Raw genomic sequence first — 117,102 nt, forward strand, 5'->3', positions numbered from 1 at the left:
CCCAACACAACACATAACGATTTACAAGCAATAGACTTGTGAAGTGGGTCCAATATATCTATCCTCAACGTTCCATTCTGATACTATAAGGAGAGTTTCATGGTAGACCTAGCATTACAGATTGCTTCCATTTTGAATGCATTTAGGCATCTCTGTATCCAATCCACTTTATCCCTATAGTACCGTACTAAGAAATAGAATTAACGAACATCAACAAATGTCTTTCTTTGCCCCAAATGACTAATGCTCTTTGCGTTGTATTATGTAACACGCGTTATTACACAATTTGTTCAGTAATACTATCACAAGTAAATTTATCCACGGATCCGTCGCTTCCAGTAATAATCCCACTGTCCATTATTACCAGACTTCGAGAACATTCCCCATACCGGTAAGGAATGTGCGAACCGGTGCCCTTACGCCCACTAGCTGACTGTACGACACCCACCACATGCTAGTCTGAGGATCCTATTTTTCCGGATCTTCCAATTCAACTTCCTCATATAGCACAACTTTGCTATAACTCTCACCACATGCGTTTAGTCATTTTCATTTGAACCAGGGGTACTCAAATTTATAAATTTTATTTAATGCTCAAATTTCATTTTACTTTTAAGTTTCACACCAAATTTTAAAACCAACCAAAATTCTTGATTGTCCATTGTCCATTTGCTTGGACCAAAACTTTTTTTTTTAGCTGGCTCCACAGCAGGATGCTAATATTTTGAATTTGTCAAAACACCTGACCTTTTTTTTTTTTTTTCTTTTTCAAATGACACTTTCTAAACTTCATGCACTTTGGTCGAGCATTATTATTATTAGACCAAACTCTTAAAGCCATATTTCGGACCCACTTTTCCAAATTGAACAGTCGCTGCCCTCGGTCGTTGAGTTCTAAAGCTCTCTCCATGCCCTAAGCTACTAAGATTTAAAATTACAAAGTTTATGAGGTCAGTTTTCCTACAGAAAAGAAAACAGATCCTGCCCGGACTACGCCATTGTGACGGAGCGAAGGGCTGGGGTCACTGAAAGATACAAAACGACACGAGGGGAAGCCTAAATGACCAGATACCAAGTTTGAAGTATCACCTTAATATCAAAGAAATGGATGAGAAATCTCTACTACTGACATTACGTGTACGAGCAATTATTTGGACAGCAAAAATGAATAGAAATTAACATGCTCATTATTTATAATGTAGTCGTGATCCACCGAGCATGAATAACTAATACCAATAGGCCTGTAATCCAAGAAATTTCCTTACTTAACACTAGCTTATGATTTTTATCTTATTGAATGTAATGTTAAGCTTTCTGTTTGATTGTAAGAAAAGTGGTGTTTATTAATAAAGAAATATGACAAGAGAGACATGATTTTGTGTCTTTACATTTACCATGAGTATGAGGAGGTTCTTTTCTCAATTTCAGCATACAATTTACTACCAGAGAATATACATGTAATTTGACAAGGTTCTCTAGTTATGGAACCACTTTGATATTTCCTATCACTATTTGAAGATCATCTGAAATTAGTTACAAAGACCAGACGAAGCTGTACACATATTAAAGGGCATCCAGAAAATTCAATAGGCTTTTTATGCCTCGGCCAACGCCAAAAACCAGACATTAATAAAATCAAGGGACTTGAAAGTAACAGATCATAGACTGTAACCGTCTATGCACAAATGTCCAAACACACAATTAGGTAGCGTGTACTGTGTTGTACACCTACAGACTTTTAGGGACCATCTCAGCAATCATGCTTCTATAGCCTAGCATTACCTAGGCTAGCTTAAGCTTACATAGTCTTCGCCTTGTCTTTAATAACACCTTAATTACTGAGGTTCAGGACTAAGGAAATTCCTATCATGTATATAAAAACAATGTTAATACTCATGGGGAGCGACAACTGACAATATAGAGGGAAGGTGCGTGGGTTGACATGTCTACTCAGCTTGAGAATTTGAAGGACCTCACGCCATGTAGCGTATTCAGCCCAAAACCTTTTCCAAGTAGCGCTATAGTGTCACTTCTATGCCGACTAGCATTTCCGTGCGATAAACGCCCAAAGGTTTTTAATAAAAGAATCCTAAGAAAAGTATCACTAAACAGTTTTAACAAGGCCTAAATTAGAGATGTAATTTTGGATGTAGACATGTTCCCGACTCCACCTTTCCCCATCTGCCTGGTGCTAGCAGTCTGTTCTCGTGCGCACTCCCAATGCAATTCAGCAACGAAATTAGTAAAATAGTAAAAAGAAATCACCCTCCCTCCCGTCGGGTCTTTTGGGCCGACCCATTCGGCCACCCGAATTGATCACATACCTGCAATTATTTACTAATCCCTGAAAATCAGACCTGTACTTTTTATAAACACCAAAAAGTCCGAAAGTGAGAAACACAACTGGTCTCGATCAAGTCTTCAGGACGAGTGTCCAAATGCGTCCAGCTTGCGTCCAGTTACGTCCAGTTTTTTTTTGGACGGGCCCTGATTGGTCAGAAGTTACATGTGACCTTGACCGTGACCAATCGGGGTCAATGATATAATAATAAACCACTCCTCCCGACCTCTGATTATCCTTGCTGAATTGCATCAATAGAGGGCCTATTCTAGCTCCTCTCACTCCCAGATAGGTAAAGACACAGATTAATAAAAGATAAATAGCCACCTCGTTACAATACGATCAAAAAATGGCTGCCCGGTGAAGTAAAATGTGCATTGGAATAACACGGCGAGTTTGGATAGATGATAGGATTTCTTTTTAATAAAATGTATGTTCCCCGTTATTAAAGCTTGTACCGGGTTGAAGATTCAGATATTTGGAAAAGAATAAGTAATTGAAACAGAGAGAAAGTACTAAAATCATAGCTTTTATACTTTTTTATATATTATACTAACTAGTTCATCCACAATAGCTACGATACAGCGCTACCAGTAGGGTTCAATTGCCTATTGTGAGTGCCCCTGTGTTGTGTGCATACATGTAGTTAACAATAACTGCATGATGCTATCGTAAAAATTATCAAAATTCAGATCTAGTCTAGCCTACCTCTATCTAGACCCTCCCTCGGGTCCATGGAGAACGACTGGTAATGTAGATTACATAGCATTAAAAATCAACCCAATACACGGGTGGGGAGCGGTCACTGAAATTTAGCGTTCAATATAGGCGGTGTGATTAGTGTAGTCACTGTAGTGGCATCAATTTGTGTAGAAAGAGGAATTGGTTTTGGGCGCTGGGAATTAAGAATGGGGGGGGTGAAGGACTATGGCATATTTTGATAGGCTATTATGTTATTATGTAGGCCTATCGTTCCATTATCCAGGCCGGACAGAACCGAGACTGTGGGACAGTCTAACCTCTATCATGATCACGGTCATAAAATGTGCTTAGGCCTACTAGTCAGTCAGTGGTTCAGCCGACGTGTATAGTACCCCCGGGGGGCACTCGATGAAAGTGACGTAGGCTGTGCCCACCAGCGCAGTGGCGTAGCTGCGCAGGGGGGAAATTGCCCCCCCTGGCAATGCTCAGTGGGCCCCGCCCCATTTGGCCCCCCTAGCGCAGAGGAGTGAGAGATGGAAAAAAAGGGGAAAGAAAGAGAAAGAGAGAATCCATAGGCCAACGATATAAGGTGCGGATAGAATTTGAACAATTTTAAAATTTTGTTTAAAAAAATGGAACTACATGTATATCCCTCATGTACTGTATCTTATTTGATTTTTAAAGACTGGTTTTCAGATAACATGATTCTTTGAGTATACTCTTGTATTTTGTTTAAGTTTAAAATGTAGTAACACTTTGTTATTAATGCTGCGTATGTAATTCTTTGTGATTTTTAATGATTTTTTGTGATTCTTCTTAATTGTTCTTTTGTTTATAAAAACAAAACAAAATAAAAGCACTGGCACCGAAGTATGTGCTCAGTGAGAGAAAAAAAAAGTTGCTATCCCTTGTATTCCTTTTTTTCTTCTTTGTTTTAATTGTTGATTCTCAATGATGGTAGGCCTATAATAGGCCTATGGATGGTCATTACGTGACTATTGCCCCCCCCCCCCAATTTTACCCCAGGGCTCATCAGTTGCACAGCCCCTAAAGGGGTCATTTAGGCCTTCAAATAAGAGAAGTTCGGGTCCACTTCTTGTCGGTCCCGGGGCAGGCCCCTACCTGCACATGAAAGTGACGTACCTGTGCCCACCAGCGTACGAAACTAGGGATCTATCAGTGTATAGCCTTTTAGAAAAAAGGGGGTCATTCGGTTTTGGCAATGTCAAAAATGGGGTGATTTTGTATGGGAGGGCCCAAGATTTCACATCTTTAACAATAATCAAAAATAGCTTTTTACCCAATTTTACAGTACAAAATAGACAGTTTTGAAAAGTTTTGAATCCGTCTTAATACCCCGGCTTTGGTGACTGACTTAAAGGAGTATTTCGTGATCTTAGCATCCTCTTTTTATGACATTTTTCAGTAGATATCCACGAAAAAAGCTTATTCCCAAAATTTCAGTTGATTCCGATTTTGCGTTTGTGAGTTATGCATGATTATGTCATAAAAAGAGGATGCTAGGATCACGAAACACTCCTTTAAGACCGTTAAGACCGGTACTGTTGGTGACAAAATGTGACGGGCCCTGCATATCGGCGGACCCAGTGGTGTAGCGTGGGTCATCACGTGGGGGGGGGCACCGGGTCTGATTGGGGGCAAAACCGTTTTTCGGCAATTTTCCTATGGGATTTTTTAAAATTTCAGATCGATTGGGGGCTTTTAGCGCACGAAACATTTTGGCGACATGATATCCCTAAGTGAAGCTAAACTGGTGAAATATGGTGCAAATGTGGAATAAATGCGCAAAAAGCCCCGCAAAAAGCACGCAAAAAATGCGGGTTTTTAGGTAAATTTCGTCAGAAACAAACATAAATTCAAAGGGGGGTGTATTAGCAATTGCAATTTTGCTACCCTTTTTTCCAAGTTTTTCATGTTTTTGACACCCTAAATCGTATCGTGCCTAGGCCCCTACCCACGAAAAACTACCGTAAAATGGGGTAACTTTCGGGGCACAGAGTTTTTAAAACACTGCTTCCAAACAAAACCAATTATATTTCTAATTAACTCTTTTTTGTGACATTAGGGTTCCCTTCTACACCTTGAAGTTGAAAAAGATTTTTTAATAATTTTGTAAAGGTGCCCTAGGGGTTAAAAATAGCCTGACCAAAGTTACCCCGCCTTTGGGGCAACTTTGGTCACAGTATTGCATTCCATGAAGGAAACATTTTTAAAAAAATGATCTTCGCTGTATATGGGCAAGTTGTTGTTTTTTGTGACATTTGACCCCTTGCAAAATTAATCAAGCACATATCCTTGCTCACAAATATCGATAGGCCTATTTATTTTTTCTGAAAAACTTAATGTAAAAAAATGCTCATTTTTGGTCAAAAACCCCGCTTTTTTCGTAAATTTCAAGGAAATTGGACATGAGCGACTATTATTTCTTCCAAACATATTTCTTAACAAATTGACACCAAATATGACTAAAAACAATATTGCTGTAGGCCTACGAAAATATGACTATTTAAAAAAATATATTTGACCGACCAAAGTTACCCCGCTGACCGAAGTTACCCCATTTTACGGTACCCTTTTTACGCGTTTTTATTATCGCGGATGGTGTACAGGCCACAATGGGAGTGACCCCCGGGCTTTCCACCCCCGGGTCTGGGTCATCTCTCCCAAAAGATATTAAACTTTCGGTCCCAGTGATTGGTTGCCCGATTGGGCAACATGCAAATTAATCGCACCATGTGCACGATTCCGTGCAATTTCTTTGTTACGCTATTGGATGCACTTTTGAAAAGCCAGCGAAATTTATTGACTGTTTAATTGCTAAAAAGATTTTCTTTAAAATTATTTCATATACTACAGAACATTTAATTATTCTATGCCTCAAAAATATACTTTTGAAAATAAGTATTATGTATCTGACACAAATAAAATGTTAATTATGATTTTTAAGCAGTTTTAAGACATATGTTTTCTAAATAGGGAAGTAGTGTTTCTATAATTGAACATCGTCCTTTTCCTTGGTCAAAATGGCAGATCAGGTGCGTGTGAAATGTGGCCGGTGTTTAAAGTTCATTTATCACCACTTCCTTTCGTAATTTAACCAATATTGTATCAAATAGGTGAAATGTTAACATCCGTTTACCGAATTCATGATTTGAAAAAGTCAATTGTGATAGATACGATGAGAATTTTCAGTTTCAAAATCGATTGTATCGTGTCCATTCGCGAGCAGAATTCTGCACACATGTAACATGCATTGCATGTACTCACATGACTGACACAGTCATAGCTCAGTTGCTGTAGCCTCAGTTACTCCGTAAGGCTGTCAAATATTTATGTGTACCCCAGTGTTGTTAATTCTCAAAATGGTCTGCCAAATATTGCTTTCGCAGCTTTCCCCCGGCTGTGCCAAAAAATATTTGCTTGGCCTGAACTTGCTTGAGCTTTGCTCCCCCATTGACATTGTAGGTATCACAGGGAAACCTCAGTTAACACTAGACCGAATAATCAGTCGCAATACAACATCTGTATAGCGACTGAAGTGGTTACAATGCTAAAGTCCATGGTGGTATTTCACCGTATTTATGTCACTTTTTGTTGAACTTGTCTCACCTGCATTTATATGAACCACTCCAAATTGTTGCTTGTATATAATACGAGGTTTGGGTGTACAATCGACGCATATGATTCCTTTAAAAAACAATTTGTAGTTACATTTTCAGCGCAGTTTCTCTCGTCGCATGCTCGAGTATTTACTTTTAAACTGGCATATGAGCATGCGCGGCTAAGCTGAATTTATACTCCTATCGCCGATCAGTACTTGACCAATGAGATACGCGCTTTTTCCAATGTAACAAAAAGTGGTCTACCTCATTGGCCAAAAAAAAATCGCTATCGCTCAGCGATGTAGTATAAATTTAGTTTTAGCCTAAGTCTTCCGCCATGATTTTGAAGCTAGTAAACATAGTGGAACGAAAAGGCCATTTCTCATTATGACCGTATGTAGCAGTTGAAGACTAATGCTAAATACGGGTCGGCCATATTTATTTCCGTTGTCCATGCAAACAAGATTCGCGATGAGCAAGAAATTTCAAGGTGAGAGCGCAAGAAATTGATTTTTGTGCACATTTCAGTGCCCATCCAGAAGCTTGAAGTATTGCGCTCGAGAGATAAGTAAGTTCTCGTCACATATAGGGTATTGCAGGGAATTATACCAGATTATTTAGGGGTGAAAAATATCAAGTAAAACACATTGTGGCCGTTTGCAAGTTCAGGATGTAAATATCGTCATCCTCGCCAATACAAAACATAGCGTAATAGTACGGCACTAAGTTAACACATTTGTTAGTCAGTCAAAATGGCCTAAACCGGCAATTCAAATTTACATTGAAATTAAAAAGAAGCTTTTTAAGAAGGAAACCTTCATAAATATGTTGTCTATACTTCACTTGACCCAAATTATATGATTTTTTTTGGTGATTAGAGACTCGCACATGGAATTTCAGAGAGATTTTGATAGCAGTTCCATTAAAAAAGGTGCTATCGTCATGAGACTAAGATCTAGAAACACCCCCGTAATGCTGTTGGGGAATTTTGCTAGCAGAATCTTTTTGATGAAAGTCAATCTTTGACAAGATGTAACTTTGCTACGGAAAGTGCTATGACAAAAAGGTTTTCAGTGTTGGCTTTCTTTACTCAAGGGCTTTAATTTGATATATAAAATGATGCAGTTTGTTGGCAAATTTGAATTCACCTGGCATACCTAATGAATGTTCCAAAAAACCTTTACCCCCCCTGCCAAAAATCTTCCCCCAAGAAGTTTGAACACGTGCAAAATTTTGAGGAATTGAAAACCTATTTTTGAACGTTTTCTTACACGGGTATATAGAAACAGTGCAAGAGTGCTGAAAACATCTGTGCCAACAATCGTTACCCCACCCCACCCCACCTCTTTCGACCTGCCAAAAATCACCCCACATGATTAAACTGTAAGAATGTACTGGAAAAGACTACTTAAAATGCTTGAAGTTGATGATTAAAAATGGATGTTGATGTAAGAACAATCGTTACCCCACCCCACCCCACCTCTTTCGACCTTAGTTCGCAAGGCAAACTTAAAAAAACCGGGCAAAACAGACGTGTCATTTATCGGTATGACATTTTCGTTATTGATGCTGCCCTATTTTAAGTTTGCACAGAAGAGGCATCTCAGTTTTAGTGCGTCGATTGTCAGTAAAATGCACATATACTCACTCTAAATTGTTCATCAAACTAATCCTGCGTTCCTTATGAAAAGAACCATATGCTGCATTGTATGTACAATCACCAAAAAAGATGAAAACGCATCTAAAAAATTCGATGCGTGCAAGCTTACGGGACTAAAATCAAAGTCACAAAACAGCCTATAAACAAAGTGACGCCATCGCTTTGCCACAGAGCCAATGACGTAAGCGCTGACATGTACCACGCGTGACAGCTGATCATGTGATATTTCATATTTACGGCATTAAAAGTTGAAGTTTCATTGAAATTGTGTGCTCTGGAAACTTATTTTTTTCTGGATTCATAATGGAGTATTAATTACAATTTCAGCCATGCACGTTTAGGTAAGAAGTACAACAACCCGTGTAATTAATATTATGACAAACATGCAGATATTTAAGCTTCTGGAGCCTTGTACTGTTTATTAATTGCTCTAATTGAAATTACGTTGCACTCGCTTTCTGCATACAGATCCTCCCATACCGTACTAGCAGAGCTAAGTACGGTATGGGTTCCTCGTACTACTTTCGACCTGCCAAAAATCACCCCACATGATTAAACTGTAAGAATGTGCTGGAAAAGACTACCGGTACCATACTTAAAATGCTTGAAGTTAATGATTAAAAATGGATGTTGATGTAAGAACAATGTGATATTTTTAAAATAAACAGTTCAGTGCATATATATAGCAAAAAGTAAAACGCATGGTTCAAAAATGTATATTAAGATAGTAAATAGAGTTTCATGACCAACCTATCCAAGTAAGCCTGTCCGACACGTAAAAACAAGGTTGTTGTTTTTTTGTTGTCTAAGGGATCGTTATTATATTCAAACAAGACTGTAAATGATGGTATCTCACGATGGTCTTCTGAATTATCTTTTGATGACCAATGCCTTATTTGGCTTCACTGATACAGTCTTTGATGAAGAACTCTATTGTACATTTACCCAAGGTGCTGTGTATCCTTCGTGTAAGAGAACACCAAACATCCCAACTCTAATCCTACCAGGGGTAGCGCTAGAACCAAAAACTCTAGTGTCCGCAGGGACCCCCGAACTTGCAGAAAATTTAAAAGTAGGGGGTCCGGAGTAGAGTTTGGCGAGTCCCAAATTGCACAAATGCAGTATAAATAGTATGTCTGCAATAGCCCTAAATTGAAAAACTGGGGGTCTGCAGGGACCCCTGAACTTGCAGAAAATTTAAAAACAGGGGGTCCCAACTCTATTTTGGTGAGTCCGGGACCCCAAAAAGCAACTTAGCGCTACCCCTGAATCCTACCCTAACCCTTTATATACCCTATTTAAATCTTAACCCTAACTCTAATCCTATTAGTATTTCGTGCTCTCTTACACTAAGGATAAACCCCAAGGTGGACGCTCTAATTTGGTCCATGCTCTGCTAATACAATTTTCACAATAACAGCCAATTTACATCTTCATTCTTCAATATGATCCTATGATCCCGGCCTATGATTATTTGCAGTAAAATTAAATTCGGGAGGCAATAAAAATCAATATTTCTAACACATGCCTCAACCATAGGCACCTATTAAAAGGCACCTCCACCCCTGACTTTGCATATATACATGTACCGGTACATAAATTAGCAGCAAAATTAGACCAAAACTGAGTCTAGTTACTTTAAGTATCCCTCCTCATTCTTGAGATCTGGGGTGAAATGTCCCGAAAAATAAAAGTAACACCTCCACCTTTTCCGATACCCCAATTCATGACGCATGACCTTGATGGATGCAGTGTAGCCACTGGATCAAACGTTCATGCTCCATCAAGACTTTGAATGGTCAATTTACACATGTTCGAGTGTGACTGTGTTCAAAAACCTTCAATATGGCAGAAAACATAAAAATTTGAACCATATTCAAGTTTAAAGAAAATTGGGGGTGGATCTAAAGTACAGTAAGGCCAAGTAAAAAAAATAACATGTATATCGTCCGGACTTTTTCAAAAATCGGTGAGGGAGGTCCTTATTATTTGTTATTGTGTTATTTTTTTACCATTCATTTCTGTGTAAAATTGCAATTGCAAAGTGGAGCAAATAGGAAAAATAACAAAAATATTTGAAAATCTCCAAAAATCGGTGAGGGCGGGGACGATATACATGTTATTTTTGTTACTTGGCCTAATGAACTTATGGTACAAAATTTGGACATTTGTGTTGTGTTCAGCCTTTTAAAGTTGTGTTTTTTCAGGGGCCATTTTTTACAAAGATGTTAATTCCTGGGCTACTTAGGCTCACATGGGCTTTTTAGTGAGATATAGGACATCTTTCAGATATTTTGTGTAAGTCTATAGGCCATGCCTATTTGTTAATATTCAAACACTTGACTGTAAGTGATGGTATCTCACGATGGTCTTCTGAATTATCTTTGATGACCAATGCCTTAATTGGCTTAATAAACTGATACAGTCTTTGATAAAGAACTCAGTTGTACATTTACCCAAGGTACATGCTCAGATTTGGTCCATCATACTCTGCTCTACAGGTTTTCATTTGCATGTTATTATCTAATCAGTCACACTACGACATAAAATCTATCAACTGGTTTAAAAAGAGCCAAATCGAATGTATTGAATTAATGTTCGTTTATTTTGTGTGCATTTTGACAGAACGAGAAAGCCTACCAGAAACAGCCAACAATCTTCCAGAACAAGAAGCGACTTCTTGCTTCTGGAAAAAAGGCACAGCGCTTGGTCAGGAATGTAGGATTGGGATTCAAGACACCCAGAGAGGTAAGTGTTAATAAAATTCTGGTTTCCGCACTTTCCGGTAACCCGTATGTGTCTGTAACCTCCCCCCCCCCCCCAGCTCTGTTACAAGTGAATTTATTTTTGTCAATTTCTGCTGCTCATTGGAGACACAGCGATGCTGACTCTAAAAGATTAAATACCCGCTATAACTAGGATGAAATCCGTAGAGTGTAGTAGTAGTAATATTTAGTAACTCAACTATAACATTTGTTTGTTTTCCTCCAGGCCAAAGATGGCAACTACATTGACAAGAAGTGCCCGTTCACCGGCAATGTACACATCCGTGGTCGAATCCTGACCGGCATCGTCACAAGAATGAAGATGCAGAGGACCATCGTCATCAGGAGAGACTACCTCCATTACATCAAGAAGTACAATAGATTTGAGAAGAGACACAAGAACATGTCCGTTCATCTGTCTCCGTGTTTCAGGTAAATAATTTGTTTTGATCAAGTTGATGCAGGTTTCAAATAAATTGAGCGGGTCTTACTGTTTGTTAATTAATTAAGTCGTTAATTCGCCAGCGAAGTGATTACATAACTCCCAAGTAACTGGATCACGCACCTTTTGGAATTAGTAGTTCATGCTATAGACTTTGTGTTGCGATCATTTCGATTGTGGTGCAGAACTCAAAAGCGTGATCCAGTTGTCATAGTGATAATCGGATTACACATAATACTTTGCTGGCGAATATTCAATCAAACACTGGACTGTAAATGATGGTATCTCACGATGGTCTTCTGAATTATCTTTGATGACCAATGCCTTATTTGGCTTAACTGATACAGTCTTTGATATTAAAAGAACACAGTTTTAGATCTTTGTAGGCAATGTTCAAGCTCAGATGTAGTCGTATGTTATCAATGATCTGCTGTCATTTAATATGGGTGGTATACTATTATGTATAACTAGCAAGTTTGGTCAATTAATTTTGGTAACCAAACAATTCGTCAGTTGGCATTTACCCATATTGGCAAATTGTTATAGTTGAATAAGAAAGCTAGTGATGTGATAATAATATTATTTTAAAGTAGTATATTTCTCACTAATCTAAACCCTTTCTCCTTTGTCTTTTCTCCTATTTCACAGGGATGTGCAACTAGGCGATATTGTGACTGTAGGAGGGTGCCGACCACTCAGCAAGACAGTGAAATTCAATGTCCTCAAAGTTACCAAGGCCCCAGGATCCGAGAAGAAGCAGTTCCAGAAGTTTTAAGTTCACAAGATGACTTACGTGTAAACAAACGCTTTGAACTGAACTTTTGAAATTGCCTCTCAGTTTCTGTCAATAAAATGTAGCCGTGTAAGACTTCAAGTGATTTGTTCTGTGTTAGTTATTGGTTTGTTCCTATGCGTTTAAACACACACACACACACCCCTACTTGTAAATACCTCTAAATGAGGACCTCATTCTGCATATGATTTAATACTATCTAACTGAGGACTTGGACACCTGTTCTTAATTGACACACCGTGGACCTCAGAAACACACCAGACCACTTACTATCCAACTGTGGCCCGTCCTATACCCCTATAATAATGTGGACTGGACCCGTTTTAAATGCATTTTTATATTATTTGCGATGTTCTGGTTATATTCAGCAGACATTTCCAGGGTTGGAGGTGTGTCCTCGTTTGTGATGTGTGTATAATCCATATGTAGGTTCTCGTTTGGAGGTATTTACAAATGCACCCCACCCAACCCAACGAGCTGTATGGGGGAGGGGGGTATTATGGGTGTATGTGCAAAATGCAAATACGTACAAAGTGGCATTTTTTGGTGTAAACACTGGTATGAAACGAAATTGTAGGGGCAATTGTAAACCCTATGGGTGTTAAAACGCCATTTGCAGGAGGTGCCTCTGTGGGGTACGCCCATAAGGTCAATTTATGCCCACAATGTGGCTTTGTACGTATCTGTAGGCTACTCCCACAATGTAGCTACACACACCGTAGCTACACACACCTGTTTGTAAATACCTGCAAACGAGAACCTCATTCTGCATATGATCTAACCGAGAAGACACACACCTGATTTCAATCGACACACCTTGGACCTACCCCACCAGACAACTTCCTTATTATCGTTATTTACGATACCCTGGTTATATCCATGCAACCGAGGACGCCTACGGTTGGAGGCGTGTCTCGCTTGTGATGTGTGTATCCTTGTTTGCAGGTAATTACAAATGTACCCCCCCATAAAGGCACACACATTGGGCCAAAACCATTTAAAATCCACACTACCTCCTGTGGAAGATTTAGCCAAGTCTTCCAGAGAGGGAGTATGAGTTTTAATTAGAATAGTCATTCCATATCAACTCAACCAATTTTCAGAAAAGGTTGGCTGGTCACCCTCTCAGATTTTGTTTAAAATCACTTACCCCTATGGGCCAAATGAACACATTTCAAACGGTAGGACTCGTCTCCTTGTTGTTTCTGAGTTATGCCAACTTCCCATTGAAATACACACAACATTGTCCTTAATACCAACCTAAATTTTACCATGTGGGAAATAAGCCACCATAACCAAACTCACACATATTCAAAATACTTCTATGCTGATCCTCTGTACCAGAAATCTTAGTGGTGTTGGGCAGGGACAGGCGATTTGCTGGTTTCAGCCAAATTCTCTATTGACATGTCCTGACGAACAGACGTGACACGTCCACGAGATTTTTCCCTTCTTCTGTAACCTGAAATTTTGTTCTCAATCGCATTGGGTGCAACTCCCATACGACGAGCAATTTCTTTCACTGGTACATTTCCATCCTGCAAACCTATTGGTCGACCGTGAAGGAAATCGGGCAAACGTGGCATTTTTAAAATTACTTTTAAAATGAACTACTGGCGATGTATGGTTTATTCTCACAGCAGTACAAATCCCGCCCAACTCAGCCATTTATCATTAAAGAGAACCTGCTTTGCTTTTGAAAAAAGAAGAAAAACAAATATTAAGTTTTTTTAACAAACACATGAATATTCCTGGCCTACTGTATTGTTTGAGAGTTGACTCCTATGGACTCAGATGCAACTTTTTAACACTGTTAAAAACGGTGTCTTTTGTTTACATAAGGAACCATTGTGACCAAACGCAATGACGTGTGAAGCTATAATTTGGACCATTATGTGTAAAACAAATAAGGCTACCCATACCATTTTACACATTTGCATTTCTTCAAATATTTTTCGATTTATTTTAAAAAGTATTCAGGGGGGAACTTGCATACTTCTCCAGTTGTGGAAGACATCTAGGTATAAAAGCTATAATACAGGGGAGTATGGGTTTCAAAATGTTTAACCCTAACCAATTACATTTGAAAAACATACTCCCCCTGTGGAAGATATTTCCCAAATCTTCCACAGGAGTAGTGTGGACTTCAAGTGGAATAGCCTATTTCATTTGTTACCACCTATTCCAGAAAACTAATTTTTGGATTAAATCAATATCCCTTGTGGTCAAATGAAACCTAGCTTTTGTTAAAAAGTACTAACTGGGATTAAAAGTACTAACTGGGATTTTAAAGACATTTTAATATTTTTGCAATTTGAAGGAAAATATCCCCCAAACATGTAATTTTGCATGTTTTCTAACAATATTGTACATTGTAGTTCCAAAATTCTAAGACTTGGCACAAGTCTTAAGATTCAAACTTAGGCTTAGAGTTGGCTCCAATTTTTTTTGAAAAATGGTCATGAAAAAGATTAGAAAATATGTTTCCAAAAATTATGTGAAACTTGAAATTGGTCTTTGTACAAGTATTTCGCCTTGATTGTCACAGCATACAAAAATCGCATGTTTTTTGGTTGTTCATTTCCAAAAATTTAACTTTCATTGCCAATAGAACTAAATCAAGGATTAGGATTTAGCTGTTTCATTTGGCAAAATGGGACATTTTTCTAAAAAAAAAAAAAAATTAGTGCTGTATTTTTCTGGAATATAGACTGGGTGTCAGGTGTTAGTATGTGGGCGATTCCATGGTTATTCGCATTTCTGCATCCTGTTAATCCAAGTACTGTGTTTTTTTATAAACCCATACCAAAAAGTAATTACTCCCCATTACCAAGGGGAGAGTTACAGCTTCGACGTAGCTCCCAGTCATCTTAGGGTGCGCCATTTGATGTTGGGAGGGGGGGGAGTTTTTTAAGAAAAAAAGTGTACACTGCTCTTTTCAAAGAAGTAAATTTGACTCCGCTGTGCCAGAAGTGGGTAAGTGCATTAGCTGCCCTGTGAACATTTGGCAATTTGCACACATTATATTTTACTCATGATTCATCTGCACATGGCAGCTATTGCACTTACCCACTTCTGGCACTGAGCAGTCAAAATGAACAATGATAGAGACAACTATATTCCTTGTTAAAAAAAAGCTTTCACATAATTATTTTGTAAGGATAGATCTCAAAATTTATTGTCTTATTCTATTACCTCCACCACCCATTACTCAAAATTGCGCACTGATTTGTTGAAACGCGTCACATGAAAGACCTTAACTTACAATAAAGTGGCCAGGGCAAAGAACACATGTTCTCCTCACACAAGAGCCTACAGCAAAGCATGATAAGCACCGAAACACATTCTACACAAATCATTACGCTTGATTACGCCTACAATATTCAGTAATACTCGCTGTATGCTTTGACTACGCGTACTCGCTCCACCTTTAAGTAAACAATAATATTTGGGTAAACATGGTAATAGAATAGAAATAAAAGGTGTAGCATTATCACAGACTCTAGAAACTTCTGGGGTCTGCATGGCATTATCTTTCACATCCAAAAAATTGTCCTTGGCAGTAAACACATTTAAGTTCAAGGCCATGTGTTTTGAACTCGCCACCCGTAGTGTTACATCGCAAATATATGAATTTGTACACCAATCGAGTTTCACATTAGAATATCTCCACAATTAACAACCCTAAACTAGCAAAAGTATACATTTTTGGAAAGCTGAAGGCATAAGGAATGTAACAATACATATTTCAACTCATTATACAGGGTGACCTTGAAGTTATACAGGGTGGAATAAAAAAATTCCTGATACAAAAAGGGGTTACTTAATGCATTGCTTATTACTAACTTGCAGTAATAAACTGAAAGTAAATAACATCTATTTAGTTAGAAGATAGGGGAGCCTACAGACTTTGGAAGATAAAAAATCACAGCTGTTTGGTAATCTCGAATACAGGGTGTCCCAAAGTATGTTAGAATTTTTTACAATTCATCATATTTTGAACTGAACCATTTTACCCCTAACCCATACAGGAAAAGTAAGTCCATATTTAGATTCCTCATCAAATTTCCTATCAGAAAATGTATACTTTGACTATGATAGGATAAGTAATAAAAATTTTACAGCAACTTTTAGATTTTGAAGACATCCGCATTACTTACTACAGTGTTTGATATGAAAACGGGTGGTTTTGTACGTAAAAGTTTGAATTTTATAGACTAAATCAAACAGTAAGAGTTTAAAATGATTAAAAACAATTAGCAGAATTGTTTATCTGTAAATTAAGACCAAAACCAAGTTTATAGCCCTTGTAGCAGTGAATTTATTCAAGTTACACACGTGAAACGTCGCGTTCCCATAGAGTTTGTGTGTACCGCTTCCCCCTCCTCCGCTTCCCCCTCCTCCACCACCCTGACTGCTCGCAATTCAATCGACCACAGCTTCCGTTAGTTGAGAAGCTATATTGTTCATATTTACAGGTTATTTAGTGGTATTATTTAGCTTTTAAATGAGACCAAAACCATGACATAATCTTTTTGTTTAGCCGAGGTATGATGAATTGAACAGATCACAATTTGAAAATACGTAACACCACCACCCTTTTTGGGTGGCGAGTTCAAAACGTGTGGCCTCAAATAAGTTAAGTTTTTACAGCCTCAGACGCCTTATTTTTGTGTACAGGATAATGCATTATACCCTTGATTTCTTTTAAAAGCACAGACTTTGCTGCTCTTAGTTTGCAGACTATGTAGAACCAGAAATGCCACTTTCCCAATTTATTAGGTTTCCCAAATTTTGTATAAATTCCCTGGACCAAGAGCCAAGTCCCGGGAGCCAAGTGCTACAATTATTTCTGGTTGATTTTTAAACAAATGGGGGGGGGGGGGTCACCAAAAATATTTAAAATATTTAAATATCTAAAAGGGACCCCGGCTCCCTATGGCTTGCAATTGTCCATATTATTTCCAGAATATTTTGGCAAGTCACTGGCATCTCTGTAGAACTTAGGGTCTTTTTATCTTTTCATTTTCGGTAAGTCTGTTGTTCAGATACGAAAACGGAAGTGATTCAGTAAGTTTACTGTAATCTGACTTCATTGTTAACTTTCAAGTACCAATCAGCTTATTTTCAATAGAAGCAGATGAGTCAGATGCCTATGTCAATAAAAGCGGGAGAGACAAGACCGATGTTTTTAATGGTCTAGCGCCCTCTCGTCTTTGCATTGCTAAATTGATCTATATTAATTTAACAAAATGCATGCCAATCTGAATGATAATGTGCACTTTTTTTCTGTAAAAACGTTGAAAATAAGCCCTTCAATCACAAAAGGTCCGTTTATGAGCCTGTCGCTACCCCCATTGCACTTGTGCAAGGCCACAGTGTCGCACTTCCCTCGTATCAATATCTATCTCCCTATTTTGCTTCCTCCTGCCCCCCCCATGATCAGGCTCCCCACTCCCTCCCGGTCCCTCTCTCCTCTCGAGCTTTCTCTTTCTAGGCTTTCCGTCTCTCCCTTTCCTCTCTTTCTTCCTCACCCTCCCACTCTCACTTGTTCAGTCTCAAGTATCTCCCCCTCCCTCCCCCCCCCCTTGCGAAATTTATCAGTATGATCCATGACTAAAAATAAGCTCTGCAAAAATAAACATTTAAAATAAACCCGAGTCATGCATATAGGCCCAACCAATTATCAGATTAGCTTGCCATTGGTACGAATGAATAGAATACATTATCTTTGCTCCAATGCAATTCTTTTGTATTGCATTTCAATATAAAACATGATTACCAAATCACCACTTGTACGCCCTCATTGGGAGATATTTGACTATTTCAGACGCTGTTTCATCGCCAATAAGAAAGACTTTTGCTTATAACTTGGCAACATGGTTAGTATATATTTCAATGCAAGACAATTTTTACGAGCCACTTACGCTAGGCGTAAGTGCATATATACCAAACACAAGTCAATTGAAGCCGCATACAATTTACCGCATGAATTTAGGACCGTAAAATTTAGACTCTTCTTTTGTCTAGATTAGCACCCAACCGCACATCTCAAGGTTTTATGTAAAAAATCAATATAACTTACCAAAACGAAAACTGAAATTCACGAGCTTCAAATTTTCAGTAACTAACAAAAGGCTAGAATAAAAGATTGGTCACACCTGGGAGACTACCACTTCAGAATAACAATGACTTACAAAAACGGATACGGTTACGGAAACAGAAACTGAAAAGATAAAACGATGGTTAGTAACTACTTGTATTATTCTAGAAACTCCACATGCAACATTTTTAAAAGGTCACTTGGAAGTGCATGTTCATATGGTGAACATATAATAATGGTGAACATATGTGACACGATCTGGTCCATGGGGGCCAAAGGAGGCATTTTTGACAATTGAGTTACTGTAATTATTACATTATACATACAATAGGCTATCATTTACTGAAAACACCAAAGGTCTAGCATATTTGGTTCTAAAGTTATGAAGTTTTTTGATGTCTATTTTCTTATGTATTTCATTGTTTTTTTACTCCATATTTTTACTTTTATCTCAGTTTCAAATTTGCCGCCTTTGGCCCCCATGGACCAGATCGTGTCATAATAATATTGCACACCCAGGCATGTTTATCCAAAATCTACATGGTTTCCCACATGTTCACAGTAATAACCCAAGGTAGGAGGAAGCCAAATTTTTCAATTGCTAAAATAAAGCATCAATAGCGTCCACCTCTGTCTTTTCTTCTTTCGTCCTTTTCTCTGTCTTCATCTTTCTCATTCTTAATCCATTCCTTTACTCTGTCTCGATCTCGATATCTGTCTCTGTCCTTATCCCTGTCTCTATCTCTGTCCTTATCCCTGTCTCTATCTCTGTCCCTGTAAGTGTCTCTTTCTCTGTCCTTATCCCTGTCTCTATCTCTGTCCCTGTAAGTGTCTCTTTCTCTCTCTTTGTCTCTAGAGTCTCTCTCTCTATCCTTGTCTCTGTCCCTACTTTGGTATCTGTCTTTGTCTCTTCTTCCCTCGTCATATCTGTCTCTATGTCTGTGTCTGTCCTCGTTATCGGCGTAACCACGTACATCCCTAGGTTGATAGGAGCCTTTATGATGGAGGTTGATAGGTTTCTTGAATGGCCGATCGCGTCCACCAAAACGAAGCTGACCGGATTCCTTCTGGCCACCAAAGCCACCTCCTAATGAAGCAAAACAATTAAAACACATTAATTAGTGGATATACACCTGCAAAACTGAAATGGTAAACACTGTAAAATTACCCATCTGACTAGCTAGTTTGTCGCAATACAGCTAAGGTACATTTACGAATCACAAACAGTCAAAGTCCCCATGCTTTAATTTGTATGCTGTGAATTGTTGAATATTCATGAAGGTCGATTGTGTGTATCTAACAATCATGCTAGCATTGTGTGCCAGCCTTTACGTATACGTGAAAGACCATAAAAATATGCGGTATGTGTGTGTGACGATCGGCCCTCATAATTGGGTGTTGCTGGGACTTTGGCTGTTTGTGGTTAGTCTATCTCTTTAGGGATGAAATCAAAACTCGACCAGAGGTTCTGTCCAGTTTCCATTGTTTAGAACATTAGAAACAAGACGGTACCGGCGGTCAACCGTCAGTCCAGTTTTGATTCCATCGCTTAGTTTATGGGTCATCCCTAAAAGGCATAAAAATCTCTTTGGGGATGAAATCAAAACTTGACCATAGTTTGACCGCCGGTTCCCATTCTTTAGAACAATATAAATTGCACGGAACCGGCGGTTGAGTTTTGGTTTCATTGTTTAGTTTATGGGTACACCCCTAAAAAGCAGTATCTTGGAATATGAACACATTTTTATCTTCGATCACAAAAATGAACTCCAAATTTCAGATTTTCCCAAACTATTATTCTTAGTAAATACTAGATAACATTGTGGCTCAGTCATTACGAGGGCACGGTGGCTCAGTCGTTACGGCCTTGGACTCATAATCTGAGAGTTTGCTCGACATGCGTGGGTTCGATTCCCCGTCCCACCACCATGTTGCGCCCTTGGGCAAGGCGCTTTGCCTCGCTTGCCTCACCCCACCCAGGTGCAATGGGAAGCTGTTAGGGGTAGTCACAGTCGTTATACTGATGGACCCTGCGCCACTTGTAGGCTGCAAACGTGGTTCCGACATATTCTAATGACGGCGGAATAAATGTAAAGTGCTTAGAGGCTGTTTACGGCATAAAGCGCTATATAAATGTCTACATTTATTATTTATTTATTTATTTCATCCAAGTGAATAATGGACTGGTGTTTGAAAATTACAGGATTCCACTAAATATTCTCCAAGATCATTGATAATCAACTTTTCAAAAAACACATTCTCACAATAATAAACTTGAGTAAAGTGTCTACCAGTTTGTCATCTGATCATTTCAATTTAGAGCTAAGAGGCAGGCAACTGCTTGATCCAACCAGGTACTGAGTTCAACTCTGAGGATTCCTCTGGCTCTGTCATAATCAGGAATTTCAGTCAGAACCAAAATTTATTTCAGGTTTATTTGTTCTATTGCATTATCACAGAAGTGCACAGGGGTAACTCAAATGATGATAACAACCTGGTAGAAGAGTACAAATACAAAGATACACATGACATAAAACCAACCTAGTCTTCTCGGCACCCATCCCGGTAATGATCTTGAGAACTCCCAATCTACGAATAAGACTCTCTCATCAACGACGTCTTCGTGTGCATCTTGCCGAGCCCGAATGGCAGATTTCTCCTTCTTAAACTCAACAAACCCGTAGCACTTTGAGAAGCCAGTCACAATGTCTCTCACCACTGTTACTGTTACAATGTCTCCATACTTCTGAAATGCCTGGAAGTAAAAAAGAAACATGAAACCGTCATCAGTTTTTAGTTATCTGGTGCTACCACAGAATTAAAGAAGGAGAACCGGGACTCCCTAAACCCCGGGCTTGTACCGCCATGTACAGAGATGACGATTAAGTTCTGATTTCTCTTTCTCTAATTCTGTGGGTGCTACAAACAGAAACAACCTATACGTCCAAAGGGTCATTAGTCCGAAAAGGGTTAAAGTTAGGGTTTATGGCATTTTATATTAGGGTTAGGCTAGGAATAAAGTTAGGGCAAGTGTAGGGATTAGAGTTAGGGTTTCGGTTAGGATTCGGGCTTAGGCTAAGGTGAAGTTTAGATTTAGGGTCAGGGTTATAGGGTTAATATCCATATGACCAAGTTATTGGGTTTTCAGATTTCTTGGCGATATACATGTTTTTTTTACTTGGCCTAAATATAAGTTACCTTTAAGAGTGATCTTTCATCAGTGTCAGGATTGAGACGGCTTACAAACAATGTACAGTCAGGATCACCGTCCAGTTGAGCTTTTCTTGGCTTGTATTTGGCCTGTAAAACACCATACATTAAACATATGATCACCAGTCAGCTTTCTCAAACTTGTTAAGTTGAAAGTAATACATGCTATTACCTATTCCAACTTTTAATAGATGACACTTTGACAGCGTATTCAAACTTAGATGACACCTCTGTCACTTTCAAAGAATGATTTGATGAGATAGGTGCCCTGTTCAATTCAGAGCAAATTAAGGCTGTATGCATGCATGTTTATTTGCTGCCTTGCATGATTGTACACACACAAACCTCCTCTGATAGTGAATGGTATTTGTCCAGCGCCCGGTCCAGCATGACAGCACAAGGTGTCACCATAGCTGGAACATATAAAAAATATCTTGAAATTTTGAACTATATTTCAATGTCATATAATTATAATAGAGTAAAGTACATGTGCTTAATGTAAGTCCATCAAGGTGTTATGTGTGACACGATCTGGTCCATGGAGGCCAAAGGCTGCAAATTTAAAATTGAGATTAAGGCAAAAATATGGAGTAAACAAGCAATAAAATACATAAGAAATTAGACATCACAAACCTTCACAACTTTAGAACCAAGTACCGTATGCTATAGGTCTCCGATTTGTAATAATTATAGTAAGTTAGTAACTCAATTTTTCGAAATGTCTCCTTTGGCCTCCATGAACCAGATCATGTCACATACACGGTTTCTCTCAACCCTTTTTTGACATTTTAAACTTTAAAAAATTGCCAGCATTTCGAAAAAAGAAAGCAATGTTCTTTTAAGAACAGTTGGTTGTTCAGTTCAGTCCTAGAAAAAACATACTAAATGTACATGAACTACAATTATTGAAGATGGATACGTGAGGCACCATGGATCAGAAAGAGGGGGCAGGAGATCGCGATGGAGGTGATACATTATTACCAATACGCTTGTAAAGTGAACAGGGCACTATCTCATCTATCAAATCAGTCTTTGAAAGTGACAAGAGGTGTCATCTAAGTTTGAATACACTGTCAAAGTGACCTAATAAATCCGATTAACTACATGTACCATAGCGATAGGTGAAAACAATTTTGAATATATCGGGCTATGCTACAGACATATTGCACTCATCACCTGTGTATGTCTACAATCATAGATTGATTACAATACCGGTCTTTTCAAAGATACTTAACTTTACAGGTGCGAGTGATTAGCATGATATGGGTCAATGCAGAAGTACCGCGTGAAAGTACCAGTGCAGCGCTGTATATTCAAAAATTGTGTTCACCTATTGCTATGGTAATTAATCTGACTATTACATAACTTTGCCAACGTATTCCAACTTTCAGTAACAGCCCCAAAAAAGACTGACCCAATTTTCTTCCAGCCACGATGGCACTCAAGAATTTTGAAACCATTTCCATATTTTTCCGCCCTTTTTTCATTAATAATTCTTCTTGCCATCCCTTCTGCCCCGCCCTTTTTCTTAAATAATTCTTCTTGCAGCCTTCTTCTTCCGCCACCTTCTTTTTTTCTGCCCCTAGCTTTTACTCGGGGGTGGGGGGGGGGCTCGCACCCCCCAAGTCCCCTAAAAATATGTGCATGATAATTAGTTAAGATTAAATTGTTTTAGTTCTACCCAACTCACCAGCATTGCTCTCTGGACACCTCTATCATGTGGCCTGTCATCTGTGCCATCGATGCTACCTGAAATTAGTTGGCAATAGATTGATAGAAACACAATAATTTGTGTGGAAATGAATTGGGATATTGGGTATACTATAATTCAATTAGAAAAGATTCAGGAATTGAAAAGATGCACACAAAATACATGTATACACGTACACATACACCCCCACATACATGTACACGTACCGGGTACGGTACATTATTACATTTTGGCAGGGGTGTGCCGCTGAACTCCAAACCCTTACCATATTTAGGATTTTTTACCTAAATTTTTTTATCAAATCCGACCCATATTTCGGGATTTTTTTCTCAAATTGTGACCCATGTTTGATTTTTTAACCTAAAATCGGCCGATTTCACAGTTTTTGACCAATTTTTCTCAAATCGGGACTCATGTTTACGATTTTTCTTGCAAAAAAGTGACCCATTAGAACAAATACATGTAACTTATATGTGAGTAGCCCCGTCAGATACCAAGCAAGTAAACCAAAACACAATACAGGATTTTTAGATGTCATATTTGAATTTTACCTGCTTTCAATGGATCATACACCTTGGCAATCGCAGTCCATTCGTCACCCATGTTCTCTTCCAACCTGAAATATAGTGCATTTTGTTTAGGGGTGGTGCAATAATTATGTGTACCCCGGGTGGTGAATTATAGGGGGGCAAGATTTTTGGCAGGCCAAAAGGGGGGGCAAGCATTTTTGGCAAGTCAAAAGGGGGGTCAAGCGATTTTTGGCAGGTCGAAGGGGGCAAGCAATTTTTGGCACAGATATTTTGGGTACCATTTTATATTACGCCCTAAAAAAACGTAGGAAAACTTTAGCAACAAAAAAAAAATATGCAAAATTTCCTGCTCTCTGCTCTCGCATTATATGATAAGACAATTTAAGGTTTTAAATTCGGGTTCCCAAAATCTTGCATGTGTAAGGGGGGCAAAGATGTTTTGGCACGTCAAAAGGGGGGCAAAGGTTTTTGGCACGTCGAAAGGGGGGGCAAATATTTTTGGCACGGCCAAAGGGGGGCAAGCAATTTTGGCAAACCATTTTGAGAATTCACCACCCGGGGTACACATAATTATTGCACCACCCTTAGTGTTAAATTTATTTTACAAGTATTTAGACTCAAGGCTATTATGGCCTAACAAAAATAATGTCTTGTTTCGTGCAATACTGAAAAAACAACAACTTAGGTATGGTACCGGTACATAGGTAGGAAAAAAATTTATTTTGTGGAAAATTTTGTATCCATTCTAAAACAAACAAAACATATATACTGTAGGTCACAGAAAAATAAAAGCTGCTGTTTTTCTGGTATTAACATGTAATACAAGTATTTAGGCCCTTGAAATTCAATGCTGAGTTTATTGTCCCATTTTTTTCAGCTCATGAGGCAACTATTTCATTATTCATTATTTTCAAGGTTTCATTATATTTATTATGCTATGTGCTTTTATTCATTACATTTGGGTACCGGTATCTTCAGTCTCAATGTCACATACACACATTAATTAATAAATTATAGGGGCCTACCGTAAATCTTACTTTTTTTCAAAAATCAAGTTTTAACACAAACATAATTTGTGCAAAAATTTATGCAAATTAGCTCATTAATTATGCAAATTAGAGGGTGGCTTCACTTTATAATGCATTAGAACAAATTATAAACACTTTGACCCAAGTTTCAGGGCAAAAGTATGCAAAATAAAAGTACCCTGAACCCCGGGGGTGCCAGTTGAACCGTCAATGAAGTCATCACCGACCAAAATTTCGCGGTAAAAGGGTATCTTTTAAGCATAGGCTACGCCTCCAGCGGGACGCGAAAAGGGTCTCAATTTTGGTGTTTTCTGGAAAAAGGGTACCTTTTTACAATAGATATGTCGGCGTTTTGGGTTCATGAAAAATCAAAGTCCAGCATTTGACGTCAGCCGCTGTTTTCGTTCCTGATTGTAAACAACTTCTTACTTCCGGGTCTGTAAGTGTAATATATTAGTCTTGTGCCCGTCTTGTACCATGATTAAAACTCGGTGATGTTTGTGCATGCTGCCGAAGCGGGCTGCGTGAGAGACGGGCGAGAGACTACTTAATTTTGTACAAGGTACAGATACTGTGTAATCGGAATGGATTACGACATACGCTTGACTGCTGAACCAGATATGACAGGAACCATGCCTTTTGGAAATCGTGAAGTGACATTTGCCATCGCTGTTTGTCACCCGCGCAAAACCGAAGTTAAAAGAAGAAAAAAAGTGCTTTATATTTCAGATTTCAGAGCTTAGCGCAGATCATGGATTCGCCCGGGAGTCAGCACTGGAATCAAAGGTAAATAGCTACGCTTATTAAGAAAATGCAATCACGTTTTTCATCGCTTTTGCTGATGTTTCTTGCTTTCTACTCCGGTTTCTACTTCCGATTGTGTGCATGGGTTGTGTACCATTCAAAAACACACCAGTCCAGAGGGTGCAAAATTCGGCACACACATGACCAATTGATAAGCTTAAAGTTGGTAAGCTTCACTGCTTAGACGATGCATTTCTCACACCAACTAAGTCATGACAGGATGTACTTGTACTAATTGGATACCAATGAAATGATTGCAGCTTGTTTGTTGTGTATGACCACAATTTTGTGTTAAGGATGATATTCCAGGCTATTTCATATTATAACAGAAATTGTATGTAAAGGGATTGGAAATAAACTAGGTAAATATTGCTTTCTACCTTCGTCAGTGAAAAGGGTCATTGGGACATGTAAGGTCAGTGATATGGGTACCTTTGTTTGCACCATGGCTGTGGTCAGTGATTTGGGTATCCTTTTTCATAGCAGGTCAGTGGTAAGGGTTACCTTTCAGCCCTTGGGCATGTCAGTGTTTTGGGTGAAAAATAAAAGTGTCTGGTCAGTGATGACAACATGCAATGGTATATGAGTGGCACCCCCGGGCCCTGAACATTTAAAGGGGCATTTTGTGATCCACAGCCTCGAGTCATCCCCCCACTTTTCCCAAAAAAAGATTGAGATTTTTACACCACTGGATACCTCTGGCTACATAATGTTTATGTACCAAATATTTCTTGCAGATTAATTCGTTTAGCAAAATATATCGCTAATTTGAATTTCGTTCTGGTGCACCAGAACGAAATTACAACACATTGTCTATATAGCAGTGTAATACACACATGCACATAATCATGCATAACTCGCAAGTTACGCAAAATCGGAATCAACTGAAATTTTGGAAATAAGCTTTTTTTGTGGATATCTACTGAAAAATGTCATAAAAAGAGGATGCTACATGTAGGATCACAAAATCCTCCTTTAAATCGTGTAAAAAAACAGCATTTTGAAAAAAATATTGAGGGCGTCCTCCTCAGCAAATGTTATAGCTTTAAGGATAACTCTACTTTCAATTGAATGAACATAGTGTGACTTTTTAGCGTACACTGCGTGATGTACGCCATGCATGATGCAGCCCGTGTGTAACGCGGGAGTGAAGCCAACCATGCCAACGCACTGGTGATTGGTTTATAGTATATATCCTTGAACTTTTGAAGGTCGTGCATTTGTGTTGTATTTTGAAATATGTGATACATGTACATGATGTACGATCGCGGTTGGATCGTATACAGCTGTTGAAAGCTGTGTTTATTGTGACGCGTCAGACATCTCGTATACGAATGCTGGACGGTTCGCACCCTTTCAATTTCGGACCCGTGCACTTTCGCCCCCTTTCTATTTCGCACCCGTGCACTTTCGCCCCTTTTATACCGCTGGTATTGTGCTGCTGTTGATTGATGCACGATCGATTGCTTGAACTCCGGCGGTCGCGGCGTAGTATGTTTTATAGTGCTGGGGCCGTCGGGCATGCACAAAGTCATGATAAACCCGGGAAGGAAGGAAAGAAAGGATATTTTATAACAAAATAGAGGAACGATTTTTTTTTCTCAGTAATATGATGATAATAATAATAATATGATAATAATATTAATAATAATAATAATAACAATGTTAATAATATAAACAAAGTTTACTTAAAGGGGCACTTCGTGATCCACAGCCTCATCCCCCACTTTTCTCAAAAAAGTTGAGATTTTTATATCACTGGAAACCTCTGGCTACATAATGTTTATGTACAAAATATTTCTTGCAGATTAATTCGTTTTGCAAAGATATCGTGAAATTTGAATTTCGTTCTGGTGCACCAGAACGAAATTACAACGCATTGTCTATGGAGCAGTGTAATACACATAATCATGCATAACTCGCAAACGCAAAATCGGAATCAACTGAAATTTTGGGAATAGGCTTTTTTCGTGGATATGTACTGAAAAATGTCATAAAAAGAGGATGCTAGGATCACGAAATACTCCTTTAATAATATAATATAATGATAATAATATGATAATAATAATAAGAAGAAGAATAACAATGATATGCGGATGAATGCAGATTATTTTTATCATATTCATTTATTATAAATTTTTTGTCTCTTAGTGAAATATTGTATTAGTCTATGTACATTTTTGCATTATAATTATCTTTTAACAAACTTTTATATTTTATATTTTAATAATGTTTTAATATCCACACGGACATGTGGAAGATCAATATTGTATTGAACATGTTTTACCGTGTTAAATAAAGTTATTATTATTATTATTATTATTATTATTATTATTATTATTATTATTATTATTATTATTATTATTAGTATTATTATTATTATTATCCCCTCACTTTTCTCAAAAAATTTGAGATTTTTATACCACTGGAAACCTCTGGCTACATAATGTTTATGTCCAAAAAATAATTCTTGCAGATTTAATTGTCTAGCAAAATATCGTCAATTTGAATTACGTTCTGGTGTACCAGAACGAAATTACAACAGTGGCCTATGGAGCAGTGTAATACACATATTATAGTCATGCATAACACGCATAATGCAAAATCGGAATCAACTGAAATTTTGGGAATAAGATTTTTTCAAGCATATCTACCATGTCTACTAAAAAATGTCATAAAAGATGATACTAGGATCACGAAATACTCCTTTAAGATAGATGTCATTTATGCGTCGGACCCCTATAGCCTGATCATGCAAACGAAAAAAGAAAGAAAGGAAATAAAGAAAGAAAGGGAAAGAAAAAACGAAATCCAAAGAAATTAAGATGAACTGAACAAATCTAATTGATAGAAATAAATTGATTGTTTAAAACTGTTTATTATGTGCAGCAACGTGCAACAAAACAGGGTTCAAAAGACAAAGCAGCTTTCTTGATTAAAAAAAAAGAAAAAAAAAGGCACTATAAAAACGAAAAAAAAGGAAAAAGAAAAGAAAAATAAAGAAAGAAATTCATCTCCTTTACACGATCTTTATTATCTAAGAAATAGATGCTATATTACATTATTGACATCTTTGAGTTCAAACATCCCGCCTTAAAATTGTCGGCATATTTAGCAGATTAAGATATAAGATGTGCCGTGGTGTTAATAAAGCGTCGTCATAATGAGTCCGTGATTGACAGGCCAGTAAACAAAATGAATCATGAACACATAAATGTCAATCATTTACAATGCAGAATTGGATAGCATTTTTTCCACAAATTTGTTTATTTACTTTATGTTATTTATTAAAACCATATTTATACAGGGCTATCTTTCAGATAAATCTGCTATTACAGGGGCTCTGTGTCATAAAAACAATATACATAGGCCCTAACAATTTGTAGAATTATACATAAGCCCTATATATGTAAGAATTTTTTAAAAACATAAAAATGCATAAACATCAAAAAATCATACATCAAATATATCAAAATTCATTAAAAGTATTTACATTTCTTTGTTTTATACAATTTACGTAACACTTGTAGAAATATATATTAAATTAATTAAGAACACAGACAAAATACATCATTCATTAAAAGACATAAAAGTTAAAACATTTGGTTCATTATTTACATTTCTCATTAAAACGAACAGAAAACTTTCCTGATTAATAATATTTTACGATCGTACGTCAAGAGGCATATGGCACTTTTATGCGTGTCTGTTTACGGTACCCTACCATTGATTGGACCCACACCATACCCGGTAGCTTTCAGTAAGTCATTCATTACATAATGGGTTGAAGGAGTCACACTTTATACAATCACGCTGGCCGCTGTGGGTCTTCGAGACTTGTCAAGCAACAATCGATCCGGTACGGGGTGTGTTCTGGGACGAATATATGCGTGCTACTGCCTAGTCACCGTGAGGCTACCATTGCATTGATTGAACCCATGTCACGCCCGGCGCTTTCACGTACCAGTGGCAGCTGGCAGCTAATACTCGCGGTGAAGAAAGGTGGTGAAAGTCGGCACAGCATTATCGCAAAGCTGCTGCAGGCATTTGTTTTGCTTGTGCGCATTTGTCTTTGAGAAATTTGCTAAATATTTTTTTTCCATTAGTGTCATGTCAAAGAAGATCAATTCGCAACATAAAGATGGGATAAAATTATAAATTATAAGCCATCATATTTTTGGCCATATCAATATTAGGCCCTATAAATTTTATACTTTATAGGCCATAAATAATTGAATACTAAATTATATAGCCTATTATAAAGTACTAATAAGATAACATAATTCTAATAACAATAATATAATAATAATTAATATAATAATAATAATAATAATAATAATAATAATAATAATAATAATAATAATAATAATATAATAAAAATAATTAATAGGCTTAAAATAAAATAAAATAGAAATGAAATAAAATAAAATAGGCCTAAGTAAAACAAAATAACAAATCAAAAACATAATGAATGCCAATCTTTAGTCGAAGCACATTTAATATATGAATCGTAATAAATTAATAATATAGGCCTATTAAATTCAATCGAACCGGAGAGTCCATCAACATACTATTTGCTTTTGTACACGCTGGACCCAGTACCGGTACTGCAAACACAGACAATCAACACTCAAAAGTCAACCAATACTATACACATACAACACCCCACTGTACCGCCGGGAGTTGAAGCGATCGATTGTGCATCATCAATCAACAGCAGCACATTACCCGCGGTTTAAAAAGGGGGCGAAAGTGCACGGGTGCGAAATTGAAAGGGGCGAAAGTGCACGGGTCCGAAATTGAAAGGGTGCGAACCGTCCTGTTTCCTCGTATACAATCATCACATTGTAGTACGCGCAGAGTGCGCGTATAATCGATGGCGATGCATCATGGATAGAGTGACGTGACAGAGACTACATGAACTGAGTTTAGACTTACTTGTACAAATATTATGCTGTGCAAAGTCTATCTCATCTCATGATCTCACATATCTTTACTGGACACTGAGAGTTTGGACAATCATGACCTTGACATGCTTGATGTTTCCTTCTCACTCATGCACTGTTTTTTTTTTTTTCATCGCATGCCACATTTTCTGAGCTATTGGCAACCCGTATGCCAATTACAGGGGTAACCAACTCTGTATCAAATTTTGTATTAAATGCCTGGTCAATAGTTGTGTTTGTTTTCTTTTTCACAATTACAAACATTATTATATAACACTGTAGTTAAAACGCCGTTTAATCTCTATATAAAAATTATGTTTTAAATCATCAATAGAGCTATTTTTCTTATTAAAATATGTTCCCAAATTTGTATGAGCGTTTAACCCCCGTGCAAATTGCACCTACGGGCTGCTGATATGATACGTCATGGAAAAAAATTGAATGGGAAACGGTTGATTGTGCACATTTTGCAGTAACATTTTTACGCATAAAATCATCGAAACAGCAGCAATTTAACATAAAAGTGGTAAGTCTGGTGAATGAGGTTTTTTCTGCAAATGTCATTAGCCACCAGCCATTTGATATTGTAAATTTAATGCTTGTTTTTAGGTAAGCTTAAACATGTTAAAAAAGGCATACCCAGACTCACTTGCCAATCCTATAGACGAATCTAAATTCACGCATTCCTACACCTGACTAGCAGCCTTTAGTTGGGTAGCCGTCGGCTACAATGCACTCAAAATGTGAAATGATTCGGCCTTGGCGGAAATTTTAAAATGCATTCCATCACCCGTTTTACATCTTCCGCGAAAACACAGGTAGACAAAAGATGGTATATTCGCTGTTGAAATGACATAATAATCGGATTAACTATACGCGGTATCTATGCATTGATGTACTTGCGAACAAAAGGACTATGTAGATGCGACGGGATTACCTGCGGAATTATCTCCATATATACATTACATGTATTAGCTATTATTCTATTAACCCTCCTCGTCCTTACATCTTCTCTAGGTGTTAGGCGGCTTTTATTTGCACAATTGGACGCTCAAAACACCTGGTTGGTGCTATCGGCTACCCAAAGATGTCCGACCAAATCATGACCATGACTTCGCTACTTGGATTCGTCTATACGCCGTACCTATGTATATTAAGGACTGGCTTACGCCATTTTGGATGTCAATGGGAAATACACACTTAACGATTTGCGCCGGTTATAAACTTGAAAAAAAAAATCTTTAAAATTTCATCAATGTATATAAAAGTGGTACCAACCTTATTGACTATTGTGCTTGCTAATTTAAGACTTGGTTGAAACAAAATTAAGGATCGAATGCATTTTAGTGTCCCAAAAGGCAAAATTATCGTCAAAGTTCTGCTGAAATCGGCACCCTTGATTCGAATCGGGAAAGAAAATATCAGATCTTTGCGATCAAAAACACAAAATTACAACTTTAAACATACTAAAGCTAATACTATTGGCAAAAGACATTATTACCAAACAATATAGAATAGAAAATTTGACATCATTTTCTCAAAATATTATTGAAGAAATTTGCTCACTAGACATCGAAAAAAGTACGCAATCCAATTCCCGATCAAACGAGTGGGAAACTGAAAGTGCATAATCCCCACTAGGCATACCAGCATTCCTAGACCGAATATTCAGTCGCAATACAACATCTGTATAGCGACTGAATTAGTTACAATGCTAAAGTCCATGGTGGTATTTTACCATATTTATGTCACTTTTTGTTGAATTTGTCTCACCTGCATTTATATGAACCACTAGTGCCGTACTATTACGCTGACTTTCGTATTCGGCGAGGAGGATTTATTTCAACCTCCTGGTTTGTTTACAAACAGAGAGGTAGACAAAAACCGCTCCGCTTGTCCAAACACTCAAGTATCAGAAGGATGGTCCACAATAGCGTGATTCGCGTAACCTGAATAGGGATTAAAAAGCTGTCACGTAGAACCATGTGCTTCTATTGTCCAATTTGCCATCAAGATTTCATATGGAAACAGTTCAGACCCAGTACACGATCATGTCAGAAATTAATATTTTGTTCTGGGTCTGATTATTCGGACTAATGAACCACTCCAAATTGTTGCTTCACAATGACATGTAAATACGAGGTTTGGGTGTACAATCAACGTCAATGCATTCCTTAATTTAAAAAAAAAACAATTCGTAGTTACGTTTTCAGCGCAGTTTCTCCCGTCGCATGCTCGAGTATTTACTTTTAAACTGGCATATGGAGCATGCGCGGCTAAGCTGAATTTATACTCCATCTCTGATCAGTACTTGACCAATGAGATACGCGCTTTTTCCAACGCGACAAAAAGTGGTCTACCTCATTGGCTCAAAAAAAATCGCTATCGCTTAGCGATGTAGTATAAATTTAGTCTTAAGTCTTCCGGCCCCGATTTTGAAGCTACTAAACATAGTGGAACGAAATGGCCATTTCTCTTTCGATGACCGTGCGTAGCAGTTGAAGACTATTAATGGGATGAACACTAAATGCGGGGTCGGCCATATTTATTTCCGTTGTCCATGCAAACAAGATTCGCAATGAGCAGGAAATTTCGAAGGTGAGAGCTCAAGAAATTGTATTTTTTTTTGCACATTTCAGTGCCCATCCAGAAGCTTGAAGTATTACGCTTGAGAGATAAGTAAGTTATTATCACGTATAGGGTATTGCAGGGGATTATACAAGATTATTTAGGGGTGAAAAATATGAAGTAAAACGCATTGTGGCCGTTTGCAAGTTCAGGATGTAAATATCGTCATCCTCGCCGAATACAAAACATAGCGTAATAGTACGGCACTACAGCATTCCCAGCAACACTAGCTGTACAAGAGCAGTGCCGCCCCGCTTGCAGACAAGTGCAAGCGGCATGAAAGTATGAAACCAGCATAAGCATGATAAGGGTGATGTCATTTTCTTTGGAAGGAGGGGGTCACAAATATGTTGGTGACCGAAGACAATTTTTTTATGACCCCTCATCCCCAACTCAACACAAAAGTTGGCAACCATGAGAGTTACCAAATCTTTCAAACACCCCCTTTTGCAATGATTTTTCATCAAATTTACCCCCTTTTTCATACAAAATCAAGGACAAATTGGACCAAAAACAACCCATTTTTTGTTTGTTTTCAATGACTAGAATTTCCAACACCCATTTTAAATGACTAGTATTTCAAACACCCCTTTTTCAATGACACTAAATATTGCCAAAAAATTACTAGATTTTCTCAAGTACCCCTTTTATCCAAATTTCATGGACAGTGCAAATTAAATACCCCTATTTTGCTGATTTCACAGTCAAATCTCGCGGACAGTCCAACTTAAATACCCCTATTTTGCCAATTTCATGTCCTTGCTACTGGTAAAAAATTACCCCTTTTCCACGCTTTTTGGTAACGCTCATGGTTGCCAACTTTTGTGTTGAGTTGGGGGCGGGCTCATCGAGGCTAAATTTTTTACGACCCCCAGCCCCATCTTGGGTCAAAAATATTTGTTATGAGCGAAGAAGAAAGTGTGCAGAGTGAGTTCAAATTTTCATCGTAAGTGTAATAAAAAAATATTGGCTCCTGCGACTTCCGATAGTTTCCTGTCCCATAGAAACCAATCCCAGTAAAGAGAAATGTTTTGGCAACCCTGCCTTGATGGCCATCATTTGTATTCACCATGTCCATTAAAGTGAGAGAGAATTGAATAGATGCTTGTTTGTCACAACAGAAAATTCATGAGATGCAAATTTCTAAGTGTTAAAACACTTAGAAATTTGCATCTCATGAATGCGCTACCAATCTTTAGAAATAAGAAAACCCAGTTTTAGATGGGATGAGCTCATGTCTAAGGGCAAGTTATCATGATCGACTTGCAGTTATCCCGACTGCACTGCTGGTCATCATCAACAATGTTTGATACAAACGCTATTTGGGTTCGGCTGTTATTAATTTCGGCCGTTGAGATTTCGGGCGATTGTCCATTGAGCCATGAATCTCCTTTTTTCTCAAATTATATCGAACAGATCCCATGTCAATATTCAATAATCTTACAATTTCACGGTTAGATTTTCCTTCACTATGATGCTTCTATCATTCCCTTCTGGTGATCGGTAATTTATGGCATTTTGAGCCTGATCTGATGTTAAAACTGAACAATTTTGGAAGTTGAAATTAAACTATAGTATAATGCGCTGCTATATAGGAAATCCCTGTAGTGAGGCTGCATGATATTAACTGAATGAAGTTATCGGTTGGATCGTGGCAAATAACATAATCGCATAACAATTACTAATCCGTTGTAATCGGGGGATACCTTTATTCCTCTAGTATCACAATTCATAACCTTGATCATTTGTTATGCATCACATGTTTTTTTAAAAGAGTTCAAATACCCAGGGGGTCATCTGTTGTTATGGTGGTCATCAAGGACTGACTTCATAATTAGCTATAATTAAGCACAGCGCCGCCACTTTGCTATGGGGATTTTGTACAGGTTTTTCATGTAAACTTTCATTATTTTCCAGCAATGTTTTGATGTTGAAAAGTTGATTAAAACTGATTAAGTAAATAAATACATGTAGGTTTCAAGTTACAAATGTAGTACTATTTACTAAAAATTCAATAATTGTTACTGCGGAAAGACATTTCGTCGGGAGAGTATATATTTCTACATGTAAAATGAACTTGAAAACTGAATTTTGGATTTGCCTGACAAATTGACTGATTTTATTGATGTAAAAATTAACCCCACAAGAACTACCTGCCTATTGGTCAAAAAGAAGTTTTCATTATCAGTTGGGCCAATCCGCATCATTGTCAGAATAATTTCACCATGCAAAAAAATTGGGGTGAATTATTTGCGAAACTTCATTCTGATTGGTGATTAAAATGAAGATATCATGTTATTGACCAATCAGAGGCAATGTTAGATTGGCAGGTAGTGCTCAGGGGGTTAAATTAAGTAATGACTGGGGTTGTATTTTGCTTGATCACAGGGAGTGACTATGGCTAGTAAAGCTCTCCTTACCAAGAAGAATGTGCGGTCACCTGTCTGGAAATATTATGGATTGCAAGCTGATGAATTTGGCCTACCAGAAGACAAGGGGAAGTCAGTTTGTCGTGTGTGTTTTAGAGAAGTTGGCTGCAAAGATGGTAAGTTGGATTTGTACTTTTGCAGGTCTCCCTGAAACTTTTCCTCTTTTTAGCTGATTTCTTCTTTTATGTTCCTGAAATCTACGCATTATTTGTTATTTTCAGCCCAATTTGAACTTTTTAGCATGATTTGTGCTATTTTCCTCTTTTTTAAAGCATTTTTCTCTTTTTTCACAAATACATAGTAGTCAGTTTCAGGTCTGCTTTTGATTTAGTATATGATGCGATCAAGCAAACTCGGTCGGAACTCGGAAATATTGATTTTGAGATATAGCTAAACAAAGGAAATGTTTCCTGTTGTTTTGGAAACTGTTTAATTCCTCATATCTTTTGAACTGGTTGTTCAATTTCAATGGGGTTTTCTGCAAAATTGAGCTTTGTAAATGCTTTTTACTATCCTATAGAAACTGAAAATTTAATATTCCCGAGTTCCGACTGATTTTGCTTGATTGCATCACAATCATGTGTCTGTCAGTCATTTCTGAAAATAAATCATTGGATTTATTGTGACCCAACCTAAATTAGAGCAATGATCTTTACAGTACGTTGCCAGAGCCACAATGATCATTCTATAAACCATTCCTAAATGCTGCGGGGGTGCAATGGTGTAGCCCACACCTTTTTTGAGGGTGGGCAAAGGGGGGGGGGGGCAGGCATCTTTCAATGAAGGGAGGGCAAACTTTGATGAAAATGGTAAAAAATGGGCTAAAAAGTACAAAAAAGTCTTTAAAATCTCAGTGGCCCCAGCTATGCTACTGGGGGGGGGAGGTTGGATGTTAGTCTGAATACAACTGAGATTGGCATCGATATTTTTTACTTATTGTTTATATTGTAGGGAGTACTTCCAATATGTTCATGCATCTCAAAGCTCATCATGCTCCACTGTATGATGAGTGTGTGAAACCCATCAAGAAAGCACAGAAGCAGAGAGCCAACTCTGATGACGCGAGGTAGGTACCGTAGGTAACATCCATCACATGCAGACAGTGCTAAAACAAACATGTGAGCAAGGCAAAAGAAAGGCATGAATATTCCATATTTGGAATCAGCATGAAAAATGCGTCAAAATGAGTACAAACAAGCCAAGTAAATACTGTGGTTCTTAAGGTAGCTCTTGATATTTTGAGAAAATATCTCAAAACTTGCACTTTTTAATGTTGAAGCCTATATGGCTAGAGATAGCTGTTTTCACAGAAGAGATTATTTATTGGTGTTTTAATAGCAATTTTTTCATTGCCTTCATTGTTGCAAATAACAGAATAATCAATGAAAGCATGTTGCTAATTTGTATCATAACTAGGGAAATATCATTGCACAGCTTTCCCCAGCTTGGTTGGGGAACTGAATCCCTAATTTGATGGGAGCTTAACCCTAACCGGCCTGAGTACTACAAAATACTACAAACAACTTCCCTGCTCATGCGTACATCCCACGGGATGTGATGACGCAATCACCCTAAGTGAGAAATGGGCACGCTTTCGCTTTCGCTGGCCCGGCCAGTGTAAGACATGTGGCTAAGTGTCGGTGACCTAGTGCTTGGCATGCAAGGGGTCTCGGGTTCAAATCCCACCCAGAGCAAACAACTTCTTTGTTTGTTTTCTCTCTTTATTCCTCCCTTCTTTCCCTTCCAGTCGCCAAAAAGTCCTTCAGGCGTTAGGGTTAAGCACTGTGGCTTCAGTAAGCTGCAGCTTTGCTGGGGAAGGCTGCGCACTAGGGTGATTCACAAAAAATGAAATTGGTATTTTTCAACGGGACACCCCCTCATTTTGTTCATTTTGGTAATAAAATCATACCTGCAAAATATGAAAAAATTCAAAAAAAAGTTTAGGGGTGCTACCGGTCAATGAACTTTTGTACACAAAGTCAATGGGATTTATGAGCCATTTTCTTTACAACACAAAAAAGCCATGTTAATTTTCCCTGATTGTGCCAAAAATATTTGATCATAGTGTGAGTAATGTCCTTAAAATAAATGCTAAAGAAAATTGTAAAATGTTAACCCGCTTTCCAGAAAATTGCATTTTGTGAAAACTGTTACATTTGGGGCAAGGCAGTTGCTGGAACAGCCAAAATATTATGGTACTTGGCTAATATAAAGTTGTGTTTATGGGGCTCTAGTTCTTTTTTTTTTTTAATGTATTTATGATGTGTCAAAATGATTGAAATGTATGTAGGTTTGTAACTGTAAATTATGTTATTCAAGTGTTGAATGTGTGTAGGTTTGTAATTTTATGTAAGTGTAGTGTAATGTTTAATGTGTAATCCAGTAGTAAATGTGTCTTAGCCACTCTAGCTCTTGTCACAAGTACCTTGCACAAGGTGTAGTTTTGAACTGGCCACTATCCAATGTTGTGACCCCAATTTATATACATTTCTTTTCAACCATGGTGAATCTAATCCTTCCTGTGGTCATTCAATTCAAACAATACAAATCTTCATCAGGTATGGCCATAATGACCACCCCTGATACAGATGTATGGATTTTGATAGTTACTATTACATAAGATTTCAAAAGCTGGTATCACCATTGGGGTAAACTAATATGTGAAGAATTTTAATCTTTTTTTTTTATCAACAGTTCAGTTCAATAAGGTATAAATTTGGGGTGCCTGGTGGGATTCCGGGGGATATCCCAGGGTATTCTTTTCTTGAGCTACACTCCCTCAGTCACTTTTGAAACATTTTTTATTATTACAGTCAACTATGAACTTTAATTTGGTAAAAACCCATGTTTTCACAAAGTTAGGTATATCATTGAACATTTACTTCAGTTTTGCAAGCCTGGTAGACTTTTTAGGCCCTGAAATAAGCGCTTGAAATTTTTGACAAAAAATCCCATTGACTTTATGTACAAAGTTCATTGACCGGTAGCACCCCCTAAACTTTTTTGAATTTTTTTCATATTTTGCAGGTATAATTTTATTACCAAAATGAACAAAATGAGGGGGTGTCCCGTTGAAAAATACCAATTTCATTTTTTTTTAATCACCCTACTGCGCACTAAGGTATGGACCTAAAATAACTATCATTTTAAACTAGGTGTATGAAACTCTCATCAATTTTCAGTGCTGTAAATAAAACTTCTCACTCGTAAAATTTGTAAACTAATCACATAAAATGTATATCTTTTGATGCGTGTCATCGATATCTTTTGAAGTGGTGATGAAGAGGGTGCATCCAAAGAATCAGTAGTGGTTGTCATGAAGAAGGGAGCAAAGTCAGCAGTATGGCAGTATTTTGGCTACCGTGTCAATGAGCAGGGCAAACTACGGGACCGGGAATGGCCGACATGTGTCCTATGCAAGAGGGATATCACTGCCAGAGGAGGTATAATTGTTTAACTCTCTCCGCACGGGTGTCGACTGCAGACGACGGGTGTCAACTGCAGACAACAAGTTTCAAATAGTTTTTAAAAATTCAAAAATTTCAGAAGTGTACATTTTCATGATCATATTTAGAATTGTTGTGAAAATGTATTAAAATTAGTACAAACAAGCCTAGTATTGGTTCAGTGGTTCTTAAGATAGCTCTTGATATTTTGAGAAAATATCTCAAACTTGGGACTTTTTATGTTGAAGCCTATGGTCAGCATGCAGAGCATTAATAGGCACAGAATTCTAGCCTAATGGCAGTACCATACTAACAGCCTCAGCGATCGCATTGATCAGCTTTTGACTTCTGTAAACAACTTAATTTTGTGATTTAATTTAACATGTTTTGGGAGGACCCCAGATTCACAAATTAAGCGTTATACAATGTATTAATTCATAGTAACTGCAGAATAAGGTACAAGTGCAACATTGAGCCTTATGATTTATGATATTTTCAATATCATGTTGCAATATGTTTTAAGCTCTCAATGATGTACCTATGATGTGTAGCAATTTGTGTAAAACATGCTTTCATGTACTATAAGTATTTTCTTTGTGATAGTTTCAAAATTTACCGTTTCCGTAGGTCCGATTTTGCGTGCTCAATGCAGATGACATCTTATGTATTTGCCTCAAATTGCGATATGGAAAACATTGGTGATGCCCAGGCCTATTGCAGAAATGTCCCAACGGTGCAACTTAATGCTGCGGATCTACATTTTCACAGAACTCAGATTTTATAATCTCGCATAATGTTTTTCAAATCCTGCGCCCTTGTATTTTCCTCAGGTTCCACAGGGAATATGAGACAACATCTACGAATCCATCATCCAGCAGAATTTAACAAAGTACTGGAAGCTAAACCAGGCAAAAATAACCAGATCCAATTTAGCAAATTACCAAATATAAAGTAAGTAAAGTCTGCACAAAATGAAACTCAGGTGTTATAAACACGCTTAGCTTCAGAACTAATATCTGTTTTCTCAATATTTCAACACAAAAAGAAGGATGATTTATTTACGTGCATTTTGATACCCAATTTGTCCAATATTAATAATACAGCAGTGTTTTGAAAGAAATATACCCGAATTTAAAAGTTGCAGCTATTTGTATTGATTTGAAATAAGCGTGAAGATAATGGCGGGCTTTACGTGCTACCGTGCTGGCATAATAACCATTGATCGATGTAAACTGCAACTTTTAAATTAGGATATTTTTCTTCAAAAGCACTACTGTGTTGTTAATATTGAACAACATTTGACAAATTTGGTATCAAAATGCGCATAAATAATTCATCCTTCTTTTTATGTTGAAATATAACCATATAAACAATTATTAGTTCTGAAGCTATAAGCGTGTTTATAACAGCTGAGTTTCTTTTTTTCTGCAGACTTTAGTTTGTTTGCTCACATGTTATTTTTGTGTGTTTGGTTCGCTGCTTCCACATGTGTGTGATTGGGTAACTCATTCTTTCTTTTCAAAGACACTGAACAATGTTTGGATTCCACAACACAGGGAGGGCGGGTTAGTGTAGTGGTCTTCTCACTCGCTTCTCACCACTCTGGCCCGGGTTCAATTCCCCGCGGCACCACATGTGAGTTTGGTTGCCGATCCATGCTCGTCCTCGCAGGTTTTTCTCCGGGTGCTCCGGAGCATCTAAAATCGGACCTCTTCCCATATCCCTGTCCCGTCATATCCGGATGGCGTCCCTTAAATTTAGTAGCCTCTGAGCACTATTGGGATTAGCCTGGCTTCGGCCGAATGTTATAAATAAAAATAAATAAATGTTGACTGCTTGGACATGGAGAACAAAATGGTGAACTGCTAAGGTTAAACAAAGGTGGTAAAACACATTTTACATAAAATACAATTTATACACTGTAGCACTTGAATGCAACAGCTTGTGAACTCCAAATATTGGTAGGGTGGTAGAGTATGATGAACTCTGGTGCTGTATATTATTGTGTCATGTTATTTACATTGTTTTTAAATAATGAGCTTACTTGTATTAGCATTGTTGACTTCTTACTACCGGGTAATGTAATACACATCTCAAATCTAAAAGTTATTTATAACTACATTACTAATTACCGTACTGACGCGAGTATAGTCCCACCTTCGAGTAAAGTCCCACCCCCAAACTTTTGGAAAATTTCAGAAATTAAAAAAAAAAAAAAAAAAAAAAATTAATTTTTTTTTTATTTTTTTAAGTTATTTATTTTTTCGGTTTTGTAGTGTCCCAGGACCTAGACCTAAATGCTAGGATCATTCATGGTTGACCTATACTCGTGTCAGTACGGTAATAAACTGGACAATTCCTTTGATTGCAGACAAGATTCTGGTGACCACTATGCCTCAGAAGTTTCAAAGGGCGTCCAACCATTTCAAATATATGAAAACTTAAAGAAGGGTTCAGACAAATCTGTGGTTTGGAAGTATTTTGGGTATCCTACCAAAAACGAAGATTGTGAACTGGATGCAAACAAACCAAGCTGTCTCATATGCCAGAAACAGGTGGCAACTAAAAAAGGTTTGTCGGCTCAAGTTTTTTTTACTTTTACAAAAACCGTCTTTTTTATATCTCTTAAAAAATATATTAAGTAAAGGATTACGCATCCTGCACAAGAACCAATAAACACAACATGGGAATACAGGGTTTTAGCTAGGATAGTTTTAGTGGTGGGCGGCATTTAAAGAAAATCTTGCATATTTGGCAATTTTTTGCCAAAATGGACCAAATGCTTGACTTATCCAATAAAATAGTGCAATTTTGTTAAAATTGGAGCTGAGTGGTGGGCTCCAAAACGTGAGTGGTGGGCTCTGCCGCCCACCACCGCCCACTGTAACTACATCCCTGGGGGAATAATTGCTCGCTGCAAGAGGTCACTGAATATGTTTTATAGGAAAGTGTAAAAAGTTAATCAAACTAGACAACATATGTGACACAATCTGGCCCATGGAGGCCAAAGGAGACATTTTTGACAATTGAGGTACTATAATTATAACATTTATATACAAACATTAAGCTATTATATAATGAAAACATCAAGGGTCTAGCAAACTTGGTTCTTAACTTATGAAGTTTTTTGATGTGTATTTTATTGTTTTTTCAGCTATATTTTTGCCTTTATCTCAATTTCAAATTTGCTGCCTTTGTACTTTGTGCTTTGAGCATAAAAAAGGCGGCAAATTTGAAATTGTTGTATTTCATATTGTTATTTTATATTTCAGCATGCTTCGTTCTTTTATGAATGGACATGAGATTGTAATATTGTGATAATACCTCAAATATAAAAAAGTAAATTTACAGTGTATCGCATCACAATTTGATGACAATAATTAAAAAAATCACTCAAGGCAGCCTTTTGAGATATGACAGTGATGCAGACGACTTAATGATTATGTATGTCCATTCTTCCCTGTAGGTGATGATTCCAGTCTCGTTACCCACCTCAAGGAGAATCACATCAAAGAATTTTCAAAAGTAGTGTCCGGTGCAGAGACCAAATCCAGTAGCTCTCTGTTGATGAAGAAAAATGCCAAGTCTCCAGTTTGGATGTTCTTTGGTTTTCAACCAAATGAAGATGGACAACCCAAAGACAAGAGTTCCCCAATGTGCATTTTGTGCAAACGAACATTCTCATCAAAAGACGGTAGGTTTTATGTAGGCTTAGAGAAAAAACACAATTTTTTGACCAAAAATGCGAGATGGCAACTTCAAAATGCGAGAAAAAAGCGAGATTTATGCCCAAAAATTGGCGAAAATCAAAAAAAGGTAAAAAAATTGAGTGAGGGCAGTATATCATTGACTCCATACCCCTGAGTGATACCAAAACAAAGCATGGAAATTGCTGACCGGACTATCAAAAATACACAAATTTTGTCCTCATAAATCAGCTTAAAAGGTCAATATACTGCAAGGTTTGAGTAGTAAATAAAGAATATTACTTGTGTTGTTGCTTGAATGTGCCAGAAAATGGACCGTTTTGTACATTCAGACTGGAAAATCAGGTCAAACTTAAGCTTATCTAGTTGCAATGGTTGTCGAATTCCAACCTTTCGTCACAGAAATAGATTTTCGTGGTAGAAATGAATCTTTTAAAAGCGAGAAAAGCACTAAAAAGATTCACGGCGAGAAAAGCGAGATTACGTTTTCTCTCTAAGCCTAGTTTTATGTCATATTATTATCTATTCCAGCTCCAGTGCAGGGTTGCCAAAAGATTTCAGCCTGAATCGCGGGTCAAATAATCGAAAAGTCGCTCAATTTTTCTCTTTACCATTGGTTTCTATGGGACATGAAACTATTGGAAGTCATGGAGGCAATGTTGAAAAATCGCCCAATTTTATTCTTAACCATTGGTTTCTATGGGACAGGAAATTGTCAAAAGTCATGAAAAAAATCTTCAAAAGTCGCCTAATTGGGCTACCAAATCATGGGTTTGGCAACCCTGCTCAAGTGACACCTCATTAATTTCCCTGGACTTTTGGATGTGTTGTGATAATCTAAAAAACAATGCTATGGCTCAAAGCCCTTGGCAGTTTCAAAAAAGAATACGGAATGCAGAGGTTTTTTTAAAGATTTTTTTGTAAAGATTTTTTAAAAACTTAATTTTGAATTAAGATGTCATTTGCAAGTGTTCAACAGTACACAGCATAAATTACACAATTGAAATACAAATATCAATATTCCTAAACAATGCATACCTAAACAATGCAAGTATCAAATCAAGTAAAATTTCTTCAAAATATTTTTCGGCATTATGTGATTTTACAGTAAAAACCTAAAAAAAGGAATAAGATTTTTAAAATGAATTTGCTGTTTCAGCTGGAATGGATGCGCTAAGAAAAAGCGAACGTGCATGGCGCTTTTTTTTTAGCCTTAGCATTTTACTTTGACAAATCAATATAACAGGGCTGTAGTGCCAGTTTTGATGCCCCACCAGTGAGCATAGGTGTAATCCTACCCAGAAAAATATGCATGTGATGTCACTGGATTTGGAACAGATAATAATTACCATTATTCAACCTAATAATTAGCATCCATTGGTGATTGTTTCTACCGTATTCAACCTAATTAGTGCCCGGGCATTTAAGGGATCTGGAATGAGCGTTTCGACAGCAGTTTTTGTGGGACATGAGAGCACATCAGACCTATCTAATTGCATTCTGAATACTGAAGAATGTCTTTCTGATATCAAATAATTTTCATTTTATGAAATTCACGATATAATACAAATTTTATGACAAATTATTAAAATTTGATATTTTTCACATTTTTGATATATAACAGTCCTCGAAGTAAATTTTATAAATCTAATGATATATTCGTATTGTGTATGCAGCTAGGAGGAAAAGCCGATGATCAATTGAAAATTTTGACCTTTCATATTGAAGTTATGGATTTTTTTTCCCCAAAAGACCTTATTTTTTTGGTGTTTTAGGAAAAAAATCCATATCTTCAATACGAAAGGTCAAAATTTTCAATTGATCGTCAGCTTTTCATCCCATCTACATACACTTTAAGTAGAAATCATCAGATTTATAAAGTTTACTTCGAGTACTGTTAAATATCAAAAATATCAATTTTTAATGATTTGCCATAAAATGTGTATTACATTGCAAATTTCACAAAATCAAAATTATTTGATATCAGAAGGACATTCTTCGTAATCAGAATGCAATTCGATATGTCTGATGTGCTCTAATGTCCCACAATAAATACTGTCCAAACGTTCATACCCCTTCACTTAAGTCAGTCATTTTTGGGGCGCTCATTGAAATTATGAAATGAAAGTCAAAATTGGAAAGTTACACAAATATTAAACAGAGACACACTACGATAGGCACCGGATGCGCGAAAATTCAAGTCAAAAACGCGAAAATGCGTTTTCCACCACTTTTGTATCCATTGATGAAGTCACACGCAATTCAAGTAAATCAAGTATGCGAATTCTGCACCTATTTCACACGCTAGTCCGATGTTTTTCTCCATGAAGTTGATACATTATGTGAACAATGCAAATTTTATGTGAAAAGCTACTACTGTACTGTACAATAAACATTTTAATGCATAACTGTACTTTTTTTTTCGTCCAAATGTTGTTTTTGTCATGAACTGATTCGTATCTCGCGTGCGTTCTGTGACTTATATCCTACCCTTCTTCGCTCAATCAATTATGCATATGATTAATGACGCCACTCATACATACGATCGATGTAAAGAATTAAACTACCACACATGGTAACACGTCATGGAAAAAATCGGACATTTGCATATCACGGAAGGGCTTCCGGGGAGGATATTGTGCTGGTCTGGACTCACGTAAACAGTAAATATTGGTGAATTTACATTGAAAAGTAGTGTGTTTGGCAAAATTCTCAAAATTCACGATGGACCACCAAAATCGCGATGGACCCCCAAAATCGAAACTCCGGTGCCTACACTACGAGATGAAAAAGACAGATTCCACTCAATGACTATAATGGTACTTGTCATTGACAATGGCAAAATACACACATGGAATCTGTCAAAAATAGCCCTCATCAAAAATGTATTTTGAGGCCTGGGGAACAAGCATGTTCCTTCTAAACCCAATTAAAGTTTTAATTAAAACTCTAATTGATCTTAGAAATAGAGTGTGTATCTGAAGTACAAATCATTATAATCCTAAGCTGGAAAGTTAAAGGCCCATTCAATGATCCCAGCAAAAGTGTAAAAGAACAAAATTAAAAGTGAAGGAAAAGTAAGTCATTAAAATTTTCAATCAGTAGTTTTGAAATGAAAAATTGGGCAAGAAACAAGGAAACAGCAATATTGATAAAGCTGAAGCTCCATTCAAATACATACGTAGCTGATTCATGAAAAATCAGGGGGCTGACAGTGAAACACGGATTAGCCAAATTTGCACGCTATGGAATGCTGTACAGAAGTTGCCACGGATCACAACATTTTAAATATTCCCTGGTAAAATGTCTTATTTTGTCTTAAACATGGTTTTCGGCTTAACCACGGCTTAACCACTAGCAGGTTATGTTAGCGGATCAAGGGGCAGAATTTCGTTTTATGTTAGCGGATCAAGGGGCAGAATTTCGTTTCACAGTGCGAGAATCAATCTTGATTCATGCAGAATACATTTGCGGGAATCATTTGATTCTTGCAGATCAACTTCTGTGTAAACTATAAAAGTTTGCGAGAATCAACTCTGATTCACACAAATTTGTTTACGAGAATCCTGCGGATCTGGCTGTCAGCCACCTATGGAGAACTCCTGTGTTATGGCATAAATACTTTTTGCACTGTTTCAGGTACCACAACTTCTCTCATGGGGCATCTTAAAAGGGCTCATCCCGAAGAGTACGGCATCTGCAAGGATGTGGAACATGAGAATAAGACTCGCGATGAGTATGTTGAGATTGCTCAGCCTAGTACCAGCTATACTCCTACAAGGTAAGTTGCACTAAGTCTACTCTTAACCCCATGAGAACTACCTGCCGATTGGTCAAAAAGAAGTTTTCATTATCAATTGGACCAATCAGCAACATTGTTAGAATAATTTCACCACACAAAAAAAATTGGGGTGAATTATTTGCAAAGCTCCATTTTGATTGGTGATTAAAGTGAAGATATCATGTAATTGACCAATCAGAGGCAATGTTACATCGGCAGGTAGTGCTCAGGGGGTTAAAGGGGCATTTCATGATCCACAGCTTCATTCCCCACTTTTCTCAAAAAAGTTGAGATTTTTATACCACTGGAAACATCTGGCTACATAATGTTTATGTAAAAAATATTTCTTGCAGATTAATGTGTTTAGCAAAAATATCGTCAAATTTGAAATGTGTGCTGGTACCAGGGTTCGATTTACTTTTAAAAATTTGCATAGCAATTTTTAGTGAAAATATTATTTAGGTGATGTTCTTATAATATTAGCATATGTTTACATTGTAAATATTGCTATACAAACTGATATTTGTGTAGCAGGTTGTCCAAAATGGGGAGCATTTTACACCACAACTCAAGTTAAATCGAACCCTGGCTGGTACACCAGAACAAAATTAAAACACAGTGGCATATGTAGCAGTGTAATACACATAATTATGCATGACTCACAGATGCAAAAATCAGAATCAACTGAAATTTTGGGAATGTTTTTTGTGAATATCTGCTGGAAAATGTCATAAAAAGAGGATGCTAGGATCACGGAATACTCCTTTAAGAGGCCAAGCATTCAAAATCGTCAGTAAAGTTGGAGTAAAATTTGCTCATGATTTTTAAAATATATGTGACCATTCGCCACAAATCGTCATGTGCATCACATACTGTCATATATCTCAAAAGGCTGTACGTTACCATCAGTGGAGCTCCTGCGCACCACCACAGAACGTCTGGTAGTGGATGTTCTGCGCTTGCGGGCGTAGAGAATCTACTGTCTGAAGTTTTGCGCTCGGTAGCTGAATAAGCTTTTCTTCTCCGTAGTCCACTTGCCAATTGTCCATAATTGGCTATTACATTTAAGCTTAAAACTCTGATTCAGTTATTTGTGCACAATTGATAGATTTTCACATCTGATCTATTCAGTCACCGTACACTCTCTGTTTGTTAGCTTCCCAAGTGGACCACTGACTTTGACTTGCGGTTAACATTTTTAACACGGGACTCTATGGAGAGTTAGGCCAATTTCTGGCCTAACTAAAATTGGTCATGATGTAATGCATCTTAAATTAAATGAATCTGGCTTGTGATTGGTTGCCCAGATCTCGCTATTGTTTAAATCCTCCCGACACGTACTGGTACCATTAACTATACATGGTACACAACTATCTAGGGAATGCGGCGCTTTTGTGCTGGCGCGAAAGTTGGTGGATGAACGATGCATCTAGCGCGTATTGTACCACCATGCTTCGTCTTGTGGTTAGATTTGATTGATAAACAAGTATGATTGACAGTGTGTTTTAGAGAACGAAGTCCCGGGGTAAAGTTCTGCTTAAAAGTAAAAGTCCATAGTCGATTTTTAACTTGGATAATAAACTGGCAGATTCTAAAATTAGAATTGTTCAGTATTGAAGTGCCATTATAATTATGCCATTATGATATGTTGCACTCAATTTTGATTTTGATGTAATAAATATTGATCAATAATAATAATTTCGAGTTGAACTGAATGCGTTCATCATGATTAATAACATTTTTATTTATCAAAAATTTACTATGGCATAGTCTATGGTGCAGAGAATCCACAGTCAGAATGGGCTGGAGCGCAGTTCCTTAATACATGTAGCAATAGCTAGATTATTACTCCACTGTTGGAGTTGCTGCACCCAGGCTTGGAAAAAATGTTCTTTTCCCAGGAATGTAGACAAATTTCCCTCCATTTCTTATGTATTTCTTGATCCCAAAAAAGCCCAATTTCCCTCCAGATTACTAAATTTCCCGGAAATGAGAATCATGAATTCCCCTTTTTTTCTCAGGCCTGACTGTACAGGTCCTGGTCTTGGACCTCAAAAGTCTCTGTCTGGAACGTTTTTAAGCTTGAGGCATGAAGAAAAAAATGTGATTTTGTGTTGTTGTTCATTACTTATTTCTTACCCTAAAATTTTAATGAATGTTGAAACTTGCAATCATTCATATAGTAAATAATCGAAATATGCAGCCAACCAGTACCAGGGATGTGAGTTTTATGCTTTTGCCTGAATTCAGGCTTTTTTGTAGTGCAGATTTTATAAGCAATTTCTTTTATTTTCAGCCCTTTTGAGTGCCATCATTTTCACGCTGTTTTTCAGGCTTATTCAGGCTTTTTTTCAAAAGTGGACTTTCATCACTGCAGTGCATTAAATCCATAGGCACTACTTCCTTTCCAACAGTGTCCCTGACTGGTTAATCATATGATATAATCATCTGAGTAACCAATCAAAATAGAGCTCTCTTATCAATTTTAAATTTAATCCACTTCAGCCTTACTGACTATCCTTACCATATCTCTGATTGGTTCAATACATGATATAGCCCTCTTGATAACCAATGAAAACAGGTCTTAGATGCAGATAATATGACCAGTAACCATTAACCTTTAGGCTAGGGAGGTTCATAAAATTTTGAAGTTCAATATTTTTAGCTGAAAGTTCTTTCATTTGAAAGAGAATTAAATTATCTAAATAATAAGGGGTCAATCATGCTTATAGTGCATATACTTTTGAAGTTACAGACAAAAATAGTGTCATCAAATTGCTCAAAATTGTGTGTGTGAAATTGTGACAGCAGGCACATTGTGATGTGCCCTGAGTAATTTAATTTAATTTAATTATTTAACTTTGTTTACAAGCTGAAAGTATTTCATGAGATGGGAAACCCCTTGTATTTTGAATTCCCCAAATTATTGTAAACAAAGTCAGAGCTATGTTTGGAACTTGGAAAGCCCCAGTTCATTATTGCACCATCAAGAAAACCCCCCAGGAAGTGATGTAATGTAATGTGAATGTGTATAATTAATCTTGGGAAATCCCAAGATTGCAGCAATGTTGTGAAAATGTGATTGAAGTAATGGTTTATTAATAGATGATGGTTTTTTTGGCATGAGTACTGATATAAAAAGCTGGAGGTTTTTGTTGGGACTTTACAGAATGTCATGTGAGATTGAAAACTCCACATGTGTGTGATGGTCTTCGTGCTTCAAAAAAGAAGTACATTTAACCAGTTTATATAGCCAATAATTGAGCTAATTTTAATACAGCAACGAAGAAGACAGCGAGCACACAAAAGTGCTCTTCCTCATCAAAGGATTAAAAGTTCTTCTGTCAAATTGCTGGAGTTTGCTGAGTTTGTGAAGGCCACGCATCTGTCAAAAACAGCGGAGCTGTGTTAAAGAAACCTGTTCCCTGGAAAAGAGTGGTTGGTGAAAGAAACACCATTTTTGGAGAAAGCAGCGCAAGGAGATATATTTGTGGAGAAAGCAGCGCAAGGAGATATTGTGGAGATAGCAGCGCAAAGGAGATTGGAGGAAGCATCATCATTTTCGTATGAGGATTTTATGTGCAAGGATTTATAAATGCAAGAGTACGATGGACTTCGCTGATTTTCGCAGAACAAGTGAATAAGGATATATTACATCAGTCGTCCAGAATATTGCAAGAACTCTAGAATCACCAACAAGAAGACCGCTGGTTAAGTACCTATAGAATAAAACTGATTGTGTGATTTTATTGTAATTGTTGTTATATGTACCGAGCATACTTTGTTTTCAATTAAAGACTTAGATTATGTTAGCTTAATCAAACAGTGTATTTGTGTTGTGCATTCGTGAGTTCGGGTAAAAGGTGATTTTGGCCTTGAGTCAAGTAATGCTCGTAACAAAATTGGGGGCTCGTCCGGGATATACACTGTAAAAAGTTGACATTCATTTACTGAGTCTTAAAAGTGAAAGTACAGTATGGCAGAGTTCAAAGCTGAAGAGTTTCTTGAAACTATAGATTGGGAGAAATTTGATAAGTTGAAGAAGCCTGATTTATTAGCACTTGCCAAACATTATGACTTGAAAGTAAAGCAAACTACAAGAAGACAAATAATCAAAAATGTCTTGATTGAGGTTTTAGTTGATGAAGAGTATTTTGATGAATCCATTTTGGGCAAGAGAAAAGAGGTCGAAACTGAAATCGGTGGGGACTCTGCAGTTAAATTGAAAGAGTTGGAAATTCAATTAGAACTGAGGAAAATAGAAATGGACCAAAAAGAAAAACTGGAAATGATCAAGTTAGAGAATGAAAATAAAGAAAAACAAGAAAGGCTAGATATGGAAAAACAGAAAATGTTTATTGAAGAAAAGGAAAAGGTGGCAAAATTGGAACTTGAGAAACAGAAAATGGCAATGGAAGACAAAGCGCCATGAAAAGATGGCGTTGGAAGCACATTTGAAAGAAAAAGAAATTGAGTTTGAACAAGAGAAGTTGGCTAAGCTAGGTGACAAATACTCATCAAGTTTCTCCTCAAAGTCAAAGTCAGGGTTTGATGTTACAAAGTATGTAAAGCTTGTGCCTAAATTCAAAGAGAAAGAAGTTGACGAGTACTTTCAACATTTTGAAAAGGTAGCTACAAATTTGAAATGGCCTCCAGAGCATTGGACCCTACTGTTACAAAGTAGTTTTGTGGGAAGGCCAGGAGACTTACTCAGCTCTACCAATAGAGAAGTGTAATAATTATGAAGAAGTTAAACAGGCAGTCCTTAAGGCCTATGAATTGGTGCCTGAAGCATACAGACAAAAGTTCAGAGATTCAAGAAAGCAAGCAGATCAAACCCATGTAGAATTTGCCAGAGTGAAAGAACAAATGTTTGACAGGTGGCTTGGTTCAAAAGAAGTCAAAGATGATTTCGGCCAACTTAAGCAATTGGTTCTTATAGAAGAGTTCAAGAAATGTGTCCACGTTGACATTAAAACCCATTTGGATGAAAGCGCTAGCAAAATTAAGACGCTAAATGAGGCGGCGACAATGGCGGACGACTATGGCTTAACTCACAAATTGAATGGGAGTAGATTTGGTCATAACAGAAGTTATTCAAACAGGTTCAGCCATAATCAACCTAGAACAAATCAGGGTGGTACACAAGAAGGGAGATCTCAGTCTAATTCACAGCATAGTGCTGGTGCTAGAGGGACCCCAGGGAGTTCAGGTAACAGAGCAAAATTTGGGACTGAATTTAAAGCCAAAGTAACTTGTACTCATTGTAAGAGACCAGGGCATACGATGACCCAGTGTTATTTCTTAAAAGGCAGAAAAACAAGAACAAAAACAGCAGCAAACTGCTAGTAATACTGTAGGATGTGCAGTGTCACTTGTGTCAAAGAAACAAGTCAGTCAAATCAAGAAACAAGAATTCCCACAAAAGGGAAGTGAGACAGACAAGGTGTGTGAAGAATTTGAACCATTTGTGTTAGAGGGAGTGGTATCACTTGGTGAGAATGGTAGTCCAAAGCCCATCAAGATTGTGCGAGATACGTGTTGTGCACGGTCTATGATTCTGGAAGGAACTTTGCCCTTTAATGAGGCTAGTTCAGCAGGTAATGCTTTGATCCAGGGTATTGGGATGGAAATAATTAGTGTACCTCCACAAAATTAACTTGACATCTGACTTGGTTTCTGGTCCTGTAACCATAGGAGTTAGACATGAATTGCCAGTCAAAGGAGTGTCCATGTTGCTAGGAAATGATTTGGCAGGGGGGAAGGTTTTTCCTGACCCAATAGTCACAGATAAGCCCTGTATACAGAATGATAATAGTGAGGAAGAGGAGATATTTCCTGCATGTGCAGTGACACGGGCAATGAGTAAGAAGGCCTCATTAGAAACAATTGAGGACAACCAAATTGATGACTTAGGCTACAATTTGGAAGGCACATTTGTGTCACAGTTGAATGAGAAAGAAGATAAACTTCCTTCTCCTGGGGATAAAAATACCCCTTAAGATGACACAGCCTCTGAGCATGAACAAATTGGGGAAACCATGAAAGACCCATTAAGTCATGACAAGCTAATTCTGGAGCAACAAAATGACCCAGAACTCAAAGAAATCAATCAAAGGGCATTGACCCTAGAGGAAGCAGAACAAAATTCTGTCTGTTTTTACAAACAAGATGGAGTGCTAATGAGAAAATGGCGCCCACCTGATGTGCCTGCCGATGAAGAGTGGAAGGTAGTGCACCAAATTGTGGTACCAAAAGTCTACCACACTGAAGTTATTAACATAGCACATGATAGTCCCATGGCAGGGCATTTGGGTGTTAAGAAAACTCATGAAAGAATTCTGAGACATTTCTGGTGGCCCACTCTCAGAAAAGATGTTTCTGAATATTGCAAAACATGTCACATATGCCAAGTAGTAGGGAAGCCAAATCAGAAAATACCTCCTGCTCCATTAAAGCCAATTCCAGCCTTTGATGAACCATTTAGTAGGGTTATTATTGATTGTGTAGGCCCCCTACCAAAGACTAAGTCAGGTAATCAATACCTTCTGACAATTATGTGCGCGTCAACACGCTTTCCTGAAGCCATACCCTTGAGAAATATTAAAGCAGTGACTATAGTGAAAGCTTTAACCAAGTTCTTCACATTTGTGGGGCTCCCCAAGTCCATACAGTCAGACCAAGGATCAAACTTTACTTCTGGAGTATTTCAGCAGGTCATGTATCAATTAGGTATAGAACAGTATACCTCAAGTGCTTACCATCCAGAATCACAAGGTGCACTAGAAAGGTTCCACCAAACTTTGAAAAACATGATCAGAACATACTGTTTGGAATTTCAGAGGGACTGGGATGAGGGAGTACACTTGTTGTTGTTTGCTGCTAGGGAAGCTGTTCAGGAAACTTTAGGATTTAGTCCTTTTGAGTTAGTGTTTGGACACACAGTGCGCCGGACCCTTAAAGTTGTTGAAAGAAAAGTGGCTCAATGAGAAATCAGATATCAATTTATTGGATTATGTCTCCAATTTTAAGCATAGGCTTAACAGAGTAACTGATATCGCCAAAGAAAACTTGAAACAGGGTCAGGCCAAAATGAAACAATGGTATGATAAACATGCCAAAGAGAGAGTGTTCAAACCAGGTGACAAAGTTCTAGTACTGTTTCCAATTCCAGGACACCCATTACAAGCCAGATATCATGGCCCATGTGAAGTAGAGTCAAAAGTGGGTGAAGTAGATTATATTATCAAGACTCCTGGTAGACGCAAGAGCAGGCAGTTATGCCACATAAATATGCTCAAAGAGTATGTTGAAAGAAGTGACAGTGGCATTCCAAAACCTGTGTGTACAGTAAAACATGCTGATAATGTAGACAAACATGCCGATGTAGACAAAATTGCCAATGTAGACAAGAGTAAAGATGACAATTCTGATGTCACATTTGACCAGGATAAAGAGCTGGAGCACAAAGAGTATAATGTAAAATTGAACAATTCTGATGTGCTCACTAATTTGGACTCAAAGTTAGGTCATCTTTCTCAAGATCAACAAAGTCAAATTGCAAATTTGATTCACAAATTTGACAATATATTTCCTGATACACCAAGTAGAACAAATGCTGCATTTCATGATGTAGATGTTGGTGATACAAAACCAATCAAGCAGCATCCTTACAGAGTCAATCCATTGAAAATGGAACATCTCAAAAATGAGATCAATTATATGCTAGACAATGATATCATAGAACCAAGTAGTAGTGAGTGGAGTTCACCATGCATTCTTGTTCCCAAGCCTGATGGTTCATACCGATTAGTCGCAGACATGAGAGCTGCAAATGTACATTCAAAGACAGACTCGTACCCAATTCCAAGAATTGATGATTGCATAGACAAAATTGGGAATGCAAAATTTGTTAGCAAATTTGATCTATTGAAAGGGTACTGGCAGGTTCCACTCACAGACCGTGCCAAAGAGATTTCTGCTTTTTGTACACCATTTGGTCTTTACCAATACAAAGTTATGCCATTCGGGTTGAAAAATGCACCAGCAACCTTTCAGAGAATGGTGAACCAAATTGTGGCAGACATAGAGGGATGTGAAGCGTATGTAGATGATTTGATTGTTTACAGTCAAACTTGGGAACAACACATGGAACAACTCCATCAATTGTTTAAGAAGCTGTCTGAAGTACAATTGACAGTCAATCTGGTAAAAAGTGAGTTTTGCCATGCCACAGTCACATACTTGGGATATGTTGTAGGTCAAGGTCAGGTGAAACCTATCAAAGCCAAAGTTGAAGCAATTGAGCAATACCCCACACCTGTAAATAAGAAGGCACTCATGAGATTTCTAGGAATGGTTGGCTATTATAGAAAGTTCTGTCCAAACTTTTCAGAGATAGCAAGTCCTTTGACTGATTTGTTGAAGAAAGATGCAAAATTCATTTGGTCAGAACAGTGTGAAAATGCTTTTCACAAAGTCAAATCGATACTCATGAGTTCACCAGTACTTACTGCACCTGATTTTCAGAAGCAGTTCAAGTTGACTGTTGATGCCAGTGACATAGGCTGTGGAGGTGTTGTGATGCAAGAGGGTGAAGATCAAATAGATCACCCCATTTGTTACTTTTCAAGGAAATTCAACAAGCACCAGAGAAATTACTCCACAATTGAGAAGGAGTGTCTAGCATTGCTATTAGCATTGCTACATTTTGATGTGTATTTGGGTACCACCGTATACCCTGTGCTTGTTTTCACAGATCACAATCCCCTCACCTTCATCAACAGGATGAAGAACAAAAACCAAAGACTGGTGAGGTGGAGTTTGACCTTGCAAGAGTACAATCTGGACATCAAACATATTAAGGAAAAGACAATGTAATGGCTGATGCCCTGTCCAGAATTGCATAAAACCTGACAAACAAAAATTTCCTTTAAAAGGGAAGTTGTGTGTGACAAGTAGTCACTGTGTATGATGAGATAAATACTCAAAGTTGATAATATGTTGAAGTTGATGTAAAAGAAGAAAACATTTAAGAAAGTTTTCATTACATTCGAACTTTCTTCTTTTAAGGGGAGGTGTGATGTGCCCTGAGTAATTTAATTTAATTTAATTATTTAACTTTGTTTACAAGCTGAAAGTATTTCATGAGATGGGAAACCCCTTGTATTTTGGAATTCCCCAAATTATTGTAAACAAAGTCAGAGCTATGTTTGGAACTTGGAAAGCCCCAGTTCATTATTGCACCATCAAGAAAACCCCCCAGGAAGTGATGTAATGTAATGTGAATGTGTATAATTAATCTTGGGAAATCCCAAGATTGCAGCAATGTTGTGAAAATGTGATTGAAGTAATGGTTTATTAATAGATGATGGTTTTTTTGGCATGAGTACTGATATAAAAAGCTGGAGGTTTTTGTTGGGACTTTACAGAATGTCATGTGAGATTGAAAACTCCACATGTGTGTGATGGTCTTCGTGCTTCAAAAAAGAAGTACATTTAACCAGTTTATATAGCCAATAATTGAGCTAATTTTAATACAGCAACGAAGAAGACAGCGAGCACACAAAAGTGCTCTTCCTCATCAAAGGATTAAAAGTTCTTCTGTCAAACTGCTGGAGTTTGCTGAGTTTGTGAAGGCCACGCATCTGTCAAAAACAGCGGAGCTGTGTTAAAGAAACCTGTTCCCTGGAAAAGAGTGGTTGGTGAAAGAAACACCATTTTTGGAGAAAGCAGCGCAAGGAGATATATTTGTGGAGAAAGCAGCGCAAGGAGATATTGTGGAGATAGCAGCGCAAAGGAGATTGGAGGAAGCATCATCATTTTCGTATGAGGATTTTATGTGCAAGGATTTATAAATGCAAGAGTACGATGGACTTCGCTGATTTTCGCAGAACAAGTGAATAAGGATATATTACATCAGTCGTCCAGAATATTGCAAGAACTCTAGAATCACCAACAAGAAGACCGCTGGTTAAGTACCTATAGAATAAAACTGATTGTGTGATTTTATTGTAATTGTTGTTATATGTACCGAGCATACTTTGTTTTCAATTAAAGACTTAGATTATGTTAGCTTAATCAAACAGTGTATTTGTGTTGTGCATTCGTGTGAGTTCGGGTAAAAGGTGATTTTGGCCTTGAGTCAAGTACGCTCGTAACAACATGTACAATGCACACTACTGTATGTGACCCCAGATGACCTCCTATTCTTTACTGTAAGAAAGCTGTTTTGGATGGTCTTGATTTACACACAAATTGCCTTTGAGCTAAATCGAGTGTCGACTTGGTGGAACATGGATTGCACTATGTGATAGTTTATGAATCCAGTATTATGCCAGTACCAACATAAGTCAACATCACTTAGGTTTTAATGGTTGTCAAAATTAATTTTTAGTAATTTTTTCCATTGAGCCCCACAGTAAAGCCATTTTTGGACCGTACAGGCACATTCCACTTCCCTATGGACGAATAGCGCCACCTATAGTGTGTGATGTGAGCCTGACTATTTAGGCTAAAAAAAAAGTTATGTCTCAAAGCCCACACGCGCGTTCGTTTTTCGTAGCGCGTCCATGTCAGCTGAAACGGCAAATTCATTTTTTATTTTTTCAAACAATTTTATAGTTTTTTGCAGTAAAATCATGAAATTCTGAGACAAATTTGGAAGAAAAGTTACTTGATTCGATACTCGCATTGTTTAGGTTGATATTTGTACTTCAATTGTGTAAATCAACCACAATTTCATATGGTGTACTTTTGAAAACTCGAAAATGACATCTTAATTCATAATTTTGTTTTAAAAAAATCTATAAAAAAAAATTTAAAAAATCTTGAAAAAAATTCATTCCGCATTCGTTTTTGAAACTGCTATGGGCTTTGAGACATCACTGTAATATCTTTCAGGTACAAGGATAGACGTAAAGGAGAAGAAGTGACAGCACCATTCCTGCCTGATAAAACGAATCCCAGATCAGCGGTATGGAAGTACTTTGGGTTTAGAACAGATATCTCGGTACATGCAGCCAAGTCCATGCCAACTTGCCATCTATGTAAACAAGATATCAAAGCTTCAGGTGAGTTTGCAGCTATAGAGAGAAAGTACTTAGTATATGAAAGTATCCACAGTGTTAGCTATTAGAGAGCTTGCGATTTCCAAATGTACGTATCATACGTCCGTGCATCTATTCAATATTGCTCTCATGTGACGGGATTTTAAATAGATGCACAGGCGTATGATATGTACATTTGGAAATCAATTTTCAAAGTTTCAATTTTTTTTATTAAAAAAATTTAGACATCTGGATCTGGACATTATCCTCTGAATAAACGGTTACCTGCATCACATCAGAGTTGGTACAAACCAATGACCAAAAATTGTAAATTTTCATGACCATATTTGGAATCCGCATGAAAAATGCATTAAACTGAGTACTGGTATTTGTTCAGTGGTTCTTAAGATAGCTCTTGATATTTTGAGAAAATATCTCAAAACTTTTTAGAATTATATTGTTGAGCCTACGACCAGCACACAGAGCATTGAATAAATTTTGTTTTGTTTTTTGTGACTGCACCTAGATGAGATCTTTATTTCCATATTCTATTACCCCCATGACCCATTATTCAAAATTGCGCACTGTGATTTGTTGAAACGCGTCACACGTGAAAGACCATTAATTAGCAATAAAGTGGCCAGAGCAACAAACTTTATGTTCTTCTCGCATCACAGCGTACAACAAAGCGCGATGCAGTATGTTAGCGTTGTTACGCATTCTACGCAAAACAATACGCTTGGTTACGCGTTCTGCAATACTCGCTATCACTTACGCGTTGGCTACGCGTAGGCCCTCCACCTTGAGGTAAACAATTTGAAATATTTGTGCATAAAATGTGATATTTTCTCTTTAAATCGCACTATTTTGGGTAGTAGAATAGAAATAAAGGGTGCAGCATTATCCTTTACATGCAAATAATGTGTCCTCTGCAGTAAAAACGTTTAAATAATGGATTCGGCTGCTCCTCACCCATTTACATTTTTACTGCCTCGGACACATTATTTGGGTGTAAAGGATAATCTACCAAAAAAACGTTGACAACGTAAAGAAATCAGCAAGTTTAAAAAAACCCACCTCGGCTCACTTTTTGAAACTTGGTCCCATTTTAAACACCAACAGCAAATCAGTGTTTTTATTTTATTTCAACAGAACACAGCGTTTCCAACAAGATTACAAGCCTACGTGTTATTTGTTTAATTCAATCATTAATCATGATTATTATAAAACAAAACACAATAGGATATTGGCTTACCATGCAAGAACAAGATAATAACCTTTCAGGTCGTTCCAGAAAGATTACAAATTAATATCGCTTCTGCAGATACCTAACACTTCTGGAAATGTTTTAAATTTATATAAATATGATAAAGTTTAAATCAGTAACTTTTACAAATGGGACCAAGTTTCAAAAAGTGAGCGAGGTGGGTTTTTAAAACTTGCTGATTTCTTTACGTTGTCAACGTTTTTTGGTAGATTTCTTTTCTTTTTATGAATGTAGCCAAGCAGCACCAAGCTTGGAAAGTCATCAGGTTACGAAGTGCACCATAAAACGAAAAAAACGAAAAATGGATGTTTGAAGTTGCTATTCTTGATTCATGACAATAAATAATTAAACAAAAAAGTTTATCAGTCGTTTATTTTAAAAACTTGCTCGCCACGCTGCGTGACTGTAATGTTCAGAGGCGTACACAATGATCAATAAACATTTTAATATACTTTAATTATTCAAGGCTACGTAAATATGTAAAGAAAATGTAAATATGAACAACACACACCCAATGTTGACAATGCCAGAGAGACACACATAGAGTAAATCCGATTTAGGCCTACTTCATGTCGGAACTGGTAAATGCGCAGCGTCTAAATGCCCCAGATAATCCTGTTTTAATGTTTGTGGTTCTTTGTAGCCCTCGGGGCAATCTACTTGGCTATCCAATTTCGCGGTTTGTGGTTCTTTGTAGCCCTTGAGGCAACCTAGTTGAATATTCCTATTAAGCGGCGGTTGTCGGCGATCTTTCGTGGTTTGTGGTTTTCATCAAGCCCTGCACTCTATCGGGAGCTAATTTATAGTTTAAGCTTGTTGAATATCCATATTTCGTGGTTTGTGGTTCTTTGTAGCCCTGTGGGGCAATCTAGTTGCATATCCAAATTTCGCGGTTTGTGGCTCTTTATAGCCCTGCGGGGGCATTCTAATTGGTATCAATATTGAGCGGCAGTTGTTGTTGATCTTTCGCGGTTTGTGGTTCTTTATAATCGATAGGCCTGCGGGCAATCTAATTGGATATCCAAATTTCACGGTTTGTGGCTCTTTGTAGCCCAGCGGGGCAATATAGTTAAATTTCGTGGTTTGTGGTTTTAATTTCCCTCTATCGGGAGCTAATTTATAGTCTAAGCTTGTTGGATATCCGTATTTCGTGGTTTGTGATTCTTTATAATCGATAGGCCTGCGGGCAATTTAGTCTTTCGCGGTTTGTGGTTCTTTGTAATTTTTCGTGTTTTGTGGTTTTAATTTCCCTCATCAAGTCCTGCTCTCTATCGGGAGCTAATTTGTAGTTTAAGCTTGTTGGATATCCATATTTCGTGGTTTGTGGTTCTTTGAAGCCCTGTGGGGCAATAGTTCCATATCCAAATTTCGCGGTTTGTTGTTCTTTATAGCCCTGCGGGGCAATTTACTTGGATATCAATATTGAGCGGCAGTTGTTGGCGATCTTTTGCGGTTAGTGGTCTTAATTTGTTGGATATCCATATTTCGCGGTTTGTGGTTCTTTTTAATCAATAGGCCTGCGGGCAATCTGGTTGGATATCCATATTTAGTGGTTTGTAGTTCTTTGTAGCCCTCTGGGCAATCTAGTTGGATACCCCTATTAAGCGGCGGTTGTCGGCGATCTTTCGCGGTTTGTGATTTTAATTCCCCTTATTAAGTCCTGCCCTGTATCGGGAGCTTAATTTATAGTTTAAGCTTGTTGGATATCCATATTTCGTGGTTTGTGATTTTAATTTATAATATTTATATCAAATATAATTTCAGTCTCAGCTGTGAACAGAGCCACTGATAAATGTGTTTCAAATGACGAAGATGCCATGCCATGATATTCAGGCATGGTGATAGCATCTGGATGGTGAAAGTAGGCCCTAGGCCTAGGACTAAATGTGAATAAAAAATCAAACATGTTTGTTTGATGAAAAAAATAATAATATCACAATAGCAATGGATGTTCGAAATGGTGTTATTCTTGATTTACGACAATAAATTGATTAATAAAACATTTAAAAAAAGTGGTGGGAAGTTTCGAACTTGAGCAAAAATTCATGAATGGATTAGAAGACCATGGCCGTAACCACTTCGCCACGAGGACGTCCCGTTATTACGCTGTGTGAAAGTGGAGTATTTATTAATATGAATATGCTGTGGTCCGGAAAGAATAAAAGAATTGTGAAAAACTTGATTTTTTGGCGTTTTTGGGGTCCAGAATTTGTATGTAGGGTATCCAGGAAAATGCCTGGGTATATTTGAAAGTGAATCTGAAAAATTAGTGCGACAGTGACAGCCATGTATGGCTGTAGCAGTGACGAAAGATTGTGGATATCAGTATGATCAGCTATGATTTGCCACTAATTTTGGCTATGAAATACCGCGTGAAATAAAGCAAGGATGTTTGTTTATTATCAAACAATCGGATTGACTGTAAGATTGGTGTAACTTTTTGAAATAAAGTGTTGTTAAAATATGACACTTTGGACAGTAAATACGATTTAGCATGGTTTTAGATATATTTTGTACCCAGCGAAAAATATCATAGAACAAAAGCGTTTTGTTCCGTGTAAATATAGTCTCGCGGCGCATCTGTTTATTCTTCTTTATCAGTCATTTTTTTTAAAACTTGCTGGTCATGCTACCGCGTGACTCTAATACATTACCCTTTATTTCCATATTGTTTTGTCTAGGTGGTACAACTAACCTTTGGGCTCATCTAAAGAATGTACATGGCATAGAAATCAAGACCACCTCACTGGAATCTGCTAAGTAAGTTATTAATTGAATCGTAAACATAGTTTAAAAAGAAATCCCCAGTTAGGCGACAAAAAAAAAGAAACCCTGTTCTATGTTCGGCCGGCCCATTTTTTTTTTAATGACCCAAAAAATCACCAAAATCTGTAAATAATTTGCAATTTGAGAAAATACAAAAAAAAAAAATTGTTCCTGAAATTTCCGAAATTTGGGTCGGCATTCATTTGTACAGGAAAAATTTTGTTCCCAATTTGTTTAAAATGTGGGTCGGTCGGGCCCGTAGAACAGGGTTTTCTTTTTTCGTCGCCTTAGTGGAAAATATATTATTATATTCTTTGGTTTCTTTTTCATTCGACACTGGTGGTCATACTTTAATGGCATTTCAAGATATGCCCATTGAAGACCAAAAGGTCAGTCAGTCTGTAAGTATGCAAGTTAGTAAGAAAGATACACTTTTATAGGCTGCATTCCATTTTGCAGCAAAATTTATTAATCCACCCTCTACAGTCCAAACACAACAGCCATTTAATTCATATTATTATCATTATTTTTTAAGGCCTAAAAAGGCAGTCATCACTGATCATGATCCCAGCTTGGACATATCAACACTGCTTCAAAAACAGAATGCAAAGTCTCGTGCTTGGGAGTTTTTTGGTTTTCGACCACACCCTGAATTTACGGAGAAACCCCTTAATCCTGACATACCAACTTGTCGTCTTTGCAAGAAAGATGTTATAAGTAAAGGTAGGTATATAGAATCTGTGCTAGCAATAATTTAATGTACAATAGTTTTGTAGCATTTTTTGTAATTCAAAAATATCCCTATTTTAAAGGAATTTTATTGTTGCAAATAATGTTTTGATTTTAATTGTTCCAGCCATTTGAATAATAGAAGAAAACACATGTGTCACAATGGCCCATAAAACAGTGAATGGTAGGCCACCATGGGGATTGAGGCTTATACTTTTTAGTTCATAGTATCAACAAGTTAGACTAATAGGATGGGGGGGGGCTGTTTTTGCCAACTCGGCCAGTGCAATTTAGAATCTAAAAAGTAGGGTGGGGTGAAGACCAAAGAAATTTTTCTTGATTTTTTTGTTTCTTAATTACTAACTATTTTTAACAGAATTGCTATTGCAGTGTAACATTCCATGACCGCAGCAGCTCACATCTAACATTTCTGTAAAGCATTGTAATAATTTGCCAGTGAGCACTTGATTTTGCCGACATTTACCTTTTTGCTGCCAAATCTAGGTATTGGGGATGGCTCACACCATACCTTCAGTTACGACCCTCACTATCAAATCAAAACATCTAAGTGCTCATTTTAATGTGTTGATATAATATTAATATTAATTTTATCTGTGTAATAAATTTGGTGCTGTGAAATCTGAAACCAAACTGGCATCATACATGTATGCTGTGCCTCACAATTTATTGTGCGTTTACATTTGCTGAAGAATATTACCAACAATTTTACATGTTTTCAATGTCTATTTCATGTTATTTATCTATTTATTTTGTAGATACAACAACCAACCTTCTTTGTCATTTAGGAAGCTGCCATAAAGAAGAATTCAACAGGTTAGTCAGTCAGTCTGTAATAAGCAAGTAAGCAAGTAAGCAATCAAGCAAGCAAGTTAGTAAGAAAGATACACTTTTATAGTCTGCACTCCATACCTACCTACCTACCTACCTACCTACCTACCTACCAGACAGCATCATGTATTTCTGTACCTGCTGCCTGATGTAGGACAAACTTCCATATGGTCCAGTCTTTGGTAGCAACTTCAGCTTCTTCCACAGATACCTGGTGCCAAATCTATGTAAGTCCCTTTGTATAACACTCTTCCAAGTTGTCCTAGGGTGTCCAGGTCTTCTCTTTCCATGGATGGGATTCCAGAAGTAGAGTGGGGTGTGACTCTCATCCACTCTGAGCAGATGACCAAACCACTGTAAGCGGCACTTTCTTATGATATTAGTGAGCTTCTGTTGCTTTGCCATCATGGATCTTATGAAGTCGTTGGTAAATTGATAATGAAAACTTCTTTTTGGCCAATCCGCAGGTAGTTCTCATGGGGTTAAAAGCACCCGATCCTTTGCCAATCCTATGATTGAGCTCCTTAGCATCTGAGCCACCATCACTACAATAAGCTCCCAGATACTTAAAGTGATATAGGCCTACAACCTTAATGTTGCACTCCATATAGTGCAGCAAAATTAATTAATCAGACCAAACACAATAACCATTCAATTCATTATTATCATTTTTTTCTTCTTTGGAATACACAGAGTAAGGCCTAAGGCAGTCATCACTGATCATGATCCCAGCTTGGATATATCAACATTACTTCCCAAACAGAATGCCAAGTCCCCTGCTTGGGAGTATTTTGGTTTTCGACCACACCCTGACTTTATGGATAAAGCCCTTAATCCTGACATACCTACTTGTCGTCTGTGCAAGAAAGATGTTATAAGTAAAGGTAGGTACATGTATATAGTCACTGTGCTAGCAATAATTCAATGTACAATAGTTTTGTAGCATTTTTTTTAAATTCAAAAGTGTCCCCAATTTAAAGGAATTTAATTTTTGCAAATAACTCAGAGTTATTATTAACCCTAACACTGGACCCTGCTTTTTGGGATCGGAAGTCAAAGAAGATCCGAAAAAGTCAAGGAGAAGAAGAATTTTGACTTGGCACCCCGGATTCGAACCTTTGACCCCTCGCATGCCAAGCACACGATCACGGACCGGTAGCTACACGGGTTATTGCTGCCCGCCAGCAATTCCGTCGCATATAACACTTAGGGTGATTGCGCCATCGCAGACCCTGGGATTCATGCATGCGCAGATTTTTTCATCGTAAGATTTTGTAAGATTTTTGGATGTTAGGGTTAATGACATAAAATATTAAAATAAAGCTAGAAATTTTCACAATTTTTTAGCATGAATGGAAATACTTTGGTTTAAGGGCTCGATAGCAGTGTTTTCACATATTTTTTGTAAGACCTGAGAGCACATCGGACATACCGAATTACATTTTAAATATGCGGAATGTCCTGATATCAAATAACTTTTATTTTTTGAAATTGGCGATGTAATACACTTTTTATGGCAAATGATTAAAAATTGATATTTTTGAAATTTAGCAGTCCTCAAAGTAAATTGTATAAATCTAATGATATGTACTTAAAGTGTACATAGCTGGGATGAAAAGCCATCCAGCATAAAAAATTTGATCTTTCGTATTGAAGACAGATTATTTTCCGAAAACGCCAACAAAAAATGTAGGTCTTTTTAGAAAAAATGTATATCTTCAATATGAGAGGTCAAAATTTTCAATGGATTGTGGGGATTTTAATCCCAGCTACATACAATTTAAGTCTACATTTGCTGAAGAATAATACCAACAATTTTACATGTTTTACAATGTTTATTTCATGTTATTTATCTATTTTTTTGTAGATACAACAACCAACCTTCTTTGTCATTTAAGACGCTGCCACAGAGAGGAATTCAACAGGTTAGTCAGTCAGTCAGTCTGTAAGCAAGTAAGCAAGCAAGCAATCAAGCAAGCAAGTAGCCTGCACTCCATAACTACCTACCTACCAGACAGCATCATGTATTTCTGCACCTGCTGCCTGACGTAGGACAAAATACCATATGGCTCGGTCCTTGGTAGCAACTTCAGCTTCTTCTACAAACCACCTGGTGTCAAGTCTATCCAAGTCCCTTTGAATAACATTCTTCCAAGTTGTCCATGGGCATCCAGGTCTTCTCTTTCCGTTGGTGGGATTCAGAAGGAAAGTTTTCTTGGGATGCGACTCTCATCCATTCTGAGCAGATGACCAAACCTATGTAAACGGTGCTTGCTAATAATAGTAGTGAGCTTCTTTTGCGATGTCATGGATCATTGGTGTTGTGCTGTGTCCATTTTGATGTAGAGAATGTTCCTTTTAGCATCTCATATCAAAGGCCAAAAAAATAGATTTGTCTCATGTCTCCGCATGCATTGGATTTCTGATGGTGAAAATGCTAAAAAAAAACAAAAAAACATATGGGCCAAAACCGGTGATGTTTTAAGGGGGTAACCCCCCTGAACACCTGATTTATTGATAAAATAAAAAACTGCATACTGCATTATATTTCAAACTCCCATGGAACATGAGACAAATCTTTTTTTTTTTTTTTTTTTTTTTGCCTAATCTGGACTCGTCTGTTTCAGTGAGAGTCCAGCATTCAGAATTCTATTACCCCCACGACCCATTATTCAAAATCGCGCACTGTGATTTGTTGAAACGCGTCACGTGACAGACCATTAATTAGCGATAAAGTGTCAAGGGCAACGAACTTTATTTTCTTCTATCATCACAGCGCACAGCAGAGCGCACAGCACACCTGCTTATGTAGGGGAGAATGGAATGTCAGGGGTGTGTTATTGTATGTGCATACCTGCTTATAGGGAGAATGGAATGTTAGGTTGTGTTATTGGAATGTGCATACGCTTTGGCTACGCGTATATGCGCTCCACCTTGAGGTAAACAACTTGAAATATTTGGGCAAAAATTTGATATTTTCTCTTTAAATCACACTATTTTGTGGTAATAGAATAGAAATAAAGGGTGCAGCATTATCCTTTACATCAAATAATGTGTCCTCGGCAGTAAAAGCGTTTAAATAATGGGTTCGGCTGCGCCTCACCCATTATTTACGTTTTACTGCCTCGACACATTATTTTCGTAAAGGATCATGCATTACCCTTTATTTCTTAAGTATATAGCAGTGTAGATAGAAGACATGCATTATAGAATTTCATCTTGGTGTCTAAGTTGATATACTAGTCCTTCCACACCTTCTCAAGTTCTTTAAAAGCATCTGATGCTTTGCCAATTGTATGATTGAGCTCCTCAGCATCTGATCCATCAGCATTACAATAAGCCCCAGATCTGAAGTGATCTAAAGCTTAATGTTGCACTCCATAGTGCAGCAAAATTAACTAATCCACCCTCTACAGACCAAACACAATAGCCATTCAATTCATTATTATTATCATTATTTCAATTTGTCGTCTGCTTCACATACTGTCATATCCCAAAAGGCTGCTTTGTGTGATTTTTTTATATTTGCCATCTAATTGTGATGAGATGCTCTGTAAAATTAACTTTATATATTAATTTATTTTGATGTATTATAACAATATTACAATCATGTCCATTCATAAAAGAAAGAAGCACGCTGAAATATCAAATAACAAAATGAAATACAACAATGATAATAAAAATCACAAAAGGCAGCTTTTTGAGATACAGCAGTATGTGATGCAGACAACAAATTCATTATTATCAATATTTTTTTTAAGAATACACAGACTAAGGCCTAAGGCAGTCATCACTGATCATGATCCCAGCTTGGATATATCAACACTACTTCCCAAACAGAATGCCAAGTCCCCTGCGTGGGAGTATTTTGGTTTTCGACCGCACCCTGAATTTGAGGAGAAAGCTCTCAATCCTGACATACCAACTTGTCGTCTGTGCAAGAAAGATGTTATAAGTAAAGGTAGGTATATAGACTCTGTGCTAGCAATAATTTAATGTAGAATACTTTTGTAGCACAGGTTTTTGTAAATTTTGAAAAATTTCAAATGGGCATGTCATCAAGTTCTGAAGATGTCACACCATCAAATGTCAGTTCCATAAAGATGTGTACTAAATTCGCCTTAAGAAAACATCCATTTTTTTCTTCCCGGGAGCGACTCGGTTCTTAGCGAAAGCTATGATGGTTAAAATCAGTCCTTACCTGATTACTCTGACTAGGAAAAACAACAAGTTGACCATTATTATTTTACGACTGGCCCTCAACATCCATGATATCTGGGAATTACATACTCTCCATGTAAAATCATGCTAGAGTTTCTAGATGGAAAACAGGAGAAAAAGGCTGCTTAACATCATTAGAAATTAATACTTGGTCTTTCAGATATGTAGTACACTTGCTGGATTTAACATTACTAGCCGTGACCTATCCAAATTTGGCGAAAGTCATGATGCAAATTTCTGCTCATTTTAATGTTTAATTTATCTGTGTAATGTTCTTTTTAGTCTCCACAGCAGCCAGTTTGGTTCCGCTCCCTCCTTGGCCAGCACTTTTAGTCTTTCGCATGATGACATCCAGCACATGCTGCTCGCAGATCTGATTATTAAGCCAGGAGTTCAACCCACAGGTTCAAGTTCCCAGATGCATCGCTTCTGACCAGGTTCTCATAGACTTTGCATTGTTGCCCTCTTAGCTTATCAGAAACAGCATAAACGTGGTCATTGGCAGACTGTTTGTGTGGAGGGAGCGTAACCAAACTGGCTGTGTAGGAGACTATGTTTTTTCCCAATAATTTAAACAGTAATATTAAGGGCACTCAACCATATTTCTATTTAATGGTGTCAAATCTGAAAGCAAGTTTACATCATACATGTATGCTGTGCCTCTATTAGTAATTACAAATTATTGTGCATCTACATTTGCTGAAAAATTATACCAGCAATTTTACTTGTTTACAATGTCTATTTCATGTTATTTATCTTTTTTTTTGTAGATACAACAACCAATCTTCTTTGTCATTTAAGAAGCTTCCATAAAGAAGAATTCAAGAAATGTGTTGATGGTAATGGTGATAGGTGGGTATTTTAACTTTTTTGTTTTTTCTTTGACTTTTTGTCTTTCTTTGACCAATGCTAATAATGGTGGAAGATTTTGGAAATATCTTCCACAGGGGGAGTATGAATTTCAAATGGAGCTAGCACATTAGTCAGCTCCATTTGAATTTCATGCACCCCCTGATAAAGATTCAACCTGAATCTTCCACAAAGGGAGGGTGAGTTTTAAATGGAGCTGCCTATTGTGCCAATTCCATGTGAAATTCACACTCCCCCTGTGGAAGATATTTCCAAAATCTTCCACAGGGGGAGTGTGGATTTTAAATATATTGGCCCAATGCCACTATTTTAATGTTATCATTATTTAACAATCTGAAAAAAAAAAGATGCCTGAAGCAAGCAAAGTTTTAATGCATAAAGCAAAATAAAATATTTCTTTCCGCTTTTGGTGGTCAGGGAAAAATTTCCTGGTGTGCATTATTTTAGCTCGGTAGTTTATCAGTGGAGGATGCATATAAAGACTTTGTAAAAAAAATTCTGCTTCCAAAAATGGCTTTATTGGGAAAATTTGTGTGCGTAGCATGCACAAGTTTGCGCCCCAAAAATATTTTTCTTGCCCCCCCTTTGCCCCTGTTTGAGGCAAAAAACCTCAATTTACATAAATTTCCACTTTTTGCGACAATTTTGTGCAAAATTTGTTGATTATGCCCCCCTTTTTGCATATTCATGAATATTGTTGAGCTCAACTGTGAAACATCAATTGATACACTTTACAGACCAAACACAACAGCCATTGTGATTCAAAAGTCGGCAGGGCAACTATATAAAATATGCATGTTTATATATGAATAGTTTATAGCCTCATCTAGATGCTACAAGAGTCATGTACACACTTTGTAATTCTTCTTCAACTAGTATCTAGCCAAATTTTACCACAATACTAGAAATTATCTGTGTCATTCATCCCATTTTGTATTTTTTGTATTTTCTCAAATTGCAAATTACAGATTTTGGTGATTTTTTGGGTTATTTAAAAAAAAACCGACCAGACCGACCCTACTTGAAAGGTCCGTCCGCCCGTAGAACACGGTTTCTTTTTTTCGTCATCTTATTAATAAGTATTTTTATTTGGATACACAGGGTTGTAAAGGATGGAAGGATAGTCATCACTGATCATGATCCCAGCTTGGACGTATCAACATTACTTCCCAAACAGAATGCCAAGTCCCCTACTTGGGAGTATTTTGGTTTTCGACCGCACCCTGATTTTAAGGATACAGCGCTCAATCTTGACATACCAACTTGTCGTCTGTGCAAGAAAGATGTTATGACTCAAAGTAGGTATTTCTAAAATTGTTCCCACCTTGGGTTTTTGAGGGTGCTGTCCATGTGCATGTATGTTGATGAGTAGAGAAGTATAGGTTTTCCTGGCCAATTTCGCAACTTGTTAATCTGACTTAATAGGTGTCATTATCTTTAAATTGAATGATTAGGTATAATCTCAATTTCAATATAGCGATTCATCTTTCAAATACAAAAAAGGCATTCAATTTTCTGAACTTAACACCAAATTTTGCAACTTGTGCAATTAATTTCAATGACGCAGGATTTACGATCCTATTCATAATTTGAAATTGATTGCCGATTTCTTCAAATTTTATGCGTAATGGTGAAATTGAATGTGTTGAACCGAAATTTAATTCACGATAATGAATTGTTCTGATCAGGGGTAGCGCTAACCTCCGCCATGGGATTATAGGCGCATTCTTTTAGCTTTTGGTGCACAAAATTACCATTTAGAGGTTGCTAAAGGGTCATTCTATTGTTTTTGTTCCATGGTATCACACAATTTCAAATTTTTGACACCTTGTTTTAAGGTAGCTACCTCAGGTACAACATCCTTGGAGTAAAATAGCTGTTTGTGTCAAATCAATCAGGTCTATTCATTTAAATCTTTAATCACAATAAAGAAAAGTTTTCCCCACCTATTTTAAGAGTCTTATATGAATTGTAACGATTCTTATGTTTTTCTTTATTTTTTTAAAATTCTTTAAATTTTGACAGTTTTTGAATTTATTTGCCCACTTAGGAAGGAGCTATGGTTATTGGTTACCAAAGTTTCAGGGATGGTAAATAAGCTTAATGTCTAAATTCTCTCGCCAGGATTTTTGGATAAATTGTTTACTTTTTGGAGAAAAAAAATCCAGTTTTTATTTTAGGGAATGTTAGAAACACTGTAGCTTAAAATAGAAACACTTAATTGGAATAAGCTGGCAAGAGAATTTAGATATTAATCTTATTTACCACCCCTGAAAGTTTGGTAACCATAGCACCTTCCTACATTGTAAGTGGGCAAATACAATCCTAGAATTTAGGTAATTTAGTGTTTCTAGAAAGAATAAAAAAAAAGCATACAAAAAAGTACCAACATTCCTTTTAAATATATATACTTAAAAGGGCATTTCGTGATTCACAGCCTCATCCCCCCACTTTTCTCAAAAAAAGTTGAAATTTTTATATCACTGGAAACCTCTGGCTATATAATGTTTATGTACAAAATATTTCTTGCAGATTAATTGTTTAGCAAAGATATCGTGAAATTTGAATTTCGTTCTGGTGCACCAGAACGAAATTACAACGCATTGTCTATGGAGCAGTGTAATACACATCATGCATAACTCGCGAACGCAAAATCGGAATCAACTGAAATTTTGGGAATAGGTTTTTTCGAGGATATCTAATGAAAAATTACATAAATAGAGGATGCTAGGATCACGAAATACTCCTTTAAGTAACACTAAGTTAGAAAATAAACTTGGTTTGTATTATTCTGTGATATATTGGTAGCAAAATGAAAGTTAAAACTTTTATATACAATTGCTATAAAGGAGAGGAAAGTCAGTTTTAATAAAATCTTTGTTTTAAAAAACGTGGCTATTTTGAGAAATTGGCAAGTGCCAAAAACCATCCCCTGTATTAATTCAATGGGATTTTGAGATGAAAAAAATTGCGTAAGTCAAAAACGCTTTTTTGGAAAAAAAATTAAAATTTGGCAAGTAAGGTTTTCTTATCAATACACACATCCTATATAATTTTCAAGGAGTTCTGTGCATGACACCGTAGCCGATAAAGGCACCTTAAAACCTAGCGCTACCCCTGGTTCTGAACTTCTGATCATGCATTATTTTGATTGAGCTAAAATGTAATCGATTGCTCATAATGCAAAAAATAAAATGGGATTTGTTGCGGCCATTCAATCCAATGATTTCAGTTATTCAGATTTTATATTTGCATGTCTGTCTGATTTTTTTTTTTTGCAGATAACACAAGCAACCTTCATTGTCATTTAAAAAGATACCACAAAGAAGAATTCAAGAAATGTATAGAGGTTAAAAACTTGCCACAAAGTTTTCAGCGTTCATCCTGCACCCCATTTGATGACGATAATAGGTTGGTATTGGACCATTTTGTGTGTTTACAGTTGGGCCAACTTGTTTTAAGGTTATATGATGTATTGTTGGTCGAAGCAGCAGAAAAAAAGAAGTTCACAGCATCTTGCGAATTGTAGTGAGCTTTAGCAAAAATTGCATTGCTCAATTCATAGCGAGCATGTAGAAGAATTCAAATATCACAGATCTTGTGGTTCTTGAGTTATGTTGTAAAGAGGGTTGAAACAACAACACTTTTGTAAAACGTACATAACTCATTAACAACAATAAATTAAGCAAGTTTTGAAAGTAGAGACTGACCGATCAGATCGGGAGCTTCCTAATCGGGCCGATTATTAGCTTATCGGTAGTGATCTGCATCGGCCGATTTTTCCTTCATCCGCCGATGTAATGCACCGATCACCCAATATCATGAAAGTAATTGTTGAAGCTTAATAAGTATTCATTTATTGGTATATTTCTTTCTTTAAATCAAGCGAAATTTAGCAAAAGAACAAGCTTTGTAGGTGATAAACATATATAAAATCATACCGTGATTCAGGCACGCAGCTGAGATAATCAGGTAATTCCCCGCATGCATATGTACAATTGTAGTTCTTACTTCCGGGTTACACACATGCGTGTCAGATTGGAGAGAGCTACGGGCCGTGTGCAAAACTCAACACTTCCGGGTTACACATGTGCGTGTCAGATTGGAGAGAGCTACGGGCCGTGTGCAAAACTCAACACTTCCGGGTTACACACGTGCGTGTCAGCTACGGGCCGTGTGCAAAACTCAATACTGACTTGAACGTAAACACAATATTAAAATGGGGCGATCGAATGATTCGACGGACTCGGATATCAGGGGGAAAAGGTAAATGAACTTAGAATAATCATGGTCAAATTAAGTATTGTAAATGAGCACGGGAGTGTAGTTTTGTGCTCGGAGCATACATAATTATGGTAATACTTTGCGTACAAGTACCCTTTCAACATACAGGTGAAATTTACTCATGGCGATGGCAGCCATTGTTTACAATTGGGGAATTGGTAATCGGTGATCGGTGATCGAATCGGCAGATCAAAGAGGGAATTGATCGGCCAATCGGCCGATTCAGATAGGGACCTGATCGGTCAGACACTATTTGAAAGTATCTATATAATAATACGCAACGTCTGTGTGTTTGTCTATCTATCTGTCTGTGTGTCTGTCTGTCCGCCTATTTTCTCGGAGACTAGGGGTCGTACGTTCCTCAAAATTGGTGGGTGGGTGCTTCTTGACCTGAGACAGAACAAGTTTGCATTGGTTAGTGGGTCAAGGTCACCCAAGGTCATCTAGGGGTCATTTGAGGTCAAATTAGTAAAAACTGTCATATGGGCATGCAACTTGGTGGGTGGGTGCATCTTGAACTAAGACGGAACAAGTTTATATTGGTTAGTGGGTCAAGGTCACCCAGGGGTCATCTGAGGTCAAATTAGTAAAAACTGTTGTTTCTCAGAGACTGGGGTCACACGTTCCTAAAACTTGATGGGTGGGTGCGTCTTGACTCAAGACAAAACAAGTTTATATTGGTTAGTGGGTCAAGGTCACCCAAAGTCATCCAGGGGTCATAAGGTCAAATTAGTAGAAACTGTCATATGGGCATGAAACTTGGTGGGTACAGTCAACATTTAGAGCCAAATTTTTGGAAGGTCATTTTGGGGTCACCAGGGGTCATCTGAGGTCAAATTGGTAAAAACTGTTGTATGGGCATGAAACTTGGCGGGTACAGTCACCATTTAGAGCCAAATTTTGGGAAGGTAATTTCTGGGTCACCTGGGGTCATCTGAGGTCAAATTAGTACAAACTGTCGTATGGGCATGAAACAGGTAATCGCAACAGCCGAGAAACGCCAAATACGGGTGACCGCCTAGTATGATTTGAAGAATGAACTTTGGCAAAACACCAAAGTGTTATTTTTCAATAATATATTGATTCAGATAATGAAAATTGAATTTTTTTTGGCTGCTTCGACCAACAATAAATACCTCGTATACCCTTAATGTTCACCATTCAACAATCTGTTGACTGTAACTCTTCAATGTCCTGAGTTGTAGACAAAAGTTGAGCGAACAATGTTATTTAGTCGGAAGAAGGAGGTTAAATTGCACTAGCGGTTTTCTGTATTAGAAACAAAAGAATGTTTTACAGTGGTCCATAGAACAATATATTTGGTAACCACCTTTTGGGATGAGGCTAGCACACGTTCATAATATCTATGCAGAACAGGCCTAAAATTTCACTTGGATTATGAGAATAATATGAGCTTTCTTCTGATAAAGTGTGTGTGTGTGGGGGGGGGGGGATGAGGCTGTTGATCTGGTTATATGCACCATATCATTAAGTCAAAATCAGCACATTCTAAAATTTGAAGTTTGCTGTATTGTGCATCCCCACAAAATTTGAATGCCCGTTTAAGGAATGTTCAGTGGAGCTTACCCCTGCATAACAGGTATTCCATTTCATCACTTAAAACTTCTGCATTTTCGCCTAAATGTGGCAACATTTTTCTCTTTTTTTGTATAATCTTAACAGAGCCTGCACATCGAAATCTTCCGCCAAGTCTTCCATTGACAATACCTCCTCCCCCCATAATAAACCCGGCAACTGTCATCTATGTAACAAAGCTCTCAATGAGGATGAGCTGATCAACAACTGCATAGATGGTGAAGACTCTAGCAAGTTGCACTATTGTTGGGATTGCTTTATGGATCAACAAGATGATGCTCGCGATGAAGGTAGCGATGCATCCGATGATTATGCATCAAGTGATGATGCACAAGGTGATGATGGAGTATGTGATGATGGACTTGGTGATGACGAACTAGGTGATGACGGATTAGGTGATGATGGACAATGTGATGATGGACAAGGTGATGGTGCACAAGGTGATGATGCAGCTGCTGAGCAGTATGATACAATAGTGTTTGAGTCCGTTTGCGAAGCTTTCGGAGGTCTTGCAAGTTTTAATGTGAAGATGGAAAGTGACACTGAAAAAGAAGGTAAGTTGTTTGAAAGGACAATGGACTATTCTATTTAAAATCCACACTCCCCCTGCGGAAGATTTTGGAAATATCTTCCACAAAGGGATAATGTTTTTCAAATGTAACTGGTCAAGCAAGGTAATCATTTTGAAACCCATACTCCCCATGTATTATGGCTTTACCAATATCTTCCACAACTGGAGTGAGTATTTCAAATGGAAGTTACCCAATTGTCTATTCTATTCGAAACTCGTACTCCCTCTGTGGCAGACTTGAGCTAAATCTTCTATGGGGTTAGTGTGGATTTTAAATGGAATAGCCCAGTTGGTGATATTTAACCCAGAATAACTTGAAAATGTAGATTTTACATTTTTGGCTACCATTAACTGAACCCTCTCCATGCGGGTGTCAACTGCAGACGACAAGTTTTAAATTTTGTTTAAAATAGGAAGTATACACAAAATCCCTCACTTCAATTTTCAATTACTCACTTATATCAGGGGAGCTGAGACTTCTGTTTGAAAAAATATGATCTCTAAAATATTGTGAAATTATCCATAGCTCTCAATATTTAAGCGGCTCTTACTTATGTTTTGTATATTTTTGCTATGGAGCAAGCAGATTAAAGTAGCACAATTGCAAACGATCATTGCGTGTTAAGACTGGTGCACATGTAATTTACTTTTTCTAATCCGATTCATTACATTTTTTTTCAGATGCACCGTCAAGTATCTCAGTAGACATGGAAGAGGAGGATGAAGAAAATGATGATAATGACCAAACTTCACCTGATAATGATACTACCAGTAATAGGTAATCATAGTTGGCAGTGTGATACAAGTTTTTTATTTCAAACCCACCCTTTTTATTTTATACCCTTTCCTCCGAAACCCACGCTTTTTGTATGTGGTTACTGATCATAGGTAAGCAGTGTCCGTTTTTATATGTCATAAAATCTGGTCATCCGCCAACATTTTTGGTCATCCGTATAAATCCCTCAAAGACAGGATTTCTCAGAATTTCAAGTATCAAAAAGTAACATAAACAATCAATTTCAACAAGTACACACTCCAGCCATTGGCAGCCTATTTTCCACGATGGTTTGAATTTTCTCATCCATTTATTCTGATCATATTCCCTATTGAGTTCCCTCTTCTAGGATTTTGAAGCGGCAGTATTTTCGTTGTGACCGTGCCCGCCCACGAAGAAATCCTGAATCGAAATTTGCCTCGCCATTTTTTTTGCAAGCACGTGCGAGACACAACATCAAAACAACTTTTTTGCTGTCAGCCTGTCACAACCCCAAATGCGCAGTTCCAAACAAGCATATTTTGCGTGAAAGCAATGTTCAGTGGAATCAGTGGATGTGGGTCATTTGCAGTTCCGGGGAACTACCAAAGTAGTTCCGGGGAACTAACAATGCAAATGACCCACAATCAGTGGATGTGGGTCATTTGCAGTTTTGGGGAACTACCAAAGTAGTTCCGGGGAACTAACAATGCACAATTTACGGCTTTTTCAATGGGGCCTATTGTTTTGTTTTTCATCAGAATATTATTTTTCGATGCGTATTTTGTGGGTTTTTCAATATTTTTTCGTTTTTTTATTTATTGTTATTCAATCAGAAATTACAGTAGGCTTTCAGATTGCAATTGCCGACTTTCAAACCCACCTTTGACTCTTGATATTTTGAGAAAATATCTCAACACCAGGGCTTCTTATGTTGAAACCTTAACCCTTAATTCTCCAAATATCTTTGTGTGGAGACAGTTATTCTGAAGTCGATATTTTTTAAAATTTAATTTGTTGCACAGATTCCCACCCGAAAATTCAATCGGGTACCTGAGTACATAATTACCCGTTAGTTGAGAGCCCTATTTGTAATGCAAGTATAACTGAACAAATTAAAAATCTTAAGTGCCAATTCTTTATTCCTCTATTTAGTAACAGTCAAGCAAACAATGATGACGATGAGATGAAGATGTATATGGAAGAAGCCAGTAAACAAAACAGCAGTATAAAAGCCACGTTAGTCACTCTGGATCAAAAGATGGGTGCGTCAATGGTGCTAATGTTCTTTGCATTCCCTCGTATCCAGAGAAGTGATCCTGAGATGCCTGTGTGTCTGCTGTGCAAGAGACCTTGTCCCATAGCAAAAGAAGGTAGGAATAGCCATTCCATTTAAAATCTACACTACTCCTGTGGAAGATTTTGGAAATATCTTCCACGGGGGGAGTATGACTTTCAAATGGAATGAACATATTAGGCAGCTTCATTTGAATTTCATACACCCTCTGTGAAAGATACAACCTGAATATTTTACAAAGGGAGGATAAGTTTCAAATAGAGTTGCAAAATATGCTGATTCTATTTGAAATTCATACTCCCTCTGTGGAAGATATTTTCACAATTTTCCACAGGGGCAGTGTGGAATTAAAATGGATTAGCCCAATGTTTTATGATAGTGTTGTGATTTGCTGTATGTCCCTCACTCAAGCTATACATTTTGTGATTTGATTAAATTGATTTCAGGATTTCTCTCCTTGATGAGTGACACACAACTATGTTTAGGCTGCCACATTTCCATACCTGTTCAGTCAAAACAACAGATTAAAGCATTTTCCACCTTGATGTGGCAGCGACGTCAGTGCGCATTTCATTGGGCGCAGCTACAAATGGCTAGTGTTTGCTCAAAGTACTGGCATACACACACTTGCCTAAAGATGCCGCATAGATGCGCGCGCGAAACAGCTGTCTCAACGCTTTGATGTCACTGCAGCATCAGGGTGGAAAATGCTTTAGTATCCAGTGCTATTGCAAAAGGAGATGGGCTCTAGTGTTGGAGACCCAAAAAGAAGAAAAGCACTAGCCTGGACAGCTTTCTGGAAACTGGAATGCCTTTGGAGAAGCCCATCCCTGCCAATCTAAACAAAAATCAAGCTGTTTGAGACAACTTGTGTCTGTACGGGTGCGAGTCATGGGTAATCACCAAGGACATGGAAAACAAGATTAAAGCCTTTGCAACATCTTGCTACAGAGTCATGTTAAACATCATTATTTAAAACATTTCTACTGTGTAACGGCGCTAATATACTGCATCATGCTTTTATGTGAGAAGAACATAAAGTTCATTGCCCTGGCCACTTTATTGTTAATCAAAGGTCTTCCACATGATGCATTTCAACAAATCACAGTGCGTGATATTTAATAATGGGCTGTGGAGGTAATAGAATTTGGAATAGAGAGCAGTGATATTATAAAGCCATTATTATTTTTTGTCGTATTTTAGGTGATGTTTCAAGTCTTTTATTTCACCTGGAAAAGTATCATGCCGTTGAGCATGCCATGTGCCAGGAGATGGCATCAGGCTCGAGTGGACAAACATTCCTGATGAAGAAAGGCAGGTCACCAGTGTGGATGTACTATGGATATTATGCAGACCAAGACGGCATGCCTCAAGATACCAATTTACCTGTGTGCTTGTTGTGCAAGAAATCTTACGTAACTAGGAAAGGTAAATTTCTTCAGGGATGTAAATCTTTGCTTGGATCTTCCCTGTACAAAGTATAGATGAGTTGACTTCTGACATCAATGCCTGGTAGTATGCACAGGCATCATCACAATTTCCTTTGTTTTTTTGCCTGGCAGTATGCGTGCACATCATATTTTGTTTAGGGCTCGTGTTTTTAAAACTCCCGCCACATCACAATGAGGCTATTGAACAGTGCAGTGGTTGCATGGGGTTCACTCAAGCATATCGATATACCAGTCCCTTGCCTTTGTTGATAAACATTGAGGTCAACTCATCTATAGGGAAATACACAATTTCAGGAAATATTAAAGCAGTTTCAGGAAATTGTGTCATTTTTCATCCCTGTTTCTTTTACCACCTGCCTTAAAGACCCATTCAGTGATTCCAGTGAAAGTGTAAAAAAATTAAAATTGTTTATAAATTGCTTGAAAGTTAAGGATAAGTCATTCAAATTGTCATTTGGTATTTTGAAATAAAAAATTTGGCAAAAACAAAGAAAACAGCAGTATTGACAAAGTTGAAGCCCCATTCAAATACATGTAGCTAATTTAGATACTGTCAGTATCTAAATTACAGATTCATGTAAATTCCTTATTTTTGTCAAAAACACACAGCTTTCGGCTGAACCTAACATATTTATGACAATGACAAAGGTACCAAAATCTGAATTTTGATGATTTTTACGATCTTCCGGATGAGCAAATCACTGAATGGGCCTTTAAGGGAAAGTTGATTCCTGTTAGTTTGAATTTCAAATGGAATGAACACATTAGCAGCTCCATATGAAGGTCCCCCTCCCTCAGTGGAAGAGTCGGGTTGAAACTTTCACAGAGGGTGTGTGGAATTCATTTGGAACTGCCTGTTCATTCCATTCGAAATTCATACTCCCACTGTGGAAGGTATTTCCAAAATCTTCCACAGGGGTACTGTGGGTTTTAAATGGAACAGCCCAATTTATGTTCACTAATGGATTAATGGATAAAAGGGTTTGTGTTCTGTTCTGCAGGTACCACAGGCAGTTTGATCCACCACCTTGAAGGCGCACATCCGCAGGAACTTATGATATATAAAGACATGCAGAGTGGTGTGTTTGAGGAGGAATACATGCATTGCTGGTCACCAATACAAGAACCGTCTACTCCACCAGTTCATCTTCCTGCAAGGTGAGTTATGTGTTGTGACTATATTAATATACTCTTGTAACAAACCAAAAGTCTGGCGACGTCTTATAAATGAAAGTCGTCAGTGGGAGGGGGGAATAATACTGGTATACCCTGCACACAGGTGTAACACTAACCATAATCTTAACCCCAACCCTAAGGGGATCATTAAGTTTGATTACAGGTTGTAAATGGGAAGGGGTCATAAAGTTTGATTATGTTTGTAAAAAACTAGTCAAAATATTTGTCAAAATTGATCTTTCCAGTTGGAATTTTCAAAATTTTACACTTACGTTTCAGGAAAGGATGGGTTAAGCCTCAAAACGAGAGCACTTTCATTTAGAGGACGTCATCAAACTATTGGTTTGTTTCCTAATTGGCCTAAATTTCTTAATTCTTCAAAGTAAAGGGCCGTGCGATAAGCGCATAAGAATATGGCTGCCTTAGGGATAAAATCAAGCTAATTGAGTGCTTGGAAGGGGCAAAGACTTTGCCTCTTCTATGCAGTCAATGATCATCATCAAGCACACGGAGCTCTGAAGAATTAGAAAATTTATTATACCCTGGAGACATCTGAGGGCAAAGATTTTGTACCCCAACAGGATATTCCCTTGCTTCATTGAATTTAATTTTGTGGAAAACAAGGAACTGAACAGGGTTTATCTGTTATGTTCCCTTAGGTTTCAATGTACTTTTTATCACTATCGCAAGAAGTGCCTTTTGAGGAGAGCGAGAGCAATCACTCTCTACTGCTCTCCTTAAATCTGATATAGGAGAGTGATTTTTAGCTCTTTTAGTTGACCATTCTCTCCTTACATTCTATTGTAAATGCTCTAAACAGTTCTCCTTGAAGGCTCCAGAAGAGCTATTTAATGCTCTCCTGCAAATTCCAAAAGATAGTCCCTGCTGTCGACCCATGTTGCACTAGATAGCAAATCAGTACAGGAAATTGAAATGGAAGAAATGCATTGTGGGAAAGTGTAAGGTACCCTCCTTGGTAATGACAATCCTGATGAAGTTATTTGCAGATAAGGTGTTAGCTGGTTAAACATTATTCAAATTTCCAATAGAGGAAATGCCCATTGATAAAATTTACATCAGGATGGCCTCATAAGAGAGGTGGGTGCATACATCTGCTAAATTGCCAAAAATTTTGTTATCTGTTAGACACTATTATCTGTACTTTTTACTGGTGGTGTATCTTTGTGTACAACTGTACATGTACAAACAGTTGTTGGTAGAAAAGCTGAATTTCCAAGAATTTAGTGATATGTGGGACAAGCCTATACCCCAGTGTAGGTGTAGTTTTGTTCTCAGCATCTTCCATGTGGGGATACATGGACATTATAGTTTTCATTGATTCACAATCATCTGAAATTAACAATATTGGGTATTTCAACGATGTACCAATGACATAAGAAAGCAACTGCTGGTCAGAAATAATGAGGAAGGTCTAATTGCAGGAGGAAACAGGACAACTCTACAACTCTGAAGAGAGCTAAAGGGCACAACCCATCAGCAACTAATAGGCTCCAGGCTCAGAAATCTGACGCAAATCTGCAAATCAATTCACACAAAGATTCTTGTAAAATATCAACCAAGCGAATCCATGTGGATTCGCGTAAACATTGACAGTTTACAGAAAGAAAAAAAGGAGTACTTGTCAAGAACCCAGTTTGACTCCCGGTGTGACTATTTATATTTCATTTTTTAAGCATCTGAACCCCCAAAATGGCAAATTATGGTATAATTTACTCGAATCATTAATATATTGTACAATATATTGATTTGAGGGGCATTTTAACAACAAAAATGGTTGTTGTGTGGTTAAACATGAATCATTCAATCGCCATCCTGGATTTGGTGACTGATTGAATCAGACTGATAGAGGGCAGTATTTTTTCAATCATTGTTTTGGGCAGAGGGAGGTAGATATACGTAAATTGAGGCAATCCTAAATTTGCGCGAATCAAGGATTCTCGCAACATTTTTGTGCGAGAATCCAAATGGATGCGCCCGCGCTGCCACAGATTTTTAAGCCCGGGCTCACTTGCAATGAGACAACAAAGTGTATTGGCACTACACCTAGAACTGTCTGCCTCTTGTTATATAGTAATACCAAATAGACAGAAATAAAAGTATGATTTTAATGCAGAAGGAAACCAGTCAAAATGGAAGAACAAGTGGAATAAGTGGATTTAAACATGGTCGGCCCCAGCAATGAGAAAACCCTAGTGAATGAGACAGCTAATTTACTAACAATTAGGCCTATACTTAAACCATAATGTGTGATTTACTCCACAACGTCAAGCGATGCCTTCAATTTTTCTTGAATTTCTACTTTTTGCATGATCAATGCCCAATGGTGTACTAAAAATGCGCAATGGGCGATTATCGGAATGAATTTGTTATTTTAGTTATTTTTACTTTGTTAAAACAAAGTCATTTTCGGTGTGGGCGCTTAGTTTTTACATTGTTTACAGAATTGCATACTTAAAAGAAGGCCCATTCAGTGTGCATGCCATATGTTTCAGACCATGATCCAGATTTGCCAGGGCAGTTAATATTTTACATTGTGCTTGTTGTCAACTGGGTGGGTACTTGTAGGGGCATGGGCAGATAATGGAATGAATACGGTACTATGCAAAAGACTTTAATTACAGTAAAATGTAAGTTTTTATAAATCCGGAGATTTCCGGTTTTATTCAAAGTTCACTGATCGAGTGACATGTCTTGTGCATGTGTATCATTGAATCAGTAACATACACCATGTATAAACTGTGTACATGTATATATCGCTATTCATCTTACGTCTTTATATGTCCCAGCTGCGTGAAGCTTAATAACGATCGGCGAGCAAATACATGTATTGACAATGATTATAGGTGCTGAAATCAAATGAAATAGCAATTTTCTTTGTTTTACCTCATTTGTTGGCTCAAAATTAAAAGGGAACATAATGTGATCAGTGAAAACTAACATTTTGTGGAAAACAAATACGAATCTATTCTGTATGGAAATCCCCTAAAATGGCATATCAAGATGTCATCAGTGGAATCTGTAATTGCACCGTAACTATCACTATAGGGACACTCAGGGCAAGCTAAACAATGATCTTTGTTCAATTTGATATTACTGGATTTAAAATTGATGGTATTATGTTTTTCTGTACTGTGTATGACATAGGATACTTACAGTATACAGCTGCTGGATTTTCTACTGTAAAAGTGGACATTTTTGCACAATTTTTTGCGTTTTGCCAATTTTGAACCGTTTCCTTGTTTTTAAATTTGTACCGTAATTCTAAGTTTCCATACATGTACATTGGCCTGTACACAAAAGGAATATATATGTGCATTGTTATTTTCACGGTAGCAGCTTGGAGGGCGAAAGCACAAAAATAAATATAGCGCAAAAATGTACAGTTTTACAGTATCTAACAGCTGATATCGAAGTCTAGACAATGTTATATCATTAATGGGCTATTCCAGTTGAAATCCATCCTCCCCCTATGGAAGACATGACCCTAATCTCCTACACAGGGGAGTGTAGATTACAAATGGAATCACTTGGTCAGATAACCCCATTTGAAATTCACACTCCTTGTGTGGAAGATTAAAGGTCATGTCTTCCATAGGGATGTATTAGGAAATCTCCTGGAACAGATGATGGTCTTTGAGGGTGATGATGTAAATCGGTCAAAACTGTGTATACCAGAATATCTGGTGAAGTGATTTCAAAGGTATGGGTAGGATGCATGGATTTATTGGCAATTTAGCGTTGATCGGTTACTCTCAACCATTTACACCATTATCAACATTTATTTATTTCTGCGGAACAATATACTGAGGGAAGAAGGCACAGTTTTAGATGCAGGAGGAAACTGGAGTGCCCGGGGAATATCTGCGAAAGCGAGTATTTACTGGAAATCAAATGCACATAAAGCTGCTCGACTGAGGCTTGAACCTGGGACCTCAAGCCAGGACAGATCCACTACGATAAACATTTCCTACAAAGTAACTTCAAACTCAATTCTCAAAGCAAATATACTCCTCAACATTCAAATGTACATGTGTTGTTACAAAGCAATGAACTGTAAGCAAAATGTTTGAATTAAGGATAGTTTTAATTGTTTCTACTCCAACCATAGCAGTTATGTGCATGCCAAATACTGAAAATACCTATTTATGGCCCTATTGTCTTCCTATTCACAGCGAAACGGATGCACCTGCTGCAAATGATGTCACAGCCTCTGTCTCAGACCCATCCTCTACCAAACAGCCAGCCGTTAAGGAACCATTCGTCTGTCATCGCTGTAAGAAATCACTAACTGATGATGAGACTATCAACAATGAGAAAGCTGGTGCACCTACTCCTGAGGGAGAAACAGACCATGATTACTGCTGGGGTTGCTTTGCTTTCCTCCATGATATTGGCTTCACTGACGATCGTTATGATACTATACACACAGGAGATGAGAGGGATAAGCCTACAGATACCATGGAGGTAGCCTTTGAAAATTGCTACACCGCAAGCGCAGAAGCAGACATTAGCCATGAAGTCAAAGACTATAACATGGATACCTACGAAAGAAAAACGAGACACGGCGTCTATAAAAACGGACTGTATTTCTGCAAATTCTGCAACAAGAGTTACCATAAGAGATCAAGTCTGCAAAAACACAGCAAGTTGCATTCACTCAAGGAGAGGTTCCTGTGCAGTGTATGCTCCAAGGAGTTCATGTGGGAGCAGACGTTACGAGAGCATGAGCAGCGCCATTTTGGGACTTTACCTTACAAATGCGATATTTGTGGAAAAGGATTTTCCGCCAAAGCACGGTTAGAGCGACATGAGACGGTACATTCAAAGAAGAAGCCATTCAAGTGCGAGATTTGTGGAAAGAATTTCAGCGATAATTCATCGCTTGTTGTGCACAAAAGACGTCATACGGGTGACATGCCTTTTGAATGCAGAATGTGTGGGCAAAGATTTATTTCATCTAGTGGTAGATATAAGCATATGAAGAATTTGCATTGAAAAAAGTGGAACTTTGGATTGAAAGAATTGTATGTTCTCTGGGTATAATAATTTTATTTCTTTATATATTTTTTTACCAAACAATGTAGTTATACCTTTGATTATAGGTTACTAACTGCACATCAGTTAGCATTTTCTTATAATGAGGCCCCTTTAAAGGCTATATGTTTAGATTTTTCACAATGCGCTCCAATAGAGTTTTCTTATAAGGCCATGCGTCTTGAACTGGCCCCTATTTGGGTCTCATGACCTTTTTTCAGCTTAATTATGCTTCCCGAGCTTAAAGTCAACATATCTAAAACAGTATTCACCCCACCATATGAAAAGTATACATTTTCTGAAAGGAAAATTGAACAGGGAATCCAAATATGGCATTTAAAAAAGGTATGGTGGTAGTGTAAAGGTGGCAGGACTAAAAGTTTCAGCAAAAAAATATTTTTTCTTTTTTCCATTTTCTTGCCATTACTTCTAAACCTCTACCCTACCTTTGATTTCTCATCAGATTTGAACTCTCTATAAAATTCCCCTTCAGAAAATGTATACTTTGCACAGGGTACATCATATCTTTTCAGATAAATCTTGGAATGAAAATATGGATATTTTGCATCACAAAATATAATCTGATTTTTGTTTAGCACACAATATGTTCCATTCCTACTTGATTTGATACCAAATTAAATTTAAGGCAATTTTGCATGCTTTTGAATGTTGATGCTCAGATTGTGGTATGCAGAACTTGAAAACATACAAAAAATTAGGCAAAACATTCATGTGTGCTTAAAAAAACACTGCATCAGCATGTATCATTGCAACATATCACACACATGTACACTACACGCAGAACTTTGTATAGTTTTTAAAAGTAAAATTTATGTGTAGAAGTAATTTAAAGCCTGCCCAATAGAGGTTATCCGTGTTCTATAAGCTGCATATCCTATCAGCGACTGCTATACCTTGTTTCGGACTTTCAAAAGAAGTACCTGCATGTGCAGCCATGACTGTTTCAAAATAGCCCACCAAAGTCTTGCAGGTAACTCTGAGGTCGTGCATTGAATTGGTTGAATGAGGAATACTACATGTACGGGAACCAGCGCCTTTGGTTAGAAGTCACACATGAGTAAAGTGGATAACCACGATTAATTTAGACACTCAAATCTTCATTTGAAATTGATTAAATGATATAAAGATAGTTTGCTTTTCTATTACCGACTTGCGCTTACTTTTCTACTTTTCTCGAATGTGATTAATTCATTAATTTACACAATTAAAGAATAAGCAACAACATGATCAACTATAGATAAATATGTTGAAATTTGAAGTAAATAATCACTTTGGATACTTAGGCTTCAAAACGAGAAAAAATTAACCTGGTATCTCATTGTATTGCAAAGTTATAATGAAATGAGTACATGTCTTTGTCACTCCCATAGACTTAACACATGCCACCGCCGCCACCACCACCACCCCTGACATTCCAGATACATGTATAATTAGCAGTATCTCACACATACAACAAAATAAATTGATACCATTTGTACAGTTTATAACATTGAGTTTAAGCTTTAAAATGAGACCATGCTCATACTTGTAGGTTATTTTGTTCCAAAGTTCTGCGCATTTAAGTAACATTCAACACAAATGAGCGAGACTCCACCACCTTTTTATGGCAATTTTTTCCCCCAAATTTGGGGGGCCTGGGGCCCGGCCTATTTGGCCCAATGGTAAATCCTGCCCTGACTTTACTTCTTGAGGTCACATTGGATTCAATAGGGTGTCATAAAGTTTTGAAAATGGGATTTTTTCCAAGTTTTCAGATACTGTTTTGGCGCAGTATATATGCAAGAAATAGGGAGTTCTCTTGTTTCTAATAATGGCATATAACACTTTTCCTTGTCTTATCTACAAATCGTTGTTAAGCAGGAAAAACCTATGTGATGATTGTGGCCCCTGAACATGTTTAAAAACTGCCAAAAGGTTACATAAGAGGTTTTGCTTTAAACTTGTTCAGGGGCCAATGACACATAGGAGGTTTTTACTGTCAAACGACGAAATGTAGGATACACTGTCAATGTTTGCTTTTATGGGAACTAATATTGATTATGTAAATTTGTAGTTGTGGATCAATTTTGAAAAGGAACAACAAATCTGAATGTCAAGATGCTTGATATTCAAATTGGTTTTAAATATAAGCCAGTAGCTATAATTAAAATAGACAATTAAATTCTTACAATGATGTGACTTATTTTGCTGTTATTTGGATGTACAGTGTATATGTTTAAGGGGGTACTACACCCCTCGATATATTTGTGTCTATTTTTGCATTTTTCTCAAAAACTAATAAAACAGTGGTTACAAAAGTTATGTATATTATAGGGGCAAGGAATCCAATTACTACACTGGAATTTCAGTGACCCAAGACAAGCGGTTCGTTATTTATGATAAGAAAAGAGGTACCGCTCGAATGTACCTCATTTCCTGTCATATAAACTGAACCGCTTGTCTTGAGTCACTGAAATTTCAGTGTAGTAATTGGATTCCTTGCCCCAATAGTATACATAACTTTTTTGTTACCAGCGTAGTATTATTTTTGAGAAAAATGCAAAAATAGTCACAAATTTACCACAGGGGTGTAGTACCCCTTAAACGATTCAAAAATATGTGTAGAGATTTTTTAAAGGGTTTTGACAGCCCTGGATAACCGAAACAAGCCTCTATTGTTTCCATTGGGGTCCATTGGAACACTGGGACGGGTTGGGAACAATCAGGGGTTAATACCCTCTTCTTTTAGAAACTGGCTGCGAGATACATGTACAGGTATGGCTCTCTGTACACAGGACCGACGGCTTAATGTCCCCTAGCTTCCGAAGGATAGAGTACTTTTATGATTCATTTAAGGGGACTCGATCTTTTGTGCGTAATTATAGAGGGCCAGGGGATTCACTCTATCATTTAAAAAATTATTTGAAGAAGTCAAAGAGCCCTAGGAATAAAAACTGTAGTGTGATTCATTCACGCCAGATACAATTTCTTTATACAAGAAAAATTAATTTTTGTAATTGATCATTTTATATCAATTTTAAATTTAGCCTGAATCCGTAAATATGGTACCTCTCGCCCTTTTTTTACGTCAAGGCTATTTTACCATTATGCAGCGAACCATTGTTGAAGCTATTTCACATACATGTACAAAACATTCTAGAGAAAGAATGAGGACATATAGTGTTGAAATATCTTTTGTTGATTTCGAATGATAATGTCATGAAGTCGTAAATTTTAAGGTCAAATTCCTAAAACCAAAACAAAACATTGCGACACAGATAATTCCCGACTTACGCAATTTCATCATCACATCAGTGTCTTTATTATTAGTTTGAAACCTTTCCCAAGCGTTTGTGCTATTTATGCATAAAGCGGCTAATCTATCTTTACAAAAGCGCGTCTTTTTTAGTAAACAAAAGGCTAAAGATGGCATTATGAGATTTATCTTTTATCATTACACTCATCCGCTCAACTGCCACGGTGGCGGCGGTAAAGCGCTAGACGCGTGTCGAAAGAAGTTTAGAATCGCTGGTTCGAGTCCCAACGAAGCCTGTGGAGACTTTTTTTCTTCAAAATTCATGATCGCATTCCGAAATGAGTCACTTGTCGGTAAATCATGTATCGTATCCTTAACCAATTCTAAATGAACCATGGAGAGAGGGGAAGTCTGAATTTAATCTACAGATGTTGCCAATTAATTTCAGACATATTTTTACAAATCAATATCCCACTGGGAATTGAACCCAGGACCTCATGCACTAAAGGCAAGCACCCGGGGCAAGCACCCTAACCACCAGGCCACGCTCCACCTCGATTGGCAATTATGTCAAAATGATGATGTACAATAGAAGTATTTTTCTTATTGTATTATTTACAGTTACACACCTAGTACATCATCGCATACTGTACCCGATATATTTCATCAGCCAGACAAAGAGATATACTACACATGTCATCGCTGTAAGAAAAAATTAGCTAATAATGAGATCATCAACAATGAGAAAGCAGGTGCACCAAATCCTGAGGGAGAAACAGACTATGATTACTGCTGGGATTGCTTTGCGATACTTCATGATATTGGTTTCACCGAGAAACATGATACCAAGGAGGAGGAGGCAACAATTGCAGAATCTGATGCAATAAGCGAGACCAGTGATGCAACAATAGGTAACCATAGTGATGCAACAAGTAGTAATATTGAGACAATTAATATGCATCAAAACAAGACATCTGAGAACAATGATGACGGTAACAAAGGATCTCATAAATGCGAGCATTGTAATAAAACATTTTTACGCAAGCTGACTCTTACAAAGCACAAGCGTCTCTTTCACAGTGAGATCGGACCTCCGTATTTATGTAAAATTTGCAACAAAAATTATGCTAGTAAAAAATCTCTTGAGAGACATGGAAAGATGCACAGTAAAGATCCGGATTTGAAGTACCTCTGCTCCATATGCTCACGTGTATTCACCTGGGAAACTGCTTATAAAGCTCATGAGCTGAAACACCAGGGTAAGCTGACTCAGGAATGCAAAGAATGCGGAAAGAAGTTTTACTCGCCGTGGAAGCTGAAACGGCATAAGATGATTCATACAGGAGAGAAACCGTATTTATGTAGTATATGCGGCATGGGTTTCAATCAGAACGTATCACTAAAAGCGCATGAAAGGATGCACAATGGAGTGATGCCATTCTCATGCAAATATTGTGATAAACGCTTTGTTCAAAGCAGTGCTAGGAATAGTCATGAAAAGACACATGAAAAGTATCATTAATTTGGAAGCGGTGAGAAAGCGGGAACTCATGAACCTGAGATTTTGTGTAGCAGTTATTTTTCACAACCTTAGAACTCGCCTAAGGGAGAGGTGTGTTTCTGGACTTGATTTTAAACCATTGCCAAATGAAATAAAAATGGTAAGTTCCATATTCAGTGGAATTTTTAATATAATCGTTGCCTGTTATAATGGACTTGAATACAAAATAAGCAACAAAATTGTTATTGCTCAACAAACAAATGAAGAGCATTGTTTCCAAACCATGTTAAGTCCACAAACACATGTTTCTGATTTACCTGTGCGATAATGCAATGGGTTGTGATGCTATAGATATAGTAATTTTAGTTGGATGCACCATTGCAAAGCAAACAGTGGATGGATGCACACTGCACAGTAACAATACTGTGTGAGGCCTTTGGTTCCCAAATACGAACAATAGTTTGCATATTGTTAAGCAGTATTGTTGTGGTAAATATTGGCTTGTTGATGGTACAACTTATTGTTGCTAATGTCAAACTTGTCAAAGTAATTGTGATTGTATCACACAAGTAAATTAAGGGGGTACTACACCCCTGGTCAATTTTGTGCCTATTTTTGCATTTTTCTCAAAAATTATAGCACATTGGTGAAAAGTAAGATATTATAGGGGCAAGGACGACAACTACTGTACTGAAAATTCAGCAACTCAAAGCAAGTAGAACTTTATTGATTTATTGATCAAATATTGGTTTTCCCTCATTTTGACTGTAACTCCACAACTGTTTTCTGTGCTGAAATAAAATTTCCATTGCAGTAGTTGTAGTCCTTGCCCTATAATATTATACATATCTTACTTGTCCCCAATGCGCTATAATTTTTGAGAAAAAATGCAAAAATAGGCACAAAATTGGGCAGGGGTGTAGTACCCCCTTAAGAGAAACATTATGTGGTTGTGAACTTAACATCATTACTGGTCGAACACGATAGGATTTCGGTTAATAATAAATAGACGGTTTTCTGATAGCGCTCTCATAGGTCTTTGAACCTGTCTGCAGCCCTCTAGCTTTTGATTCAACAAGTTACTTTTTTGGGGGGGGCGGTGTACAACCTTCAAGTAATTATTTTGTGTAAGCTAACCATAAGCCTATTCATAACCCTAATCCTAACCCTAACTCTAACCCTCATCCTAACCCTAAACTAAGCCTGACCAATCAATGACAGTGGCTGTTTCAAGTCTATAAGTCTCCTTGCATGATCGCCTGTCGAATTCAACTACCTGCCTCGACCGGAGACTAAGTTCAAACCCGGGCCTATTGGGTAGCCGTGTTAAGGCGCCTAAGACTGAAATCCTATCGTATTCGACCAGTAATGCGGCGGCGACAGGAATGGAAGAAGATGGCTATGCCGGTCAGCATGATCTTGTTTGCATTTTGGCAACCAGTGTTTATCTGTTATCGGTGATGGATCGATTGATAATCGATAATCAATATTCAGTCAATATAATCAATATCAATCAAGATTAGGTCTACTATTCAAATAGCATTAAAAATGATGTGGAGGGGGGGGGTGATTTTCAAATCTGGCTTTTTCCTTATATACTGTCTATTTGTATGGAGGTGTCAATCAACAATCGATAATCGATAATCGATAATCAATAATCTATTATCAATAATCAATTATCAATATCAATCATGATTGGGCCCGCTATTCAAATAGCATTAAAAATGATTGGGGTGATTTTTGTATGGAGGTGATGGATCGATTGATAATCGATAATCAATATTCAGTCAATATAATCAATATCAATCAAGATTAGGTCTACTATTCAAATAGCATTAAAAATGATGTGGAGGGGGGGGGGTGATTTTCAAATCTGGCTTTTTCCTTATGTACTGTCTATTTGTATGGATGTGTCAATCAACAATCGATAATCGATAATCAATAATCGATAATCAATAATCTATTATCAATAATCAATTATCGATATCAATCATGATTGGGCCCGCTATTCAAATAGCATTAAAAATGATTGGGGTGATTTTCAAATCATGCCTTTTCCTTACGTAGGCCTACTGGCTATTTGTATGGAGGTGTCAATCAATAATTGATTATCGAAAATCAATAATCGATTATCGATTATCAATAATCGATTATCGATTATCAATAATCGATTATCAGTAATCGATTATCAATCAAGATAATCTCAATTTTCAGAATGCTAAAGAAATAATTTTTAAAAAAATATTGAAAAAAATTTGAACTTTTTTAAAAATTTCTAAAATTCCCATTTTCACCTTCATGTGTATAAAATGAACATTTTGTGCAAAATTTTGTTCAAATATTTGTTCTGAACTCGAAAATTGCAGGGCTTGTATGGAGCACATTCCAGTGTTGAAAAAGGGTCAATGCCAGTTTCAATTATATCAATCTCCATGACAACACCCACGTGATCGCAGATTTTCAAGGGTGAAATACATTCGGTTTAGGAGAAACATCCAATTGAAGTTTGCATATAATACAGCATTGAATAGGGATTTCCTTCATAAAATTGCGATTATCTCCAAAACTGTGTCAACAACAAGCAATGAATTTTTGTTAAATTTATTTTTTGAAAGTGTAATATGTGGTTCTTAACTTAGCTTTTGATTCAACAAGTTACTTTTTTTTTTTTTTTTTTATTTGGTGTACAACCTTCAAGTAATTATTTTGTGTAAGCTAACCATAAGCCTATTCATAACCCTAATCCTAACCCTAACTCTAACCCTCATCCTAACCCTAAACTAAGCCTGACCAATCAATGACAGTGGCTGTTTCAAGTCTATAAGTCTCCTTGCATGATCGCCTGTCGAATTCAACTACCTGCCTCGACCGGAGACTAAGTTCAAACCCCGGACCTATTGGGTAGCCGTGTTAAGGCGCCTAAGACTGAAATCCTATCGTATTCGACCAGTAATGATGGTTTGGAAACAAGCTCTTCAAATAGTCATTCATTCTAAGTGAATTTCTTCATGATATCATATTTAATTCACTTTTTTTTTGTTTATTTATTTCCTATTTGTAACTGTATTAAAAGTATGGTCATTCAGTTTTGATCTTGTACTGTAAAGATTCGCCTAATGGCACACTTGGGTTCCTTTGCCTTGAGGTAAATTTCATGTGCAAATAGAGAGCTCCCTCTGAAAGTCCAACAAGAATTAAGGTTCAGTGCCTTTATTTGCTAGTGGAAATTATATGGGAGGGCAGTTTTAGGTTAGCAGACACTTATCAAGGGTTCCTAGCTAGCTAGGGGTTTATATGTGTCATTTCCTGGTGGGAATTGGCGTCATAAGCACTAAACGTCAATCACACCAGCAAAAGGTTAGACAAAGTTTATTATATAATAAATGAAGAAGATTTGAAAGAGCACTTGCAATGTGAGCACATTTTCTTGATTTGAAGCTTAAGAGTACACAATTGAATACTTTACATTCATGCACAAGACTTGTGCATGCCTGGCATATTAAAATTTTACACTGGACTTTCACCCTCAAACCTTTTTATCCGCCCTCTTAAAGGAGTATTTTGTGATCCTCTTTTTATGACTTTTTCTTAGATATTTTCAGTTGATACCAATTTTGCGTTTATTTTTTTTAAACCGATTATTGATTACGGTATGTGTATTACACTGTTCCATAGACAGTGTGTTGCAATTTTTTGTTCTGGAGCTTTCTGATGTACCAAAACGTAATTCAAATTTTCACAATGTTTTTGCTGAACAAATTAATCTGCATGAAATTTTTTGTACATAAACATTAAGCCAGAGGTATCCAGTGGTATACAAATCTCAACTTTTTTTTGGAAATTGAGAAAAGTGTGTGTGTGGGGGGGGTGATGCTGTGGATCACAAAATGCCCTTTTAAGGACTTTTTTTTAAAGCCCCCTTTTTAGGACTTTTTTTTTTATCCACCCCATATTTTCCAACCCCCATCCAGAGTATTTATGAACACTCCCTATGACAAGTAGATTTTTGAGCAGAATGTTAAGATTTGGTGTAAAGCGCCCTTGAAGTAATGAAAATTGATTGCCTACGGGCTGCTAATAGCTACCTGCAGCTTGTAGGTCGGAGGTCAAGACAATGGCAACATTGGAGAAAATAATATCTTCTCCATAAATAATTTAGCTGTCAAGAACTGCAGCAGTAAAGTAATGATGGATTGTCCTAATGAGTAAGTCAACTAGCTTTGTGTGACAAGCTCTGAATGATCACACAAAGCTAATTATGATTGTTTAAACTGGAATGGTAAGCTTACTCCACAACATTAGCATGATTAGGGGGCTGTGCAATAATTATGAGCTCCCCCTGGGTGGTAAAATTTCCAAATGGCTTGCCGAAAATAGCTTGCCCCACCTCTTGGCCTGCCAAAAAATCTTTACCCTTTTTGTTGCATGTGCAAATTTTTGGGATCCCAATTTCAATAAAAAGTACATGTTGCGAGTGCAGCAAGCATTACTCAAGAACTCTAGCTTTGAATTTGCACACGATAGTTACGCATTCGATGCCAGAGTGCATTGCTATTGTTTTTCGGTCGGACAGCGGTGCAATTTTTTGCACCAGAGGTTTTTTATTCTATTTGAAATGTTGAAATTGGGATGAAAGTTATTTCGATGAGTCAACTGCATCTTTGAGGAAGATCTGCCTATTTTGGACAGTCTAAAATTTAGCTGAAGTGTAATTTTAGCAACATTTTGTGATGCAATCGCCTGTCGTGATCGGCTAAGTTTACTTCTGAACTTCCATTGCTTTTAACGGTGTCATGCTTCAGCAAATCCGACTAGATTTTGAATGCAATGGTCTCTAGTCTAGAATGTGAAGCTGAGCAAATTCTTGGCTAGACTTCTCGAGCACAGCGAGCAGGAAAATTTGCATATAGCGGGTTTTTTCATACTCTAAGCCTTGTTGGAGCATTTTATTTTAAAAATGCCCCATAAATATGTGCCAAAAATTGCTTGCCCCCCTCTCAGCTTGCCAAAAATTGCTTACCCCCCTACATTCTACAGGATTTTATGGGTAGACAACCTATGTACAGTTGTATTGCGCCCATCTTGTCCTCTTGAACTTAGAGGGTTTAGTGCATATCAGAACCGGGGATGATCCGGATTGATCCCCCTTTTCTTTTAGAATAGCTCTGACACTTTAACGTGCACAGGGATGAATCCTCCTGAACACGGGACCAACAGTGTTACGCGACTTTCGAATCACGGACGTCGCACATACACTACCTATAATCTGCACATGCTAAGCAGTGTATGGGGGTGAGCAGAAATTCTACAATTAAATTCTGTAATGTAACTGAACTCAATTGATTTCCGACCATATAGAAACATTTTGGGAGGGAAGAGGGAGCGATTGCTGAATAGGGTGCAACCTTTTAGTCTTATTACGAGACTGCCCTACCCCAACCCTAAACCTAACCCTAAACTCCGTAAACGAGGAAATTTGAACAGAGACGACTGTTTCTATTCATTTTTATGGTAAACATGAGTTTTGTTTTGAATAAAACCATGTGATTTGTGCTTGATAATTGTTTTTCTAATATATAAGGCATAATGTTGTGATTGCTGGAGTGTTCCATTAACTTTTCCATAATGTATATGCAGGCCCCTACATGTATGTATATTTCCATTGCATATATTTTGTGTGAATCCAAACATTGAAATATATGTACCTGCCAGTAGCTATAATAATAAAATGGAAAATTAAATTCTTACAATGATGTGACTTGTTTTTCTGATGGTTTTCCGCAGACTGAGGTGAGAATCAGGGTGGTGAAAGAGGTTAGGGTAGCAAAGAATGTGTCAAACTCTCCTTACACTATCCTTAGTTTCCTATAATTTGTTTTAGAACAATAATAAAAATGACCATGCATATAAATGCCAATACACAAAGAAGTCGAGCCACTATTTGATATTAAGGGGAAGGAGTGAAAATGAAAGTGAAGAAAAAAGAAAAAGCAAATGAATGAAATGACTGCCCATTTACAAACGGTCAGTCACCTTTGTAGGGGTTATATTAAGTGATGTGTACATGTACACAGGGTCAGAATTTTGTTTCACAGTGCAAGAATCAATTTTGATTCTTGCAGAATAAATTTGCGGGAATCATTTTATTCTTGCAAATCAACTGCTGTTTTTACTGCAAAAGTTTGCAAGAACCAAATTCACACAAATTTGTTTACGAGAATCTTTGCGAGAATTCTCGGATTCTCGCCAAAATTCTGATCCTGTATGTGCTTCTGGATCTATCAAAATATTTAGGCCTGCTAAGAATACGCGATTTTTGAGGCCAAAATATGCACTTTGATTTTTCAAACAATGCAAAAATATGTGATTTCCCGCAAAAAATGAAAAATGAACCACAGATGATTGCAGAACTTGACATTAGGTTTTCAGGGACTCTCCAAATCCGCTGAAAAAAAAAACAAAATGCAAAAACAAAACAAAAAAGAAAATGTGAACTGCACAGCAAATAATGCAGTTGCGTATTCTTAGCAGCCCTAAAAATATTCAACACAATCCAAAGAATATAAAGATTGGCAATTACATATGTAAAAAAAAAATGCAAGAGAATTTTTTTTATTGTATTATTTACAGTTACACACCTAGTACATCATCTCATACCAATACTGTACCCGATATATTTCATCAGCCATACAAAGAGATAACAGAGACGTACTACACATGTCATCGCTGCAAGAAAAAACTAGCTGATAATGAGATCATCAACAATAAGAGAGCTGGTGCACCAACTCCTGAAGGAGAAACAGACTATGATTACTGCTGGGATTGCTTTGCGATACTTCATGATATTGGTTTCACCGAGAAACATAATACCAAGGAGGAGGAGGAGGCAACGATTGCAGAATCTGATGCAAGTGATGCAATAAGCGAGACCAGTGATGCGACGATAGGTAACCATATTGATGCATCAAGTAGTAATATTGAGACGATTAATATGCATCAAAACGAGACATCTGAGAACAAGCATGGTGGAAACAGAGGATCTCATGAATGTGAATATTGCAATAGAACTTATTTAAACAAGAGAAATCTTAAAACTCACAAACGTCTCTTTCATGGTGAAAAACCAAAAAAAGACAATAATGACAGTAACAAAGGATCTCATAAATGCGAACATTGCAATAGAACTTTTTTACACAATAAAACTCTTAAAACTCACAAACGTCTCTTTCATGGTGAAAAACCAATAACAAGAGATGCCCAAAAAGATGAAGGACCATACGTGTGTAAAATTTGCTGCAAAATATTTGCCAAATGGGTCAATCTTAGAGTGCATGGATATTTGCACAAAAAAGATCCAGATCAGAAGTTCCTTTGCTCCATATGCTCAAAAGTATTCGCCTATAGGCGTTCCTTAAGAGCACACGAGCTGCAACATCAAGGTAATTTCCGTCACCAGTGCAAAGAATGCGGAAAGAAGTTTTACAGGCGAGACAGGCTTAGACGTCACAGGATGATTCACACAGGAGAGAAACCTTATTTATGTAGTATATGTGGCAAGGGTTTTAATCAGAACGTATCACTAAAAGCGCATGAAAGGATGCACAACGGAGTGATGCCATTCTCATGTAAATATTGTGATAAACGCTTTGTTCAAAGCTGTGCTAGGAATAGTCATGAAAAGACACATGAAAAGTATCATTAATTTGGAAATAATGAGATAAACGCTTTGTTCAGAGCAGTCAGAAGAATTCTCATGAAAAGACACATGAAAAGTATCATTAATTTGGAAATGATTCATTAACCTTTGAACTCTAGTCATTTTTGCGACCTTCATAGACACATGAAGTGAGTGGTATGTATCTGGATTTGATCTGAAACATTGCCAACTGAAATGTTCAATTCCTTTTATTTCAGTGGAATATTTATTTAGTCTTACAAATCAGCTTTAAATGATTTTGCTTGGCAAACCAGGGACTGTCTGTTGGAATTTGCAGGAGGAGAGCTTTTGGAATTTGCAGGAGGAGAGCATTAAATAGCTCTTCTGGAGCCTTCAAGGAGAGATGTATCAAGCATTCATAATAGAATGTAAGGAGAGAATGGACAGCTAAGTAAAGCTAAAAAATCACTCTCCTATCAGATTTAAGAAGAGCAGTAAAGATTGATTGCTTTCGCTCTCCTCAAAAGGCAGTCCCTGCACACAACCCAGTTTAATTTGTTGTACCACAATCATTCATTCTTAGTGAATCATCCTGCAAACTATCATTATTTGACTTTTTATGTATTTATATTTCCTAATTTTGAACTTTCTCAAGAGGATGATAATTTAAGCCATAATAAGCCTTATAAATATAATATGAAATTGGTTAATTTTTTTCAAACCTGATGTTTTGGCATATTTGTAATGTTTACACATGTCCCATCTTGCACCTACTGTAAAAGTGGTCATTTTCGCGTGTGTAATTTTTCGTGCTTTGCCGATTTTGAACTGCATTGCTTGTTTTAAATTTCTTGATTTTGAGTTTTCTTACGTAGACCTGTACATTAAAAGAACATATTTGCATGTTTTTATTTTCGCGGTAGCTGTGTTGTGCGCGAAAGTGTGAAAATTAATGTACCATGAAAATGTCCACTTTTACAATAAATGGAATAGGCCAAATTTGTTGTGTTTGTTTGTCAACAGAGCAATGACTTGAAGTCCCCCATAGAACTCCAAATGGCCAAAATAGCCAGTGGGGTCTTGGTATTTCAGCGAAAAATGGACATAAACCCTTCCAACATTATTTCAGCGTTTTGGGTAAAGAATAAGAATATAAAATTTGACAGAAATTGTACATATGGCTTTTCAAGTCAATTTATGTACATGCCATTATATTGGGCTATTCCATTTTAAATGCGCACTACCAGGACCGCGACACTCCGGCACTTGTTGGAAGACATATGGTACAGCAGACAGTACATGTACAATGTGATTTTCTCATTTATAATTAGGATTACGTTATTGCCAGAGCTTGTTTTATTTGTTCATTAGAATGATTGACAGCGGTGGGCGGACTTATACTCTAAAAATGTGATTCTCGGATAAATTATAGGTCACTAGGTCAATTCGGACCGTCTCTTCCTCAGATATCTATGTAGGACTCTATCTTCTCATTACACGATCGTAGTAAGACTTGGCCGGCGACGACGCTTGCGAATTGCCTGTCTTCAGCTGTGGTATAGCATGGTATAGGCAGTTTGTAGAGAGTGTCCTATCTCTATTGGGCAATTTAAAAAAAATGAAGCCATAAGTGGACATTTTGTCCAAAAATAGGATATTGATATATCAATCCATTTTGGATGTTATTGTGAGCTTAGGATGTTATATTGTGTGAAATAAGTTGAGGATCAGACAAAATCAGTCAAATTTTTTTATTTTTTACAGATTTATAACAAAAACTGCATTTTTTTGTAAAAAATAACATAAACTTGGTCTTGGTGTATCTTACAGAATGCATGTTTCTAAATGCTACTTTTTGGTTCCAGTATACCTATAAAGATTGAATAACAAAAAAAATGCTACCTCATTACAGCAACACCTATGAAAGTGAAAAAATACCACCAAATTGGCCAACACATGCCCTTTTTAAACATTTGAGAATAAAAAGTTTTTGGTTTTCCAAATTGGCCAGTTTTTTAAGATTGTTAATAGTTTTTATCATCAGAGAGTGGTATTACCTAAATGTACTGAAAATTTGGAGTCTATATGACAATCGATGACAAAGTGGCGATCCATCAAAAAAGCATTTATGTATATTTCTACACATGGTGTTACACTCCTGACACTGTTATATTTATAAAAGATGAATTTATAAGAAGCACAAATCATTTCCCTTCAACAGTAAGGTAGTTATAATGACATTACACAAATTAGGAGTGTCTGTTCATACATTAAACTAAAAAATATGTTAACATTTAGATTTTTATGTGTTGTTTGTTCATTCTCAGTTTAAATTGTGATGAACACGTAGTATTTTGTGGGCAGGCAATACAACAATATGGTACTAGAGTGTTTGAAACTTGTTTTAAATATCACTCTTTGAAATACCAACATAAAAAAACAATATTGGGGTACATGTTATATTCTATGTTATGGGAAGGAAGATGCCAATAATTCAACCACTTTTGTTACACTCCTGACAGATAATCTTTACAGGCACAGTCTCAAGTTATGTAAGCAAAGAAACTTAAAATATGCCTCTAAAGTATTGTAGATGGGTATATAGTATACATGCTAAAAGTATTTTGGTAAATACAATATGCCCGTTTAATTCCATCTGAACATTTACTTCCAATATACTTTTGTTACACTCCTGACAGATAATGTTCAGTCAATGTAAGCAAAAAAACTGAACATATGAAAGAATAATATCCAATTTAGTATATTGAATAAATATGAATTATATTTACAAGGCATCACCTGTATTATTATAGTCAGAATGTTCAATTTTTTACATGCCTTTGTTCTTATTGTGATGAATCTTAGCACAATTAACAAAATGTGTTACACTCCTGACGCAACATTTTATGAAATGTATAACAAACATACCCAACCCAACACAATTGTATTTGTTATTATTAGTTTCTATCTATCTTATACTATTATTAAAAAAATATTTTAAGTAATTAAATCTATAAAACAATTACTAAATTTAAGATAGAATGCCAATGTTACACTCCTGACATTTTTGGGTTCTCTCAGTAAAAGCTTCACTTCAACTGCAACAATGCAGATTATTAAAATCAGTTGGCTATTTATGATAGGTCAAAGGGATACTTATAAGCATGCATGAAGAAAGAAATGTGTAACATTGTACCATATAATTTCCAATGATCATTTCTGCAACTAGTTGAGTTAGGCTTCAAATTTCAAAAAGTCATACTGTAATGTTATAAAAAATATTTTGAGGAACTTAAGCAACATAGATATCACTGGGATTAGTTTTGAATGAAAGTAGACCATTTAGCCTTCCAAAATATACATCACATAGTTACATATACACCCTGATCTTTTTGTACTAGCTCTCTGAAAACTTGCTGTTGATTTTCATTGCAAAAAAAAGTGTTACACTCCTGACAATTTTAGCATTATAATCGGCTGGTATTTTTTTCGACAAAACGCGAGGGCTAAAATCTTTTGTCACAAATAAATGACTATCTAAGCACACATTTTACAATCATTGGGGTTTCTGGAAAGGACTTTATTTATGAAATAACAAGTAAAAAGTGAAGGGCTTCATTTTTTTTTAAATTGCCCTATTATTAAAGGATCTCTGGCACTACTCTGTGGAAGTCTTCCACAGAGGGAGTGTGAGTTTTAAATAGAGTATTCAATTCCAAGGGTAACTTCCGTTTAAAATACTCACATCAGTTTTGGAAGATACAAATGTATAGGTAAAGCCATAATACAGGGTGAGTATGGGTTTCATAATTATTAACTCGGACCAATTACATTTAAAAATATACTCTCCCTGTGATATTTCCAAAATCTTCCACAGGGGTAGTGTGGATTTTAAATGGAATAGCCCATTCTGGTGGGCCTAATTTTACATGCCCGCTTTTACTTTCAACGATTGTGCACAAAGTGCTCGAAATTTCAAGTTAGCACCATTTTGGCCACAAATCAAGGCACTGTAGGGTGCACTAGTAATAAATTTCCCTATACTTTATGTACAAAATGGCCGCTATTCATATGGCTCTACCTACCTTACAAAGCGACTCATTTTTTCAAAGTGATGTTTTCCTGACAGACAAACAAGCAATTTTCAAAATAGAAGCACTTGTGATTTTACCTAGAAGGTTTGAGAAATACATGAAAAATCTGAATAAAAGCCCAGAATCTTTCCCAATCTTGGCAGATGCTTAGATTCAAGCCTACATTTATTATCTGGCACAAATTTGCCCCAAAATCTGCACAATTTTTTTGTTTTTAATGTTGATTTATAGGTATAACTTTTACCGAAATGTAAAAACACCGCAGATCAGGACAAGAGCCCCCAAGAGACATTATTTGGTGATGTGAAATCTGTAAATAAAAATGACTCATTCCAGAATAAAAAGGGAAAAGCTCAACATACTTGAATCACAACAATTAGTGGGTTTTTTTATATAAGCAGATAGGCGAGATCTGCTAGTTCTCTGTAGACAAGGGGCAGTCTTCACTGAACGGCTCTTTTCAGAGCCACCAAAACCTTCACATTAGCAGATAGGCGAGATCTGCTTGTTTTCTCTGTTGACAAGGGGCAGTCTTCAGTGAACGACTCTTTTCAGAGTCATCAGTAGACAATTGGCGGTCTACATGTCTCATTCTTAGGTAGGACCTACTTTGTCCTGAAGAAGTCAGAGCTACTCCTGACGAAAGCTTGACAGTTCTAAACTTGTCCGACGGCGAACCCGCTAAAAACCCACTAATTGTTATGAATTCCCGTCGTAAAAGCCTATCCCACAAATATATACTTGAATCAATATACTCAATGTTGAATAAATTATACTCAACTGTATTTAAAAATATGCTCAATATTGAGCATATTAATTGACTCAATTTTTGCACTGTCTCCAGGCCATGTTGAGCAGTCTTTGTTATTAAGAGTGTACTGGGCCAATTTGTAATTTGTACAATATTTATAGCCCCAAATTAAGATGTATAATTATGAAGAGCTTAGTTTCAAAACCCCTTACATCCACTTGAGCAATTTTGAGAAATCATCTAAAAAATCACTGATATATTATAGGGCTCATATTGAAATTCCCTTACACAGGAAGGTGTGCGCCATCTTGCAGCTTTCCTGTGCTAGCCTTCTTTTGTTAAAATCCTGTGTGATTATAACACTGCAATTAGCCACTTAAATTAGGAGCGCGCTTTCCTGGGTTGTGCGATGAGCCGATTAGTTCAATTAGTTCAACAATCAATAAAATTGCAGGTCTTTGATAAACTTTTATTAATCCTTGTCACCAGACCGTTATGTTTGTAGTGGGCGGAGTAAATCTTCCCATTCATCATGGACCGCTTCAAAAGGCAGGGTGTATCACTGATGCATATAATCCATCCGTTTTATGACTGAGCTTTCCTGAGGCGCACGCTTGGCAAGGGGAATCCTGCCTTCTTTCTGTGTGAAAACGTGGTAGGGTATTTCAATATGAGCCCTATAATAAAGAGCAGTTTTTGGCGGGATGCTCATCCTACCCAGGCATCCCGCCAAAAACTGCTTTTGTTGCAGACCCCCTTATATCAATGATTTCTTTGATGATTTATTAATGTTTTCTCAAAATTTCTGAAGTGGATGTAAGGGGTTTTGAAACTAAGCTCTTCATATGTATATGTACATGCTCATCTAAGAATAAGATTCACATCACATTTTTGGTCGATTCTGCTCAGGAAATCAATGTAGCTAGCGCCAGTCCTGTATATGGAGCTGGCTAGCCTGGTAATATAACCATGGGGGGCAAAATTTCCAAGGGGAGCAAAATTGGTCTGATGACTAGTTTCCAAAATGATTTCACTGGGAAAACTTTGCATGAAGCACACAACAAGGCCTGATATACTGAAAAAATAAGACCCCTTGGACTGTTAAAAAATTAGAGTTAAGATTTTTACAGCAAGTCCCACCAGCGAGTTAAGATTTTTACGGCAAGTCCCATCGGCAAGTTACGACAAGTCCTGTTGTCGAGTTAAAGATTTACGTCAAGTCCCATACATATGTAAGTAGGTTACAGCAAGTTTTAAGTCGCCTTTTCTTCAACTCACCTTTTTTAACTTGCCTAGTTAGTACTCCACTTATTGCTTACATTGTATTATTTGTCAATGTAAATTTGTATTATTAGATCAATTTTGAAAAGGAAAAAAAAATCTGAAACTCAAGATGGTTGAGATTTACATTGGTTTGAAGTACATGTATAAGCAAGTAGCTATAATTAAAATGGAAAAATAAATTATTGCAATTGATGTGACTTATTTTGTTGTTATTTGGATGAATGCATCCACAGAATTATGGGTGATATGGAAGGGGTACAGGGTGGCAAAGCAAGTGTCTCCCTTTATAGTTTCCTTGACATTTCCAAATGTTGTTCAAAGGAGTGGACCCCCTTTTTTTGTAAAAAGAGAAAAAGAAAGTGAAAAAAGAGAAAAAGCAATGAAAGAATGGACAGCTTGAGCCCCAAAACGCCATTAACCCATATATTCTCTGCGACAGTGCCCATTTAACACGCATATTCTTAGTCGGTGGGAGTGGTCTAGTTCGTAGACACATAATCTGATTGGACAATCACATGATTTTGGGTGTCGTCTATCAGGATGTAGACGACCCCACGTCGTCATTAGTGCTGATAACGCGTAATACGCTTGTAGAGGTGCGGGTATGTATTGCGTTGTATGCGTAGACTAGTGCACACGCTAGCAGTACGCGCAACAGAATACATGAGTTGTAAATAAATTTCGTTCATTTTATAATAGGGAGTTTTTATGACGGTAACTTATAAGAATGAGAATAAACGCGCCGGCATCCACTACTCAAAATATTGGACCTGCCCATTGTTTATCACACGGTAGAGGATAATAAAAACAAAAATTCCTATTGTTTATTCTCTACATAGTCATCTCTGAAGGGGTTGGTCAAGGTATTAGGCCTATATGTTTCTGGATGTACATGTATCAACATATCCAAAAGATCCAAATCATGTTGGCAATTATGCAAGAGAAGTATTTTTCTTATTATATTATTTACAGTTGCACACCTAGTACATCATCGCATACCAATACTGTACCTGATATATTTCATCAGCCGGACAAAGAGATAACAGAGATCATGTGTCATCGCTGTAAGAAAAAACTACCCCATAATGAGACCATCAACAATGAGAAAGCTGGTGCACCAATTCCTGAAGGAGAAACAGACTATGATTACTGCTGGGATTGCTTCGCCATTCTCCATGATATTGGTTTCACAGAGGACCATTATGATACCGAGGATGAGTCAATGATAGTGGAATCAGATTCAAGTGATGCAATAAGCGAGACCAGTGATGCAACGATAGGTAACCATAGTGATGTATCCGGGGATGCATCAAGTAATGATATTGAGACAATTAATAATATGCATCAAAATGAGACATCTGAGAACATTCATGATGGTGACAAAGGATCTCTTAAATATGAATGTTGCAATCAAACTTTCTTAAACAAGAGACATTTTACAAACCACAACCGTCTCTTCCATGGTGAGGAACCAAGCACCAAAAATATGCACCAAAATAAGACATCTGAAAACGATTACGACGGTAGACGATTTCATCATTGCAAATGTTGTAATAAAACTTTTTTAAACAAGAGAACTTTTACAAATCACAACCGTCTCTTTCACGGTGAGAGAGCGGGAAAAGATAGAGAACCATGTGTATGTAAAATTTGCAGCAAAACTTATGCCAACAGAAGAAGTCTTCAAGTACATGAACGGTTGCACACCAGAGATGTAAAAGATGAAGAACTATGTGTATGTAAAATTTGCAACACAATTTATGCCAACAGATGGAGTCTTAAAGTACATGAACAGTTGCACACCAGAGATGTAGGTGATGCGATAAGTGAAACCAGTGATGCAACAATCGGTAACCATAGTGATGCATCAAGTAGTGATATTGAGATAATTAATATGCATCAAAATAAGACATCTGAGAATGATTATGATGCAGACAAAGGATTTCATCAATGTGAATGTTGCAATAAAACTTTCTTAAACATGAGAGCTCTTACAAATCACAACCGTCTCTTCCATGGTGAGAAACCAAACACCAAAAATATGCACCAAAATAAGGCATCTGAGAACGATTACGACGGTAAAAGATTTCAGCATTGCAAATGTTGTAATAAAACTTTTTCAAACCAGAGAACTCTTACAAATCACATCCGTCTCTTTCACGGTGAGAAACCAAGAAAAGATGAAGAACCATGTGTATGTAAAATTTGCAACAGAAGTTATTGCAATAGACGATATCTAAAAATACATGAACGGTTGCACAGCAAAGATTCAAGCAATGCAATACATGTAAGTGAGACCAGTGATGCAACAATCGGTAACCATAGTGACGCATCAAGTAATGCTATTGAGATAATTAATATGCATCAAAATGAGACATCCGAGAACAAGCATGGTGGTGATAAAGTATCTCAAAAATATGAATGTTGTAATAAAACCTTTTTAGACAAGAAACATTTCACAAATCACAACCGTCTCTTCCACGGTGAGAAACCAAGTACAGACAGAGGCCCACCATACGTGTGTACAATTTGCTGCAAAAATTATGCCAGCAAAAGATCTCTTAGAGTGCACAAGCAGATGCACGACACAGATCCGGATAAAAAGTTCCTCTGCTCCATATGCTCGCGTGTATTCAACTGGAAGAAAAGTCTAGAAGAACACGAGCTGAGACATTGGGGTAAATTTCCTCTCAATCACGAATGCGAAGAATGCGGAAAGAAGTTTCCCTCGGAATGGAAGCTTAAACAGCACGAGAGGATTCACACAGGAGAGAAACCGTTTTTATGTAGTATATGCGGCAAGGGTTTTAATCAGAAAGTAGTGCTAAAGGCGCATGAGAGGGTTCACAAGGGAGTGATGCCATTCCCATGCAAATATTGTGATAAACGCTTTGTTACTAGTTAGTCTAGGAATGCTCATGAGAAGACACATGAAAAGTATCAGTAATTTTGAAATGATGAGAAAGCATGACTCATGAAACTTTTGGAGCTTGTGTCATTTTTGCAAACTATGTGTGCAATATAGTGGCGTGTCTCTGGATTTGATTTTGAATTATTGTTAAATGAAATGTTCAATTTTATTTTTATTTCAGTCAAATTTTTAACATATGTGATGCGATCAAGCAAAATCAATCGGAACTCGGAAATATAACATTTTCAGTTTCTTATAGGATAGTAAAATGCATAATTTACAAATCTGTATTTTGTAGAAAACACTATTCAAACTGAACAACCAGTTCCAAAGATATGAGCAATTATAGAGTTTCCAAAACAATATGAAACAAAGGAAATATTTCCTTTGTATGCCTATATCTCAAAATCAATATTTCCGAGTTCCGACTAATTTTGCTTGATCGCATCACATATCGTTGCTTGCTACAATGGACTTGAGTATGTACATTGTATAAAATGAAAAAAAATTATTTTGCTCAACAAACTACTTGATTTGATTGATAAGTCAGCCATCTTAAATTGATAGTTAGTCAAATTGCCTGTTTGTTGCACATTATTCCTGCTGGATTGAGTAATTTGAAAAAAAAGATTCAGCTGTTTTTTTTAAAGGGAGTCTCCGGCAATCATAACATCATGTTATTGCTGGAGATTTCCTTTTAATTCCAAATCCACCACACAAAGATCTCAGGACTGACATCGTCAGATGTGAAAATTCCTCATTTAAGGGCTTTGAGACAAACTATTAAATTAAGATGGTCTGACTAAAGTATATGGTCATTTAGTCACTTTCTGTCGCCACCCTATTTCTGCTTGCATGTTTTAATATCTGATCCAGTTAAGGGCTGGGGTATGAACGTTTGGACAGTATTTATTGTGGGCCATTCGAGCACATCAGACATATCGAATTGCATTCTGAATTCCAAATGCTTCAATCATAGACTGTAAAATTTACTTCAATGCAGAGGTACCGTGTCAATGTACCAGTGCAGCGCGGTATATTCAAAAATTGTTTTCACCTATTGCTATGGTAGTTACTTCCGTTTATTACATCACTTCACCAGAGTATTAATGCTTACTTAATTATTATATTAACATTATTTATAGCATAATGGCTTGGATAGCAACATTTTCACATATTTTTTGTGGGACCTGAGCATATCAGACATATCAAATTGCATTCTGAATACGATATCCTGATATCAAATAATTTTGATTTTTTGAAATTTGCAATACAATACAAATTTTAGGGCAAATTATTAAAAATTGATATTTTTTAAATTTTTTGACTTTTAACAGTCCTCAAAGTAAACTTTATAAATCTAATGATATGTACTTAAAGTGTATGTAGCTGGGACAAAAAGCCGACCATCAATTGAAAATTTTGACCTTTCATATTGAAGATAAGTACATTTCTTCCCAAAAAGACCTGATTTTTTTTTGTGTTTTGGGGAATCTTCAATACGGAAGGTCAAAATGATGGACGATTGGACTTCTTTTCAACCCAGCTACATACACTTTAAGTACATATCATTAGATTTATACAATTTACTTCAAGGACTGTTAAATTTCAAAAATGTCAATTTTTAGTTATAGTGCCATGAGAAATCAGTTGCATTTACTGTAAGGGAGAAATAGATACAGAATATTGAAATTGACTCACAAAACCAATGGATGGTGTCACTATCATGGTGTGAATTCTGGCAAAAAAAAATTGGTAAAATTCAAGCGAATTTGTCACACACACACCCCTATAAGGTCACATGGGGGAAAATGGGAGATCACATAAAAACAGCCAGATTTTCTAAAATAACGACAAAATCTGGCTGCTGAATTCTGCAATATTGTGAAAAATGAGGAGAAATGCTGCTATATAAATATGTGTGATTTACCATTTTCCTCCATGTGACCTGGGGCCTCCTATATAACAGGCAGTATAGGACATGGGGACGTATGAGGCTGATAAAACTACAAGGCTGACAGCACATTCAAATAAGATGGTTAACGGTTAACAGTTCCATGACCAATTGAAAAAAACAACAACATACTTACATACATACCGTAAAACGGGGTGAATCGGGACAGTTTGGGCATGGCTTTAATTGTATTTTTGTCTCGCCTGATAAGGCAGGAGACTATATAATCACTTTTCCGTATGTATGTGGGGGTGTGTATGTGACAAATTTGGTTAAAGTTTTGGTTAAAGTTTGCCTTCCGCCTATTTTCTCGGAGACTAGGAGTCGCACGTTCCTCAAACTTGGTGGGTGGGTGCATCTTGACCCGAGACAGAACCGGGTTGTATTGGTTAGTGGGTCAAGGTCACTGAGGTCATGTAGGGGTCATCTGAGGTCAAATGAGTAAAAACTGTCGTATAGGCATGAAACTTAAGCCAAATTTTTGGAAGGTCATTTCAAGGTCACCAGGGGTCATCTGAGGTCAAATTAGTAAAAACTGTTGTATGGGCATGAAACTTGGTGGGTACAGTCAACATTTAAAGCCAAATTTTTGGAAGGTCATTTCGAGGTCACCAGGGGTCATCTGAGGTCAAATTAGTAAAACTGTTGTACGGGCATGAAACTTGGTGGGTACAGTCAACATTTAATGCCAAATTTTTGGAAGGTCATTTCAAGGTCACCAGGGTCATCTGAGGTCAAATTAGTAAAAACTGTTGTATGGGCATGAAACTTGGTGGGTACAGTCAACATTTAAAGCCAAATTTTTGGAAGGTCATTTCGAGGTCACCAGGGGTCATCTGAGGTCAAATTAGTAAAAACTGTTGTATGGGGCATGAAACTTGGTGGGTACAGTCGACATTTAAAGCCAAATTTTTGGAAGGTCATTTCAAGGTCATCAGGGGTCATCTGAGGTCAAATTTAGTAAAAACTGTTGTACGGGCATGAAACTTGGTGGGTACAGTCAACATTTAAAGCCAAATTTTTGGAAGGTCATTTCAAGGTCACCAGGGGTCATCTGAGGTCAAATTTAGTACAAACTGTTGTACCGGCATGAAACTTGGTGGGTACAGTCACCATCAGCCAGATAATCGTGCCCAGCCGATAACCGCCAAATTCATTTACCTCTACCAAAAGTAATCGCAAAAGCAGGTGGTCGCGAAAGCAGGCGAGACTTGTGGTTCGAGAACCGCCTTGTTTTCTTTGTAGCTTCAATTGCCACAGTCATTGATGCATTTTATGTCCACACATGAGATCTACATACTGGTAATGTTAGATTGAGTGGATTTCGAGTGCTTTACCTCTTTTTTTTAAAAAAAGTGACTGTCCCGATTCACCCCGAGTTTGGGGTGAATCGGGACAGCAGAGTAAATAGTATTAATATTTGATGAAGGTTTGAATTAGTTTTTGTACCCTTTATCCCCACAAATGAGGTGAATTGGGACATTAAACAAGTATTTTTATACTTCTCTAATAATTTAGAACAATTTAACAACAATTGATGTCATGTTTACTGCCATAACTTGGATGTTCTTTGGTACCCTCAACTGGACTGTACTTGTTACGGTAAAAAAGTAATAAAACTTTTGACCTTCACATTTCATGTTAAAACGTAAGTTTTCATTGTTCTTTTCTTATCACTACTTACATAAAGTAATACTACATTGTTTCTTACCAAATAAATACTGCATTTCTCCCTAAACATTAAAAAAAAATACCGATAATCATGTGTCATTTTTAAAGGAAAAAATAACGAGCGAGCTGTGACTTTCAGTCAAAAATGGACAACTCGCACATATTGCAGACAACTGTTAAATGTTCTTGCTACTTGCATGTGATTTTCCATCAATAACAATTATCATGTACATACAGCCTAAAAGCAAAACAACCTTTGGCCAAACACATTATGGGCAATTTAGCAATACCATACTGGTACCAACTTGCAACCAGTGCCATTAAAAACAACTCACGAATGATTTCTATCAGTCCAACAAATTGAACATTGGCAAACATTTTCCAACTCTAACAGCAATATTCAAAGCATAATTAACTCAATAATTACTGGAACTTCAGGATAAGACTAACAACATTATAGTTCAAATGGTTGTCCTCCAAAACTTTTTTGGGTTAAGGGTGGGTGGCTTTCAAATTTGTTTTTCTAATTTCCTAATTCTAAGTCAAATTATAGAGCTACCCAATGACCTGTGCCCAATGAAGGTGCAAATAGGTCTGTTTTACCAATACATATCTTAATACAAGTTATACCATTAAAGATACAAACAAATTAATAACAATATTTTAAAAACAAAGTACGTATTTATTTAAAACCTGAAAATCCTTTCAAAAAATTATTTCTGGAATTCTGAAAATTAGGTGTGGTAAAATTTTGTACCGGGACAGTAAAACTCACTTCCTGTTTTTAAAATTAGTGGTGGGTGGTACCGGGTAGAGGACAACTAACTATTACAGGCTTAAGGTGATGCCACATAGAGAATAATCCAAACTTAATACCATTAAAGCTACAGTACATTGTGTCCCAATTCACCCCGTTCTCAAAAGTTCAAATCTGAAAAGTACAAAAATCAACAAAATTAAAAATTTCTTTGGACTAACCAAATTTTCACTTTTACAGCACATGTATGACACTTTTGTGAGGTCCCTGTGCATTTCCAGCTCATTTCCTCCAATGGTTCCACTGGGAGGGATAAAGTTCTGACCACATCATTTTTTTTGAGCAATTGGAGGAAATTTTCATTTTAGTGTCCCGGGCTCCATATTTCCTGTATCACATGTGCAAACTAAATTGTTCTAAATTATTAGAGAAGTATTTAAATACTTGTTTAATGTCCCAATTCACCTCATTTGTGGGGATAAAGGGTACAAAAACTAATTCAAACCTTCATCAAATACTATTTACTCTGCTGTCCCGATTCACCCCAAACTCGGGGTGAATCGGGACAGTCACTTTTTTTTATAAAAAAAGGTAAAGCACTTGAAATCCACTCAATCTAACATTACCAGTATGTAGATCTCATGTGTGGACATAAAATGCACCAATGACTGTGGCAATTGAAGCTACAAAGAAAAAAATACAATTAAAGCCATGCCCAAACTGTCCCGATTCACCCCGTCATAGTTATGTGGTACTTTGGAGCACCCCAACTGTTTTAGAATAACATAATTTTGCTTAATGGCGATGTCAAAAATGGTGATATTGCATCCGACCCTCCCCCCCCATGTGCAAGAAATACTGTAGGGAGCCCTCTATCTCTTGTTTCTAATAATGGTATAATCATTACACACCCTCTTCTCTAAGATAGACTGCCAATATGTTTGCCTTTATGGGCTTAATGTATACTTATTGATTATCTTTTGTCAATGGAAGCTAATGGAAATTTGTATTTATGGATCAATTTTGAAAAAGAAAAGAAATCTGAATCTCAGGAGATAAATGCATACAATTGTAAGACTCAAATTGAATTGTAATACTGTAGGCCTGCAGCTTTAATAAAATACTAAGTGATGTGACTTGTTTTGCTGTTATTTGAATGTATAATCTTCTGAAGTTTGGAGAGAAAAATAATGTGAAGGTGGCATGAGATTGTTTCTTTTTTATAAAAAGGAATTCCTTTTAATCATTTTTTTTACCCAAATTTCTGTGTTTTTATTTCTTTTTAGCCCGTTCTGAACATTTTTGCCATATTTTACGCACTTTTTCCTTTTTTTTCTAGAATTTTCCCTTTTTTTTCATTGAAATGTATTATCATGCCAGGAGAAGTACCGGGTGTCCCAAAAAAAGGTTACATGTAGATTTTTGAAAATAATCTAAGTTAATGTTAACAAATATAAATGTCCTTTTCATGACATAATCTATATACCCTCTACTAGTACCCTTGTGAATGTCAAGTTCACAACTTGTGTATTTAGCCCGCATTCCACGCATTCCTGAGCAAGCTGTTTACGTGACATAATGCAAAACAAGTTTCATTACCACCGTCACAGCCACCATGCTTTTGGCGGGCATTTGAGTAAGCCCAGCCATAGCATTGCTGATGTATGCAGTGTTTTATTCTGAGAAACAGAAAATAAAACTCGTTCAGTTTTAATTCAAGAGTTCAGTCAGAAATGTACAATATCCTTACAGCATATAACACAGCAGCGATTTCAACTCAACAAAGCCTAAATGCTAAAGATTGTTATTAATTTCACTATGTTGATGACAGCGTGCAGAAACACATTCAGCAAAAACGTATTCTTCTCTAATGACCATTTTCCTTAATGTGTTACCACCAAGAAGTCTAGAAGCTCTAAAACTGATTTATTTTCAGTGTGCAATATTTGTTTTTGAATTTGTTTCTTTTGTGCAATAGGCTGAACCATGACAAAATATGAGAAAAATAAAAATTAGTAAAGAAAAAATATGAAAACAAAGGTGTGACTGTGTTCAACTTTCGTTGTGCGATATTTTGATGGTTAGCCACTCGTGACACCCCTGTCATCTTGTGCTCATAAGTTAAGTTGCTTTTATGATACAGAGTTGAAACTTAGCAGACAATTAGAAGAAGGATGAATTAACTAATATCTGACAAAATGACATTGTTATGTTGAGCCATCAACAAATGCGGTTCATTTTCTACATGTAACCTTTTTATGGGACACCTTGTACATGTAATGATAGCTTCAATTTTAATGCCATTTACAAAATACTATGTTGTTTCATCTGAAAGGGGTTGGTAAGTGATGATATGTTGGTAAATAATATGTATAGTCATGGGTATATCCAAAAGATTCAAAGCATGTAGAGATTGGTAATTATGTAATTTAAGAGAAGTGTCTTTCTTTGTATTACAGTTACACACCTACATCATCTCATACTGTACCTGAAATATTTCATCAGCCAGACAAAGAGATAACAGAGATGTACTACACATGTCATCGCTGTAAGAAAAAACTAGCTGATAATGAGATCATCAACAATGAGAAAGCTGGTGCACCAATTCCTGAAGGAGAAACAGACTATGATTACTGCTGGGATTGCTTCGCCATTCTACATGATATTGGTTTTACCAAGGACCATTATGATACCGAGGATGAGTCAATGATTGCAGAATCTGATGCAATAAGTGAGACCAGTGATGCAACAATAGGTAACCATAGTGATGCATCAAGTAGTAATATTGAGACAATTAATATGCATCATAATGATTATAATGAGATGCCTTGTTTGGGCTCATCTCATAAATGCCAACATTGCAATAAAATGTTTTCAAACACGCTAACTCTTAGAAATCACAAGCGTCTCTTTCATGGTGAGCAATCGACCAAACTAACTCTTCAATATCACAAGAATCTTCATCATGGGGAGATTAAACCAAGAATACACGGACCACCATATGTATGTAAAATTTGTAACAAAATGTATGCTAGTAGAAAATCTCTTAAAAGACATGAACCGGCTCACAGCAGGAATACAGATCAAAAGTTCCTCTGCTCCATATGCTCAAAGGTATTCCACATTGAAAGTTCTTTAAAACAACACGAGCTGAAGCATGATAAGGGTAATTATCATCACAAATGCAATGAATGCGGAAAGAAGTTTTTCACAGCATGGATGGTTAAACAGCATGTGAGGATTCACACAGGAGAGAAACCGTTTTTATGTAGTATATGCGGCAAGGGTTTTAATCAGAAGGTAGTGCTAAAGGCGCATGAGAGGGTTCACAAGGGAGTGATGCCATTCCCATGCAAATATTGTGATAAACACTTTGTTACTAGTTCGTCTAGGAATGCTCATGAGAAGACACATGAAAAGTATCAGTAATTTTGAAATGATGAGAAAGCATGACTCATGAAACTTTTGGAGCTTTTGTCATTTTTGCAAACTATGTGTGCAATATAGTGGCGTGTCTCTGGATTTGATTTTGAATTATCGTTAAATGAAATGTTCAATTTTGTTTTTATTTCGGTCAAATTGTTGGCCCCAACTTCAAACTTGGTATTGTGATAGTATATGGTGGCCTCATATGTGGTCTACAGTTTTGTGGGGGCCACCTTAATTACGAACCGCATAATTCTAGTTAACATATGTGATGCGATTAAGCAAAATCAGTCGGAACTCGGACATATTAAATTTTCAGTTTCTTATAGGATTGTAAAATGCATAATTTACAAATTTGGATTTTGTAGAAAACACCATTGAAATTGAACAACCAGTTCCAAAGATATGAGCAATTTTAATTAAAAGAGTTTCCAAAACAATATGAAATGAAGGAAATATTTCCTTTGTATGCCTATATCTCAAAATCAATATTTCAGAGTTCCGACTAATTTTGCTTGATCGCATCACATATCGTTGCTTGCTACAATGGACTTGAGTATGTACATTGTATAAAATGCGAAAAAAATTATTTTGCTCAACAAACTACTTGGTTTGATTGATAAGGCCATCTTAATTTGATAGTTTGTCTCAAAGCCACCCCACACGTTAGTAAAATTGCCTGCTTGTTGCAAGTTATTCCTGTTGGATTGAGGAATTTGAAGAAAAAAAATTCAGCTGTTTTTTTTAAGGTAGTCGCCGGCAATCATAACATTATGTGATTGCCGGAGACTTCCTTTCAATTCCAAATCTGCCACACAAAACTCTCAGGACTGACATCGTCAGATGTGAAAATTCCTCATTTAAGTTTTTAAGTTAGGAAGGGCTCTGAGCAATGTCCGAAATAAGGAAAATATGGAGGTTGCCCCGAATATAACCAAAGCTTAAATTCTGCTTGTCCTCAAAACATTTTGGTTGTCCCCAAAATGTGCCATATTTTTGAGTGCAAAAGTCTAAAATTTGTTTGATGTTTTTTGTTCTGGAAAATCCTTTAATACGAAATTGTGGGGCCACAAAATTTAGTTTGTCTTATCCATCACATATTACATAGGGATTCAGTGCCAGGGACCTGAAAATATCAGGTTTTTTGTATTATCAGAGCTTGTATTAAAGAGTTTCCACTGTACAAGCTTCAAAATTTGCCATTCTGATCATGCAGATCTCAAGCACTGCCACCATGGTAACTCAGTGAAATGGTTAACTAGAGTCAACAGACGCTGAATACAAGCCGCAATTTGACCCCTATAACTTGACCCCTGGGTTACGGATGGGGTCAACTGCTCTTGCATTGTGCTTAGGATGTCATAAGAAATATTCCTGGTGAATTTCAGCTTAATCGGAACTTATACATGGATTTTGATTTTTTTAAATTTTTGATTGACCTTTTTACCCCCTTAATGACCTTTGACCTCAATGAAAAAAACCCTTATGTACACCGACAAAATGCATTGTTTAAATTTTAATTTAAAAATTCTAACATGTTCAGTTCTTGAGATAAAAATTCTTGAAGTTATTCAGCTAAAAACAGGAAGTGACCCCTTCATGACCTTTGACCCCAAAATAAAAATACCATGCATACATCAGGGAACACTAATTCATGTATGTTGGTTATATTATTCTGGTCTGTTTACATTTTGAGATAAAAAATATTTGAACATTTTTGATAATTTTGGTTTTTGACCGGAAGTAACCCCTTAATGACCTTTGACCCCAAAACTGTAGGCATCCTAAAGACCCTGGCTAGTAGCAATGCATGTCTGCTAATGGCGACTCTCTGCTATGTAATTTGTAAAGACGGTGATTTTTTGAATATTTTTTAGACTTTGACCGGAAATGACCCCTTAATGACCTTTGACCCCTTATCTGAGCACACCCTATAGACACCGACTAAAGTCGAGTCACATGATATAACCATGTCCTCATCGCATGAAATTTGTGGTAGGAGTAGCATTTTTTGTGAAATCACATTTTTGACAATTAGAGCTAGGTCAAAGGTCACAGCAAGGTCAAAGTCAAATGGAAGGTTTGGCCTAGCCCAGTGGTCTTTTGGGTCAAGTTTGCTTGAAATCTGTCAATCCCTTGCGGAGCTAGATGCAGTTGATTGCGGTTGCCAGAAGAAGAAAGAAGAAGAATTGGAAGAAGACAGAACAAGCCGACATTCGTCGTCGGCTTGTAATTAAAAATGTTCAGAACTGGACATGCTGAACAAGTTGACATCACATCATATTATATACTATGTGCTAGCAGTGTGGTCTATAGATCTTGCTTAAGGATACAAATTACAATCAAACATGAAGTAAAATTCAAATTTAAATTCAAGTTTTATATTTTATCAATCATGATTTTAGAGGTAAAATATAGTGGTTGTCCAGGGGTAAGTATATAGCTCAATATGGTTGTCCCCAGTGATTTTTGGACAAGAGGATAAGTGCTTTGAGACAAACTATTAAATTAAGATGGTCTGACTAGAGTATATGGTCATTTAGTTACTTTCTGTCCCCACCCTATTTCTGCTTGCATGTTTTAATATCTGATCCACTTAAACTGAGTCAGAAAATTTGACCTTGAGTCATTACCATTACCATTAAGTTGCTCAGTCCCTAGCAAAGCTTTGCTGATTTTGGATTCTGAAATCCCAAGTTCTATCATATAAATGCATACAATGGCTGCAAATATTTTTTGCTCCTTATTTTTGCCTATATCTCAATTTTTTTTATTATTATTGACTTTGGTTCAGTGAGTGTCACGTATCATGTGACACGATCTGGTCAATGGGGGCCAAAGGTGGCAAATTTAAAATTGAGATAAAAGCAAAAATATACAATAGAGTAGAAAACAATAGAGTAACTCAATATTCAAAAATGCCTCCTTTGGCCCCCATGGACCAGATCGTGTCACATATGTGATGCGATCAAGCCCTCAGTCGGACCAAGGAAATATTGATTTTGAGATATAGCCAAACAAAGGAAATATTTCCTTTTGTTTCCTCTTGTTTTGGAAACACTCTAATTGCTCATATCTGGTTGTTCAATTTCAATGAGGTTTTCTGGAAAATGCAGCTTTGTACATGTTTTTTACTATCCTGTAAGAAACTAAAAATTTAATATCTCCCGAGTTCCGACTGATTTTGCTTGCTATGATGCAATTTTATCAGTTTCGCCGTCGAGCAATGATTAAAGGAGGAAATAGGAAAAGTGATC

At 37.0% G+C, this 117,102-nt stretch overlaps 5 protein-coding genes and 2 non-coding genes across 7 annotated transcripts; 6 read left to right on the forward strand and 1 right to left on the reverse strand.

Annotated features, from left to right (window-relative positions):
- Window positions 1-5,992: 5,992 nt before the first annotated feature.
- LOC140136837 (small ribosomal subunit protein uS17-like) lies at window positions 5,993-12,407 on the forward strand. The gene is made up of 4 exons (XM_072158436.1): window positions 5,993-6,099; window positions 10,952-11,074; window positions 11,318-11,523; window positions 12,182-12,407. The coding sequence occupies exons 1-4, from the start codon at window positions 6,088-6,090 to the stop codon at window positions 12,306-12,308; spliced, it is 468 nt and encodes a 155-aa protein (XP_072014537.1). The 5' UTR covers window positions 5,993-6,087; the 3' UTR covers window positions 12,309-12,407.
- Window positions 9,163-9,244, forward strand: LOC140138501 (small nucleolar RNA SNORD35). The gene has a single exon (XR_011857026.1). It is a non-coding gene; the product is annotated as a small nucleolar RNA SNORD35 (small nucleolar RNA).
- On the forward strand, window positions 11,804-11,884 carry LOC140138500 (small nucleolar RNA SNORD35). Its single transcript, XR_011857025.1, has one exon. It is a non-coding gene; the product is annotated as a small nucleolar RNA SNORD35 (small nucleolar RNA).
- A 6,171-nt stretch (window positions 12,408-18,578) lies between the features above and the next one.
- LOC140136838 (U11/U12 small nuclear ribonucleoprotein 35 kDa protein-like) lies at window positions 18,579-30,767 on the reverse strand. The gene is made up of 6 exons (XM_072158437.1): window positions 30,651-30,767; window positions 23,902-23,966; window positions 23,330-23,388; window positions 21,628-21,729; window positions 20,971-21,184; window positions 18,579-19,516 (listed from the first exon to the last, which is right to left on the reverse strand). The coding sequence occupies exons 2-6, from the start codon at window positions 23,951-23,953 to the stop codon at window positions 19,044-19,046; spliced, it is 900 nt and encodes a 299-aa protein (XP_072014538.1). The 5' UTR covers window positions 23,954-23,966; window positions 30,651-30,767; the 3' UTR covers window positions 18,579-19,043.
- Window positions 30,768-31,082: 315 nt separating this feature from the next.
- Window positions 31,083-85,112, forward strand: LOC140136839 (uncharacterized). Its single transcript, XM_072158438.1, has 24 exons — window positions 31,083-31,184; window positions 35,675-35,831; window positions 36,667-36,781; window positions 38,989-39,158; window positions 39,992-40,112; window positions 41,533-41,732; window positions 42,628-42,855; window positions 46,508-46,649; window positions 57,552-57,721; window positions 61,646-61,724; window positions 62,266-62,453; window positions 63,236-63,293; window positions 64,002-64,192; window positions 65,176-65,233; window positions 67,070-67,269; window positions 68,300-68,381; window positions 69,501-69,697; window positions 71,681-71,810; window positions 74,367-74,833; window positions 75,532-75,628; window positions 76,760-76,977; window positions 78,105-78,329; window positions 79,354-79,510; window positions 83,722-85,112. The coding sequence occupies exons 2-24, from the start codon at window positions 35,684-35,686 to the stop codon at window positions 84,542-84,544; spliced, it is 4,464 nt and encodes a 1,487-aa protein (XP_072014539.1). The 5' UTR covers window positions 31,083-31,184; window positions 35,675-35,683; the 3' UTR covers window positions 84,545-85,112.
- An 8,103-nt stretch (window positions 85,113-93,215) lies between these two features.
- On the forward strand, window positions 93,216-107,310 carry LOC140136840 (uncharacterized). Its single transcript, XM_072158439.1, has 2 exons — window positions 93,216-93,545; window positions 104,099-107,310. The coding sequence occupies exons 1-2, from the start codon at window positions 93,526-93,528 to the stop codon at window positions 106,029-106,031; spliced, it is 1,953 nt and encodes a 650-aa protein (XP_072014540.1). The 5' UTR covers window positions 93,216-93,525; the 3' UTR covers window positions 106,032-107,310.
- Window positions 107,311-112,882: 5,572 nt separating this feature from the next.
- On the forward strand, window positions 112,883-115,075 carry LOC140138167 (uncharacterized). The gene has a single exon (XM_072160097.1). The coding sequence runs from the start codon at window positions 112,946-112,948 to the stop codon at window positions 113,846-113,848; it is 903 nt and encodes a 300-aa protein (XP_072016198.1). The 5' UTR covers window positions 112,883-112,945; the 3' UTR covers window positions 113,849-115,075.
- The last annotated feature ends 2,027 nt before the right edge of the window (window positions 115,076-117,102 follow it).

Source organism: Amphiura filiformis, chromosome 17 (genome assembly GCF_039555335.1).
Source record: "Amphiura filiformis chromosome 17, Afil_fr2py, whole genome shotgun sequence".
NCBI lineage: Eukaryota > Metazoa > Echinodermata > Ophiuroidea > Amphilepidida > Amphiuridae > Amphiura > Amphiura filiformis.

What these genes read in the sequence shown, in the direction of transcription:
- LOC140136837 (XM_072158436.1), top strand. An exon ending in GATTCAAGACACCCAGAGAG is followed by an intron (nt 11,075 to 11,317) that starts GTAAGTGTTAAT and finishes GTTTTCCTCCAG; the next exon opens with GCCAAAGATGGCAACTACAT. An exon ending in CATCTGTCTCCGTGTTTCAG is followed by an intron (nt 11,524 to 12,181) that starts GTAAATAATTTG and finishes CCTATTTCACAG; the next exon opens with GGATGTGCAACTAGGCGATA.
- LOC140136838 (XM_072158437.1), bottom strand. Translation starts at nt 23,953, where the DNA reads ATGGGTGACGAATGGACTGCGATTGCCAAGGTGTATGATCCATTGAAA. An exon ending in GTGTCCAGAGAGCAATGCTG is followed by an intron (nt 21,730 to 23,329) that starts GTGAGTTGGGTA and finishes GGTGTTTTACAG; the next exon opens with GCCAAATACAAGCCAAGAAA. An exon ending in ATGGGTGCCGAGAAGACTAG is followed by an intron (nt 19,517 to 20,970) that starts GTTGGTTTTATG and finishes TTGCTTCATTAG; the next exon opens with GAGGTGGCTTTGGTGGCCAG.
- LOC140136839 (XM_072158438.1), top strand. Translation starts at nt 35,684, where the DNA reads ATGGCTAGTAAAGCTCTCCTTACCAAGAAGAATGTGCGGTCACCTGTC. An exon ending in AAGTGACACTGAAAAAGAAG is followed by an intron (nt 74,834 to 75,531) that starts GTAAGTTGTTTG and finishes ATTTTTTTTCAG; the next exon opens with ATGCACCGTCAAGTATCTCA. An exon ending in ATCTTACGTAACTAGGAAAG is followed by an intron (nt 78,330 to 79,353) that starts GTAAATTTCTTC and finishes TCTGTTCTGCAG; the next exon opens with GTACCACAGGCAGTTTGATC.
- LOC140136840 (XM_072158439.1), top strand. Translation starts at nt 93,526, where the DNA reads ATGATGGATTGTCCTAATGA. An exon ending in ATGATGGATTGTCCTAATGA is followed by an intron (nt 93,546 to 104,098) that starts GTAAGTCAACTA and finishes TATTATTTACAG; the next exon opens with TTGCACACCTAGTACATCAT.
- LOC140138167 (XM_072160097.1), top strand. Translation starts at nt 112,946, where the DNA reads ATGTACTACACATGTCATCGCTGTAAGAAAAAACTAGCTGATAATGAG.